Below are 127,304 nucleotides of genomic sequence, written 5' to 3' on the forward strand. Positions count from 1 at the left end.
CAGTATAAAATTTTAAAGTGGAACGGTAACACAGACTGTCAGGAATTAAGGCGAAAAAATGAAAAACACTGACATTTTTTAAATGATAGCATCAAGCTAAGACTAGATATAGAAAAGAAATATTTAAAAAAGCCTTTACAGGACACCTGGATGTCTAGGTGAATTAACTTATGGAATCCACAAGAGGATGATGATAGGACTCTGAAATTTTTAAAAAAGAGATAAGTGAAGAAGTTCTAATGAATGAGTCTTTGTTAACTAGAAAATTCATGGATTGTTTATAAAGTAGAATGGGGATGTTTTCTTTTGAAATAAAAAGTGATATGCCAACCACGTGCCATTGAAGACAATTTCTTATATATGTAATACCTCCTAGTGATTTGTGTGACTGTTTTTTTTGTTTTTGTTTTTGTTTTTTTTTGGTCTTTTTGCCATTTTCTTTGGCCGCTCTCGCGGCATATGGAGGTTCCCAGGCTAGGGGTTGAATCGGAGCTGTAGCCACCAGCCTACGCCAGAGCCACAGCAACACTGGATCCGAGCCGTGCCTGCAACCTACACCACAGCTCATGGCAATGCCGGATCGTTAACCCACTGAGCAAGGCCAGGGACCGAACCCGCAACCTCAAGGTTCTTAGTCGGGTTCGTTAACCACTGCGCCACGACGGGAACTCCTGTGTGACTGTTTTAATTGTGTGTAACGGTTTCCCAAAAAGTTCCCTAAATGGATTCAATCACTCTTCCAGATAAAAGATACCACCTCACCAGGACCACTGCAGTATCTCTGTGCCTCTGACTTGTTCCAGCCCCATGGGAAGAAGCAGCCACTGAATCAGTGGGGCTTTGCCTTGCTGGTTTCCCTGGCAACAGTCATGTCTCAATTCCACTTTCACTTTATAACATTTACAGCCTTAATTTTTACAATTATATTTTTTTCTGAAAACTTCAAGTAATACGGAAGCAGCAACGACTCCTTTTCTGAATTTGCTTCTAGAGATGTATGTGCTCTCATTTTCCTTCTCAAACGGTTGCACATGCCCAACGAATGCTCTGTGGCAAAAAGAATGGATAAATGAGGGAGTTCCCATCGTGGCGCGGTGGTTAACGAATCTGACTAGGAACCATGAGGTTGCGATCCCTGGCCTCACTCAGTGGGTTAAGGATCTGGTGTTGCCGTGAGCTGTGGTGTAGGTCGCAGACGTGGCTCGGATCCTGCATTGCTGTGGCTGTGGCATAGGCTGGCAGCTACAGCTCCAATTAGACCCCTAGCCTGGGAACCTCCATATGTCGCAGGAGCGGCCCAAGAAATGGCAAAAAAAGACTAAAAATAAAAATAAAAATAGAACGGATAAATGAAATGACATTAGGCCTTTGTTTACTTGGCTCTCACCATTAAAAAAAAAAAGGAATGTAAAAGAATACTCTGGAGGTATAATCTCCCTATAAGAAAGTGAGATTTAGCAGCAATTCCATTTCTTAGTAGATGGGTTAAAGAAATAAGCAAGTGAACAGAGAGTGTGCACTCTAGTGTGTTTACATCCTCAAAAAAGAAGCACTTAATGAACTAAATTAGGATATATACAAAGGAATGCTATGTGATCATTAAAAATGATGACATATAGCTAGCTATACCTACTGATATGAAAAAAAAATTTACACTACATAGCCCAGTAAAACAAAAGGGTTCCAGAACATCATTATACCAGCTATATTCCATATGTCCATATAAGTATGTGTGCAGGAAAAATGAGAGGTATCAAAATATAAACAGTGGGTATCGCTACTTGATTTTTTTTTTTTTTTTTTTGGCTTTTTAGTGCTGCACCCTTGGCATATGGAAGTTCCCAGGCTAGGGGTCCAATCAGAGCTGTAGCCGCTGGCCTACACCACAACCACAGCAACTCCAGATCCGAGCTGCCTCTGTGACCTACACCACCTACACCACAGGTGACGGCAAGCCAGATCCTTAACCTACTGAGCAAGGCCGGGGATCAAACCCGCAACCTCAAGGTTCCTTGTCGGATTCGTTTCCACTGAGCCACGACAGGAATGCCTCTGCTTGATTTTTCATTTTCTTCTTCTGCTCTACAGTGTTTGAATTTTTTTTACAATAAGCATGTATTTTACATTAGAAAAAAATAAAATGGTTTTCAAAAATTTTCCTGAACATTTTGCATATTTAAAAACAGAAACTTGATAAGCAAAGAAACACAAACAAAACGCCCCCTGGCAGTTCTCTTGTGGCACAGTGGGTTAAAGGATCCAGCGTTGTCACTTCAGCAGCTCAGGTCACGGCTGTGGTGCGAGTTTGATCCCCGGCTGGGGAACTTCCATACACTGTGGGCATAGCCAAAAAAAACCACCTCCTGGAATTTAAGTTTGTACAGAAGGATAGATTACATTAGGAAGGCTTGAACTCCCTAACTGGAGTTCTGCTTTGGTAATCAGTTGTTTGATCACTGATGGTCCTTCAAGTATGGAAGAGAAAAGTACTCTCAGTTGAGGATGGCATTGAATACAGACACTGCCAACATGTCTAAATATTTCTTCTCTTTAATCCTCTCACAATAATCTAATTCTTTTCAGAAGTGTGTCTACTCACTGTTTTTGTCCTTCAATCCCTACATTCTCCCATTTCCTTTCCATCAATGATCCCTCTTCAGTGGAAAAAGTACAATATCAGTTCAGAGTCCCCTCAAAATGACAGCAGATACAGGCAGAGTGCCGCCAAGTCATCTATTAAAATCTGAGAAACCCTGGGGAAGACCCTACCACCGCTTTTTACTCCTCCAGAAAGATCAGGACTTGAGAAGCCGGGAAAAAAAAAAAAAAAAAAAAAAAAACAAAGCGGAAAAGGGATAAGGGGAAAAGATAGGCTGAGAAGAATTAGACTTCTTCTCTCAGGAATCTTGGAAGCAAAGAGACCATCGGAAGCAAACAGCTGGGACAGGGGGGTAGTGGTGGGGACAGGGTGGGGGAGAAGTTGGGGAGCCAATCTTTCGAAGTTTTAATGAAAGATGAGGGCAAATAAAGGCTCCACTCTCCTTGTCATTTGGTGGAACAGAAGGTCTAATGAAAGTTTTATATGAAAAGAGAGACCCTTTAAGTTGGGATCTTTAAGAATAGTATAACCATTTTAAGATATTTAAGAACAAACATCAAGGAGGCATCTATTACCACCACAGCTAAGGGTGATCTTTTGTAGCTGCCATGCTAATTAATGAAAATAATCTGGCTCTTCCTTACATGTATATAAATGTTTTGAAATAGTGCAGAACTTTAACCTGTGTGCTCCTCTCCAATCCATTTCCTAGGTGCCCCCCACCTAGAGGAAACTTCTGTTCTGAATGTTTTCCCTTAACATTTTTTTGAAATTGTGGTAAAGTACACATGAATTTATTGCTTTAACCTTTTTCACGTATACAGTTCAGTAAAGTACACGCACAGTGCTGTGCAACCAGTCCTCAGAATTCTCTCCATCTTTCCAAACATAAAGTCTGTACCGTTCAACAACCCCTCATTCCTCCTCCAACTCCTGGCAACCACCATTCTGTTGTCTTTATAAATTTGTTTTAAATACCTGGGACACATGGAATCATACAGTATTTGTCTTTTTGTGCCTAGCTCATTTCACTTAGCATAATGTCCCCAAGGTTCATCCATGTTGTTGCATGTGACAGAATTGCTTTCCTTTCTAAGGCTACATAGTATTCTATTGCATGTACATACACATTTTTAGCCATTCATCCACAGATGCACACTTGGAGTTGGTTCCGAGTTTTAGTTATGATGAACAATGTTACGCTATGAACATTGGTGTATGTCTATCTCCGAGACCCTCCTTCCCGTTCTTTTGGATATATACCTAGACCTGCTGGATCATAGGTAATTCTACCCTTATTTTTTTGGGGGGGAAATGCTGTACTGTTTTCCATAGCATCTACACAATTTCACATTCCCATCAACTGTGCACAAAGGTTTCAATTTTTCCATATTCTAACACTTGCTATTTTCTGATTTTTTAATAGTAGCCATCCTACTGGGTGTGAAGTAGCAGCTCGTTGAAGCAGCAGCTTGTTGGTTTGCACTTCTCTTAATGGATTAGTGATGCTGAACATCTTTTCATGTGCTTACTGGTCATTACATATCTTCTTTACAGAAATGTTTCTTCAAATTATTTGCCCCTTTTTAAATTGGGTTGCTTTTCTAATTGCTGAGTTGTAGTTCTTTACATACTCTGGATATTAACCCCTTATCAGATGATTTATATTTTCTCCCATTCTATAGGTTGCCTTTTCACTGTGTCCTTTTTTTTTTTTTTTTTTTTTTTTTTTGTCTTTCTTTTTTTGCTATTTCTTGGGCCGCTTCCACGGCATGTGGAGGTTCCCAGGCTAGGGGTCTAATCGGAGCTGTAGCCACCGGCCTATGCCAGAGCCACAGTAACGCAGGATCCGAGCCGCGTCTGCAGCCTACACCACAGCTCACGGCAACGCCAGATCGTTAACCCGCTGAGCAAGGGCAGGGACATAACCCACAACCTCATGGTTCCTAGTCGGATTCGTTAGCTACTTCGCCACGACGGGAACTCCTCACTGTGTCCTTTAATGCAGTTTTTAATTTTCATGAACCAACATTTTTCTAGGTTTTTTGTTTTTGTTTTTTTTTTTTGGCCATGCCCAAGGCATGTGGAAGTTCCCAGGCCAGGGACTGAACCCATGCCACAGCAGTGACCCAAGCTGCTGCAGTGACAGCACCAGATCCTTAATCTGCTGCACCACAAGAGAGCTCCAACTTTCTTTTCTTTTCTGTGCTTCTGGTGTCCTATCCAAGAAATCACTGCCAAATCCAATATCAGGTAGTTTCTCCCTCTTCTAAGAGTCTTATAATTTAGCTCTTATGTTTAGGTCTTTGATCTGTTTTAACTCTTGTATAAAGTGTAAGGTAGGAGTCCAACTTCACTCTTTTTCATGTGGATATTCAATTTTCTCAATGCCATTTGTTGAAAAGACCGTCCTGATGTTCCCACTGTGGCTCAGTGAGTTATGAACACAACTAGTATCCATGAAGACATGAGTTCAATCCCTGGCCTTGCTCAGTGGGTTAAGGATCTGATGTTGCCGTATGATAGGCTGGCAGCTGCAGCTCCAATTAGACCCCTAGACTGGGACCTTCCATATGCCACAGGTGCGGCCTTAAAAAGCAGAAAGAAAGAAAAGAAGGAAGAAAGGAAGGAGGGAGAGAGGGAGGAAGAAAGACTGTCCTTAACCCATGAGAGTCTTGGCACTCCTGTCAAAAATAATCTCACTATTATTTTTTCCCCCTGCTTTTTAAGGTCACACCCGCGACACATGGAGGTTCCTAGGCTAGGGGTCAAAGTGGAGCTACAGCTGCCTGCCTACATCACAGCCACAGCAACTCAGGACCCGAGCCACCTCTGACCTACACCACAGCTCACGGCAATGCCAGATTCTTAACCCACTGAGCGATGCCAGGGATCGAACCTGCAACTTTATGGTTCCTAGTCAGATTCATTTCTGCTGTGCCACAACAGGAACTCCTAATTTCACTATTATTAAACTCTTTTTAAACTATTAATTGAACTTCAGATTTCACATTTTTTCATTACTATTTTTTGTTTCAGAATCTGACTCAGGATACATTACAGTTAGCTGTCATGTCTCCTTAATCTCCTCTGGTCTGTGACAGTTGCTCAATATTCTCTTAATTTCCATGACCTTGATAGTTTTGAGTACTGGTCAAGGACTTTGTAGAATGTTTCTCAGCTTGGTTTTGTGTGACGCCTTCTCAAGAATCAACTAGGTCATGTGTATTTGGAAAGAATACCACCAAGGAAAAGTGCCCTTTTGATTCCATCATACCAGGCAGTATGTAGTATCCACACAACAGCGCTGATGGTAACCTGGACCACTTAGTTAAGCTAGTGTTTACCAGCTCTCTCCACTGTAAGGCTTGTTTTCATACTCTATTCACCAGAGTTGAGTCACTAAGTCCAGCCCACACCCAAGTGGGGAAGGGTATGCTCCATCTCCTAGAGACTGGAGTCTACATATATTATTTGGAATTCTTCTGTAGGATTTCTTCTTTTCCCGTTTTAGAAAATATTTTTGGGAGTTCCCTTGTGGCTCAGTGGGTTAAGGATCTGGCGTTGTCACTGTTGTGGCTCTGGTTACGGCTGTAGCACCAGTTCCATCCCTGGCCCAGAAGCTTCTTCTACATGCTCCTGCCCCCGCAAAAAAAAAAAAAAAAAAGAAAGAAAGAAAGAAAGAAAACAAAATATTTTCACCTTAAATGTAGGCATCCTAGAAATGTACTGAGTTTTTCTTGATCTTAAAACTTGGCTATGGACGAAGATTCATTATTGACCATATTCTGCTATTAAAGAGCAATGGTGCTATCAACATCCTGGTACACGTCTCCTGGTACTCATGAGCAAGTTTCTTCAGGAAAAATATCTAAGAGTGGAAATGCTGGATAACAGACCATGTCATATTCAAATACACAAGATAATGCCAGACTGTTTTCCAAGTGGTTGTATCAATTTGTATTCTCACCAGCAGTGTATAATAAAGTTCCTACTGCTCCACATGCCTCACCACAGCCTCGGCATACGGAAGTTCCCAGGCTAGGAGTTGAGTCAGAGCTGCAGCTGCCGGCCTACACCACAGCCACAGCAACACCAGATCCCTGACCCACTGAGCGAGGCCAGGGATCGGATGCGCATCCTCATGGACACTAGTTGGATTCGTTTCTGCTGCACAAAGGTGGGAACTCCCCTCATTATAATCTTAATTTGGTTTTTCTTAATTACTAATGGGCATCTTTTCATGTTTATTTTCCATGTGTATATTATTTTTTAAAAATACCTGTTAATATCTTTTCCATTTTTTACTGAGTTATCATTCTTCTTATTCATTTATAGGAATTCTGTATATAACCTGGATCCTTTGTAAAATATATCTATATCATATACATCTTGTAAGATGTATCTCTAACATATACACGACTGATATGATAGATATACCTTTGTAAGATACACACACACACACACACACACACACACATCCTTTGTAAGTTATACCTGTATCTTTGCCCTATTTGTGGCTTGTCTTTCTGTTACATGAAAAACAAATGCTCTTAATTCAACATAGGTCAATTTATAGATCTTTTCTTTTATGGTAACATTTTAAATGTCTTATTTAAGAAATCCTCCCTGCCCCAACCTATGGTCACAGTGGTATTTTTTTTCTAAATTTTAAAAAGATTTTTACCTTTACATTTAACTTATCTAGAGTTGATTTTTGTGATATGTAAATATAATGGCTCACAGTATTAAAAACTCACATGATGGTGAAATTCCCAAAGAAATGATGCTGGAACCCTCAAATAACCTCTTAAGAGGTTAGCACTTGCTCTCTTGCCCACTCTGTCCCTGGACTAGAGCATTCTTTTTTGGGCCATGCCTGCAGCATATAGAGGTTCCCAGTTTGAACCTAGGGTTCAACCCTTTGATTCCTAGGGTTTGAATCAGAGCTGCAGCTGCTGGCCTATATGATAGATATGCAACGCCAGATCCAAGCTGCATCTGCAACCTACACCAAGCCCACAGCAATGCCTGATCCTTTGACCCACTGAGCAGGGCTAAGGATTGAACTCGAGTCCTCATGGATATTAGTTGGGTTTGTTACTGCTGAGCCACAACGGGAACTCCTATAGGATGATTCTGAATGCCAGTAGCTCTCACAGACCTAAACAATATTCACATAAATGGTTGTAACTTGAGACTTTTGCTTCTTTAAAGTACCAGCATACATGCTATTTGATGCAGTCAGGTTGTCAAAAAACTGAGAGGGTTTCTACTGTGTTGATCGAATTTTTAATATTTCTTTACACTTCATTAAACCTGGTAAATAGAAGCATCTCCAGACAGTGAAATAAATGTAGGTCACTTGGACAATGGGTTGGCAGGGACCGGAGGCACAGCGGTATTCTAAAGCAGGAGCTTCTTTATGTTCTTAGCAGCCTCATGGTTGACTCAGACGGTTAGAAGTTACAAATGAGTAATCAAAGGCAAAAGTCCGTTCCTAAGCCCATCTCTTTAGCTTTAACCTCTGAAAAACAACCACCTTTAACCTCTAACAAAACATAAGGCAAACAGTTCTCTAATACTTCTCCACTTTATTAAGGTTAACCAGTATGGTGTGTATATATCTAAACATTTACCGTAAGTTTTCAGTGATGTTTAGATTCTGAATTCTTTCCATAACGAAGTTAATTTAGGCACATTGGTTTGTATTTTATAGAAAACATTTATCTTTAGGTCACAAATAGGAATGAGTTATATCATTTGCAAATGCTACAAAGATGACTCCAAATTTCAGCTCACCTCTTTCCCAGATTCCATCCACCCATTCAGTCTTTAAAGAAAATAGAGACAACTGTTTAAACTTCTCACTGTGAGAGATTCTAGTAACTAAGAAACTCCTGAAAGAGTAGTAAGCCATGATTACTGGAAAGCTCAGAACACCAGCAAGGCATAATTGCAAAGTATTTAACAGAAGGCCACAAATTTTGTTTTCCCAAGAGGAGCTAGAAACTAGACATGTCACTGAATGGTGCATTGAAATGGCATTGCCTGGGTGAGTGTTGCACAGAAACTCCAGGTCACCTCTCCTTGATCTATCACTTTGGATAGGCTTCCACAATCATAGCATGGCCCTGTAAAGGAAAAAAAAGTTCATTAGAGCAATGAAAGGCAATGCATCCTGCCAGTATGGAGGCAGCAGAGGACAATGGGGCAAGCATAGGGTTGGGAATTTAATTCTGGCTGTCATTCATTCCAACACTGTGTGATCTCGGTAAAGTTATTAGCCACACTGAACCTCAACCTGCTCTAGAAAATGGGACTCATGGTGCCACTGCATAGTGTTTTCTGAGCATTAAGTTAGAGAGCACACAATGTGCACATGTATATACATTCACTCATGTATATATGTGTACACGTATGTATCAGAGTCTGTCTAGCAGAGTCTGATTCCTAGTAGATGCTCCTTAAGTGGCTGCTATTAAAATAAGCCACGGGGGCATTTTTAGCTGTATAAAAATATACATGTTACAGTGAATGCCAACATCAGTTTTTTCTCTCTTTTGGATGAGAAAACTGAGGCTTTGAAAGGTTCAGTTATTCATCCAAATCCACAAAGCTCTTAAGCAGCAGGACCAGGATTTGGAACCTGTTCTCCTCTTTACTACTCCGTACAGGTAAAGAAGATGACCTCAAGTCCCAGAAAAGAAAAAGGCAGAAAATCCCTCCCCAGCACTACACACAGTGCCACGTACTAATCATCTCCCTCGTTTAGACCTAGTACAGACATGAACAATTCCACGAGTCTCAATCCCATCCGATAATCATAGTCATTCTAACTTTTGGACTGCTATCAAACTAGTTAATAGCCTAACTAATCTCCCTGCTTCTAGATTCAATTCAACCCCCACAAATATTTACTAAGCAGCTATTATTTACAAGGCACCAAGATGAACATGGTGTGAGCACAAAGATTTGCTACCTGGTCTCCATCCTCAATCTAGTACACACTGTAGTTGAGAACAAACTGTTCAGGATCTTGAAACCGGCACAAGAAAACAAAACGACAGGGATGGGAAGGTTTGCCTGACTTGGGGTTGTCCTAGAAGGACCCCTAAAAAGGTAGAACATTTTTTTCTCCTGTTTTATTTAAACTTGTTGTTTTCATGTTCCAAATCCTTTATACTGCTCGAGATCTGTGGCCCTCTACGGGGGGTGATTTTGCTCCCGACCCTCACCACAGGACGTTTAGCAATTTCTGGGTGTCCCAAATGGGGGTATATGGCAAGAGGGGGTGGGGGGGAGTGGTCTGCTACTTGTATCTAGTGGGTAGAGACCCTGTTAAATATCCTACAACACACGGCACAACCTCTCCCCCACCGAGAAAGAATCATCCGGCCCAAAATGTTACTAGTGCCAAAGCTGAGAAATACTGCTCCAGGTCCACGAAGAGGGATTCCTCCTCTGATCTAATCTTGTTTGTGGCACTCATTTGGCCCTGGATGAGACAATGCCAAGTTTAATCTAGTCTCGAGGATGCATCAGCTCCCTCCTCATGAGACTGTAAACTTCTGGAAGAAAGCAGTGATACTGGGTCTCATTCTTTGTTCATCCACAAAAGCATCTAGTATTATGTTATTTATACTCTCTGTGCTAGATTTAAAAAAAAAATTAGGGAACAAGCAGTCAAAATCCAAGGACAGTAACCTCTGAGGACTATGCACGAGGCCCAGTGCTGCACCCCAGGCATCTCCTTCATTTAAGCTTGTCACAGAAGGGGGAGCAGTGCTCAGGTCTTGATTGACCACAGTCTTCTGTAAACAAAACTACACAGAGTACGAAATGCTTTTCATCGTGCAGTCTAAAATGTTCCAACCTAAAAATAAGTGACCCCTTGCTTCTTCAAAGTCTCTGAGGAAAAGCCTAAATAAAGGCTTTTAAATGGAAGATGTTTATACTTTTACTTATCTTACTTATTCATCTTGATTAGCAACAGAAAAGTCTCTGTAATCTGGAGAAAAATCAAAATCTGTTTCCATTAGGGTTAAAAAAAAAAAAAAAAAAAAGACTACAGCCAGCTTTCCTTTTGGATTTTATTCCCACAATAAACTGTAATGCAAGTAGAGCTGACAGAAGAACAAAATCTGTAGGAAAACAATTTCCCCTAGCTAAATAGCAATAAGTTATCCAGAGGTAAATTAATTCTCTGCTAAGGTACAGTTCATTTCTCAAGAAAGACAGTTTACCTCTTGGAGGGATTTTATAGCTAAGATTTCATGGTGACTAGATAAATGAACGAAATTTTGTTAGTAATGAAGAAAATATATCCAGGTGCAAATCAGGACAGTGTCTGATGAGGGGATTACAGACGATTCTAATTTTTTACTACATATTTTTTGTATTTTTCATAACTTTCATCATAAATATGTATTACTTTTATAAACAAATTATGAACACATTATTTTAGGGGAAAAAATAGCTTGGGTTTAAATAGCACCTTCCTTTCAAAGTACTATCAGAATTAAAGCTGTACTCGCCTCCCAAAAATGGGCTGCTTTTTTTCCGCCTGTCTGCCATCAGAAAGACTGCTCTAAGACTGTTTCAAACTAAGGGAAATCAAACATTCTTGGATAAGTTTGTTTTGTTTCCAAGAAAATGCTTTTCTGGAAGCTCCTGTGCAGTGTCTGTGACATACCTGCCCTCCAGCTGCACAGGCAGCAACTAAACCATACTGGCCTCCTTCTTTCCGTAACCTGTTGGCAGCTGTCATGACCAACCGACAGCCAGTGGCTCCGAACGGGTGTCCCAGGGACAGTGATCCACCCCAGTTGTTAAACTTCTCCAAAGGAGGTGATCCAACCTGGCTCCCACAAAAAAAGACACAAAAATAAAGACCGGTTGACTTAAGATAAGAACCAGGGGTTCCGGGCGTGCCTCAGTGGAAACAAATCTGACTAGCATCCATGAGGACTCAGGTTTGAGCCCCGGCCTCACTCAGTGGGTTAAGCTTCAGACGTTGCCATGAGCTGTGGTGTAGGTCGCAGGTGTGGTTTGTATCTGGTGTTGCCACGGCTGTGGTGTAGGCCGGCGGCTACAGCTCTGATTAGACCCCTAGCATAGGAACCTCCATATACCTCGGGTGCAGCCCTAAAAAGACCCAAAAAAAAAAAAAAAAAAAAAAAAAAAAGAATCAGACCAGGCTCTTAGGAACAGGAATTAACAACAATAGAGGGAAATAACTAAGTTAAGATACATCACAAGTTATTTTACTGCAAAAGAAAGAAATTCTACATCAATTCTAAAGGTAAGAGGTCCATTTACTTTTTACCCACTGTCAGAGTGGATAAACAAAAGACAACTTTATTGAAAATCTTGCTTTTATTTTTTCTAAAGAATTTCCAGGAGCTATTTTTCAACAAAGAAATATATATTTATTTATATGTAATGAAACACAACATTCTTCATAAGAACAAGCTTTCTATTCATATTTTTTATTAGCAGGTGACAAAGCTCCAAATATTAAAGTGCTTTGAAAATTCAAGCAAATTTGTAATCAGAAACTTACCTTGGCCTTTCTACCCATGTAGTTTTGGGCAAACCAGTCAGAATCCATGGCTTTCAAATTAGCCAAAATCTGACCCTAGAAGGGAAAATAACTCAATAAGCATCTTGTGAGGAATGCCCCTTGAGGCTTTCTTTGACACATGAATTTGTCTAATTCTAAAGCTAGGCAAATCTTTAAGTCAGTTTTGAGTGAAAATTTCCTAATGAAACAATCCAGCCAGTACTTTTGAAAGGCCTCTAGGAGACAGCTTCAAAAGATGTTTTTCCACAGAGGCCTTAGAGCCCTGCCATCATGCCCTTCCCGGCTGTGCAAGTCCATACTTCAAAGACAGAGCTCCACACTCAGGTTGCCTTATATGACCACAGTCCTTTGACAGTTGCCCTTTTTTGGCCACACCTGCAGCATATCGGAGTTCCTGGGCCAAGGATTTAACCCATACCACAGCAACGACCAAAGCTGCTGCGGTGAAGATGCTGGGTCCTTGAACCACTGAGCCACAGAGGAACTCTGATATGGGCCTTTAAAGTGACTTACTGAGAAAGCTTCGTGAAATTCAAAAGCATCAATATCATTCATCGTTAATCCTGCCTTTTCTAGAACTTTTGGTGTAGCATATGTCGGTCTGAAAAGAAAACACAAGTGATATAATGTTAAAACTTTAATTTTTAACCTAAGAGCTCCTTCATATTCCCCAAGTTGAATTTTACATAATTATTAGAATGTCCTTCACTCATCCACTGATTCTACTGTGCAAATATTAAATGTTGGTGATAACAACAGTGAATTGAACAGATATGGCCTCTGCCCTTGGCAGTTAATATTCCGGACTCAGAGAAGCAGATAATAAGCAAGTAAACAATAAAAGAAAAGGACAAATTAATAATGTGAAGAGCTAGAAGAACACAGAGGTCAAAGGGCAGAACCTAAGAAGGGGCGTGCCTCGTAATGGGATATAATGGAGGCTAGGGAGGTTAGTCTTATGAGGGAGGGAGAGGAGTCTAAATATAAGGAGGCTTTTACAAAAAGCTATTCTGAAGATTGTGTAGCAGAGTATGCAGCAATATGAAAAAATGCTTATGACATCTAGATGTAAAAAAAATTCAAAGTTGTATATATATTTTAAGTAGGAAAGTATACGGAAAAGTAGAAAATAATCCCAAACTATAAAATGATAAACCAACATAAAGGATTACTATTATTTAAAAAATTCCAACTCACAAACCAGTTATGAACTCAGAGCTTAACATACTTCTTTTTTCTCTGTGGCCACACCTGTAGCATGCATAAGCTCCCAAGCTGGGGATCGAACCTGCGCCACAGCAGTGGTCATGCCAGATCCTTAAGTGCTAGGCCACCAGGGAACTCCTTAACGTACTTTAAAATCCATTTAATAGGAGTTCCGTTGTGGCGCAGAGGAAATGAACCAAACTAATATCCATGAGGATGTGGGTTTGAACCCTGGCCTCGCTCAGTGGGTTGGGGATCCAGTGTTGCTGTGAGCTGTGGTGTAGGTTGCAGACACGGCTCGGATCCTGAGTTGTTGTGGCTCTGGCATAGGCTGGCAGCGTAGCTTTGACTTGACCCCTAGCCTGGAAACTTCCATATGCCATGAGTGAGGCCCTAAAAAGCAAAATAAATAAATAAAATAAAATAAAATTCATTTAATAAATGTGGATATCTGCATTTTAAAATTATAATACACAGATATACATTGCTACCTACCCGAGTAAAAGCTGATCTTTCGGATCCTGAGACACGTATGTGAAATCCCTAGGTAAAAAATAGAGAGGGGTTAGTTCTAGCACTAAAATAAACCAGAAGGTAGGTGAACATTTACCTTACCTCAGATATGCCTTCGGCTTGTAACCCATGGCCAGAGCTTTTTCCTCTGCCATAATTAGCACTGCGGATGCACCATCGGTCTGAAATGTTAACCAGAACAAAAATGTTAAATTCTGCAGCCTATCTAGCAGTCTTTCTATAGCCACCTAAATTTATCAACTAATGATACTTATACAGTGATTCTATATAATAAAACCTTTTCGTTTTGTCCACCAAGTTATAATTTTCTCACACACACACACACACACACACACACACACACTCACCCATTTGGGGGAGGATGAGGATAAAATAGACTATTCAAAAAGTACCAAAATTTTTTAAAAAAGTACCAAAATTATCAAAATAGATGAGAGTAGGTAATTCTAGAAATATGTACTCATAATAAACTAAGTCTTTTGCTTTCAGTACAGAATAGGAGGAATTTTATCTATAAAACAATCTCAAGAAATATCTTATGTACTAATTTAATTTTACATTTTCTGGAGTGTTTCTCAGCTATTTCCTGCCTATGGCTTCTAGGTGATTTTCTTCTATTTATAGACTATAACAAGCAAAACCTTGACAGGAGAAGAAATAATGGACAGCTGAGAACAGAAGCACCATGGTCTTCCTGGGTTCACTATATTACAACCAACCGTTTTTACTTAATTCCAGCGCCAAGCACAGGCAGTTTTTTTAAGGTGAAGAGCCTGAAGAGGACACCTTTTCTATCAGAGTGGTGACTGAATCAGGTGACTTCTAGGACTTTAAAAACTATGATTCTGGAGTTCCCATTGTGGTGCAGTGGTTAACGAATCCGACTAGGAGCCATGAGGTTGCAGGTTCGATCCCTAGCCCTGCTCAGTGGGTTAAGGATCCGGCGTTGTCGTGAGCTGTGGTTGTAGGTTGCGGACGTGGCTCGGATCTGATGTTGCTGTGGCTCTGGCGTAGGCCGGTGGCTACAGCTCTGATTCGACCCGTAGCCTGGGAATCTCCATGTGCAGCAGAAGCAGCCCTAAAAAAGGCAAAAAGACAAAAACAAAAAACAAAAAAAAAACCAAAAACAAAAACCTATGATTCTATTTTAACATTATCTTTGCAATGAGTAACTATACTTTTTTAAGCATCTATTCATAATATACACAAATACCATTTTAAGCTTTTCTACTGGGACTATCCAAATCTTTAAGTCACTAGTAAACACATATAGTATACAATAGTTACCAGGAATGAAGAATTTGCAGCTGTTACTGTGCCATAGGGCTTGATGAATGCAGGTTTTAGTTTGGCCATCTGCTCCAGGGAGGAAGGACGAATGCCATTATCTTGAGTAACTGTATCTTTTCCTATAAGAACATGAACTTTTTAACTCTAAGGAAAAGCAAGCATTATATATCTTCTCTAGAGAAATATGATTTAAAACCTAAAGAACAAGTAAAACGGAAACCATACCTATTCACTAAAAAGAAAGCCTTTTATTAATATCAAGATATTATCAAATTGGAAAGTAAACTCTTAAAACATTTGGGAAATAATCTAAATGACTTAGCATAAAAAGGACACCCTATTTTCTTAAGATATTCACATTCGGCTCTTCTATACAGAAGACATATGAATGAAGAATTTTAAAAATAGGCATGCCGGTCCTCCCACCGCCCCCGCGCGGGTCCCAGCAGTTCCGGCGGCGGGAGGGGCGGCAGCGGCCAGGCAGCCCAGTTCTGAGAAGGCTCTGGGCGCGCCTAGGACCGCAGGCACCCGCCCCGCCACCACGATGCCCAAGAGGAAGGTCAGCTCCGCAGAGGGGCAGCAGCAGAGGAGCCCAAGAGGAGACTGGCGAGGTTGTCAGCTAAACCTGCTCCTGCAAAAGTGGGAACGAAGCCACAAAAGGATAGGATAGGAAAGGATAACGCTTCAGACAAAAAAGTACAAACTAAAGGGAAAAGGGGAGCAAAGAGAAAACAGGCCAAAGTGACCAAGCAAGAGATGAAAGATCTGCCTGCAGAAAACGGAGAAGCTAAAAACGAGGAGAGCCCAGCCTCTGATGAAGCAGGAGAGAAAGAAGCCAAGTCTGATTAACACCTCACGGCCAGTCCTGTCACTGGTTCCTGTGTCCCTTCTTGTACAATCCAGAGGAATAGTTTTATCAACTATTTTGTAAATGCAAGTTTTTTAGTAGCTCCAGAAACATTTTTAAGAAGGAGGGAATCCCACCTCATCCCATTTTTTTAAGTGTAAATGCTTTTTTTTTTAAGAGGTGAAATCATTTGCTGGCTGTTTATTTTTTGGTACAAACAGAAAATAGTGGGATATTGAATGTGGGAGGCTTTGATTGTCTTGGGTGTCAGCTTAACATTCCATAGATGGGGAAGCTTTTATAGCCTATAATACAAAGCGTACCAAATGGCAATTTGGAGTCAGTTGTGCATTTAACGTCTTGAACACTTGAAATTACTTCTCTTCCCATGTTGTCTTTAGTAGAACTGCTTCCTAAAGCAGACCAACCGTGACCTTGGCTCTCCTTGTCAGAATTGTGTGCACTCTGTAACACCTTTGGTCGTGGTAGTCCAGTTTTCCTAGTAATTTTGTTAATGTGCTATGAAAGACTGAACATTTGAGTATGTAGTGTATATATTAAATTGTGAATTAGTCGGACTTATAATAGCATATCAACATTTGAAGATATTGGTACTTGATATCCTGGTAAGGAAAATTTGCCTCCAGATGTTAAGCTGCAAAGTCACTGGAATAACTGTTGAGAAAAGAATCATATGATTTTTTTTAGATTTTTGGTACATATGTTAAGATTGTGTACAAATTGAAATGTCTGTGTACTGACCCTCAAAACAACCAATGAAATCTCAGGTATGAAAGAAAAAAGAGAAAAATAGGCATGCACATAAGAACTAAAATGCATTTGTAAGATCTAAAGGAGGCCTATAAAGATTTCTCTTTTTAAAATGTTTACCTATTGTTACAACATAAATTGAAACTTGAGTCCATGTTTAAGAATAAAGGCTGAGTATTTTGCAACAAGAACTAGCATGTTTACTGAAAAGTCTTGTGAGGTTTCTGGAGTTTTAGGAGAAATTCAGAATTCCCTAACGAACATCATGGAGCATTTCCCTTTACAAAGCTGAGCGAACTGTTTTACCTGGGACTTTGAAAGGCACAACATCAGAAAGAAGTCCTTCATCCTGTGCCTTCTTGGCCAGGCTGTGTGAGCGCAGCGCGTACTCATCCTGCTCCGACCGAGAAACAGCAAAGGCAGCAGCCAGTCGGTCTGCAGAGTGGCCCATGGTCTCACTGGTGGAGAACTCGGCCACTGCAGGGAGCTAGGAAAGGAGACATTCGGGACCAGGGACACTGTTAACAGGTAATATACCACACCTAGGGCTACTATCAATCAAGGCCAAGACAAGGGAAGCTCTTTGTGAATGGGGCATCTCGAAAAAGGGCTTACACATTCAAATCTTCTAACCACTATTCCTGTTTTTCCCCCCATCTTGACCAAATAATTAACCTCTCCCTGGAACTAACCGAATCTGCAACTATTAGAGCATAACAGAACCCAGGCTGTTTTAACCTAATTCTAAGCCTCTGCAGTGAGATGCTTTGGAAACAATGAGTCTTTACGTAATAAGCATTCACAAGTCTTACCTCAGGTGATAGGAAATTCAATCTGAATTTAGAGATTAAAGACAGTCGCTGACCCAGAGTCTTGGCCTTATTGAGATCAAGCATCATTTTCCTCATTTTCCTTGAATGGCGAATAGGGATATCGGACATTAACTCTACACCACCTGCCACAACCACATCAAACTGGCCGGAAGCAATCAGGCTGACACCTAGAGGGCACAGGTCACACGTACATGAGTATCTTCTGGAGAAATTAATAGGCCATTGGTAATTTAAGCGGTTTGGTTTTTTTTTTTAATTGAAGCTTCCTTATTTAAAAACTTACTTGGTTTTGTTTTTGTTTTTTGTTTTTTTGGTCTTTTTAGGGCTGCACCCACAGCATATGGAGGCTAGGGTCAAATCGGAGCTGTAGCCGCCGACACACACCACAGTCACAGCCACACAGGATCCAAGCCACGTCTGTGACCTACACCACAGCTCATGGCAATGCCAGATCCTTAACCCACTGAGTGAGGTCAGGGAAGAACCTGAGTCCTCATGGATCCTAGTCAGGTTCGTTAACCACTGAGCCACAAGGGGAGTGCCTAAAAACTGTATGATTGTTATTAGCACTGTATATCTGTCATTAAAGTTTTTATCTTTTTAGAGGGATTAGGATAATTTTTTTAAAGTATAATTCATTTACAATGTTGTGCCAATTTCTGCTGTATAGCAAACTGACCCAATCACATGTATATATATGTATATATATATATACATTCCTTTTCTTTTCTTTTTTTATCTTTTTGCCATTTCTTGGGCCGCTCCCGCAGCATATGGAGGCTCCCAGGCTAGGGGTCGAATTGGAGCTGCAGCCACCGGCCTACGCCAGAGCCACAGCAACTCGGGATCCCAGCTGTGTCTGCAACCTACACCACAGCTCACGGCAACGCCGGATCGTTAACCCACTGAGCAAAGGCAGGGATCGAACCCGCAACCACGTGGTTCCTAGTCGGATTCGTTAATCACTGCGCCACGACAGGAACTCCAATATATGCCTTTTTTTATATTATCTTCCATCATGGTCTATCCCAAGAGACGGATACAGTCCCCTGTGCTATGCAGTAGGACCTTGCTGCTTAGCCATTCTAAATGTAGTAGTTTGTATCTACTAACCCCGAACTCCTGGTCCACCCCACCCCCTCCCTCTTTCCCCTTGGCAAACACAAATCTAGGATAAATTTTTTTTGGGGGGTCTTTTGAGGGCCGCATCTGCGGCATTTGGAGGTTCCCAGGCTCGGGGTCGAATCAGAGTTGTAGCTGGCAGCCTACACCTCAGCCACAGCAACGCCGGATCCTTAACCCACTGAGCAAGGCCAGGGTTCGAACCTGCATCTTCATGGATACTAGTCAGATTTGTTTCTGCTGAGCCACGACAAGAACTCTGGACAAATTTTTTACATGGCTAAAAATACATTCAATGCATTAGAAAAAATCAAGTTTCTTTCAGGCTATACGGACATCAACTTCTAGAAGTATCCACTGAACCAACTCTCAAATCAGTTTCTAAACTGGAACTTTGGGCATATTTTATAGGCTCCCAGCTTTGGCTTCCATAGTGATTTTTTTCACATAAAAAGAGAATTTCAATTTCTAGCATAAGCTAGAGAAATTCTAGCTTTCAGATGTGAGGCAGCCCCCTTCCCTCTTCCTGGCCACTGGCAGGTATGTGTCACTCTAACTGAAAGTGTTCACAAGCTGCGGGGGGTGGAGGATGCCCCCGTTACTGCCTCTGGCTTCATTCCCTGCCACGTCTGAGGTGGGCTGGCCAACCTGGCCTTGATGTTACGAAGATACCATGTGATTATGATGTATTTCAGGTTTCCTGTCTTTTCACAATAAGAGCTAATACTGCACAATGTCCCACAGATTTGCTAAGTTTGTTAGGAGAATTTGTAACTAACTGGAAGAATGTCAAGATGTAGGGAGAAAGCAGAGGAAAGAGTTGCACCATCTAAAGCAGTGATTCAGGGAATTCCTGTCGTGGCTCAGTGGTTAATGAATCCGACTAGGAACCATGAGGTTGCGGGTTCGATCCCTGGCCTTGCTCAGTGGGTTGAGGATCCAGCATTGCCGTGAGCTGTGGTGTAGGTCACAAAGGCGGCTCAGATCCCGTGTTGCTGTGTCTCTGATTAGACACAGCTGGCGGCTACAGCTCTGATTAGACCCCTAGCCTGGGAACCTCCATATGCCACGGGAGCAGCCCTAGAAAAGGCAAAAAGACAAAACAAACAAAATAAATAAATAAAGCAGTGATTCAACATTGTGGCGATGGCGGAAGGAGGAAGGTCACAACCTCCGCAGGGAGGATCATATCAGAATCACCTAACTTTAAAACCTAGCAAGTTACAAATTTCTTTGTGCCTCAAATCCAGAAGCACCCCTCCAGTTGATAATCCCTGCCACAGCCAGCCACATTACTGCCAGAGAAACTGTAGGAATAGTTGCATTCCTCAAGTAGGGAGAACAAGAAAAAGGTTGAGAACTACTGTCAAAAAAAAAATTTTTTTTTAATGTTACTTTATTTTTTTGAAACACACAAATTCAGAGATCATTTATTTCTGTGAAGAGCTGTCTTTAATGATCACATAAAAGACAAAAGAGAGCCAACATGTATCTTCTGTTTTCAGAAAAACATACCTGTGGTCATGGCTTGGTTGGAAGAGATGCAAGCCATGGTGACAGTGTGGGCAGGAGTCTTGTCAGAGAAGCCAGCTCCAAGGGCAGCCTTCAGGAAACACAGTGAATGAAATGATCACTTATAAAGGAAGGGCTACATGGAGGTCCCGTCGTGGTGCAGTGGTTAACAAATCCGACTAGGAACCATGAGGTTGCAGGTTCGGTCCCTGCCCTTGCTCAGTGGGTTAAGGATCCGGCGTTGCCGTGAGCTGTGGTGTAGGTTGCAGACGCGGCTCGGATCCCAAGTTGCTGCGGCTCTGGCCTAGGCCAGTGGCTACAGCTCCGATTGGACCCCTAGCCTGGGAACCTCCATATGCCACGGGAGCAGCCCAAGAAAAGGCAAAAAGACAAAAAAATAAAAAAATAAAGGAAGGGCTACACGTAAGTGATGCTTTAAGCAGTACTTCACTCTATGATAAAAAAGGAAAGGATTCGAGTTTAACATTCCACAGAATAATATTTAAAATAAAATTAAGCCCATAATAGAAATGGTTTACTAATTTTTCATCTAGCCATTAACTGATAAGCACTCTGCCAAAGTCCTTGCGGCCGTTTTCTTGTTTCTTTTTTTTTTTTTTTTTTTTTTTTTTTTTGTCTTTTTGCCATTTCTTGGGCCGCTCCTGAGGCACATGGAGGTTCCCAGGCTAGGGGTCCAATCGGAGCTGTAGCCACCAGCCTACGCCAGAGCCACAGCAACGCGGGATCCGAGCCGTGTCTGCAACCTACACCACAGCTCACAGCAACGCCAGATCCTTTAACCCACTGAGCAAGGCCAGGGACCGAACCCGCAACCTCATGGTTCTTAGTCAGATTCGTTAACCACTGCGCCACGACGGGAACTCCCTTGCGGCCGTTTTCTATGTGCTATATGCAAGCCTAGGAGACTCTTGTATCCCGCCTCATTTCTTAGCAATGCTTTTCTCAGAGCCTTCAAGGATATAATTTGATATTAACTTGTTTACATTTTCAAATTAACTTAAAGGAGGCCTGTTAAATACAGTTGATGGAAATACATCATGGGGTGGGTTCCTCATACCTATGTTCCTACAGTTAAAAGGCTCAGTAGTAAAGCAAAACTCATCAAACACGAAAATAATTTCTAAAGAATTGCCCACTCACGATGAGATTCCCACACAGGTCCCTGCCTGCTCTACATTTGGCTCTTCATTCATCGCTACCCTGACTGCCTGATACTTTAACGGCACTAAGCAGACTCAGAGCAAATATAAAGTGGAGAACATGCCAAATATGGAGGGGTTCAAGTCAATGAAAGAAAATCTGGAAAACCACCTGGACCACAGGTGAGTGCACCAGTTAACAACAGGAAAAGAGGAAACCGGTCAGGATGAATGACACACCAGGTGCTCAAAAGAGAATAATGTGATGAGTCTTGAGAAAAACTAAGGCCCTTCATTAATCTTGCAAATACGGCCCCTATTACCATGGCACAGCAAAAGTCAAAAATGAAATGAGAGGGAGTTTCCATTGTGGCTCAGCAGTAACAAACCTGACTACTATCCATGAGGATTTGGGTTTGATCCCTGGCCTCGATCAGTGGGTTAAGGACCTGCTATTGCCATGGGCTGTGGTGTAGGTCTCAGACACAGCTCGGATCTGGCATTGCTGTGGCTGTGGTATAGGCCAGCAGCTGTAGCTCCAATTCGACCCCTAGCCCTGGACTTCCATATGCTGGGGGTGGGGCCCTAAAAAGACAAAAAAAGAAAGAAAAATGAAATGAGAACATTATTATACTTTTAATGAGGAAATTATGCTGCCAAAAAAATAAATGCCTGATTCCATTTTTGCATGTGTAAAGAATTCATGCATCGGTTAAAAAAAATACTTTCATTAAAACAAAGTTTCACTTTAAAACAAAGCTCTCCGCACAGCAGGTTAAGGATCCAGGGTTGTCACTGCAGCGGCTCAGGCTGCTGCTGTAGTGTGGATTCGATACCTGGCCCAGGAGCGCTCTGGTGCCACAGGTGCAGCCAAATAAATAAATAAAAACAGAGCTGTCAATACTCCATGACCCCTCTACCACCATTCACTGGGAAATTCTGGTTCTCTTCAGGGGAATTTATTTTCCGTGGCTTTTTTCTGAAACTATTTAACTACCCTCAGAATATAAGATCTACTATAAACGTTTCCAAAGCTGAGATGAAAGGGATTCAATGCTTCTTAATTGATTTTTAGCTTCATACGTACACGACTTGTACTATTTACCACATTTACCACTATGTGCCACAATCTATAAAAACAGAAATGTGTTACAAGTGTTCCTGCAACACGGCCCTACTGGCCTTTCTAGGTAGGCCTGATACAAAATGTTCAACACACTTTGCTGAAAACTGTCCCCCGGCAATTGCACATCAGCCTCTCAGTGTAAACCAACCCAAAAGGAAAATAGAGGCAAGTCTCGGGGGCTGGGGAGAACTTCCCAGTGGGGCAGGTGTAAAGGGCACTCAGGTCATAATAGCCTGATCCTCACGAGGCCCTTGGTAGCGTGTGCCACATCCTTGGCCCCAGCTGACTCTCAGGCCTGAAGGAACTTTAAATAGAAGTGGCTGCTAGTGAACCTTGTCCACATGCTTCTATTTAAAGTCTAAGTGGCTCTCCCGGCAAAGCTTATGCTCCTGGAAGTACAAAGAGGAGAAAGGAGGAAGATGCCTCTTAGTGAAGCTGGAGAGCAGGGAAATATGCTGAGGCCTTTCAGTAAAGTCAGGTTCCTGGGAATTCAGCACCAGAAGCCTTTCAGGATTCCATCATTATGTTATCAACACAGACAACAAATTCTTAAAAAATTCTCTAGCTCCAAGTAATGATAGCTTTTAGGTTACAGACAACTTTAGAGAAACATTCTTATAGCACAGCTCCTCAATTAAAATTTAGTATTAGTATTTGTCTCTGCCCTGATGCCTGGTACTTTAGATGGGACACTGCAGATTCACTGCAAAACTGAGTTGGAAAACATGCCAAATATAAGGAGTGCAAGTCGATGACATTCTGGAAAACTGCCTGAACCACAAGTGAGTCATGTCAATCAAAAACTAAGATTTTTTTCCAAAAAAAAAAGAAAAAAATCAGAAAAAAAAAAAACCCATCATGGCTTTAAGTGTTGGGATAGAATAGAAATGGAAAATTTAAACAGATTTAATATTTATTTTTTAAGTGCTCATCTAAGAGTCACTTTTTTTCAGATAATGAAAGTTAAAAAATGTATTACGAATAACTGATATACTCCTAAAATTGCCGTATTCAATACATTTAGAAGTGTAAAGGCTCAAGATAAAACCAAAAAAACAGGAGGGGTAAAAGCCTTCTTGTTCTTCTTTCCTGCCTAACAACACACAGTGGTTGATTTTTGTGAACTCCTGTAACACCTGTAACACTAGGGCTTCAGCAGTTTTAACGTTTACTGATAAGTGAAAAAACACGGGGCAAAACAAATACTTTCAATCCTGCTCATTTTCCCTTCTCTTAGCTGAAGTTATGGACGTTACTGCTCTTCCAACTATACTGAACACCATAACATGACAAGCACAAACTTGTCTCTGTGCTCTGGAGCTAACTTTATCCAGTCACTTTCAAAATGAAATAAAGCCCAGAAAATGTATTTGGACTATTTATTATGAAATGCCTGGAGGACATGCCACAGAAGTTTCCGAGGCCTGTGATTATCTCGTTTGTCCAATAAACACTACATGGAGCTTTGCCAAGTAGGGTAAAAGTAAACTCCTGTGAAATAGCTTTTAAAAAAAACCCGCCCTATGTGTCATCTAGTCAATGGAAACAAATGAATAAGCACAGCTACCTCTAACAAAAACCATACTATGAAATAAGTTCTTTGCAAAGTGTTGAAATTTTAAGTTAATTAAGAGGCCATGATACCTAACATCACTAAAAGTCACATTAGCCATGCTTTGCCATAATATCTATTTTCCTAAAAGAAAAACAAATGAACATAACCCAAACCAGCTCAAATAATTGATGTGATTTAGTGTATAGTATAAATACAGTATAAATACAGTGTATGTCATTTGATTTACAGTATAATTCTTTTATTTTTAAAATTTATTTGATTTATTTTGGCTGCACCCACAGCATGCAGAAATTCCCAAATCAGGGACCAAACCCACGGCACTGACATAGCCAGACTGCTAACCTGCTGAGCCATTAAGGGACTCCTATAGTTCTTTTAAATACAAAATAATTCAAGTAATAAAATCACATTTTAAGTCAAATGTAACTTCAACAAATTTTAACAGATTTAAAGAACAAATTTTATTAATTAAAATTTAAGTAGATCCTCCTATAAATCTCTTTAAACAATGTACGGTTTCTTTAACTCACCTCTCTAGCCACATTGCTTGTTTTCACTTCCTGTATAACTGTGCCAAAGACAAGATAATCAACAACGTCCTTTGGGACACTGGTCCGATGCAACAAACCCCTGAGAGCGGAAATCCAAAGCAAAGAAACATTTTACACATTCAAAATAATGTCACAGATCATCACATAAAACAATACAGTTCTTTAAAAAGGTTAACCTTGAATTTAAAGGAGTAAAGACTGTATCTTTTCCTTAATTTGATAAACATGCAGCACCATGTCAAAGAAATGACAAATGATTTACAAAGTCAAAAGGTGATGCTCTATTGGCAATGAGAAGTTAAATAGGAATAATTAAAAATAATTAGAATATATTCTATAAAAATTTTGAAACAAACAACAACAACAACAACAAAAAAAAGACAAAAAGACAAAAAAAAAAAAAAAAAAAAGAAAGGAGTTCCAGTCGTGGCGCAGTGGTTAACGAATCCGACTAGGAACCATGAGGTTGCGGGTTCGGTCCCTGCCCTTACTCAGTGGGTTAACGATCCGGCGTTGCCGTGAGCTGTGGTGTAGGTTGCAGACGCGGCTCAGATCCGGCGTTGCTGTGGCTCTGGCGTAGGCTGGTGGCTACAGCTCCAATTAGACCCTTGGCCTGGGAATCTCCATATGCCGCCGGAGTGGCCCAAGAAATAGCAACAAAAAAGACAAAAAAAAAAAAAAAATTTTGAATCACCATGTTGTACACCTGAAACTAATATAATATTGTAACTATATCCCAATAAAAAACAAAAGAAAAAATAATTTGGAATATGATAAAACAGATGCGTAAACCAATGTTTTCAGTAAAAAAAAAAAAAAAAGACAAACAAATAGAAAATTAAAGAGAGGAAATAAAATCCCACTTATGATTAAATCTTAAATATCAATATAAACACATAATTTTTTTTGGTCTTTTTTTTTTTTGCCTTTTCTATGGCCACAACTGTGGCATATGGAGGTTCCAGGCTAGGGGTCTAATCGGAGCTGTGGCTGCTGGCCTACACCAGAGCCACAGCAACGCGGGATCCGAGCCGCGTCTGCAAACTACACCACAGCTCACAGCAATGCCGGATCCTTAATCCACTGAGTGAGACCAGGGATTGAACCCGCAACCTCATGGTTCCTAGTTGAATTCGTTAACCACTGCACCACGACGGGAACTCCTAAACACATAATTGAAATAATATAATTTTTCTAATCCTGCTCACTGATAGAGACTAGCAGTAACACTCCCGTAGAAATGAGCACATCTGGAACTCAGACTTGGGTTTCTAAATGCCATTTACTAGTAAAAGAATTAGCTCTTTTTGTTTCTTTTTCGGACACACCCATAACATATGTAAGATCCCAGGCCAGTGACTGAATCCAAGCTGCAACTCACGCCACAGCTGCAGCAAAGCTGTATCCTTAATCCACTGTGCCCAGCTGGGGATCGACTGGCACCTCCACAGAGACAAGCCAGATCATTAACCCACTGTGCCACAACGGGAACTTCAGGAATTAGCATTTTTAAAAATGGCTGACACCAGGTCAGGCAAAGTAAAAAGTGAACCTCACTGATATTTTTTGTGCCAAAAATAAGAAAGCACTCAAAGCATATCAAAAGTAGGAACAAGGAACACACTTATCAAAAATTCATCAAACTATATACTAAAAATCTGTGCATTTTACTGTACACAAATTACACTCAAAAAACAATATTATGCTAACAAACCAATGCGACATGGGAGCCAACTTGAAGGAGCTCCCACAAATTATATATGGGACAATCTGAACTTCAAAAAGAATCATGACCATACTGGCTAGAACAGAATAAATAACTAAAAATCCGTGTCTACATCATCTTAAAAAGAAAAAAAAAGAGGAGTTCCCGTCGTGGCTCAGTGGAAACAAATCTGACTGACATCCATGAGGACGCAGGTTGCTCAGTGGGTTAGGGATCCGGTGTTGCCGTGAGCTGTGGTGTAGGCTGTGGACGAGGCTTGGATCCCACGTTGCTGTGGCTGTGGTGTAGGCCGGCAGCTACAGCTCCGATTCGACCCCTAGCCTGGGAACCTCCATATGCCATGGGGTGCAGCCCTAAAAAGACAAAAAAAAAAAAAAAGTATGAATAAACATCTGCATACTGAAATATAGAAAAATGCAAAGCTTCTAAGGACAGAAACTTATAAAATACCTTTAAAAAAGAGAAAGAGGAAGAGATTCAGTTTTTAAAAAGAAGAGGATAATCAGTCAGAAGATGGAAGGAAAATTATAAAGGCATAACATTAAGAAGTCAAAGGAAGATAGTTTCAAGTACAGCATCAGTGTCAAGTGCTATAGAAGACAGACCGTGAGGCCTGAGAAAAGATCGGTGCATTTTGTGATGACAAAATCATTATTAAGAGAAGTTTCCAGGAGTTCCCACCCGTGGTGCAGTGGAAAAGAATCTGACTAGGAACCATGAGGTTGCGGGTCCAATCCCTGGCCTCGCTCAGTGGGTCAAGGATATGGCGTTGTCATGAGCTGTGTGGTGTAGGTCGCAGATGCAGCTCGGATCCTGCGTTGCTGTGGCTGTGGTGTAGGCCGGCAGCTGTAACTCTGACTGGACCCTTAGCCTGGGAACCTCCATATGCGGCAGGAGTGGCCCTAAAAAGCAAAATAAATAAATAAATAAATAAATAAATAAATAAATAAATAAATAAAAGGTTTCCAAACTATAGCTACTCTGGAGCAATGGGAATGGAAGCAATCATTTCAGGATTAAGGAGAATACATGAATAGCAGGGAAAGAGAAGCAACTGCTGCTTTCATTCATTAATTTTATTTTTTTCTTTTTACAGTTCCCAGGCTAGGGGTCAAATCAGAGCTGGAGCTTCCGGCCTACACCACTGTCACCGAGGTAGGTGCATCTGTGACCAGATCCTTAGCCCACCGAGCAAGGCCAGGGATCCACCCCGCAACCTCATGTTTAATAGCTGGGTTTTTAACCTGCTGAGCCACAATAGGAAATCCTTTCATTCATTTTTAAAGTCTGGTAGGAAGAGAAACAGAACAAGATGGAAAGAAAGGTCCACTCAAAGTATTTTCAAACTAGGAAAGACCTGTGGCAGGTTGAAGACACAAAGGCAAAGCATCAGTGGAAAATGAATGACCGCACCTTACATGCTGACTCTCAGCACATTATTCTTCCATCTCAAGTGCATGTAACCACATCTAATTTTATATTTTTATTGGTTTGCACATGAATCTTAAGGTCTCATTCTAAGCTTCTTTCTAGATAAACACACGGTGCCCCTACCCCATCAGGAGTACCAAATCCAAGGATACTCATGTCCCTTAAATAAAATGGCATAATACAGCTGATCCTCTGTATACACAGGTTCTGCACCTGTATTTGGATAATTTGTTCAGCTATCCTTGTACAGTAATAAAGTTTCTAAGATAATCATCAAATATATGTATTGTATTTAGCCTGATGGATCTAATCCTACATTGTTTACACCTGCAGCTAGCTACAGTACTCATTAAAGAATACTGTCACACCAAGAGATTGTCAAGACCGCATATATGGCTAAAATGAAGAAAAAATGAATCTTTTAAAATCTAATATGTGCTCTTGATCACCATGTAAAAGTTAACATATCCAAGACACGGAAATTCTATTAAACATGCTATTTCAAGGCTAAAAACGGGAAAAAAGTGCTTTTAATGAAATAAGAACTAAAATAAAATTATATATACTTACAGAAGCGCTGCTCTAGCCAAATCATGTGGCATCAGCTCTTTATATCTGGGGAAAGAAAATAAGTAATTTAAACCAAAGCCTAGAGCTTTAATAAAAAGTGTTTTTCACTCCATTTGAAATACAGAAAGAAATCAACATACGCTGCTGTAAATGCACTTATCATTTCAAACAAAGAAAAAGTATGACTTTGCTATTTGTCATCCTTAAAAATCTGGCAAGGCTTGACTCCTATTGAGCTAGCTAAGAATCTAACAAAAATCTGGCCCATTATCTTACTGTTCAGCATGACATATGTTAAATAAATATTCTTTTTTATCCTTTATTTTTTGGCCATTCCCACAGCATGCAAAAATCCCAGGCCAGGGATCAAACTCACGCCACAGCAGTGACAATGCTGAATCCTTAACAGGGAACGCCAGTTAAATACTCTTTAAACTAAATCCCCAACTTTTCATTTCTCCTTTATTTTTTTTAATTCATTATTTATTTTGTGATGTTTAAAGTGACATGAGGGATATACCAGGACTTTTAAAGAAAATTTTGTTTTGAAGTAATTTGAGGTTTACAAAGACCTGGACGGACAGAACAAAGTTGCCAATATCTTACATAACCATGGTGCACTTGTCAAAAGTAAGAAATACTGGCACAATACCATTCACTAAGCTACTAACTTTACCTGATCTCATCAATTTTTCCACTAATGCCCTTTTACTGGTCTGTCCCAGGATCCAATCCATGCATTTAATAGTCATGCCTCCTTAATCTCCAATCTGTGACAGTTTGTCAGTCTTTCCCTGTCTTCTCGACTTTGATACTTGGGACACTGAGGTTATGAATTTGGGGAAAGAGTATAACAGCGATGAAATGCCCTTCCCATTGTTTCTCATCAGAGTACATGAGAGCAACACAACTTATTACTGGTGATGTCGGTTCAAGTGGTACTTGCCAGTTTTCTCCACTGTTTTACCCTTTCTGAACTCGATTTGTCACAAGTGAGTCACTATTCTGGCCCTTACTCAAGGGAAGATGAATTACGCTCCATATCCTAGCGGAAAAAGTAACAAATAACTTGCGGACACATGTTAAAATCATCACAGTAATTAATAAATATTTGGAGGGAGAGAGTTTGAGGCTATGCAAATATCTTGTTTCTTCTCAACACTTCTCACCATTAACTTCAGCATTCATTCACAGATCCTGGTTGCGGCAATTATTCCTACGGTGTCCTAATGGTGATATATTTATTTTCCTCATTCCTTCTACATTAACTCATGCAAATTCTTCAGTAAGAAAGATCTGTCCTTTCTCATTTCTTTATTCAATCATTTATTTATATTAGATTACACTCAGAGATATCTAATGTATTCTTTTGGTTATGGTATAATACTTTTATAATTTATTTATCAAATTCTTCTAGTGTTGGTCACTGGAAGTTATTTTAGATTTATCCTGAGTCCTACTGATATGCCCCATTATTTTTTTTTCCTTTGGCTTTTTTTTTTAGGGCCACACCCATGGCATACGAAAGTTCCCAGGCTAGGGTCAAATCAGAGCTGTAGCTGCAGGCCTACACCACAACCATAGCAACAAAGGATCTGATCCCCATCTGCGAGCTATACCACAGCTCAGGGCAACGCTGGATCCTTAACCCACTGAGTGAGACCAGTGATCAAACCCACATCCTCATGGATCCTAGTCGGGTTCATTAACTGCTGAGCCATGAAGGGAACTCCTGATGTGCCCCATTTTTAAAAGCACTTCTTTACTTTCTGGTACTACGAAATGCTCCAGGCTCATCTTGTATTTCCTTTGGGCCAGCTCTAGTCATTCTTCTAGGAAGCCTGGTTTCTTCTATTGAAGAATAAATATTTAGGAACCAAGAGCTAGATGTGAACTCTGTTTAAATGTAAAAATTAATAAAATTAATTCTCTTTATTTATTTTTGGCCAGCCATCAGCATATAGAGTTCCAGGCCAGGGATCATATCTGAGCCACAGTTGCGATCAAAGTGCCGCAGCTGTAGCAACACTGTGGCTGGGGATCAAACCTGCATCCCAGGGCTCCCACGATGCACCACAGTAGGAACTCCAAAATTCCCTTTATTTTTGTCAAAGATTTAACCAAGAGGAGTTCCTGCTATGGCACAGTGGGTTAAAAATCCCACTGCAGCAGCTCAGGTCACAGCTGCGGTTTGGATTTAATCCCTAGCCCAAGAAACTTCCATACACTATGTGTGCAGCCATTAAAAAAAACTAACCATTGGCTTAAATAAGAATATTCATTCTTGAAATTCCTGCAAACCAAAACCTAAAAATCAAAAAATGCTTTTATTTTCACTCTGAATCACAGAAGAATCATTAGTAATTTTAAAAATCTGTAATAGGTAAAACCAGTTCCCTCAAATTTAAAGCAGAATAATTTGGGAGAAAGCTGTGTGTCAAGTTTAAAATGTCCAAACCATAAATTCCTTATCATTTTATAATCTTTATTCTCCTGCTCCTACACCCCTCTCTTCCAGGATGACTACCAAATCCCACCGCTGGCGGGTGTTCCTAGGAGTGCTTCCAAAACACTTTTTACCTCTTAAGAAGGGCCTGGTTTTTCAAATATCATAAGTTGAAAGCAAAGCTTCTTCCAATTAAACAGAAAAAGATCTCCTTTTCCACCTAGAAAATGATGATCTTCTATTACAGAAGACTCACTGGTCACCTCAACCATAAGCTTAGTAATATAACTAAACAATTTTTCTTCTTTATAAATTTCTCCCTCTATATTATTTTCAGTCACTTTTTCTTTTTTCTTTTTTTTTTTTTTCCTTTTCAGGATCGCACTCATGGCATAGGGAAGTTCCCAGGCTTAGGGTCAAATCAGAGCTGCAGCTGCCAGCCTACACCACAGCCATAGCAACACCGGATTCTTAACCCGAACCTGCGTTCTCACGGATACTAGTCAGGTTCGTTACCACTAAGCCACAGCAGGAACTCACTAGTCACTTTTTTCTTTACGTGAATATTGCCTTAAAATTTTTGGAGTTCCTGTCGTGGCTCAGTGGATACGACTCTTGACTACTATTCATAAGGATGCAGGTTCAATCCCTGGCCTCGCTCAGTGGGTTAAAGATTCGGTGTTGCCGTGAGCTGTGCTGTAGGTCTCAGATGCAGCTCAGATCTGGCGTTGCTGTGGCTGTGGCGTAGGCCAGAGGCTGTAGCTCCAATTTGACCCCTACCCTGGGACCTCCATGGGTGCCATGGGTGCAGCCCTAAAAAGACAAAAAAATTTATTCTTTCTCCTCTACTAACTATAATTTCTTACATTACTCAACTAAATTACTCATGAGCTCTGTCTTCTTTCTCTATTAGGATCCTAAATTAAACTAAAACATAACAAAAAACAACAAAAGGAATAAACCCTATATCAATGTATTGAATATCTCAAATCAAACTTCATGCAAATACCAATTATCAAAGCAAAGGTTTAAATAATATACGCAAATGATATAGTTGAGCATGTTTATGTTTTTTAACAGCTAGTAAAAAAGCTGGAATCAAACATATACACAATATACAAACAGCCCTTACAAAAAAATAGTTTTCCCAGCCAAGAACTTTCTTCTCTGGATGCAAGTGTCTTTTCCCACCCTGCTATTGCTGAGTATAGGGAGGATCCTCTCGCCTCACTTTCCTGCTGCTAAAGCTTCAGATGCTTACTCTTACTGCTGTTGTGTCAGTATACGAAAAATATTACAGGGAGAAATATGCTACTATATTTAGAAAAAAGGCTGAATAAAGAAACTTCGTGACCATTTACTTACATAAGAAAATACTCCCTAGGTCCTAAATTATTGTTTAAAAATGAACATTTATTGTTTGTGACTGTATGTGCACACACACAAATTTGTATCTTCCACAAACGGTGGAAATATACACACTGCTCTGCACCTTGTGTTTTACACCTAACATATCTTCATGATCTTCCCATAGAATGATAGGTCTCATTATTTTTAGCACAGAAGGCTAGGTCTCATTATTTTTAGCAGATGCCTGACATTCCCTAGCATGTTTTGTTTTATTTAGGCCACGCTCGCAGCATGTGGAAGTTCATAGGCCAGGGATCAAACCCATGTCATAGCAGCAACCTGAGCCACAACTGACAATGCTGGATCCTTAACCTGCTGCACCATAAGAGAACTCTCCTAGCATGCTTTTAAGTAAGTGACTGCTTGTTCAAAATACAAACATCCACGGAGTTTCCACTGTGGCTCAGTGGGTTAAGAACCTGACAAAGTCTCCAGGAGGCTGTGGGTTCAATCCCTGGCCTCAGTCAGTGGGTAAAGGATCCAGCATTGCCCCAGACTGTGGCACAGGTTGCAGATGTGGGCTTGATCTGGGGTTGTAGCTGTGGCTGTGGCGCAGGCCTGCAGCTGGAGCTCTGATTCAGTCCCTAAACTGGGAACTTCCACATGTCATAGGTGCAGCCCTGAAAAGAAAAAATATGAATATCAAAACAATCTAAACTGAATAGAATTAATGTTTCATTTAGTTTGAACCTAGTTACCAAAGTCCATCATCAACTTTTAAGACAGACTGGGCTTCACCTGGGGACAAAAAAGCAGGAGGAAAGTCTAGGAAGAAGAGCAGCTGGGTTCTGGGGAGCTTGGGGACTCATCTAGAACCATTCTCGTTCCATATATTTGGGGCTGTGCTATACCAGGGTTTGGATCAGTACATCAGTTCCAATTCTTATGATTTGCAGGAGGCCAAAGCAGCAGATTAGAGCCCCTTCAGAATGCTCATGGGCCTGCATCCTCAGTTTTCAAACCCCTGAAGAGGCACAGAAACAAGGTACTTATCTTCAGACCAAGAAAGGATACTGCTGTTGGAAGGAAGCTATCTGGTCCCGCACTAGGTTTTCAAAATAGAACTTATTCAATATAACACTACACTAGCTTGCTCATGAGAAAGGATCAAAGACAAATTTTGCAATATTATTTCATCACTGACTTGAATTATTCTGTGTTAAATTTGTGGAAGAGTTATTTATATATTAGTCCCCTGGCAATAGGATTATCTACTGGGTTACATTTACAAAGATCACTTTTGGAAGTGCCTAAAAAAAAGGAATAAATACACTACACGGGGTGATGGATGTGTTAGTTAACTTGATTGTGGCAACCCTTTCACAATGTACATAGACATTAAAACATCACCTTGTATACCTTTAAAGATTCATGTACAACTTAAATGTATACAGTTTTTATTTGTTAGTTATACCTCACTAAAGCTGGGAAGAAAAAAGAGATACAAAGAAAGAAAACGCAAGTAACACACAATCACTTCATACTCACGAAGTGCCTGACTGCAAGAATGGAATGCGAACACCATCCACCACCACAATATTCCTTATATTGGGTTTGGCTAAGGTTTTCTTCGATTTGGTCTGGACGGCTTTAAGATAAGGTTCAGAGAACAATTAATTAAAATATATGAAGTCGGATGATTTTTTATTTTTAAAGACTGACATTCTAAGAATTATATATAATTATATCATTCAATGCCAAATTGCATTTGCCATTTACCAAACTACTTCAACTTAAAAAAAAGGGTTAAGAAATTAACTAGCATTTACATTTGTTTATACCATTAACAAATTGTTTCTTTTATCAAGTGCTTGACAATCTATCCCACTGAAAGCAACCAATTAAACCTGACCTTAATACTAGAAGTTACAATAAGTGATATCATTTACTCTTCACACGGCTTAACATTCTTGCCTTTCTATGAAGAAATAAAGGCCATTTGGTTGGTGACTACCGCTATTCCACAAAAACCCAGAATGTTTCCTGAATCTGACTCAATTTGTCTAGTTATTTTCTAAAAACAAAAGAGCAACCTTTCTGTAATTTTTTAATTAAAAAAGATTAATATATGCTGGTGATTTTTAAAAAAGAAAAATAAACAATACTAAAATACGGAGAGTCGGGGAGTTCCCGTCGTGGCGCAGTGATTAACGAATCCAACTAGGAACCCTGGGGTTGCGGGTTTGATCCCTGGCCTCTCTCAGTGGGTTAAGGATCCGGCGTTGCCGTGAGCTGTAGTATAGGTTGCAGGTGCGGCTAGGATCCCACGTTGCTTTGGCTGTGGTGTAGGCTGGCATCTACAGCTCCAATTCGACCCCTAGCCTGGGAACCTCCATACGCTGAGGGAGCAGCCCTAAAAAGACAAAAAAGTAAAATATAATAAAATATGGAGAGTCGGAGCTCTCTTGTGGTGCAGCAGGTTAAGGATCTGGTGTTGTCACTGCAGTGGCTTGGGTCACTGCTGTGGTGCGGGTTCGATCCTGGCCCAGGAACTTCCATATGCCGCAGGCACTGCCAATAAAATAAAACACAGGGATAAAACCAGAATTCCCTTTTTATGCCCTCTGCTGCCATATAATTTCCCTCCCAGAGGCAGATATTGCTAATTTGGTGTATATTACTTTCACATTTTTTTTTCCTTTAATGCATGTACATGCACATACTTGGGTATTATGTTTACTCATCTGACAATATAGCTTGGTATATTTCTATGTCTAAATGTATTTCATTCTTTTGTTATTGTTGTTAATGTTGAAATTTAACTGCCATCATCACTCTTTTATTAATAGAGACAGAGAAAAATCCTAAAGCATAAAATTTTAACAATCACTTGCCACTTACGTCACAGAGAACTATTCATGACAAATATCTATAACTAACTTCAAGGAAATAGTAGTCAAAGCTGAGAGTCATGATGAAATGGGATACAGATATTCCCTCGGTAGCTCGGTTGGTGAAGGAGATAAAGGCACAAGGAGATTAGCAAGGAGACTGTAGCAAAATCAAGCATGTGATGCTAAAAGCCGATGAAGGCAGCATCACTGTGAACGGAAAGGAAGGGACGGAAAAAGAGATTTTATAAAGGAGGATATGGAAAGAAAAGATTATAAAGGAAGCTTAGAGGCTATGAACATCTAGCTACTCTATATAAACAGTAAGACCTGGTTTGGGAAGAAAAATGACTTAAATTTTAAGTCATAGTAACTTTGAGGTGATGGAAGACACTCAGGTGGATATGTCCATTTAACAGAGAGCTAGAAATGCAAAACTGAAGCTCTGAAGTGAGGTGTTGCTGAGAGAACAATGAGATATACACATTTTAGAAGACAGAAGAAAAGCAGAGACATATATGACAGTGCCTGCTCACCCACAGCCCCCTCTAAACAGAACTGCCCTATTTAGTCTCTGCAAAGAGGCAACCACAGACATCATGTCCCTAAGCCCCCAGGCAAAGCTGATTAGATTCAGACTGGGCACCAAACCATCAAAAGTCAATTCACAGAGAGGCCAACCAGTAACCTATGTCATCTACCTACCAGCGATAAGCTGCACCAGTCAGATTCTCTCTCTTAGGAACCCAAGCAAAGCATGGAGAGAAATACCAATGAGTGGAAGCCAAAAAGATGCAATGACGAAGAACCAGTGTGATAGTAAAGTGAAGTCTTTGTAAGTCAGAGTTATGGAGCAGCAAAAACCCAGAGTGAGCAAAGAAGCCAGCAAGAAGAGTGAAGAAGAATATTAAAAAGAGAAGCAGAAAGGCCAGGAGAGCACTGGAGTGTGGGGCCATGAGCAAAGTAGCTGCTTGGTTCCTAATGCCTCCCCAGCTGCAGTACTCAAAGCCTTCTCATCCTGAACCCGAGTGGGTCCCTTACTCACGATAACAGACACTTGGCTTTGTGATCTCCCCACGTTCAGAGGGCAGGGAGACGATGTGTGACAGAAGGTAAACTTGAGAGGCAGTAGGAGAATCAGGAGAGACTGGTGCATGAGAGCAAAGATAGCAGAGTATTGAGGAGCAGATGATGGTCAAACGCGTCAACACTTGAGAATAGGAATGAAAAAGCCACCATGTTTCAAGATTTGCAGATTACTTGTGACTGACTTTGGAGAGAATAAAGTGATGAGAAGAAAAGTCAGATGACATATCATCATGTCATTCTACTTTTTAAGAACTGGCCACATGTTCCTTTTATACACTTTCAGATAAAATTCAAATTCCTAATGAATTCCTGGCTTTACTTAGTTCCAAATGAATGACTCAAAAGAGTTTCCCACTACTTCTCACCATGCAGTGAGATAAGCAACCCCCCAGTTCCCCGGAGCCGTGCTCATTTCACCTCCCTGGCCTCATTTATGTACCCTCCCATCTGAGTGGCCCCTTTCTGTCCATCTAATTCTTATCCACCCGCAAGGCCTAGTTCACATTCCACCTCCTAGTAAAGCCTTCATTGATAACTACAACTACCTGTAATTCCTGCCTCCAAACTTGCATTGCAACTTCTAGAGCAAAAATTAGCTATTCCAAACAATTTAGCATATTATAAAATAATTAAAGTAATGCTACAAGCCACATTTAAAGATAATATTTACTATATATTGAACTGTCACCCAAAGGACTCTCATTCTATTTCATGTGCACACTGGCTCCTAACCACATCAGAATTTTCTCAGGGTCTCCTTTATCTATTCCACAGTGCTGTGGGCACTCAGGAGCAATGTGTTATAAAAAATTGAATGGAAGGTTAAAATATCTGGGTTCTAGTCCCTACCATGGACAAAAATTTCTTATTTGCAAATATGGGAGCTAGACTAAATGACCTACAAGGCTCCTCCCAACACCAAACTTAGTTTTCTAATGGCTGACTGATAAACATTCTGTATTTCATAAATACGATTAAAATCAAAGCAGGTAAGAGATGTGTACTATACCACTGCTATATACATACATATATGTGTGGATATAGATCTATAAATATAGATATACAGATGGTCCTCAACTTTCCATGGTTCAACTTATTAATTTTTAACTTTAGGAAGATGCAAAAGCAACATGCATTCAGTAGAAACCGTACTTTGAATTCTGAATTTTCATTTTTTTCCCAGGTTAGCAATATGCGATATGATACTCTCCCATGATGCTAGGCAGCAGTGAGCAGCCACTCCCAGTCAGCCACACAATCACAGGGTAAACAACTAATATACTTTTGACCATTCCATTTTTCCCTTTTAATACAATATTCAGTAAATTACATGATATTCAACACTTTATCATAAAATAGGCCTTGTGTTAGAGGATTTTGCCCAATGTGTTCTGAGCATGTTTAAGGTAAGTTAGGCTAAACTACAAATTTTGGTAGATTAGGTGTATTAAATGCATTTTCTTTTTTTTTTTTTTTTTTTTTTTGTCTTTTTTTTGCCATTTCATGGGCCACTTTCGTGGCATATGGAGGTTCCCAGGCTAGGGGTCTAATCGGAGCCATAGCCACCAGCCTACACCAGAGGCACAGCAACGCAGGATCCGAGCCGCGTCTGCGACCTACACCACAGCTCACGGCAACGCCGGATCGTTAACCCACTGAGCAAGGGCAGGGATCGAACCCGCAACCTCATGGTTCCTAGTCGGATTCGTTAACCACTGCGCCACGACGGGAACTCCTTAAATGCATTTTCGACTTACAATATTTTCAACTTAGGATGGGTTTATCAGAATGAAAGTCAAGTAAGATGCAAAGTATATACAGACATAACTACTGAACAAGTCATAATTTCTCTCACTTACATTTCCAATCTGATGACTAAAAACATCAATAAAATTAGTACCACTCTAATTCCTTCATCCTAAGAGTGCCATCAAGTATAGTAGTCACATGAGCTTGAAGAGAAATTAGCTATAAAATTACTGCAACCTAAACCTCTTCAGCATGGGCACATGCCCGCTCCTGCTCCCTCCCCTCAAATCAGCTGGTCACATTCCTCTGTCTTATCACACATCTTCTTGCACCACTATCATCATCAACATGAACACAAATCACTTGAGGGCAGTGTTAGACCCCAGAGCTTGTGTCTTACGAAGGCTTACAATATAGTTGAGGAGACAGAAACACAAAAATAGTTTAAAAGCAATATAAAGAAGAATATTCCAAAAGCCAGCAAAAATGCCTTCCCTCTGTTGCTATTCAATGTGACCATCTCCCAGCTGACAAGAATCAGATCTCTCTGTGTGATCTCAAAGCAAAAGATCTGAATAAACATCAAAATTAGGAAAAAGGTGAAATGAGAAGGGAATAATTGGTTGTAAGGTTAATACTAATCTACGTTCTAGTTAGAATTGAGAGAATTCAGAAAATATATTTGTTATATGACAACATGAAACTTTTCTAGGTGTGATTAGGCAACAGACCCCTGAAAATATACTATATGTAAAACAATATAAAAATACCATCTTTTACTTATATTGGGTTTATAGTTTTCAAACTTCTTTGAAATATATTCATACTTACTTGAGGTTAACAAGGCTAAAATTGTAATTCTCTTTTAGACAAAGAAACTAAAGCACAGGGAAGTATCCCTTGAAGGCCAAACAGCCCCACAAGAAGTAGAACTGGAACAGCGTAGTATCTTCCGAATCCTGGTAAGGCACTTTCTCTATTAAGTTATTATCCAAGTAGAAATACCATAATGACACCAAACTCAAAAATCATAGGTCAATATAGGACCCAGGCAAGGAGAATAATGGTATGAACCTGTCAGGGTGTTTAGCACTGGCCATTGAAGACACATACCCACAACAAGTTCTGCAAAAGTATGTACTCAATAGTGAAGAAGTCTAACTCATTGGGTTTACCAAGGTCTAAAAGACCATACAAAATCAACAAATTTCCATCCTTTTTTCATTTCATATTGACTAAACCTTCTTTCATTAACTAGTTTCAAGGTCACATCTACTTCAGGTACAGGTCCTTCTGCACATGGACCTCATTAACAGAGAAACCTGTCACTGGAAGTTGAGTAAGTTAACTCTGGGCTCCACAATAGTCTCCAGAGGGTTTGTGAGCTAATCATCTCCAGGGCTGACAGCCAGTAGCTGAGAAAACTGACCAGCAAGGTTCATGGAACCTCTGTGACTCCATCAGGTTCCAAGTCCCAGAAAGCAAAGTCCTGCCAACATCCTTGAGCCCAACCCTACACCATAATCTATTATTATTGATTGGTCCTATACTGTTTTAATTTGAAGGCAATAGTGATGTTCAGGTTGCTTATAGAAAGGGGAGAGTTAGCAAATTAGTTTTGGTGTTTATTCAAAATTCACAAATCTAGATTCCAGAATTTAACATTTAAATAGAAAATGTTTCTTTTACAAATTACTATACCTGCGGCAGCTTGCAGCTGGGAGGAAGAGCTCAGAGGTCTTAAAGCTGGAAGACAAAATAAAGTGCTTACAAAAAGCAGTACAATACCATGTCTATGCAAGACGCTTACATATCCAAAGCTAATCTTAAAAAGAAAGAACAAATACAACTTACAAAATCTGAGGGCCCATTTTGATGTACTGGGAAGACTTTTAAAAGTGTAAGTCAAGAGGGACGTCATTGTGAAATCTAAAAAGAGAAGAACAATAAATAAATAAGAGTAAAATACATTCTGGGTTATTTGAACAATCCGTAGTTTATTCTGTAGTCTATGATCGCTGATATCTCGTCCATGGCTACTATAAAATACTCTAAAACTCACTCTACTGCCAGCTACCTTTTCTCTAATATTAATACTATTATAGCTACACTGACATAGCTTTCATGGCATGCAAACCACTAATCTAAGCATCAACCCCTCTAATCCTCACAATGACCTGTGGAGTAGGCAAGGGTGATTCTCATACCCTTTGTAATAGATGAGAAAGAAACTGAGGCATTCAGGGATTGAGTGACAACTAAGACACAGAGCTGAGATCTAAAGCCAGGCAATCTGCTCCAGAGTTTATGCTCTTCTCTAGGGTCAAAGGGGAAGAGAAATTGCTGGACAGGTCCATGAAGCCACCAACATGAACTTCCTGATTCTGATGGTTGTACTGTGACTGTGTAGTATGCCTTGTGGAAAGTTTCTAGGGAACATTTGTAGGGAATACATACTAAGGTATTCAGGGGAGATATCACCTCATACTAGTCAGAATGGCCATCATTAATAAGTCCACAAATAACAAATGCTGGAGAGGGTGTGGAGAAAAGGGAACCCTCCTGCACTAGTGGTGGGAATGTAAGCTGGTACAACCACTATAGAGAACAGTATGGAAGTACCTTAGAAAACTATACATAGAACTACTACATGACCCAGCAATCCCACTCTTGGGCATATATCCGGACAAAATTTTCCTTAAAAAAGACGCATGCACCCACATGTTCACTGCAGCACTATTCACAATAGCCAAGACACAGAATCCATCCAAATGTCCACTGATAGATGACTGGATTAGGAAAATGTGGTATATATACATAGTGGAATACTACTCAGCGGTAAAAAAGAACAAAATAATCCCATTTGCAGCAACATGGATGGAATCAGAGACTCTCATACTGTGAAGTAAGTCAGAAAGAGAAAGAGAAAGACAAATACCATATGATATCACTTTTATCTGGAATCTAATATATGGCACAAATGAACCTTTCCACAGAAAAGAAAATAATGGACTTGGCGAACAGACTTGTGGTTGCCAAGGGGGAAGGGGAGGGAGTGAGAGGGATTGGGAGCTTGGGATTAATGGATGCAGACTATTGCCTTTGGAAGGGACTGGCTATGAGAACCTGCTGTGCAGCACTGGGAACTATATCTAGTCACTTATGATGGAACATGATAACATGAGAAAAAAGAATGTATACATGTATGTGTAACTGGGTCACCATGCTGTATAGTGGCAGGGGGGAAAGGTAAAAAAATAAAAAATAAAAATAAAATTGAGAAGTAGCATTAAAAAAATATTCAGGGGGAGTTCCCGTCGTGGCGCAGTGGTTAACGAATCCGACTAGGAACCACGAGGTTGCGGGTTCGATCCCTGCCCTTGCTCAGTGGGTTAACGATCCGGCGTTGCTGTGAGCTGTGGTGTAGGTTGCAGACGCGGCTCGGATCCCGCGTTGCTGTGGCTCTGGCGTAGGCCGGTGGCTACAGCTCCGATTCAACCCCTAGCCTGGGAACCTCCATATGCCGCGGGAGCGGCCCAAGAAATAGCAACAATAACAACAACAATAACAACAAAAAAGACAAAAGACAAAAAAAAAAAAAAAAAATTCAGGGAAAGTGCAGTATCACGTCGTAACTGCTAAAAGAAAAAAAAAGTTCTATATGATGGAAGATAGTTTAAAAAAAATAATGTATATATATATGTACAACTGGGTCGTTCTGCTGTACAGAAATTGGCACAACACTGTAAATCAACTGTTCTTGAATTTAAAAAAAGAAAAAGAAAAAAGTTATATACTATGCTAGCTACTTTTTTTTTTAGGGCCACACCCACAGCATATTGAAGTTCCCAGAGCTAGGGGTCATATCAGAGCGGCAGCCGACTGTCTACAGCCTAGGACCTGAGCTGCATCTGTGACCTACGCCACAGCTTGCTGCAACACTGTATGAGGCCAGGGATCAAATCCATGGCCTCAAGGATAATAGCTGTGTTCTTTAACCCATTGAGCCACAAGGGGAACTCAACATACTTGCTACTTTTTTATAAACTCGATATTGTTTCAAAATAATAAAACTGTAAAATAAAAACCCTTACATATTAAAAATATTTAAAACATATTATACACCTCCCTAAACTCCCAAAATTGAGTTCATACAAATCAGTAAGAGAAAAATGGGCAAAGGATACGAGAAAACCGTTCACAGAAATGGAAATACAAATGGCTTTAGAGACATGAAAAGATGTCCAATCTCATTCATAAGAGACATACAAATTAAAAGCACACAGAGATATAATATTCGCCTCAAAGGTCCGATAGTCATTGTGTGGTAGAGTCTACACAAACAGGCACTCTCACATATTGCTGTTAGGGGTGCAACCTGAAGCACCTCCACTGCTGTATCCCTCTGGAGGGCAATTTGGCAACTGACTGTCAAAAAAACCACAACTGCATCTAACTTCTGATCAGCGATTCCACTTCCATGAATTTAATTTACACAGTTGGTCTGGGTAAACAAAAGGATACGTCAGAAGTAACAAGATGTTACTTTGAGATTAGGCTATAAAAGAGTGCAGCTTCCGTTGTGGTCTGTCTCTCAGATCACTCGGTCTGAGGGAAGCCAGAGGGCACATCAGGAACTGCCCCATGAAGAGGCTCACGAGGCAAGGAATTGACACCTCTTACCAACAGCCATGTGTGTGAGCTTGGCAGTGGATCCTCTAGCACAGACAAGCTTTCAGATGACTACAGCCCCGGCCAACATTCTGACGTCAACCTCATGAGAAACTCTAAGCCACAACAACCCAGCTAAGTAGCCCCAGATTCCTGACCCTCAGAAACTGTATGAGACAATAAATTTTTATTGTTTTAAGGTGCTACATTTTGGAGTAATTCATTACACAGCAATAACTAATATAAAAGCCTTGTTTAACCTCTCTTAGGTCTTCACAGACTAAAGAGAGATGCCCTGTGGTTTCCAAAAAGAAAAAAAAAACATCGCATTGGCCAAATATGTCCACTGGAAAAAGATGGAGAAGTCCAACCTCCAGGCTCATCAGATTAGAATATTCAAGGGACTCTAGCCAAGGAGTCACAAATTGGCCCATGAGATGGACACCACTTTTCCAGAAGCTACATTTGATGCCACTTGAGTCTGGAACATAAATCCCCATAAGTAAAGTTCACCTTGAAATGAAATTCATGAAAATAGTCAAGAAATCAGGGAAATGGCTAATCACTTGGGGAAAAATTAGATCCATACCTCACACTGTAAGTACAAATTACTGATGAATTAATCTAAATATATATATTTTTTTAACTTACTACAAGAGGAGTTCCCGTCATGGCTCAGTGGTTAATGAACCCAACTATTATCCATGAGGACATGGGTTCGATCTCTGGCCTTCCTCAGTGGGTTAAGGATCCAGCATTGCCGTGAGCTGTGGTGTAGGTCACAGACATGACTCAGATCCTGTGTTGCTGTGGCTGTGGTGTAGGCTGGCAGCTGTAGCTCCAATTCAACCCCTCGCCTAGGAATCTCCATACGCCACAGGTGCGGCCCTAAAAAGACAAAATAAAGGGAAAAAAAAAGATCTGATTAAGTAAACATTTAAAGTATCTTCACAGGAGTTCCAGTCATGGCTCAACAATTTAAGAACCTGAATAGTATTCATGAGGATGTGGGTTTGATCCCTGGCCTCCCTTATTGGGTTAAGGATATGGCATTGCCATGATCCGTGGTGTAGGTTGCAGATGCAGCTCAGATCCCACGTTGCTGTGGCTGTGGCGTAGGCTGGCAGCTGCAACTCTGATTCGACCTCTAGTCTGGGAACCTCCATATACCACACGTGGGGACTTAAAAAGAAAATAAATAAATAAATAATAAATAAATAAAGTATCTTCACAGCAAAACATAATAAAATAAAGTTAAAAGGCAAACAACGGATTCAGAAAAAATACTTAACAACACGAAAAACGAAGGGTTAATACCATAATCCATAAAGATTTTATACAAATTACAGGAAAAAGAGGAACAATCTGTAATGGAATCTGTGGTTTTTCAGCCCCATTATCCATTTCACCCCATTACGTAGCTGCCACATGTGGTCTACACGGGATTGAATCTAGCTCAACTCTGGGGTTTAAATCAATCAGAATAATCTCATTCTCCTTGCTAAGATTATTGGTTCAGGAAACCAAGGCCTCAAATACTCATATATGGTATTGCCTTGCCCACTAGTATCAATTCAGGGATAGTCTAGTCAGTACGACATTCAAGTCTTCTGCCTGGAATTCTGAAACACAAATCTTCTCTCCTTCTGAAACTTGGCATGGCTACAAGTTGCAAACATGATAAAAACTAGTTTTAAGGCAAGAGCTGGTCTCAAAGGAGGACAGAGCTGAGAATTCAGAAAAAGAATCCAGAGCCCTGATTGAATCATATCTGAAACCCACTCTCCCATTATGCATTTCTGTTCCATAAGAAAATAAATCCCCTTTATTAAACCAATTTCAGTTGCAGTTTCTGTTATTTGCGACTGAAAGGCTCCTTCCTGAAACAGGACCAAAAGGAAAAATGAGCAAATGAGCAATTCACAGAAGAAATAAAAATGTCCAATAAACAAAAATTTAAATGTTCAACCTCACTAACAAAAGATTTTTAATTAAAATAAAGCATCAGGAGTTCCCGTCGTAGTGCAGTGGTTAACGAATCCGACTTGGAACCATGAGGTTGCGGGTTCGGTCCCTGCCCTTGCTCAGTGGGTTAATGATCCGACGTTGCCGTGAGCTGTGGTGTAGGTTGCAGACGCGGCTCGGATCCCGCGTTGCTGTAGCTCTGGCATAGGCTGGCAGCTACAGCTCCGATTCGACCCCTAGCCTGGGAAACTCCACATGCCATGGGAGCGGCCCAAGAAATGGCAAAAAGACAAAAAAATAAATAAATAAATAAATAAAGTATCATTTGGGGGTTATCAGATTGGCAAGAATTAAAAATTGGTTAATATATAATTCTAGCAAGAGTAGATCTATTTAGGCCCTTCCACATAGAGGTGTAATTGCTAAGGCCTTTTCAGAAGGCAATTTTTAGTTATCTCTCAGATTTTGATTTGTGAATTTATTTCTTTTTTTATGGCCACACCTACGGCACATGGAAGTTCCTGGGCCAGGGATTGAACCCGAGCCTCTGCAGCAACCCAAGCCACTGCAGTCAGATTCCTAACGTACTGTGCTACAGTGAGAACTCCTGAACTGTAATTTTTGAGCCTAGTAATTCTTCTTATTGGTCTTTAAGCAATAGAAATATTCAAGGTGTATATACAGCAATCATAGATCTCTAGCCAATACAAATATTAAGGATGTAAACACACATAGTAGAAAACAGCAAACATTCCATCCATGTTCAGTAATTTGTAAAGAAAATTGAAACGTAATGATACATGTATATACGGAATGGAAAGATGTCCACAACATATATTAAATGAAAAAGCAAGCTGCAGAACAATACATATAGTAAAACTCCATTTTATGACAGAAAGAGAGATGAAAATCCATGAAGCTGAGATAAAGAGGGGCTTTCACTTTATATTCTTTTGGGGGAGGGTCACACTCCTGGCACATGGAAGTTTCTGGGCCAGGGATTGAACCCATGCTTCAGCAGTGACCCAAGCAGCTGCAGTGACAACACTGGATCCTCAACCCACTGTGCCACAAGAGAACTCTAGTATTTTATATTCTTCTGTCTTCTTAAATTTTTTACAATGAACATTTTCTTTTTAATGTATGGTATAAATCTAGCTTTAGGAAAATTTGCATGTAATATCTTACAGGTAAAAGTATACAAATGCCTAAAAAATGTCCAGAAAAATACACAGCAAATGTTAATAGCAGTTAGCTCTGGGTGGTGGAGTTATTGGTGTATTTATTTTCTTTAGATTTATCTGAAGTTTTTGAAAAAAATTAAATAGAATATATATTCCCTCAATAATTAATAAAAAGTAGAGCGAGGTTTCAAAAGAAAGAACTAAGCAAAATAGCCTGCGGGAGAGTTGACTTAGTTACTGCCATTTGCTTTAAGCTTTAGGAAATATATTTTGACTCAAGTATTTGGAGAGCATGCCAGGCTTGAGTAGGTTGTGAAACTATGGAAAGATCCATGAGGTAAACAAGTAATGAAAGCAAGATGGACTGGCTCTAACAGCTCATTAAGACACAATCTACCATGTCCTTAAGAGCACACACACTAAAGGCAGACCATCTAATCCAAATCCTGGCTCTACCCTAGTTGTTATGACCTTAAACAAGTAACTCAACTTGCAAAAAGGATTCTTGATGACCTCCAAAGGCCATTTTCTTTCTCGGTTTTAAGAGTAAAATGTAGATAATTCATCGGTAAGATACACCTATAAACTGTAGATAATTAAAGTGCCTACAACTCATAGGGTTGTCATGAAGAATAACTAAATCAATAAATACATAAAGCACTCGGTACAGTGCCTGATGCACAGTACGGGTTATACACGCGTTTGCTATTAACATTAGTGGGCGATGGTATAAACACACTGAGTTCCTCTTTCTGTAAACCACAGTGAGAAGGAGCTGTTTCTGCCCTTGATGGAGCTTAGGCTCTTGTTGAGAATACAGGGAACCAAAATTCAAGAGCCAAAAGAGTGATCTAAATCAGGCGCTGGCAAACTACAACCCCAGGGCCTCTAGCTAATAACCGTTTCTACAATTTTAAAGAGTTGGCGAGCAAAACAAATGAAAGAATATATGACAGAGATGGATGTGGATTGTAAAGCCTAAACTATTTACTCTCTGGCCCTTTACAGAAAAAAGTTTGCCACTGCTGATCTAAACAATAAATGCTACACTAAATTAGAGGCCGCAAGAGCATTATGAGGGAGGAGGCAGCTTTGAACTGTAAAAGCCTTATGAGTTGGAGGGCTTTGGGAGGTCATCAAGAATTCCTTTTACTAATTAAGAGATCACTGGTCATCCAGTTTCTGCTTAACATGATCACAGTGATGGAGGACTCACTATATGACTTGAGCTTTAAACAGAAACCTTTTCTTCTTTCTTTCCATACTCCTCATTTCAGTCTCAACTTCCTTGCCATTTCCCCCGGCCTCTTCTCTGCCTCTTGAACAGTCAATCTGGTGAGCGGTGAGACTCAAATTTATGTCTCATTCTTGGCTTTGCCAGCTACCAGAAAGTTGACATAATCTCTGAGCCCCTAAACTCCACTTACAAAATGCAAACTACAATTTTGGGATATGAAGATTCAATGAGATGGCAGCGAAAGGGCCTACGAGGTCCCCTTTTTTGGAATCAATCGCCGGATTCCAGGACTCCAGACTATTTTTCCAGCACAAAAACAGCAATCATGCACTGCAGAGTTCTTGACTAGAAGTTAGTAAATGTAGGCTCTAGTCCTATTTCTACCAACTGTAGCCACTCTGATTCATGGGCTTCACCGATAGAGTGAAGGGGATAAATGACTAGATGATCTTCAGGTCCCTTCTGGATGAGAAAATAATCTTGAGCACTGGATCTCAGAGCAGGGCACGGCAATGTCTCAGCTCCTCCCAACTTGAGTCCCCAAAAGCCATGAGACAGAGTCCCACTCCCAGCAGCATAAAAGAGGTATCCTCTGGCTCCAGCCGAATCTCTGTAGTCGACCTGACTACAGGCAAAGCGCATGAAACAACAGTGGAACACGGGCCAGCGTTTTAAACTAACACGCACACAAATCAACAGTTTGTTAACTTGTGATGACAAATTAAACGAGCCAGGGGACACCGCTGCTCAGAGCTACGACAACGCGAAGCCAAATTACTGACGAAACTGCACCGGTACGGGAGACTCCACTGAGACGCTTCCTTCCGTCCCCTCGAACTCCACTCCCCCATGGAGGAGGCGGCCGCGGGCCCTGGGGTAGAAGGTGGGAAAGGAAGCGCGGACGGAGCCGGGGGGCAAGGCCAGGCGGAGAGCCGAGCGCACGCTCCTTCTCACCTTAGTTCGCGTCGCTCAGGCACCTGCTTCGGGAAAGCTTCGGACTCAAGTGACAGGACCCGTCGGGGACCAAAAGACAGGTCCTGCCTAGGAAGGACCCCTCACCCGGCCCGCTGGCTCCGCGAGCCACGCCGGCCTCCCGGGCTGCCCTCCGGCTGCCTGACTGAAAAAAATGTAACTCTGCCCCCTCCTCCCAGGGTCTTCTTCCTTCCGGCGGAGAAAGTGTCCTTTTCGTCCCGTTAGCCGGAAGCCAAGGGCAAGGTTAAGGGGCCAGCGGCAATTCGTCACCGGGGTTTCAGTCAGGCAGTACGTCGGACGCCTGGCCAGGGGCAGCCGGCGGGAAGAAAAGTCCTCTGGCTGCCACCAGCTCCAGCAACTTTCCAGTTTCGTCCTCTCCTGCTCAAGATGGTCGCCTCCCGGGCAATAGGCAGCCTCCGTCGCTTCACTGCCTCCCAGACGCTCCGCTGCCCAGGTGAGGCCTGCTTGAGGGCAACCTACGGTCCTGGCCAGAGACCTGGACTTTATCGCCGCAGCGCTGCCTGCATCTCCTGGCTCAGGAAGCCAGCGTTGGATGAGGGAGAGGGTTGCTGCTGTGGGACCCAGTGTCTTGTTGTTTACTGGCGCAGGGACTGATATTTTCTCTCAAGTCCTGCGGCGATTTCAGACTCCGTAACCGCTGACGTTTCTGAGTTCCATCCACTGGGTCTGGCATCTTCCGCAGGTCTCCCCGTATTTCCCTTCATGATGGCCTTGAACCTGTCCCTACTAGATGGAGAGGTCCAGGACGACTAGGACAGCCTAGTCTGTCACATCTTTGTGGCTCCACAGCACCTTGCCTGTAAAAGGAGGTATCTTAAAACCTTCTTGTATGAAATTAACCAGCCTTTCAAATTACTGCCACTTCCACACCCTTTCCCTCAAAACCTTTTTTTGTACCTATTACCACACTTTAATAGGAAACTCACCTGTTGCAGTTCCATAATCCCAGTAGGAACCCAGTATAATGCGTTGACTTTCTCAGGGGAGGTCCTGCAACTTGCAAGGAGAAAACTTTTTTTTTTTTTTAAACATGAAGATACTTAAGGAACAAAATGTTAGATAATTTTAACAACTATTTCTACCCTAGTTTCTAACAATACCCAGGTAGCTTTCATTAGCTATATTGTCTTTTTCTCTTCAAACTGGCAAGAGAAAGAATTAAAGTGGATGATTGTGGAAAATCAAGCATTTTCCTTCCACCTCAAATCTTTAAGGTGAAATGTGATTTTTTTTATTGCATGTTGTATTTAACTCTGCTTACTTAACTAGTAATTTCATTTATAATATGCCTTCCTCCTTCTGAACCACTAGGGTAGTACTGTATGCTGTTTTAGTGCCTGGAATCTCCCTTTACTGTAAGGGATTGATTAAATGATTGACTCTTTTCTGCTTTCTTATTTCAACCACTGTTTTTAGGCTCCACAGGACTCTGTGTGTGTGTGTGTGTGTGTGTGTGACTCCCACTCATAATATTACAAGAAGGTGAAATGTTAAGAGTGGGGAAAGGGATTAAGGAAAAAGAATCACCCATTCTCTTACTACTCACATACCTACTGTTAGCATTTGGTCATGTTACCTGACAGTTTGATTTGTCTGTTTTCCACATTTTTGATTTAACATTTTAAAAATATCAAATATATATTTTTGAACTTTCCCATCCATTGCTCTTAAGGTAATTCAGTTAAAAGCATTAAATTTGGAGTTTGACTTGTGGGTTTGAATCTGGCTTTGTCTTTTACCCTCTCTGGTGACCTTACCCCTGATGACCTTGGACAATTAATGTATATTTCTGTTTTCTCCTTTGTGAAATGAGGAATAATACCACCTTTTGAGCTTTAAAAGAATTGTTTTAAGTGTAAAACAGCTTTTCTATGAAGTAAGTGCTATTATTAATGTTAATAAGCATTAGCTATTATTAACACTTTTTTGCCCTGAAGAACTGTGATTTATGTATATCTGATAATTTTTAAAGTAATGTTTGTTTTACATGTGTAGTAAAAAGTTACAAGCTTGGTTCTTCTATATTTTTTTTGTGTAGAAGTATATATACATACACATGTGTATATATTTTGCATTGGTCTTTCCCCAATAAAGAAAATATGGCTTATTATAGTTATTGCCTCTTTTAGTAGCAATTTATAGATTTTTGAAAAAAGTCCAGGGAGTTCCAGTTGTGACTCAGTGGACACTAGTATCCATGAGGATTCGGTTTCAATCCCTGGCCTCGTTCAGTGGGTTAAGGATCCAGAAATTCCCAGGCTAGGGGCTGAATCAGAGCTGTAGCTGCCCGCCTGCACCACAGCCACAGAAATGCCATATCTGAGCCGTGTCTGCAAACTACACCACAGCTCACAGCAACGCTTGATCCGTAACCCACTGAGCGAGGCCAGGGATCAAACCTGTGTCCTCAAGAATGCTACCACTGGGAGTTCCCGTCGTGGCGAAGTGGTTAACGAATCCGACTAGGAAACATGAGGTTGCAGGTTCGGTCCCTGCCCTTGCTCAGTGGGTTAACGATCCGGCGTTGCTGTGAGCTGTGGTGTAGGTTGCAGACGCGGCTCGGATCCTGCGTTGCTGTGGCTCTGGCGTAGGCCGGTGGCTACAGCTCCGATTAGACCCCTAGCCTGGGAACCTCCACATGCCACGGAAGCGGCCCAAAGAAATAGCAAAAAGACCAAAAAAAAAAAAAAAAAAAAAAAAAAAAAAAAAAAAAAAAAAAAAAGAATGGCCTCGATCAGTTAGTGGTGTCGCTGTGAGCTGTGGTGTAGGTTGAAGACTCAGCTTGGATCTGGTCTTGCTCTGGTGTAGGCCAGTAGCTATAGCTCTGATTTGACCCCTGGCCTGGGAACTTCCATATGCCAAGGGGTGGGGCCCTAAAAAAAAGCAAAAATAAATTAATCAACGAGTTAAATAAATTTGACTCTCACTTCCTTAATTCTGTCCCTTCCTCTGGGATTAAATATTGAGAAAAACATGATTGTTACAACCAAGGTAACATTTTCATATTTGACACTTGCGTCAGCAGAATACAGCTCTCTCCACTGCTATAATCTTAGGTCTTGTAGGTATCTTCTTGAGTTAAATTATTTAAACAATCAGAAAGTAGGACAAAGGTTTCCATCTGTTTTGCTGCCTCAGTAAATATAGGCTAAAGTTCACCCAGCCGCTCTAAAGCAAGCTCTCCTAATTAGGTAGTGAGTAAGGCTGAAATCCAAAAGTAAAGCTGTCTTGTACTTCATCTTGATTTGGTTGACTGGTTTGAAATTGTTTTCCAGATATGTTTGTACATTTACTGATTTTCTGTTTGTTTTCTGCCTCTCTTGATGTAGAGGAGGTTTTGCGTATGGATGTGGGCCAAAGGTAGCTTAGTGGGTAAGAGTTTATAAGCTGATGAACACAAACCTGTTGTCTCAAATATTTGGTCTTTAGAATTGTAGCTCCCACCCAAACCCTTTCACCTGCTTTGTTCTCTTTTTGTTAGGCACTTATCTTCTAACATATCTATTTCCGTATTTATGTTTCTTGTTTAATCTGTCTTTCCACTTCCTCCCTCCCACTCTGCATTCCAGATCAGTGCATTCTCACTGATGCAGTTTACACTGTTCTAGCTAGACTTGTCTATTACCTGGCTCCTCTCCCCCTGCAATTTCTACTTTTCAGACAAACTCCTTTTTATGCCAGGCCTGTTTTCACCTCCTCCACAAAGATAGGGATTTTTGTCTTTCTGTTCGCTCCAGGTGCCTGGAACAGCACATAGTAGGACATACTAGATTTTGGTTGTGGAATGAATGACGATGAGATGATGTTGGAGGAGCTTACAGTTTAGTTGGGGGCAACACATGCTGCAAATGCACTAGAGACCAGAACAGTGAATAATAAAGATAAAAATTCAGACAGGGAAGGGAAAGATCATTGTACTCGGATTCTCCAGATAGAGCTTTGTGGAGCAATTATACAGATGTAAAGAGGGAAGAGGAATAAATACAGATGATGCAGATTTCCAGTGGGGGAAAAGCAAAGAAGGAAAGTGTGTCACTAGTGAGGTGGAGGTAGTGGGGTTTGAGGAGATGGCTGGCTTCTATCTTAATTTACTTTGGTGCTTTGACATACAGGTATTTTTATAATCGTTATATCACTTTGACTTCTATCTTTATAAGAACACTGAAATGCTTTAAGATCCTTATACACTGTCATACAGCTAGTAAATGATAAACTTGATGGTTGACCCCGAGTCTTTGGCTCTCAAGGCCTTTGCACTTTGAGAGCTGACTTGGATTGCAGAAAGAAATGCAGACAGAACCAGAGATCACCCCACTTTGGTCCTGGTGCCATCTATATAGTTTTTGTTTGTTTGTCTGTTTTTTGCTTTTTAGGGCCACACCCGTGGCGTATGGAGGTTCCCAGGCTAGGGGTCGAATCAGAGCTGTAGCCGCCAGCCTACACCACAGCCACAGCAACGCCAGATCCCTAATCCACTGAGTGAGGCTAGGGATCGAACCCGCAACCTCATGGCTCCTAGTTGGGTTCGGTGACTGCTGAGCCACGACAGGAACTCCAAGTTTTCTTTTTGTAATACTATGTTGTTTTGCATTTGGAAGCAATATTAAGCTGCTCTTTTCTGTGCTTTCCTCTCCCTCTTCCTTTGAGAACTGCAGGATAGAGAGAAACATGGAGCCTCTAGTGCCCTTTGATTTTACTTTTTGTGATACTGGAAGGTTTATCTCTCCATAAAAAATGCAAGAGGACCTGCCTGGAGAACATGGTTGAAATATATTTGGAGCTAACAGTACGGATTGCTTTGTAGATTCCTTGTTTTTTAATGTATTTGTTTCCTATTGCTGCCCTAAATTTCCACAAACTTGTTGTCTGAAACAGTACGAATTTATTATCTTGCACTTCCAGATGTCAGAAATGAGTCTCACTGGGCTAAAATGAAAAGTGTTGGCAGGGCTGTGTTCATTTTGGATCCTCTAAAGAAGAATCCATTTCCTTGCTTTTTCTGGCTTCCAGAGGCTGCGTGCATTCCTTGACTTCTCCAAAGCCATGGGTTCTCATGCTGCATTGCTGGTTCTCTTTGCCTTTTTCCTCCCCGTGTAATTACATTGGGCAGACCTCAGTAACCCAGCCTGATCTCCCTGTGGTAAGGTCAGCCAGTGAGCCACCCTAATTCCATTTGCCCCCTTTATTTCCCTTTGCCATATAACCTAACATACTCAGTTTCTGGGGACACATGGACATCCTTGAGAGGCCATTTGTCTACCTGCCACATTTAGTATCCAAATAGTCACATGACCTGATAATTAAAATAAAAAAGATAGGGTAGTAGTCACAATAATGGTCTAGAACACATTGTTTTAACATTTTTTTATAGTTTTTGTTATAGTTCTTTGTTTTGTTATAAACTCCAGCTTTGTTATAAAAAGCAAGTACTGTAGAAATTCTGTTTTGTGTAATAATTAGTTTTGAAATACCTTTTTCTTACAGGGTACATTTGCCGCAACTTTACAAGGTCTTCTGCTTTGCTGAGTAAGTTTAATTTCTCATTGACATGCTTACATTGCTTTTTATACTTATTTAGCAATAAATGTATTTACAAGTAAATTTTCCTTCTCTTTTTAGCCAGAACCCATATTAACTATGGAGTCAAAGGGGATGTGGCAGTTATCCGAATTAACTCACCCAATTCAAAGGTACCTAATTTAACTTGCTGCAGTTTCTTTCTGCTCACTACATTCATTAATCCAGTCTCAAATGGCAAAGAAATGAATCCACTGATTTGGCAGTAATTCTATCTTACGAACTTAGAGTTTTTCATAGAGTTGGAGCATTTTGCTCAAGCAGAGGTCCTTGGTTAAGAATTGCTTCTACTTGACCTGAGGTGTCAGATTAACGTCAAGGATTGATAAAACTAGCCTTCTGCTACGCTGTAGAATGACATGGCGGTTTATTAGATAAGAACTAAAGCGCAAGCTTTATTTATAAAAACTAAAGCTGACCTACCCATCTTAGCTATGCGATTATTAAGTCAGTTTTCTTTAGTACTTGCCTGTCATGAGTCACTATTGATAATAAGTTGGCTGGATTATGCATCATTGTCCTTATGTGTCCTAAGGAACTCGAATGACTCAGTGAAGCTCACATATTGGAAATCAGTTTCTGTTAAAAGTGGAGCTTCATTTGTTTTTGGCACCTTCAACAAAGCATGCAGCATTAATCCAGTCTTTTGCCAAAAAGAGCTTTATTGCAGGAGCTCATCCTTTCGTCCCACCTAAAGTTGGTGGAAAGATTTCATATTTCCGAAATTTTGTTACCAGCAGCCTAATTGAAGTAGGAAGACCTACCTAGAAGCAGTTAACAACTGTCACAAATTAAGGAAACTAAGAGCCAGTTCCCCTCACTAAAGTGAATCTTGGCATTTACTGAGCAATGATTCAAACTTAAGGTATTTTATTAGAATTTTCTAAGTTGAACATCATTCATACTCTAAACCTAAAGATAAGTGCTTTTAATATACAATCCAGTTTCAACAAATATTTTAAAAATTAAGATTCCTATGTCTAATTTCATTACTTTTTTTCCTTAACATTATACAAATTTTTTCCAAGCTGATAAATGTTTGTAGACTTATGTGTAGCCTGCATATGATTCAAACTCTTAGGAATATGACCTTCCTTAGGAATATGAGGTCCTCCTTGGAGTAGAACTATATTTAAAGGGAGAGGTGCTTAATCTTGGCCCAAGCACCTAATAAGACAGCTACTGTTTCTTCCCCGTCTCTCTTTCTTTTAGCAATATATTTCTCCTGAGTAAGCATATTTGCTTAAATCAAAATAGCATTTGATGGTGATTTGCACATCTGTTACTTTAAATTTAAATTCTTAGTTTATATGTATGTCCCTTTGGCAGGTAAATACTCTGGGTCAGGAACTGCATTCAGAGTTCATAGAAGTGATGAATGAAGTCTGGTCTAGCAGTCAGATCAGAAGCGCTGTCCTTATCTCATCAAAGCCAGGCTGCTTCATTGCAGGTGCTGATATCAAGTAAGTTTTGGGAAAGTTGAAGTCACCTTTTATCTTGGCTAATAGTATGATTTTTAGGCCTAATCACTTCTCATTTTAAAATAAGGTAGAAGTAAATTTTCTCTAAAAGTTTTTTTTTATTTTCATGAGTATAATAAAAAGTTGATAAAAATGAAGGGCTTGTTGCTTAAAACTTATAAGACCAAATATACCCTTTCTTTAAAGAGGTTGAAAGCAGTTCAAGGAGCAATATTTGAATATAATTTAAAACACTATAAAACTGGAGTTGCCATTGTGGCTCAGCAGTAACGAATCCAACTAGTATCCAGAAGGACTCGAGTTTGATCCCTGGCCTTGCTCAGTGGTCTAAGGCTCTGGTGTTGCCATGAACTGTGGTGTAGGTCACAGACATGGCTCAGATCCCACATTGCTATAGCTATGGCATTGGCTGGCAGCTGCAGCTCCAATTCAACCCCTCACCTGGGAATTTCCATATGCCATGGGTGCAGCCCTAAAAAGACAAAAAAAAAAAATACCGTAAAACTAACAATGAGAAGCCCCTTTTTTTTTAATCCATCAGCCCAGCAAACATTTAAAAAGTTTGAAAATATCATGTTAGCAAGGACTTGGGAAATGAGAAAGTTAAATATTAGTAGGAATGCAAATTGCTATAGCTACTTTGGAGAGAAATCTGTTAACATTTAGGAAAACTGAAAATACATGTATCATATAATGAAGTGATACCTCTTCTAGGTATATATGCTAGAGAAATCCCACCCTCTGTTTTTAAGGACCCATCCATGAAGATGTTCAGTCCTATGTAATTTAAAAATAATGAAGAATTCGAATCAAGCTGAATGTTATTCATTAGGAAAATAGATAAGTATACATGGAATACTCACAAGATAAAATACTTAAAGCTGTTTAGAGGACCCAAGTAGATCTACAGCATAATGTCAGAACTCAAAAACATAATGTTAAGGAGTTCCCTGGTGGCTCAGTAGGTTGAGGATCCAGCATTGTCACTGCTGTGGCAGAGGTTTTGATCCGTGGCCCATGAATTTCTGTATGCTGCAGTTGCAGCCAAAAACAAACAAGCAAACAAACATAATGTTAAGTTTAAAAAAAAGCAAGTTGCAGAATTTTGATATAGTATAGAGTTTATGTAAGCTTTTTTTTTTAAGGGCTGCACCTGTAGCATATGGATGTTCTCAGGTTAGGGGTCCAGTTGGAGCTGCACCTGCTGGCCAGCGCCACAACCACAACACCAGATCTAAGCTTCGTCTGTGACCTATGCTGCAGCTCACAGCAATACCAGATCCTTAACCCATTGAGCCAGGCCAGGGATGGAACCCACATCCTCATGGATACTGGTCGGGTTCATTACCATTGAGCCACAATTCGAACCCTATAAACATTTTTAAACCGTGCATGAGTACTTCTCTGTGTTATTTATGGATACAAATAAAATGTAGTTGATCTGAAGAATACAGTACAAACATGAAAAGGTTGTTTCAGGGTAAATGAAGTGGCTGGTAGAACTTGAGGAGGTCAAAGGGAACTTTACCAATACAACTAATATTTTCTTTTTTTCTTCAATGATGTATATATGTGTATATAACTTGTTTACAATTTGTTACAAAAATGAGAAATGATGTCTTAGGGTTTAGTTTAATGGGTTAAAAGGTTAATAGTTGTTAATTCTGTCAAAGTATGGGTATTTGTTATATTATTCTTTGCATTTTAGGCATTGATAGCCAGCATTATCAGTTTAGTAATTTGTACTTAAGGTGTGTGTATATTTTTAAGCTTTGTTCACTATTGTGTTTCCTTCTTTGTTTATGTATAGTAATTAGAAATTTATGTTCTGTTTGTTTAATGTTTATTTTTTAGAAAAAGCAGAATTGTCTCTATCAAGTGCTTTTTCCTCTAGTTCTGGTATTTAAGCCTAGCCAGACACTAGTGTACCTGGCAATAGCTAGCTAAATCCCCAGGTGAATACTTGCAGCTTCTGTGAGGCTAGCTGAGCAACTCCAAGCATATAAAATGCTTGGTGAAAAGTACAAAATCCGCAGCTTAAATGTGTTCAGAAACAAAATAAGTAGCAAGTAAAACAAAATGAAATTAAAGGTATTGAGGACAACAATATTGTAATAGATCTTTTTTAATCATTAGGAGATCTGTTCAAAGGTTTTAGATCCGTCTAAATAATGTGAAGCTTTTCCATTCTGTCACTTCGATTGATATTTAATCTGAAAGCTACCTGATAGTGAAAATGTTTGATCATGAAAATATTTACCAGAAGATGATTTTCTCATGCACAGAGCTTTGTAATCTAGTGATTTGTTGACAAAACAAAAATATGCAGCCTATTTTGCTCCATGTTCTCTGAATCCAGAAATTTAACACTCTTTATAGAGAGAGGATGTCATTGATATTAGTGCTATCTGAGGCAAAGTCATTCTTAAACATCTGAATATTAGAAGATTCACTACCAAATATTGATATATGATAGGATAAGGATATGGTGGATGAAGTATTACACAAAGTAGGTTGTAGTTTCATTTTTTTTTTTTTTTCTGTTCTCTACAGCATGTTATCAGCTTGCACGACCTCTCAAGAGGTAACGCAAATATCACAGGAAGCACAGAGAACATTTGAGAAACTTGAGAAGTCCACAAAGCCTATTGTGGCTGCCATCAATGGAACCTGCTTAGGAGGAGGACTTGAGGTACACGTTTATTCTAAAGCCATTGTGATACAGTCCAGACTACTGTTGGATTCACCAGCTGCAAACCTTTAGGCTACTATTTTGCCTTAGAGAAGTTGTTGAGGAAGAATCAGCTTTTTTTTAATTATCAAACTTCTAGATAGGTTTTAATCCTTACTCTCATGACACCGAGCACGTGAATCAAAGTGTCATGTTTTCATTTATAAATTGAGAAGGTTTGAACTAGATCTCTAAGGTCTCTTTCAGTTCTAGAAAAGCTTCTTCAAGTTTGCAGGGCAAAGATTCAGAAGTGTGATTCATGCTCTTGAGCTGCTCAAGTCTAGTTGAGACACATGATGCATGATATACGTCGAGCGTTTTGTGAGTAGTAAAGATGGAAAGACAAGGTTTGAGAGAAGAGAGGCCTACCAGATTGGAGCATGTAGGAAAGAAGGGGAAAAGAAAATAACTTTTAGGAGTTCCCGTCATGGCGTAGTGGTTAACAAATCCGACTAGGAACCATGAGGTTGCAGGTTCGGTCCCTGCCCTTGCTCGGTGGGTTAACGATCCGGCGTTGCCATGAGCTGTGGTGTAGGTCGCAGACATGGCTCGGATCCTGCGTTGCTGTGGCTCTGGCGTAGGCTGGTGGCTACAGCTCCGATTCGACCCCTAGCCTGGGAACCTCCATATGCTGCGGGAGCAGCCCAAGAAAAGGCAAAAAAAAAAAAGAAAAAGAAAATAACTTTTATTGAACATTTGTCACACACTGCATTCTATACCAGACACATTCGTGTGTATTAATTAAGGAAACCAGTGTTTGGTCCTAAAAGAGAGCAGAATTTGATTAACCAGAGAGTAGTGGAAAGGCATTCCACATGTGCCCTGGTGCGAGCAAAGACAAGGATAAACAGAGCCTAATTAGGACACCATAAATAGGCCTGCTAAATTGAAGAGTCTCTATAGGGTACAGGGCTTCTTAACCTGGAGTGCATATATAATTATGTATACATTTTTCTATTGAGCATATTCCATAGCTTTCTGCAGATTTTCAAGGGAATCTGCAACCTAAAAAGAGGTCAGTAAATTAGGGGGAAAGTATGAAGTAAGGCCAGAAAAGTAAATCGTAGAATGCATCAAATACCAGCCTAAGGAATTTCAGTTTATTCTGTGAGCACATTCCACTTTGTAATCTTTAGACCCTCACATATCCTAAGATACTATAAAGTTACATTTTCTAACATTCTAATTTTCTTTCATTTGTTTGAAGCTTGCCATTTCGTGCCAGTACAGAATAGCAACAAAAGATAAGAAAACAGTGTTAGGGGCCCCTGAAGTCTTGCTGGGAATCTTACCAGGAGCAGGAGGCACACAAAGGCTACCCAAAATGGTGAGTTTATGAACCCCATGTGACCTCGAGAACCTTGGTACTGTATGCCCCTTCAGATCTGCTTCCTCCTGTACAAAAGGCGTCATGTGGGTATTTACTGTAAAATTTAGAAACCAAGTAACATATGAATATATAGGATCAATAACATTTTACTCCTGTTAATTTTTTATTTTTTTCAATTGTACTTTTTATTTATTTTTTTCAACTCCTTGATCAAAATTATTGATCAAAGTCCTTTGTTAAGTCCCTAAAGAAGGAAGGAGATAAATAAAATACATCTTGCTTTTTGGGACCTATATTTAAATTTGTTCTTCTCTGCACAGTGTGATCTTTTCAGTTTTTCAAATTCCTGGATCTTATTTCCTGATAACTGTTAAGAGGCAAACTGTTGCCCTGATTTGGATGACCTCGCTGTATTCTGTACAACCAAAAGAGACTGACTCATCAGGCCTTTGCTTTTTTTTTTTTGGCCTCCCCTTGGCAGCATATGGAGTTCCCAGGCTAGAGATCAGATCCAAGCAGCAGCTGTGACCTAAGCTGTAGCTGCAGCAACACCAAATTCTTAACCCACTGTGCCAGACCAGGCCGGGGATTGAACTTGTGTCCCAGCGCTCTCAAGTCACCGCCGATCCCATTGTGTCCAGGCTTTTAAAAAAAATTTTTTTTTTTTTTTTTGTCTTTTTGCCCTTTCTAGAGCCACTCCTGCGGCATATGGAGGTTCCCAGGCTAGGGGTCTAATTGGAACTGAAGCTGCCAATCTACACCACAGCCACAGCAGTGCCAGATCTGAGCCGCATCTGCAGCCTTCACCACAGCTCATGGTAATGCCAGATCCTTAACCCACTGAGTGAGGCCAGGGATTGAACCCGCAACCTCAGGGTTCCTAGCAGATTTGTTAACCACTGAGCCACAATGGGAACCCCTGAATTCTTAAAGAGAATGGAAGGACAGTGGGACCTGGAGGCTGCAGAGCAATCTTAATATCAAACTTGAGGGTCCACTGAACCTCATGGCCTTTGGCACAATAGATTCTTCAGTGAAAACAACACTCAGCAGAAATACCCTTTGGAGAGAAGTTGATATGAGCTGGACACAGAAATGGGGAAGTTTATGTTATTTGTTTTCTGATAATAGTGTCCATTTCTTCATAGGAATGGTCAAGGGGATTTATCAAAAGTATGAATAAGCCTATACATGTGTAGAAAATATTGCTGAGTTTCTTTTGTTTTGTTATATTTGGTTCTTAAGTGGTGCTAGAAGCCATTCTTACAAAGCCCTAGCTGAGTTTTCTTTTTGTTTTTTGTTTTTTTTGCCTTTTGTCTTTTCTAGGGCCACACCCACAGCATATGGAGGTTCCCAGGCTAGGGGTCGAATCGGAGCTGTAGCCGCCTGGCCTATACTACAGCCACATCAGTGCAGGATCCGATCTGAGTCTGCAACCTATACCACAGCTCATGGCAATGCCGGATCCTTAACCCACTAAGCAAGGCCAGGGATCGAATCCCCAACCTCATGGTTCCTACTTAGATTCGTTAACCACTGAGCCACAATGGGATGAGTTCTCTTTTTGTCAAGTTTAAAATCCTCTCTAAAGACATTGTCAGGGAGCTCCCTGGTAGCTCAGTGGGTTAAAGATCAAGCATTGTCACTGCTGTGGCTAGGGTACTACTGTGGCGCAGGTTCGATCCCTCGCCCAAGAACTTTGACATGCCATGGGCAAGGCCAAAAAAAAAAAAAAAAAAAAGATGCATTGTTAAGAATATCAGGTTTCTGGAGTTCCCATTATGGCACAGTGGTTAACGAATCCGACTAGGAACCATGAGGTTGCGAGTTCGGTCCCTGCCCTTGCTCAGTGGGTTAACGATCCGGCGTTGCCGTGAGCTGTGATGTAGGTCGCAGACGCGGCTCGGATCCCGAGTTGCTGTGGCTCTGGCGTAGGCCGGTGGCTACAGCTCCTATTCGACCCCTAGCCTGGGAACCTCCATGTGCCACGAGAGCGGCCCAAGAAATACCAAAAAAAAGACAAAAAAAAAAAAAGAATATCAGGTTTCTCAGAGTCTTTACTAATTCCAGTATAGGAATTTTAAATATTTTACAAATGATAGAGAAGAAACTTGGAATGACATAAATGTGCAACTTTAAGAAACGTGAATTTTTTTCTGACTTATCAATCTATGTACAGAAATCCTATATATTGAATTAGAAGAGATATAAAGATATTTTTACTTCAGCAGGAGGTTTCTAATCTAAAATTTACCTAAATGTCAGAGTTCCCATCGTGGCTCAGTGGGAAAAAACCTGACCAGAGTCCATGAGGTTGCAGGTTCGACCCCTGGCCTCACTCAGTGGGTTAAGGATCTGATCTGGGCATTGCTGTGAGCTGTGGTGTAGGTCGCAAATGTGGCTTGGATCTGGTGGTGTTGTGGCTCTGGTGTAGGCTGGCGGCTACAGCTCCAGTTAGACCCCTAGCATGGGAATCTCTAAATGCTGCAAAAAATAACATAAAATAAAATGAAATGTGTGTTAGTGTGTAAAATTTCACAGATTTGAAGTTCCCATCATGGCTCAGTGGTTAACAAATCTAACTAGTATCCATGAGGACCGCAGGTTCAATCCCTGGCCTTGCCCAGTGGGCTAAGGATCTGGCATTGCCGTGAGCTGTGGTGTAGGTTGCAGACACAGCTCAGATCCTGCATTGCTGTGGCTGTGGCACAGGCCAGCGGCTACAGCTCTGATTTGACCCCTAGCCTGGAAACCTCCATATGCTGTAGGTGCGGCCCTAAAAAAAAGCAAAAAACAAACAAAAATTTCACTGATTGATATATAGTATAAAAATCTGGTTTGACTTATCTCATTTTAACATTTATTTTGCTCAGTTGGATGATTTGTAAATATTTTTGGCCACACCCATGGCATGTTCCCAGGCCAGGGGTTAAACCCATGCCACAGTAGCGACTCAAGCCACTACAGTGACAATGCTGGATCCTTAACCCAGTGCACCACAAGGGAACACCCGGATGATTTGTAAACTTTAATTGTCACTCTGATATTTTTCTCCCTCTGCTCTAATCCTTGCCTGCCTGTTAGGTGGGTGTGCCTGCTGCTTTTGACATGATGCTGACTGGTAGAGGCATTCGGGCAGACAAAGCAAAGAAAATGGGGCTGGTTGACCAACTGGTGGAACCGCTGGGTAAGTGTTTATAGACCTCAGAGTTGAGCCTTATGAAGTTACTTATTTTCTTAAAGAATTAATAATATCTTGAATATTGGTTAGAGTGAAACTCAAACACTTAAGAAATGAGTCATTATTCTGAAGAGTGAAGTTTTCTAAAAATAGCTAATACTAAATCATTTTCAACATCACCCCAATTTCCATTTTATGTTATTTATAATTAGTTGTTTCCAATTTGGGGCTATTGTGAATAAAGCTGGTCTGAGCATTCATCCACAAGTCTTTATGTGGACAAATATTTATGTGGGCAAATATTTAATTTCTATTGAGCAAATACTGAAGAATAGATTGGCTGGACCATGTAATAGATATTTAGCTTTTAAGAACCTATCAAACTGTTTTTCCAAAGTGGTTATACCACATTGTGGTTTTTGTGGGTTTTTTGGTCTTTTTGTCTTTTTAGGGCCACATCCACGGCATGTGGAGGTTCCCAGCCTAGGGGTCTAATTGGAGTTGTAGCTGCCGGCCTATACCATAGCCACAGCCAAGCGGGATCCAAGCCATGTCTGCGACCTACACCACAGCTCACAGCAACACTAGATCCTCAACCCACTGAGCAAGGCCAGAGATCGAACCCGCAACCTTATGGTTCCTAGTTGGATTCGTTTCCGCTTCGACATGACGGGAAGTCTGCCACTTTGTGTTTTTACCAGCAGTTTATGAGAGTTCTAGTTAAAAACCACTTTGGAGTTCTCCTGTGGCACCGCAGGCTAAGGATCCAGCACTGTTGCTGCAGTGGCTCGGGTTGTTGGTGTGGCACAGATTCAGTCCCTGGCCCAGGAATTTCCACATGCCACAGATGCAGCCAAAAAATAATAAATAAATAAAACCACTTCGCACATTCAGTCTTTTTTTTTTTTTTTTCATTTTTTCAAGTTTTATTGAAGCATAGTTGATTTATAATTTGTGATAATTTCTAATCTACAGTCTTTTTAATTTTAAATATCCCAATGGGAGTGTAGTAATATCTTATTGGAGTTTAATTTGTATCTCACTAAAGACCGAAAATATTGAACTTATTTCATGTGTTTCTTTGCCTTCTATATATCTTCTGATGAAGTGTCTGTTCAAACGTTTTGCCAACTTTGTTTGAGTTGTTTTTCTTACTATTGAGGTTTCAGAGTTTATATATCAGGAGATATATGAGATTTGTGATTTGCAAGTATTTTCTCTCTCTCTCTCTGTGGATTGTCTTCTCATCATCTAAGGGTAGAAACTCTTAATTTTGATGAAGTGCAGTGTACCAAAGCCCTCTTCTATGGATCATGCTATTGGTGTTTTAGAAATTTTTTCCTGACAAGATCACAAAGATTTTCTCCTGTTTTCTTCCAAAAGTTTTGCAGGTTAGCTCCTACATTTTGATCTGTCTACTTCAGGTTAATGTTTATATATGGAGTGCTGTAAAGACTGATTCATTGTTGTTGTTTTTGTGTATGTGCTTATGAGTATCCAAATATCCTGGCACTATTTCCTGAGAAGACTCTTCTGTCTCCATTGAACTACCTTGATACCTTGGCAGGAACTCAGTCGACTTTCTATGTTTGGGTCTATATCTAGATTTTCTATTTCCAGTTGTTTATGTGTATTTACTTAAGATGGTATCACACTGTCCTGATTATTATGTTTTGTAGTAAACCTTGATATCAGATAGTGTAACCCTCCCCACCTTGCTTCTCTTTTTTCAGTGTTATCTTGCCTTATCCTAGTTTCTTTGCACTAACATAAATTTTAAATCATCTCATCCATATCTACAAAAACATCTGCTAGGATCTTGATTGGAATTGCATTAAATCAGGGAATCAATTTGGGGAGAATTGATATTTTAAAAATACTGAATCTTTTCATCGTGCACGTATTATAACTTTCTATTTACTAGGTCATCTTTAACTTCTCTCAGCAGTTTTAAACTGTTCATTGAACATATCTTACACACATTTTGTTAAATTTATACCTAAGTATTTTGTGTGAGGCAAGGGATCAAACCTACATCCTCATGGATGCTAACTGGGTTCATTATCACTGAGCCACAATAGGAATTCCCTCCTTTTTCTAATTTCTTAAGGCAGAGGCTTAGATCATTGATTTTAGGCCTTCTTTTCGAACATTAACGTTTAAAGCTGTACATTTCCTTCTTGGCATTGCTTTATCTGCAGTTTTAATTTTGTTTTCAATTCCATGAAGGTCAAAATATTTTTCAGATTTCTCTTGCGATTTCTTCTTTGACCCATGTATAATTTAGAAGCATGCTATTAAATTTCCAAATACCTGAGGATGTTTCAGATATCTTTCTGTCTTTGAGTTCTAGACTAATTCTGTTGTGATCAGAGTACAGTTGATCCTTATTATTCGTTGTTGCAAATTTGTTGATTCACTACAATTTGTCATAACTCCCAAAATAACACTGATTCTTTTGCAGTCATTCTTAGACATGCACAGAGTGGCAAAAGATTCATATCTCCTAGAGTTCCTGCATTGGTGCAGTGGTTTAGGAGTCCAACTACAGTGGCTCAGGTTGCTGCAGAGGCCCAGAGACAGTGTGTTAAAGGATCTGGCATTGCCCATGGCGTAGGTTGCAGCTGCAGCTCAGATTTCATCCCTGGCCTGGGAATTTCCATATGCTGCAGGTGCAGCCATAAAATGAAAAAAAAAAAAAAAGATTCAAGTCTCCCAATGTACATGTTCCCAGCTGAAGTCAAGGCAGCATCTGCCTTCTTATTTCAGCTTTTATAAAGCCAGTAAGGACACTGTGTTCTTTTTACAGTCTACTTACTGCCATGTTTTTCTCATTTTTGTTTGTGACTTTGCTGTTTAAAATAGTAAAAGCTAAGAATGGAAAGGAATTGAGTCAGTAAGGGAAAATGTCTTTAGGGTTTCTCTTTTCTCTCCCAGTAAGGAGGCATTAGCAGAGGCACCTGAAGAAGACCTCGGTTTAAGGTCACATATAAAGAGACTTAGGAATGAAGGCATTTGGGCTCGGAATGAAAATGTGTTTAGGAGGATAGCCAGTCAGGGAGACCTGAGTCACTGACTGCAGTTCCTATTAAAGACTGCAGTGTGTTGGCTGTGCACCAAGTCTCGTGTGGAAGGACAGCTTTCTCCACGAGGCCTGAGAGGTAAAAGCCCTTATAATTGCCTCTGCTTGGGCGGAAATTCCCCAGCTGGCTGTGGTTCTTGGCCTAGTGAGTGACCTTCATTCTGAAAAGGCCTGGTCCACTAGGAGTCCTGCATGAATGGGTTGTTGTAATTTTCCATTAACTAATTAGGTCCCAGTAGCGCCGAGAGACACCCAAAGAGATCCCCTATTGGAGACACACTCTCCCTTGCCTCCATTGTAGTACTAACCCAACTTCCTCTGGTAATCGGGATTAACCACCCTAGCCAGAATGGTAATCCCTTCTCTGCCTGTATCGTCAGAGGCATGAGGAGCCCAGAGTGGCCAGATGGCAGTCTCATCTTCCAATTCAGTAGAATCCTTGTTATGTCACCTAGTGGAAGCATTACCTCCTTTGAAACTAAATCCTCTAGACCAGCAGAGCCTAAGGTTATAGGGACAGAAGCATGGTTTTTTGCTGATAGATCACTAGGGGTAGTAGCAGAGCCATTTCTATTTGTACTCGATTCTCAGCCCCTTGAATTCTTTCTATGGAAGAAACAGCACATATTGGAGGTTAATTGAGGGCATTTACAGGGTCCTGGATGACATTGCCCCAACCTCACGGAGTACTACCACCTCCCTAGCACTGTAACTGAGTCTTGAAAAATCTATCCCACATTCTGTTCCACCGTGTGCTTCACAGTGATGGGGCACCGGGGGAGATCAGTGCATTTCTTGAGCATGGCCTGTTGCCACTCTTCATTTACCATGAAGTGAGTTCCTTGATCAGAAGCAGGGTGGTATGGGATACAACGATGGTGGGTAAGGCATTCCGTAAGTCCACGAATGGTAGTTTGGGCAGATGCATTGCCTGCCAGGCAGGCAAATTAATGCCCACAATAACTTTCTATTCTAGTAAGAAAAAGCTGCCACCCTTTCCATGATGAAAGCCATGCAGTGTAATCAGCCTTCCAGGAGGTAGTGCCTGATCACCTTGGGAGAGTGCTGGTAAGAGGCAGCCAGCGTTGGTCTCCTCTGCTGTTGGACACTGAGCAGTGACTGTAGCCAAGTTGGCCTTGCTGAGTAGGTGTTGCTAAGCCCATGCTCAACCTCTGTCTCCACCATCATGGCCACTTTGTTCATGAGCCCACTGGGCAGTGACAGGAGTGACTGGGGAAAGAGGCTGGCTGGTGTCCACAGCATGGGCTTCTGCACTCAAACATTAAAGTCTCCTAGGAGATCACCCTTTGCTGACCGTTCGCATGAATCACAATATGTTCACATTCTTCGCCTACTCATACAGGTCTACCCACATACACATTCCCCAGATGTCCTTGTGTGTTAGTCAGTTAGGGCTGCCATAACGAAATTCCACACAGTGGGTGGCTTAAACAATAGAATTGGATTTTCTCAGAGTGCCCTGGTGACCAAGCGGTTAAGGATCCAGCATCGTCAATGCTCGGGCGTGGGTTTAATCCCTGGCCCAGGAACTTTTGCGTGCCGTGAGCATGGTGAAAGAAAGGAAGGAAAAGAAAAGAAAGAAATTAATTTTCTGATACTTGTGGAGGCTAAAAGTCGAAGATCAAGGTGTTCTCAGATTTGGCGTCTTCTGAGGCCTTTCTTCTTTGTGTTCAGATGGCTGCTTTCTCTCTGTGTCCTCACTTGCTCTCTCCTCCACATGCGTCCCTCATGTCTCTTCTGTGTGTCCCAATTTCCTCTTCTGAGGCCACCTGTCAGATTGGATAGAGTCCACCCTGACAGCGCCATTTTAACTTAATCACCTCTCTAAATAATCACCTCCAAATACAGTCACATTCTGACGTACTGGGGCTTTGAGCTTTAACATAAGAATTTTGAGGGGATACAATCCAGCCCTTAATACCTTGTCGCCAGTTTTCCTTTCATGTTCTTGCTAAGTTTTTGACCATCTAACTAAACTGTGGATCAGTATACACTCTTATCTCTGGCCTGTGGATCAATATGCACTCATCTCTGGCCAATTTTCCTTCCAAGTAAAACGAACAATCAAGTACACTGCCCAAAGTTCTGCCCACTGGGAGGAAACCCCTTTACCACTGTCCCTCAGGGCTGTCCAAGGAGGAAACTGTCGGGCCTCAGTAGTCCACTTTCAGGTGGTGCCTAGGTAGCCCACAAAGCATCTCGAAACCAGAGCTGGGTTTTCTCTTTTGCAGTCAGCTGGCCATAGGGAAACCCTGCGGCCCTAGTGCAGGCTAAGAGAGAGGAAGGGTACTTTGGCTGCTTCCTCATGCAGCTTGTTCCTTTAGGGTCTGCTTGAGGCCAGTCTCAGGTATACCACTTCCATCTGATAACGGAGTGCTATTGTGCACACCCAATTTTATGGCTTAGTGGGTCGGACAACATCCATGTCATGATGGGCAGCTCAGGTCACCTGGTAACTTGGTGGCCCTTGGTTAAGCTTTGAGTCTCTACTAAGGCCCACTAAGAAGCCAAATGCTGTTTCTCAGTAGGAGAGTAATTATTCACAGGGGATGGTAGGGCTTTGCTCCAGATTCCTAAGAATATGTACTGCGATTTGCCTATTAGAGAGGCCTGCCAAAGACTCCAGACAGCATCTCTATCATCACTGGTGCTTCAGGCACCTTCAGGCAGGTCTGAATCGTATGGCCTAAAGAGCAGAACAGCTATTTCTTGTCCTGAGCCCAACTCAAAACTAGCAGCCTTTAAGTTTCTCAGTAAAAGGGCTAGAGTAGCACATCTAGATAAGATGTCACCTCCAAAATCCAAAGAGGCCCACTAGGTGCTGTAGTAGGAAGGGCCAGATGCAGCAACTTATCCTTCACCTTAGAAGGAATGCCCCATACCACTGGACCCCTAGAAATTTCACTAAGATGGATATGTCTAAAGTGGTTGGCCCTTCCAGCTCACTGGGTCCATTCAGTGCAGCATCAGCAGTGTCATGAACCAGCATGGTGGCTTGTGGAGGAAAAGGCATCAAGGTCCCTGTGGACTAAAGTATGATTTATGGCTGCAGAGTTGATCACCCCTGAAATAAGGTATGTTACAGGCCTTTCCAGCGGACAGCAAACTGCTTCTGGCAGTCTTTTCTACCCGCTCTCAAGGAAAAAAGCGCCTTCCAGATCATTCAGTGCACAGCGAGCAAAATGAGATGTGTTGATAACTTGCTGGAGCAGTGAAACCACATCTGGGTCACCAGCTGCAGTTGCAGTTACCGCTGGATTAAGTTTGCCGTAGTCCTCTGTCATTCTGTAGGAACCATCTGTTTTCTGCACAGGCCAAAACACGCAAGGTGAGTGAGGATGCAGTGGGACTCACCACCTCTGCATCTTTTCAAGTCCTTAAAGGTGGCACCAGGCTCTGCAGCCCCTCCAGGAGTGCAGTATTACTTTCCATTTACTCTTTTTCTGGGTAGAGGCGGTTTTAGTGGCTTTCACTTGGCCTTTCCCATTGTAATAGTCCTTATTCCGCATGTCAAGAAGCTAATAAGGGGATACTGCTAGTTGCTGAGGGTGTCTGTTCCAATTATGCATTCTGGAAATAACAGAACAAGTTCAGGGACCCACTAGGCCCACTGTGAGATAGAACTAAGCTAACAATCCTTTGATCACATGACCTTATAAATCCCCACTCTGACTGGTGGACCACAGTGCTGTTTGGGGTCTTTTGAAATTAGTGTCAGTTCAGAGCCAGTGTCCATTAATCTCCCAAAAGTCTGATTATTTTCCTTTCCTCAAAGGAAATGACTGTAGAGTCCCTTTGAGGAAGATTAACGGTATAATCCCTTCAAGGAGGTACGCCTCCCCTTTATTCAGGAGGTTCTGGCTCTTTAAACAGGCTCATTTCTGGGAATTGACAAGGGTGATGACTCTCTTTGGTAATTCAAGTTATGTTTACTAGACCTAGAATTTTTTTGAATTCAGTGGGCTACTCATCTGATTCTTTTCTAGAAATGATCAACTAGCCAACGCCATAGGTCTCCTCAAATCAAAGTATTCTGATTACTGCTTTAGTTCCGCTGTCCATTTTGGTAACCATGCCCAGCTTGCTTTGGGCTGTAAAGTGTTGCTCTTTGGCCCCTGCTACCCCAGAATCCCATTATCCCCACCGCATTTAGGGGTCCTAGTTGATGGTAGCAGTTCCCACTGTGGGTTCTGACCTAGAGAGAAGAGCAGCCACAGAGCTCTTCAAGGATGCTCCCTCCTAAATGGATTCTCACAGTCATGGTGCAAAGTGTGTCCTCTAACCCTCCTGGGGTAGCTGAGCAGGTCCAGCATGATCAATCCACGCTTGCATTCCAGTTTCTTACGCCTTTCATACTCTGTCCCCTATACTATACCAACACAGTGCTGGCATTTCAGTTTCATTTAATGCTGTTTGTTTTCTATATGTTCCATCTGTTCTTTTTTCCTTTTTTCTTCTTTCTGCTTCCCTTTGGATTAATCATTTCTTATCTTCACTTTTGGACTTTGACTTTGTTTTACCCTTTTAATGGTTGCTGTAGGATTTACAGTATGCATCTTTAACATACAATCTGTCTTGAAATCATACATGATTTCACAATATGGGGTAAGAACCTTAAAGCGTATACTTTCATTTTCTCCGTCCTTTTACTGTTGTTATACTTCTGCATGTATTGTACATTCCTTAGCATATTGCTATTTTTGTTTCAAACAATTATTTTTTAAAGAGTTTTTTGTTTTTTGTTTTTGTCTTTTTAGGGCCGCACTCAGAGCATATGGAGGTTCCCAGGCTAGGGGTCGAATCGGAGCTGTAGCCACCGGCCTACGCCAGAGCCACAGCAACTCGGGATTCAACCATGTCTGCAACCTACACAACAGTTCACGGCAATTCACGGCAATGCTGGATCCTCGACCCACTGAGCAAGGCCAAGGATCGAACCTGCAACCTCATGGTTCCTAGTCAGATTTGTTAACCACTGAGCCATGACGGGACCTCCTAAAGAGATTTTTGAAATGAGAGAAGATTCTTTTCTGTTTGCCCACATTTTAATATCACTTTGGTGCTCTTTATCCTTTGTGTAGATTCAAGTTCCTATCTGGTTTAACTTTCCTCCAACCTGAAGAACTTTCTTTAACATGCCCTATAGTGTATGTCTGCTGGTAGTTAATTCCCTCACTTTTTGCTTTGTTTTAAAAAGTATGTCTTTGCTTGTTTGTTTGTTTATTTTTGGCCACATTTGCAGCATGCAGAAGTTCCCCAGCCAGGGGTCAAACCCACCCCACAGCAGTGACAACACCAGCAACTCTAAAAAGTCTTTATTTTTTGCTTCATTTTTCCAAGGTAATTTTGATGGGTATGGAATTCCAGATTTCCACTGTTTCCCTTTTGGTACTTTATGGATGTCTGCTTTGTGTTATCACTTGCATAATTTCTGATAAAAAGTCCATTGTCATTTTTATCTTTGTTCTCTTCTCCACCCCTACTCCAGCCATCCCCAAACTGCTCTCAGGTTTTCCCTCTGTCACTGATATTAGGAATTTTTTTATGATGTGCCTTGGTTTTAGGTGTGTGTGTGTTTAGTATTTGTTTTGCATGGGATTCATCAAGTTTCTTAGATAGTGGGTTTGGAGTTTTCCTCAAAATTAGAAGCTTTTTGACTATTTTTTCAAATATTTTTCCACCTTCCCTACCCCTTTTCTGAGATTTTAGTCTTACGTATGTTAGATCACTTAGTATTGTCCCAAAATCAAGCTGTTTTTCAGCCTGTATAGTTTCTATTGCCATGTATTCAAGTTTCTTGATCTTTTCTTCTTCACTGTATAATTTACTATTGAATTAAAAGATCCCCTGTATCTTTTGTTTTAGGTATTTTTTTCTACTGTATTAGAAGTAACATCTGGTTCACTGTTATGTCTTCAATTTCTCCTGATTATGTTTCTGCTTTCTCCTACCTTCTTGAACATTTGGCATGAATTTAAAATAGCTTTCTAACATTGTGTCTCCTTGTTCTGTCTTCTTATTTCTGCACCTGTTTCTATCAGTCAGTTGGTCTCCTAGCTATAGGCCATTTTTTTTTTTGCTTCTTTTTATGCCTTTATGATGGTTCTTGCCCTGGCCTCAGGTCGTTTTCTGTCATGCGTGTGTAGAATGATACTTGGCCAGAGTTTCAAGAGGCCCCTCTATAGATCTCTGGAGCTCTCTTTTGTGTAGCAACTGTTACCCAGTATTCTTCACAAATTCCAGGTGCCTTAGCCTCCCTACAGGCCACACCATGACTTTCATGGACCCTGTGCACTTTTGTCATTCAGAAGTTTGGGGCTTAGTTCTTTTTCTTCCTCCCAGACCACAGGGGCTGAAAATAGGTCACATGTCCGAAGGAAAAGATTGCCTGCATGTTTGCTGTAGGCCTCTCCCTCTACTGGGATTTCATTTCCTATATGCCATAAATTGCACAGGATTGTCTTTTCAACCCCAGCCACCTCTTTCTCCAGTGCGGCTCTTACAAGCTTTTAATTGAGAGCCTGGTTGGTATCAGTTTTCATAGCCCTGTAAGAACAGCTTTTGGGTTTTTCGAGTCTTGCTCTTTACCCTCCCGTAAGTTTAACATCAGGCAAACGCCTCCAGTGAAAAACCAGTTTTTGGCATGTCCCTCTCTCCATAGATGTACTGCATGTGCTCAACATTATGACACTGTGAGAGATTCATTCCAGCTTCCAGCCTCTTGTACCACTTTAGAGCTTCACAGACGTTCCATGGGGAGAACGAGCGTGGTGTTTGGTTTCCTCTAGCCCTGACCTCTTACATGTGATCACCAAAAACTCTGATCATTTCACTTTCCCTCAGTAGCATCCTCTGCTTGAGCCAAGTCCAGTGTTCAGCCCAGGCCCAAAAGCATCATGTACTCCCAGAAAAGAGAATGTCCAGCAAGCATCAGCTCACCTCCGATAGGCTCTTCCCACTCTGCAATTCTGTTCATGTAATCCTTGTTGCTTCCAAGCTCCTCAGTGTCTTTACAAATATGTTTTTGCAGTTGATTCATTTTTTTTTTTTCCAGTTTTGCAGCAAGGATATAGGCCTTATGAGACGTCCTACATCCAACTCAGAAGTGGAAGCCAGACGGATAGGGCTTAAGACTTGTTTTCTACCTGGAGTAGGTTGTTGTACCTTCACTCAACGTGCCTTTTCTTTGAGTCCCTAGTTCTTGACTCTGCTGCCTACCAGCTCTGGTCTGACTTAGAAAGCTGCGCTGAAAGTGTGTGCCAGAGCCTATGGCTTTGGCCTGCCTGGGTTTTTGCCCACCTGGGACTGATCCAAGCCTGACTTAATTCCTGTCTGTTGTGCTCATTTTTGCAGGACCAGGATTAAAACCTCCAGAGGAACGGACAATTGAATACCTAGAAGAAGTTGCAGTTACTTTTGCCAAAGGACTAGCTGATAAAAAGATCTCTCCAAAGAGAGACAAGGGACTGGTGGAAAGTAAGTGTCATTATTAAAGAAAAAAAGCGAAGCTTCTTTCCACGGAGTTTAATTTTAGTTGCTGTAAATTGGAAATGAGGAAGAGATCAGTGCATTATTTACTCTTAAGTGTAGAATCAGCCTTAAAGGGTGCTGGAACTCTGCCCTAGGCACGGGTCCTGGACCTTACACTGGGTAAAGACACTGGCCGCCCCTCAGCATGTGGAGTCCTCGGGCCAGGGATCAGATCCAAGCCACAGCTGTGACATAAGCCACAGCTTCGGCAACAGAGGAGCCTTAACCCACCGTGCCGGGCCAGGGATGGAACCTGTGTCCCAGCACTCTCAAGATACCACTGATCCAATTGCACCACAGTGGTGGCTCCAAAGACATCTTTTTAAAACTTTATTTTGGAAATGTTAAAGCAATACCCAGATAGTATAATATGATAGTGTAATAAGTGCCCATGTACCCAACACCCAGCTTTAACATCTATTGAGTAATGCTTAAAGAGGTGCTGAGGTTGGAGTTCCCGTCGTGGCGCAGCGGAAAACGAATCCAACTAGGAACCATGAGGTTGCGGGTTTGATCCCTGGCCTCCCTCAGTGGGTTAAGGATCCGGTGTTGCCGTGAGCTGTGGTGTAGGTCACAGACGCAGCTCGGATCTGGTGTTGCTGTGGCTGCGGTGTAGGCCTGCAGCTGTAGCTCTGATTAGACCCCTAGTCTGGGAACCTCCACATGCTGTGAGTGGGGCCCCAAAAAGCAAAAGAAAAAAAGAAGTGCTGATGTTGAAATTTAGATTGGGTGTATCAGAGTAAAGAGCACTTCGTTCAGGTCACTAGGTTCCCTCCATTTTTATGGAGTTTACAGACCAAACTAACCAGGAAGGCCGGGCTCTCTCTAAATCATTTTACTTTACAGAACTGACATCGTACGCCATGAGTATTCCATTTGTCAGACAACAGATTTACAAAAAGGTGGAAGAAAAAGTACGAAAGCAGACCAAAGGCCTTTATCCTGCGCCTCTGAAAATTATCGATGTGAGTCTTGCCCCCGTACTCGCACATTTCTCAGCTTTCTTCCTTCTGTCCAAGCAGTGTTCTGTTGCCATGGTGAACCAGGTATCCCGTAGGAAGGTTCTTCATGTTGCTGTCAACCAAAAATAACAGGAGAGCAGAGCAAGCTGTGGGGATTTCTGTAAATGAGTATTTGGGGAAATCAGTGCCAGGCATGCTTCTTAGTTGACGAGCTTGAAACTTAGCGAGGTTGTGAGATAAGTTTTAGAAGTGTTGAGATTAGATACAGCAGAAAATTCAAGCAACGGTAATTTAGACAAAGAAGTCAATAGGAATATAGATTTATGTATTTGTTTTTAATGTCATTCCCAGCAAATGCTGGTGATTGAATACAGGGTTATTTCTTTTTTTTTCTTTTTCTTTTTTTTTTTTTTTTTTTTTGTCTTTTTGCCATTTCTGGGCCGCTCCCGCGGCATATGGAGGTTCCCAGGCTAGGGGTCGAATCGGAGCTGTAGCCGCCGGCCTACACCAGAGCCACAGCAACACTGGATCCGAGCCATGTCTGCGACCTACACCACAGCTCACGGCAACGCCGGATCATTAACCCACTGAGCAAGGGCAGGGACCGAACCCGCAACCTCATGGTTCCTAGTCGGACTCGTTAACCACTGCGCCACAACGGGAACTCCGGGTTATTTCTTTTATACTTGCCACTGTACTTAGGATAGTACTTACCCCAAATGTTAAATTGAATTTCACAGAGTTCATGGTTAATGTGATCAACTAAATTATGTTCCTGAGGAAGAGTGAATGGGGGAAAAGGTGCTGAAAGTAGAACTTTGGGAATTTGCCCACATTTGAAGAACAGGAGAGGAGCTGGATGAGTAGTTTAAGCAGGTGGAACAGGAGTTAAGGGGAAAAGGTAAACCTATTACTGGACTTGGAAAGGGAGGATGACAGCCTTTCTCCAACAAAATGACAGGATTCAGAGGTAGATAAGGAGGTGGAGTTTGAGCTGTGGAACCTCTGTGGTCTTTTCCTAGTCCGACTTTTTTTTTTTTTTTGTCTTCTTAGGGCCGCACCCATGGTATGTGGAGGTTCCCAGGCTAGTGGTGAAATCGGAGCTGTTGCTGCCAGCCTACACCACAGCCACAGCAACGCGGGATCCCTCATGGATACTAGTCCGGTTCGTTAACCACTGAGCCATGACCCCTATTCTGACTTTTTAATTCTCTTTGCCTTCTATTTTATTTCCTTCCATTTTAATGCTAGGTTTAGCAATAGCCTCAGAGATAGAGAATTAAGTCAGTCTTAAGCAACCAGGCCTTGCTCTTTTTCTTTTTTTCTTTCTATTTTTTTTTTTGTTTGTTTGTTTTAATGGCCACTCCCAGCATATGGAAGTTCCTGGGCCAGGAATTGAATCCCAGCCGCAGCTGCAACAGTGCCAGATCCTTAACTCACTGTGCTGAGCCAGGAATTGAACCTGCACCTCCATAGTGACCTGAGCCACTTCAGTCAGATTTTTAACCCACTGCACCACAGCAGGAACTCTTTTTTGGGGGGGGGGGGAAAGCTCAGCCTGTAGCAGCAAAAACGCCCAGTCCTAACCAGGAGACTACCAGAGAACTCCCCCCTTGATTTACTCTTTGAAGACTGACGGCACTGGCAGTTTTTTTCAGCATTGTTGTGCATCTCACCAATCCAGTCCGACAAAGAACAAGCAAGCGCTCTCTCTGTTTTTCAGGTAGTAAAGACTGGGATCGAGCAAGGGAGTGACGCCGGCTATCTCTCTGAATCTCAGGTAGAGTTATCTCCTTTCCGTGTTTTATTAGACGCGGGAAAAACAAGATCCAAAACACCGTGTATAAGTGAAAAAAAAAATATTCAAAGCCTAGTGAAAAATGTTTTCTTCCAGTGGTTTTCATTCTTATGATTAATCTCAGTGATTAAGTAGATGTTAAGAAAACCCTGTCGGTCCCCAGCTATTTGAACTTGACCTCAGTAATGAGGATATGACCAGAAAGAGCAGGGGCAGACTTAGAATCCTTTCAGAAGGAACCATTTGGAAGTTTTTTGTTCTGTGCTTCGGCTGGTTTTGTTGTGAAAAAATGAATACACTGATAGAAAATATGGTTCTTACTTGCTGGGGCCTAGAAGAAAACTGTGAAGCCCAGCCTCCCTTTGGCGAATTAGGAAATGAAGGGAAATGGTTTGCAGCCACTAAAACTAGAAGACAGAGCCACACACGAACCAGCCTCAGCCCTTCCACTTTCCTAACAAGTTGGTGGTAAGGTAGATTTTAGTGGTTTACATGGCTTTGAAGTTTTAAGCAATCATTGAAGGATGATTGCTCTTCAATAATAGGACGAAAGATATCTGAAGAGCTCAGGACAAGTTCCAGAGAGAACATTTCTAGTCCTGGGTTGCTTACTGCAGTGCACCCTGATTTATTCTTTTTTATTATAACTAGGTACACATATACATATGTACAGAAAGAGTGAAGCACATTGGACAAATTAATAATTAGCCCGTACATACAGTATTTTCGATCCTACTTATCACATCCTGCTAAATTCATGACCACTGATGAATATCTACCCATGGTTTGAAAATCACTGGTTTATTGAATAGAACCTATTAAATAATAGAACCTACTCTTTAATGTTCTTTTCGGACATGAAGGCAACACTATTAGAGGGATTCCTTCCTTGAAATGCCATTTGTAACCATGTAATCATAGCAGTAAATTCTAATAATATTGATGATGGTAATAGCTAACCTGGAGACCCAAGTCATTTTACTGGTATTCTTATTTACTTCCCACAACAATATTGCAAAATACATATTATTGTCCCCATTTTGAGGATGAAGTAAGCTCCACAACTGGGAAATGGCAGAGCCAGGATTCAAACCCAGTTCAGTCAAATCCAGGCTCAAAAGCCCATGCTTTTAAGCACTCAGTTGAGACTCACTCTCTGTAAGTGTTAAGGTACTTTTCAAGTGGTGGGTAGCATGTGGGGCAGCCTGCTACCCTGGCAAGAGACCTGGAGTTGGGAGCCATACTACCTGGGTTCAGGTTCTGTTTCTGCCCCTTTGAGACAGTGTGGTGTTGAGCAAAGTCGCTTAATCTCTCTCGACCTCCTCTGCCCAATCTTTAAGTGGGAGAGGTGGTTGAGATGATTGGTCATTTTGGCTCTGACGCTCTGATTCCATGGAAGGGTTGTCACAACCTCTGGTGTAGGGAATCTGAGAGCTCACTTAGATCCAAAACCTTTTCAAAGCAGTAGTTGGAAGTGGTACCGATGAGAGTGAAAGAAGGACCATCAGCAGGAGACAGATGTCTCCAGCTTAGGCCCCACTAAGACCCCAGGGGAACTGAGGCTTTGCGTGTGTTACCTCTGCTCTGCAGAGAGACCAACCCAAAGGAATTCACGTCCCCAAGACTGGGAAGCTCTACCTTTTCTTGTTCCCCTTTACTTTCTAGAAATTTGGAGAGCTTGCAATGACCAAAGAATCAAAAGCCTTGATGGGACTTTACCGTGGTCAGACCCTATGCAAGAAGAATAAATTTGGAGCTCCGCAGAAGGAGGTTAAGTAAGTTCAACTCTACCTAGGAAGCCCTTGTGGATCTCAGTACATGCTAAGCTTGTAGACGTCTTGGAGATCTACAGAGCTGCATTTACACCTTCCGTCTTGCCCTAAATCTCTTCTGCCCTGAGCACTCTAGATCCTACTCCTGCCAAGGACTTTTTGGCTTTCAGAGTTCTGTCTGCTGAGTTTCTCCAGAGTCCTGTGGTTCCTGTAGAGGTGTTGTTGTCTCACTGTTGCTGTCCCCCCGAAGTCTGGTTTAGGTTCCCCCTTCCTAAACCAGATCCGCACACTGTGTCCTCCTTAATACCTTATCTCTCCCTGTGACTTGACATAACCATCTCCAGGAACTCTGGCTTCTCCCTCATTAAAAAAACATAAAGCCTGATTCTAGGCCTTAAAGGCCTGTCCTTTTTAGCCTAAGCATTTGAGAGTCTCCTTGCCTGTTTCATATCTCTTCTCTTCAGCGAGCTTGTCAATGTTATGCTGCCTAAGCAGCTCTTCAGCATCTTATATTTAGTATCAACCCTCAACTCACCTTGCTCAGTGGTTCTCAGCCTGGGCAGTGTTGCCACCAGGGGACATTCAACAATGTCTGGAAACCTTTTTGGTTGTCATGACTGGGGACAGAGGGATGCTACTGGTGGCTGGAGGCCAGGAATGCTGCTGCACATCCTGCAGTGCACAGGATGGCTCCACCACAACGAAGTATCCAGTCCAAAATGCCCGTGATGCCAAGGCTGAGAAACATTGTTCTGGCTGAGTTTGGGGAGTGGGATTTATGAAAGCAGCTGGAGATTACAGTCCATACCAGAAGAGGAGATGGATAAGAAGTCCAGGTGAGGAGTTCCCGTCATGACTCAGTGGTTAACGAATCCGACTAGGAACCACGAGGTTGCGGGTTCGATCCCTGGCCTTGCTCAGTGGGTTAAGGATCCGGCATTGCCATGAGCTGTGGTGTAGGTTGCGGACTCGGCTCGGATCCCGAGTTGCTGTGGCTCTGGCGTAGGCCGGTGGCTACCACTCCCATTAGACCCCTAGCCTGGGAATCTCCATATGCCACCAGAGTGGCTCTAGAAAAAGCAAAAAGACAAAAAAAAAAAGGGGGGGGGAGTTCCTGTTGTGGCGCAGTGGTTAACGAATCCGACTAGGAACCATGAGGTTGCAGGTTCGGTCCCTGCCCTTGCTCAGTGGGTTAACGATCCGGCGTTGCCATGAGCTGTGGTGTAGGTTGCAGACGCGGCTCAGATCGTGCCTTGCTGTGGCTCTGGCGTAGGCCAGCGGCTACAGCTCCGATTCGACCTCTAGCCTGGGAACCTCCATATGCCGCAGAAGCGGCCCAAATAAATAAATAAATAAATAAATAAAGAAGTCCAGGTGAGAGAGAGAAGATTCTAGCCAAGAGGGCTGATTTCCAAATAGAATATGAAGTACAACCCGTAACTGCTGCTTCAGCTCAGGGGTGATCTCTGTCAGTCAGTTGCCTGTTTTCCACCCAGTATTGACAGTCTCGCATTCAGTAGGTGATATAAAGTACTTCCATGTTGCAGTGGAATGATGGTGGCCACTTAAATCTGCCTCTCTTCATCTATCCTACAAAAATTACTCTTAAATTTAAAATTTTAAATTGTAAGATGCTTACTCTTAAGAAACCTGATTAGCCACTCCAGATTCTTACTCCTACCTGCATGTAACTCTTATTGTTATATGCAGATAGTATATGATATCACCTGGAAAAGCTGTTTTGTGTACCAGATACAAAAAAGGCAACATGCATATGAAACTCATGTAAGATAAAATAAGAAAATGAGAATCAAGATACTTAAGCTTATGAAAATTTTGCCCCCAAAATGACCACAATGCAGAAGAAAACCATAGAATGCCTCCAACTTGAATTATATATCCTTAAACTAAATAAGTGGTTACAGATAAGAAGAAATCACTTTGAATCAAAAATTCGAAAACTCTGGAGTTCCTCCTGTGGCACAGTGGGTTAAGAGTCCAACTGCAGCTGCTCCAGTTGTTGTGGAAGTGCAGGTTCTATCCCCAGCCTGGCACAATGGGGTAAAGAAGCCAGTGTTGCTGCAGCTGTGGCATAGGTCGCAGCTGCAACTCAGATTCAATCCCTGGCCCGGGGACTTCCATATGCCTCAGGAGCAGCCATAAAATGGGGGGCGGGGGGGGGGGAGTTCAAAAACTCAGAACTAAATGGACAGAAAAACATGAGATGTTGACCTAATTTTTTTATTTCTTTGTTTTGGTTTGGTTTTTGGTTTTGGTTTTTTTTTGGGGGGGGTTGTTTTTGCTTTTTAGGGCCACAACCATGGCATATGGAAATTCCTAGGCTAGGGGTTGAATCTGAGCTGCAGCTGCTGGCCTGCGCCACAGCAATGCTGGATCCGAGCTGAGTCTTCGACCTACATGGACGCTTATAGCAACGCCAGATCCTTAACCCACCGAACAGGGCCAGGGATCAAACCCACATCCACATGGATACTAGACAGGTTCTTAACTCACTGAGCCAAAGCAGGAACTCCAAAGTTGACCTAATTTGGAAAATAAATTGAAGAAATATGTAACATTTTAGAAATGAAGAATAGGAGTTCCCGTCATGGCACAGTGGAAATGAATCCAACTAGGAACCATGAGGTTGCAGGTTTGATCCCTGGCCTCGTTCAGTGGGTTAAGGATCTGGTGTTGCCATGAGCTGTGGTGTAGGTTGCAGACGCGGCTGGGATCCGGCGTTGCTGTGGCTCTGGTGTAGGCCGGCAGCTGTATCTCTGATTGGACCCCTAGGCTGGGAAGCTCCATATGCCATGGGTATGGCCCTAAAAAGCACAAAGAAAAAAAAGAAAAGAAAAAAGAATAAATTATTATAAAGTGTGTGCAAGTCAGGACAGATTGAAAATTTAATAAAGAGTGTTTATGAAAGGGCATTCCCCTTCCTGCTTTCCCAGTTGTCAGTAATATTTCCACTTTTGTCTCATTAGGCCTTTTCCCCCTTACCTTGGGTAATAATTTAAATTCTTTATCTGTTTTCTCTATTTATAAATTAATTTTTTGTACAAAAAATGCATTATTATTTTCCTTTTTATTTATTTATTTGCTTTTTAGGGCCTCACCTGTGGCATATGGAGGTTCCCAGGCTAGGGGTTGAATCAGATTATGGCTACCAGCCAACCCCACAGCCACAGCAACGTGGGATCTGAGCCAAGTCTGCGACCTACACCACAGCTTGGAGCAGTAGTGGATCCTTAACCCACTGAGCGAGGCCAGGGATCAAACCTGGAACCTCATGGTTCCTAGTCAGATTCATTAACCACTAAGCCATGACAGGAACTCCTAAAAATTACCTTAAATGCTTTATTGTTGTCCCTGCTTTTGTTGGTCTATTGGATGATAACCCAGGCAACCTCCCACTTTTACTGAATGAAGGGTTTTTACCAAAAGTTACTTCATCCTCTCCTTCCAGGCACCTTGCCATTCTTGGCGCAGGGCTGATGGGAGCCGGCATTGCCCAGGTCTCCGTGGATAAGCACCTAAAGACTATACTTAAGGATGCTTCACTGCCGGCGCTGGGCCGAGGACAGCAACAAGTGTTCAAAGGGTAAGCCTGCTCTCTGCCTTTGCCAGGAGAGAACACGCTCCGTTTTTGGCCTTCGTCATTTCCTTTTTCCTACTGCATCCTCTCATTTCCTTTGATTTTTAGAAACGGTAATTCCTTCTTTCACTTTTTTTGTCGTTGTTGTTACAGATACTATAAATCATTGGCATCATTAGTCTACAGTCTTTGAGAACAGAACATCTGTTAGACCTCTTTAAATGCCAAATAGTTTATATTTGGCTAGACCAGAAATTCTCATGTTTGTGAATTTTAACTACTACTTGGTTATGGAACACTGAAACAGCATGACTCTGTGTCCGCGTCTGCGATTGGGATGGGAGGAATTGTGTGTGATTGCACGTTGAAGGCAGGGCTGCGATCAGAACTCCTGAACCTCGTATTTCCTGACTGGCGTTACCTTAGAGAAGCAGTTAACTGATTTGGCTCCACAGGTCTAGATCTTCATGGAACACACACACACAGAGACACACCCACACACATGGTCACACACCACCCATACCCACACATACACAGACACACACCCATTTTTCAGAGGAGAAAAATAGAGCAGCAACTTGACCAAGCTGGGGATTGGTTTCAGTTCATTTCTCTGGTCCTGCACTTTGACTGTCTTACATGTAACTTTTAGCCAAGTGAGCTTTTTTTGTTTCTGAAATGGACTTATGTAGCTTAAGCATGTCTTTATGGCTTTTCTGCAGAGAAGCTCATATGCTGCGATTGTGGTGGTAGTGCTACCGTAATGCTATGCAGGACCTGGCAGGCAGATGGCAACTGACTTCCTGTAAGATAGCCAGGCGGAGTAGTCAAAGATTCTGACCCCCAGAATGGCACGTGCTCACCAACAGCACTGCCCTGAGACTAGCAGGCAGGCGTTCCCAAACAGCATCTCACACAGTCCCCAAAGTGACACATTGCTGCTCTAGAACAGCTTCCCCCTCTGCGTCGCTTTTGGACCCAGTCCTGGGTTTCCTTTTTTGCCTTAGAAACATTGGGCTCCGTCCAGTGAGTGCCGCTCAACGTACTGCTGACTCAGGACACGTATTTCTTGTCCTCTCTTGGGAATAGTTTCATTAGGCATCAGAATTAGGGCAGCTAGTAATGTTTTGGACTCTCAAGTGTGTTGTTGGCGGACTGCTGACATGGTTGTCAGAAACCAGGTTATTTGGATCCACTCTTTTAGGACTTTAACTGACTACTCCTTTGAACTTACGCTGTGGCTTTAATTTTTCTTTTGGTTAAGGAAACTAGTGAATGGGGTGTAGCTTCATTCTGCATTCATAGGAAAACCCCAGGTCATTTATTCTCAAAGTGCGGTTAGATTAAAACCTAAGAGGGTCTGTTTCCCTTGGCAGTAACAACTAATCAGTTAAGTGACTGAGAAGCAGGAACCCTTTTTAGCTCTCTCTTAGAAAGAAGAAACCTTGCGTTAACAGTTTCTGTGATCAGTGTGATGTGCGACTAGAAGCTGCCTGGGAGGTGGATTCAGAGTATAAGCAACACCGCGCGGTCTCCGTCCTCCAGTAGATCACAATTGAAGGATAACAGAACGAGATGTAAGCAAGTGGAAACTCACGCAGGCTAGGACCTGAGTTGACCATTTCCCATGTTGTAGGTGGAGAGTTACTAGAGCTGCTCTTCTGTTTGGCCATTCTGGGTTCATGGTTACTCCCCTTGACCAGTTTAACTGTTTTATTAATGATAACATCATTTTTGCAGATGAGGCGTTTGGAGGCATCTCGTAGTAGAAAGAATGTGATGTGGGTTCAAGTTGTCTGGAATCCTAGTCCCCTCCCTTCACTAGCTCTTGGACCATGAGTCCGTCTGAGCCCTTTGAGCAGCTCAGCCCCCTCAAAATGGGAGGAACACGACGACCCCACTGAGTGCGTGAAAGGCACGTAACACACTCTGACCCACAGACACTCAATGAATGTTAGTTTCCTTTTCGCCCCCCCTGACTAGAAATGTCTTTTTTCCAGACTGAATGATAAAGTGAGGAAGAAAGCACTAACATCATTTGAAAGGGACTCCCTTTTCAGCAACTTGACCGGGCAGCTCGATTACCAGGGTTTTGAAAAGGCCGACATGGTGATTGAAGCTGTTTTCGAAGAGCTGAGTCTTAAGCACAAAGTGCTCAAAGAGGTAGAGGCGGTAAGTGAGGGGCCTGCCGCACTGAGTCCTGGTGCAGCGGGTGGAGAACACAGACGGGGGTTGCTTAAGGAGGTGGAGGGAACTCGTTGTTCTGGGGCCATTCATTCCCAAACATAAGTTTTTATGTGAACCCGTGCACACTGTATGTTACAAAGGTCAAGTCAAAGTCCTCAGAGAAGACAAGTAGGAGTTCCCATGCGGCTCAGCTGGTTAAGGTGCCAGCGTTGTCACTGCAGCAGCTTGGGTTCAATTCCTGGCCAGGGAACTTCCATATTCTACGAGTGTGGCCAAAAGCAAACAAACCTAAAAGAGAAGGAAGAGGATTCCGGTCAAGTGATATGCGGACTATGAACAAATGAACACAGTAGTTCCGTTGAAACATAAGTGTTGAGAAGCAATGGGACAGAACCTGTTAGGGAAAGAGAATGAAAAGCGGAGGCGTTTGATGTGCTGGCGTTGTCACTGCTTAGAGGCAGGCACCGGGGAGAGGGAGCAGACGGAGATGGGAAGGGGAGGTATTCAGCAGATAAGTGAGAAAAGAGCAGGCAGGTTATTGCTGAAGGCAAAACCCAGAATGTCGCATTTGGGAGTTCCCGTCTTGGCTCAGTGGTCAGCAAACCCGACTAGCATCCATGAAGACGATCCTTGGCCTTGCTCAGTGGCTTAAGGATCTGGCGTTGCTGTGGCTGCGGTGTAGGCCGGCAGCTGCAGCTCTGAATCGACCCCTAGCCTGGGAACCTCCATATGCCGCGGGCACCACCCTAAAATGACAAAAGCCAAAACAAAGGCACATTTGTTGTGGTCATCTGTGTAACATGTCAGGGGGCCTTTACCTCTTTAGTGAAGCGAGTGAAATCATCTAAGGTGGGAGATACTCCAAGTTACTCAGAGAAGAGTGAGGTCCAGAGCAGACCCCTCTTTAGAAAACCAAAGAATGTCAGGCGAAACACCCTTAGGAGGGCATCGAGTCCACCCCCCCCCCCCCCGCCCCCGGCCCCGCTTTCCTTAGAGGAAAACGTTAAAGCGGAGTCCGCACTGCGCTCCTCACGGATTTACAGCTTCTCCTCCTCGTCACAGAACTGAAGAGACCCACGGCTTCGAGACCTTCCCAGGCCTCGTCTCCAGCCCCCTCTGCCTTGGTGTCTCCTTTGCTGTCTGCACTGTGTCTCAGTGTTCTCTGGGCATGTGACGGGCCCCCGCAGAGACAGCTACCTTTCCGCAGTTGTGCAGGTCGGGCAGGGCGCTGCCCAGGTGGCTGGCCCTTAGCTCCGTGCGCCCTCCCAGCAGGGGCACTCCTGGGACCGCCCTGGGCGGAAAGATTGCTGAGGCGCCTGCCCTCCATCAGGGTTCCAGCCAGAACTCCCCTGCAGCAGAGCCGCCGGCTTCCAGGAGGGCCAAAGCAGAAGCCAGCGGGCTTCACAAGGCTGGGGCCGAACTGGCAGAGTCACTTCGGCTGCTTTCTGTTGGCAAAAGCAAGTCACAGGGCAGCCTGGATCTAAGGGGAGGGGAGAGACTCTGCCTCTGGATGGGAGGAGAGAGACACCTGGGTGAGGAGGGGGCATCGCTGCCAGCCATCTTTGGGGACATTGGTCCGCTCTTCACAGAGAGCTCTGCCAACGCCACTGGACCCCACACCGCTAATGATGCAGCCTGAGACTGTGGTAGCTTTCTGACTGTCAGGCCCCCCTTTGGACTCGCATTATACTTTTGATGAAATAAGGTCATGGGCTCTTTAACACAAGGCTACTGCCAAGCCAGGTCTTGTGCCTTAGGTGCCTCTCCAGGTCTTTTTTCTCTTCTTTTTTACAAAATCTTAATGTAGTGCTTTACCTTCACCCTCCCTATAATTGATCTGATCTTATACTCACCTTTTCAGGGTGTCGAATATTTCTGGACCCTTGATTCTCATGTCTGGTGTCAGGCTTCTGCCTGTCACAGATTTGCACACATTTGACAGGTGTGCCTTGCATGTTTTTCACTCAAGCATCTGAATAAAAACATGAATATGTTTGGGCAGTGGGCAGAAGGCTGAGACAGTCTACACTAGAGACTTCTCGGGGTTGATAAAGCTAACAGTTAATGGCGTTCATGCACTGTGGGTATAATCAGAGTGGTGTACCAGTTCTTGGTAACACATGGTAAAGTATCAACTAGGCGGGCACATCGTGGCTTGTTCTTAGAAAAGTGAAGGACGGGGTGTCTTCCGTCTGATCAGTTCTGGGTGAGCGGGTGGGCAGCGGCCGGGTGTCACTCATTGGCTTTCCTTTGGACGCTCGTCGTCTCCCAGGCCCTCATGACACGTTCCTAAATGCTTTCCTCCTGCAGGTGATTCCAGATCACTGTGTCTTTGCCAGCAACACGTCTGCTCTCCCGATCAGTGAAATTGCTGCTGTCAGTAAAAGACCTGAGAAGGTAAATTCTGAACAGAGGAAAACCCTGAAATGTTTTACTGCACCAGCCTCATTGATGAAGGCTTAGAACATGAGAAGGGACTGGTATGGACTCTGAAGTGGACGAGGGTGCTGATGTAGTCCCCAAAACTGGGCACAGAAAAGACCAGTGTGAGATGCAGGAACAAGTGAAGTCCCACTCAGGTAGATCTTTGTGGTGATCTGCGCCCCTAATAGGGGTTATTATTCAGCTTCAGGCTATAAACCCTTCCTTTATTCCAGGTGGCCCTGGTGATAGGCCCTAAAATAAGACGAGATGCTCCAAACGGGCACCTTCCTGTGGAGCAGACTCTGGTGACTGCCTGGGTTGGGTTTGGTTCCAACTCCAGAGCCAGGTGTGGAAGATCAGGGGGTGTGGTGGGATGGGCCCACCCACGGCTTTGCTGAGACCTCCTTCCCCGGGACCGAGGGGCAGCTGTCGAAGCACCTTCAGCGAGTATTTGGAATGATGCTTCGACACTTAGCTTTGGGCTTCTGCGCTCTACCAGGAAATCAGGTGAAATCATTCAGGTCGAAATAAAGCAGTTCACCTCTACGGAGGACACCAGTTAGCTGCAGCGAACCAGAACCAGGCAAAAGCAGACAGGAAATATAAAAGGCCTCTAAGCAGCTGAAACTGTTAATGCAAAGTCCATGTACTAAAAGTCTGGGGTTCCCATTGTGGCTCAGTGGTAACGAACTGGACTGGTATCCATGAGGACACCGGTTCGATCCCTGGCCCCACCCGGTAGGTTAAGGATCCGGCATTGCCGTGAGCTGTGGTGTAGGTCGAAGACATGGCTCAGTTCCCACGTTCGCTATGGCTGTGGTGTAGGCCGGCAGCTACAGCTCTGATTCAGCCCCTAGCCTGGGAACTTCCATATGCTACGGTTGCAGCCCTAAAAAGACATAAATAAATACCAGAGTCTGTTTATACCTATTCCAATAGCTTGCTATTGCAGGGTAATCTCGTTTCCTGGTTTCCTGGCTCACGGTAGATTAGAAGTGATGTGGGCCTGATAGAGGAAGGCTCAGTGATGGCAGGAATAGGTCCGGGGAGAAGGGGCAGCAGATGGTGTGGCACACGGGGAGGACTCAAACACGGTGTAAAGGCAGGTGGACAGTCTGGCCCTGTTACATCACTCAGAGCACCTCCTCAGCATTAAGGTCAGCAAGGAAGGCTTGTTGGGCCTTTGATGCTAGCCTCTCATTCTCCCCAGTGGAGAGGAACAGGCATCACTTTGCAGTCCTCGCCCTCAGGGAGCTTGAACAGCTTTTATCACCTGCTTGCCTATGTCGTTCCTATAAGAGTAAGGGGTGGGGGGCTCCCCATCAGCTGGGTTTGCCCGGCACTGACAGCTTTTTCAGGACACAGGCCCTTCAGTACTGCAACTGGGAAAGTTCTAGTAATCCAGGACAACGTTGGTCACCTTTTGGCACACTTTTTTGGGGGATGTAAATAGATTTTGCATGGGGTACTGATTACGTGGGTATTTATACAGTTGTCAGGACTCATCAAACTGAATACTCTTAAGATCTGAGCATTTTATTGTACATAAATTATATATGGTAAAGACGAATTCCTTTTGCTCAGGAGTGCAGTCAGGATCAGGTCCTGTCTTTTAAGTATTTTAGACATAAGTAGAAGAATAATTTAAATGTTAGAAGCAACTTTTGGATTGCTAAGTTGGTATAACATGTAAGCGACTGTGCGTTACACAGTAGCAATAGCAAGTGGGCGGGCTATAGAGACTGGCCGACCTTGACGGAATCCCACTCTGCCATTTACGAACTGACCCTGAGCTGCTAATTTTATCTTATTTTTATTTATTTATTTTTGTCTTTTTAGGGCCACACTCATGGCATATGAAGGTTCCTAGGCTAGGGGTCGAGTCAGGGAGCTGTAGCCACCGGCCTACACCACAGCCACAGCAATGTCAGATACGAGCCGCGTCTTCCACCTACACCACAGCTCACAGCAACGCCGGATCCTTAAGCCACCAAGCGAGGCCAGGGACCAAACCCGTGTCCTCGTGGATACTAGTCAGATTTGTTTCTGCTGAGCCATGAGGGGAACTCCAGAGCTACTAATTTTAACATCCTGATAGCTCTCTTCCTCAAATAGGTAATTAGACTGACTAGTTCACAGAGTTGTATTGGATTAAATGATAAATATATTAATGAATAATGGATAGGAGGCAGGCAGTAAATGGTAGATATTAGTTTTACCTTACAGCTAAAGTGGGGGCAGGGAGGAAGCAAAACTATAAAGTGGTGGTAGACTTCTTTCACAATTCAGTTGTGAAAACTATCTAATTGTTAGCATCATGAGGCTGTTCTCAAGTTTACTATGTATCAGAACCACCTGGAAGGCTTCTTAAACACAGATCTGGGGAGTTCCCGCTCTGATGCAGTGGGTTAAGAATCCGACTGCATAAAGATCCAGCATTGCTAAAAGCTGTGGCATAGGTCACACATGTGGCTTGGATCCAGTGTTGCTGTGGCAGTGGTGGAGGCCCCAGGCTATTATGTGGCCATTAAAAAAAAAAAAGGATCTGACTGCAGTGACGACTTGGGTCGCTGCAGAGGCGTGGGTTCAGTCCCTGGCCCAGGAACTTCCATATGCCGAGGGTGCAGCCAAAAAAAAAACCAACACTGATCTGGGCCTTTCCCCTGGAGTTCCTTATTCAGTGGGTCTGGGGAGGACATAAGAATTTGCAGCTCTGTCATTCCCAGGTGATGCTAACGCTGCTGGTCAGGGTACTTGAGTTTGAGAATCACTGGTTTTATGAGCCTTAAGGGAATTTGAGTGTAAAGAAATGTTATTTAAACCCAGCATGGTCATCCCTCAGTATCCGTGGGGGATTAGTTCCAGGAACCCCAGCAGATACCAAAATCCACAGAAGCTCAACATGCTGAATAGTACAGTGAATACAGCTGACCCTCTTTATCCTCAGATTCAACCAAATGGATCTGTGGTTGGTTGAACCTGTGTATGCAAAATCCGTGGATACGAAGAGCTCATTGTATCCTGATGGTGAGACCCATCTCTGTAAAACCCAAGTACATCTCTGAGAGTCCAGCCTATTAACTGATTCTTCTGCCCGTCTTTCCCCCCATAAAAAATCGACCTCTCACTCAAACCATCAGCAGTGATTAGTATGAATGGAACCCTCCTTTGTTCTTCCCCAGTAAATCTAATTTGGCCTTTAGCGGAGATTTTGGCATTAATTGTTGGTAGGACCCATTGCCCTTAATGAAAAGCCCTAGAAGCAGGTGGAAGAGAATTCCAGTCAACTGTCCCTTGAACTTACGGACTTTTCATCAGAGAACCATGGATCCAAACCCCTTGACTGTATCAAGCCGTGTTTCTGTATTGCAACCACCTTTCTCTGCAGTGCTTTCCCAGCAGGAAAGAGGGCTGTCCGTTTCCCCTCCGAGGCCTTGAACCTGTCTTTGGTCTCCTTTGTCCCCTTGCCAGGTGATTGGCATGCACTACTTCTCTCCTGTGGACAAGATGCAGCTGCTGGAGATTATCACCACTGAAAAAACCTCTAAGGACTCAACTGCTTCGGCCGTAGAAGTTGGTCTCAAACAGGGGAAGGTCATCATTGTGGTTAAGGTAAGGAGCTGAGTTTCAGAAAAGTTCTGTGAAGCCTCCTTCTATTTCCAGGCTTATCTGTAACTCTTCAGGTCACGTATGCCAGCTTTTGATGTGATTTCCCCTTGTTTGTCTGCAGGGTGGGCAGGGGTGTGATTGTACCTGTGAGTCAAGCTCTGGGATGTGGCGAGTTCTCCCCGCCATTCCAGACCTTTCAGGGGGCCCTGAGATGATCTCCTGTGCTCTTGGATTCAAGCCCGGCTGCCCCTGGCTATGGCTCCCCCTGCAGTTTAATTTTTAAAGTGTATAATTGAGATTATACACCACCTTGAATTTTGCAATGACTTCTGGGCGAGAGAGACTGCTTTCAGACTCGGGCAGTGCCCGCAGCTGAGGGGCCCGGGAGCTCATGTTCTCTCCCTTGGCAGGATGGACCCGGCTTCTACACCACCAGGTGCCTTGCACCCATGATGTCTGAAGTCCTCAGAATTCTCCAGGTCAGTATGGGTCTCAGGATGGTCGCAGCGTCTTCCACTCCTTAAACTAGTTTTCCAAACTGGCAACGCCAAGATGAGGAGCAGGCTTCCTCCTTCTAATACACCAACTCCTGGCTCTTCTCCAAGAAGGCCCTTTGGGGCCCTCCCTTTGCACACAGTGCTGGCGAGTCACGGGCTGATGCTGCACTCAGCGGGCAGAGCAAGCTCTGCTCCCTGAGCGTCCTCCCTGCTCCGGTCAGCCGCAGGCCTCCCGCCGTGCTCTCGGTGCTGTTTCCACAACCCCATCCAGAGCGGGCTCCATTTGGTCTGATTGAGGCTGCATCTGCATCTGCCGCCCTCGGACCCCCTGGTGGCCTTTAAGGTGGCTCACCACAGGGCAGGGCCTGGCCGGGCTCTTGCAGACCAGGGGCCCCGGCTCTGCAGCCCTGCTCCTTGGTGACGCCTCTCCCCTCGGCACCGGGAAACAGCCCTGTCTGGCCTGGAATCTGTTATTCTTGAGATTCAGGATTGCAAACAAGAAGGGAATGAATGCTTTGTTCATCTCGAGACTTCCTTCAAACGCTGTAGGTTAGGGAAGGCTCAGACTTCCCCCTGCGGCTCCTCAACTGTGCTTCCCTGAGCCAAACAGTCCCGGCACCTGGGAGTAAGTGGGTGCTGCACATGGCCACCTCCGAGGGGCGCACAGGGAGCCCTTAGGGGAATCTGGGCCAGCCTTCCCTGAGGCCCCAGCCTTACTTCCCATCCAGGAAGGAGTTGGCCCTAAGAAGCTGGACTCCCTGACCACGAGCTTTGGCTTTCCTGTGGGCGCTGCGACGCTGATGGATGAAGTTGGCATGGATGTAGCGAAACACGTAGCGGAAAATCTAGGCAAAATCTTTGGGGAGCGGTTTGCAGGTGGAAACCTGGACGTGCTGAAGCAGATGATATCCAAGGGCTTCCTGGGTGAGTCGCCTCAAAGAAGCATAACGAGCGCCAGTAGTGACAGAGCTCCTGAGCCCAGCAGTCACCCAAGGCCCGTGTGAAGAGTGTGTTTCCTATGGAGCCCCCTGTCACAGGGAGTTTTCGAATGATTTCCTGACCCTCTTCTCAGGCTGGGCCTGTAGCAAAAGGTAGAACCCTGACCACCTGAGGCTCTGCCATTGCCCGAGCGGTGTGCCATCAGCTGAGATGCTGCAGGAGCATCGCACCCAGGTCTCCGGGCTGTCTGGCCACCCGTGTGGAGGTAGTCAACCTCTAGGTGCGGGAGCGTGTAGCTGAGGCTCACCAGAGAGGGGCTTTCGCTCTCGGCAGAGTCGCAGCAAAATCAGCACGAGGCCTGATGAGGCACAGCTGGACATTCCACCTCACCCACATGGCCTTTCCCGCTGAGTCACACAGATTTCCAAGCTACAGGAAATGCAGGCTCTTTTTCCTTCTCCACCAGCTCTTCTGACAAATGCTAATTTCTCGGGTAGGCCAGATACACAGGTTCCGGGCCCGGGATCTGAGAGCTGGTAACGCTCCCTTTCCCTGCGTCTTTCAGGTCGCAAGTCTGGGAAGGGCTTTTACGTCTACCAGGAGGGAGTGAAGAATCGGAATGTGAATTCTGACACGGAGAGCATTTTGGCAAGTCTGAAGATACCCTCTCGGCCTGACATGTAAGTTCATTGGAGGGACTCTTGCTACGGAAGCTTATTTCCCATCAGCCGGAAGCTTCTCCAACCCCCTGTGGTCGGTTTTGTTACGATGATACCTGACCAGAGAGAACATTCTGAGGCTTGGCACTCTTTGCCCTTCCATACTCCACCTCGTTCTCTTCCAGGCACCAGGGTAAGGACTGCACCCGAGCCTTGGGAAGCCCCCTTGGGAAGCCTTCCCTCGGAGGGTCCCGGAAAGCACCTAGAAAGATGGTTTTCCTAGGCCCCTTGCAGTCAACAGCTGCTTGGTGCCGGTTTCAGGCTAATTAGGGCAAGTTAACTGGGTTTCAGGTTAATTGCTTGGAGTTTGACCAGGGCCAGCCCTCACTCCCAGTGTGCACCGGGGCTCCCACCTCCTCCCCCCCTTTGCCCCCTCTTCTACCTGAGTGTCTCTCCCTGTCGGCAGCTCTTCAGACGAAGACATCCAGTACCGCCTGGTGACCAGATTCGTGAACGAGGCTGTCCTGTGCCTGCAGGAAGGGATCTTGGCCACGCCTGCCGAGGGCGACATCGGGGCCGTCTTTGGGCTCGGCTTCCCCCCCTGTCTTGGAGGTCAGTCGGTTGGTCTTGCCCGTTGGGGAGGTGGCTCGCTTTATCCTAGGGCTTGGTTCGCTTCTCCTTCAACTGAGCCCCCTTCCTCCACTTAGGGCCCTTCCGGTTTGTGGATCTGTACGGGGCTCAGAAGGTCGTGGACCGGCTCCGGAAGTACGAGGCCATCTATGGGAAACAGTTCACGCCATGCCAGCTGCTGATTGACCATGCCAGCAGCCCAAATAAGAAGTTCTTCCAGTGAGCGAGCCTTCTCTCTGCTCACTCGCCCCCTGACACCGACAGCGGCAGCACTGGTTCTGCCCAGAGCAGCATCTGGACTCATCACAGGAACCGGGAGGAAGACAAACTCGGGCATTGGGCGTGTGCGATTAAAGTGCCTTCGGCCATGACCAGCTCTCCCTGCGGGGAAGTCTGGCTGTAAAGTAGTTTCTGCTTCATGTTGGCAGGTGGAACCCCTGTGCTCAGGAATTTACAGGCCCGATGCCCAGAGAGGCAGTGACTCTGGGCCATCCTTGCTGCCTCTTCCTCCTGGGAGCCCAGTGCTGGTGAGGGCCCTTCTGCACCCGGCCATACACTTAACAACAAAGACCCAGCTCTTTAGCAGCCTCTCTGCCTGCCTTTGTCTTGCTTTGTCTTCTGTCTTTGTCCTTCTGGTTTAACCCCCTTTCCTTCAAGGAGTGAACTGGAATAAAGCCCTGTGCTTTGGAGGTGGGAATGTATTGGAAGAGTTTGGGGTGGCACCTTAAGAAAGAAACTGTGAGGATGGAAATGGGATTTTTTTTTTTTTTTTTTTTCTTTTTAGGGCTGCGCTTGTGGCACATGCAAGTTTCCGGGCTAGGAGTTGAATCAGAGCGCAGCGGCTGCCGGCCACAGCCACAGCCGATCTGAGCCACATCTGCAACCTCTGCCACAGCTCACAGCAACGCTGGATCCTTAGCCCATTGAGTGAGGCCAGGGATTGAGCCCACATCCTCATGGATACCAGTCAGGTTCTTAACCCACTGAGCCACTATGGGAACTCTGGAAAGTGGGATTTGAGGAGACTAAAGCCTTTTAAACTGACTGTACATAAACGCCCATGGGGGAAGAGGCTCTTGCTAACCTGAGCAGACTAAGAGGTCCAGAGGACCAGCACCTAAAGGAGACTCCTCTCCCAAACTGCATGTCCTCCTTGCAGTTTTACCTTTTTTTTTTTTTTTTTTTTTTTTTTTGTCTTTTTGCTATTTCTTGGGCCGTTCCCATGGCATATGGAGGTTCCCAGGCTAGGGGTCAAATCGGAGCTGTAGCTGCCAGCCTACACCACAGCCACAGCAATGCTGGATCCTTAACCCACTGAGCAAGGCCAGGGATTGAACCCGCAACCTCACGTTTCCTAGTCGGATTCGTTAACCACTGCGCCACGACGGAACTCCAGTTTTACTGTTTTCTTGGTGTGACTTGTTCACGTGTGTATCTCAGGATGTCAGGTGAGCGGTAAGCAGTAGCGGTGACATTTTCCTGGTCAGTGTGTCCTGCCCCGAAGCAATGGAAAGTGGACGGTGCCCACATGGTGATCACGGGCAGCCCGTGGGAGCCACTGCCACCCCCACCCTGCTAGAGCCTCCACTGCTCCCCTGCCCTGCCCTCTGGTGTGGAAAGCTCCTGCCCCTGTGTTCTGGCAGCGGCAGTAGCCAATCTGAGCAAAGAGCTTCGGGGCTCCTCACTGGGTCTGGCAGGAGGATCCACACTTGAGTGTGCACAGAATCCTAACTCCGGTCCCATCACACTGTGCAATCTCAACTTTGAGATGCCACCCAGTCCCCCTGCCTCTCCTCCAGTTGCGAGTACTTCAAATAGCTCCCTGGTGCCAGCTCTGCTGTGGGGACTGGCAGGCAGGGAGCTTACCCCAGCTCAACACTCAGAGTCTGGTTGCTAGGAAGCCAGACCAAAACCAAGGCGTCTCTGAGTCAGGGCTTTCGGTGACTCAGAAGGTAGGGAATTGATCCTCTACACCAAGGCCATGAACAGGCTTCTGGGGGTGAGGGGTCTGGGCAGCCTCAAGGCAGGCGTTTAGACAGACAGGAAGTTAAACCTGGGTGGTGACTTGAACTTTGACGTGTGACCTTTCCAGCAGCAGCAGCACTAGGCAGGTGTGAAAGGTTAGTGAGAACTGAAGGTTCTTAGTAGTTTAGGGGCCCATGGGGGGGGGGGTTCAGAAGGGAACGAGGGCAGCTCTACCAGCTGTCTCTGAGGAACGAGTGGGCCCAAGCACACACCATGTCCTCGCCTGCCCTCGGGCACGGCACCACTCGGGCCCGGTGGCCTGAAAGCACGCAATTGACACCAGGATTCCACCTGCGCTGCTCTTCAGTGGTCTAGCATTTATTTCACTTGAGGATTCATTCGGTGATTGGCAAGGAAACCAAATGTCACAGCATCCCAGTTTCTGTGCTCTCCCTCCTGACTCCCCTGCCCTCGGCGCCGAGGCAGCCCACTTGGGCGTGAGCACTGGCACAGCTTTGTTACTCTTTAGGCAGAAATAGGAAATAAATATCTTGTAAGGCAGACGAGAAGGCGGGTACCCTGGCCCAGACACTAGGGATTAGAGTGGTTCTGGTAGGTGAGGACAGCCCTGAGTGCTGCCAGGTCGCTGTGCTTGAGATCCAGGCCACCAAGACCTGCTCTTGGTGAAGCAGGTGCACAAGTGCAGAAGGATGACCTCCAGGAGGGAAAAAGCAGGTTTTCCCGAAGCTACTATGCTTTTTCCTTCCTCCCCATCCCACTTGTGCCAGGGACAGAAAACCAGGGCAGGACACTGTGTGTTCACCAGAGTTAAGTGATGGGACAGAAGATGGGTGGGAATGACCGAAGGCCACCTGCCTCGAGAACCAGGGAGCAGTCGCCCTCAATCCACCTGCTCTTCCACGGAGTCTTCCTGGACTGGACCCAACAGGCAGGATGCGGGCCAGCTGCAGTGAGCTCAGGGCAGAAGCCAGGGGGCGGGAGACGTGGGGGCGCATCTGGCTCCCTAAGTAGGTCCAGAGCAGAGCTGTGCTCTTCCAAAGCCGTCGCCCACCAACCGGAACCCAGAGGTGGAGCCCCAGGTGCGGCGGCACAGGCTGGTACTCCGTGCACCTGTGTGCAGGGCCAGGGCCGCAGCACACGGTGGCGCGGAGGGAAAAGGAGGGCATCTCAGAGATAGAGGAATCGGCATCCTGATGCCGGGGCAGCTTAGGCCAAGAGCCCACAGAGCACAGAGGAGAGAGGGCACTTGAGGAATCTGTGCTTAAACAATGGCCCGAGCCTTCCCTTGTCTCCAGCCCGCACCTACGTACAAGTCGTGAAGTGCACAGTGTCAGCGCAGCACTGCGGCAGGACAGAGGGAGCTGTGAGGTCACCACGAAGGCCAGCTTTTGCCCTCCCCTGGGAACCGCAGCAGGGTGTCACCAGGCCCACATGTGCACTGGTGCCTCCAGCCCCTTCCCCACGTGCTCTGCCAAGGCAGGACGCAGGCAGGGGTCTGGCCCAGAGCACCCTGTTTCCGGGCGTGTCTCCCCTGGATGCACTCCGCGCGGCTGCTGAGCAGCCTCAGTCTTGGCCCAGGTTCTCCCTGCAGGCAGGCCCCGCCTCTGGGCGCGCTGGCCCCCTGCGGACCCAGGGCTGGCCCCCGGGGCCTCCGTGCTGAAATCCAGCTGAGCAGCTCCGAGCTGGGACGTCAGATCTTGGGCCGCCAGCCTTTGATGAACTGCATGATCTTCTTGACCTGCAGCTTGGTGAGGTGGAAGTCGTCGGCCAGGATGTCCTCGCTGAGCTGCACGAAGATGCTGCCGTCAATACGCTCTCGGGCAAAGCAGCTCACCACGTCCTCTGAGAGCCCGATGAAACGCAGGCTTCGGGAGACCTCCTCCAGGGACAGTGCAGACAGGTCCGCGGGGGGCTGCCAGGAGGAGGCATCCCGGCCTCCCCAGCCTGGGGTCCCATCCCGGGGACTGGCGGGAGGCCCTTCGAGGCGCCCCTGGGTCAGGAGGAGTCGTGCTCCACCGGCCTCAGGTCCCTGCAAGGCCGCTGGGGACAGCGGGGCAGGGACCTGCCGCAGCCCCAAACCTTCGGGCTCAAAGGTCTTGGAGGGTCCAAGGGGTGGAAGGCCAGGCCCAGGCCCAGGTGCCCCCACAGCTCTGGGCTCCTGACAGCGCAGCAGCTCTGGTTCTGGAGAACTGCCCCGGCCCAGCTCAAAGGGATCGAAGGGCTCCGGGGCCGGGTCCTGCCACTCGGAGGACGAGGAGGAGGAGGTGGGACAGGAGGAAGTGGGAGCAGCTGAATAGGCCTGGCCTGGCGAGCCTGGGCCTGGGGAATAAGCGGGGCTGGAGGTAGCCAGGGGGCCCGAGGTGGCCGGGGGCCCCGAAGAGGAGGCCGCTGAAGGGCCTGTGGGGTAAGCAGGCCCGGAAAAGGGGTTGAGAGCTCCGAACGGAGCAAAGCGTTTTTGGGGGTGGGAGGGCTTGAACAGAGCAGGCGGGCAGCTGTGATAGGTCTTGACGGGTGTGTCGCTCCCCAAGAGGGAGGCAGCTCGACTGCTCAGGGGCTCTCCGAGGGCTCGGGAGGCCTGGCTGGGCTGTGTGGTCGAGGCCAGGGGTCCTGGAGCTGGGCGGCTGGAGGACTCGCCCACCTTGCAGTCCCCCCAGGTGCAGGGGTAGCAGTAGAGGGAGTAGGCATCCGGTGATGGGGAGCCACTGCCACTGCGGGAGCCCGCCCTGTGGGCAGAGAGACAGACACGGACAGGAGGGTGAGCAGAGCAAGAGGGAAACTGGACAGGGTCTCGCACACCACACAGCATGCCACTGCTCGGCCAGGTCCCAGAGGCCGCCGCTCTGATCCCAGCAACCCTGGCCCGGCCCCCAGTGGCCATCTGGGATGGCCCTAGTCTTCCTTCCACACCCCCCCCCCCAGCCAAGCAAAGTTAAACTAAACCGAACTGCGGAGAAAATGTGAAATAGCAAGGAGCACTCCATCCTCTGGCGGATCCCAGTCCGGAGGCAACCAGAGCCCTGCTCCCAGCCCATCGGCATCAGCAAGGAAAGGAGCGAACTGAAGCAGGGAGTCCCAGCCCTCAGCACCCGCTCCCTAGGTACCGCTCAGCAGCCCGCGCCCTCGGAAACGCCCCACCCTTCCTGCCTCCATCCAGCAGAGGAGGACCAGGACCAAGAGAAGGAAGGGGCTCACCCATCCTGGAGGCCAGAGGAGTAGTAGGAGAGGCTGGAGCTGGGGGAGTGGACAGGCTGCAGCTTGGGGAAGCGAGGGGGCACCGGGGGGCTGCCCGAGAGCCGGCCGCTGCCGCTGCCACCCCGGGGAGGCACAGGTGGGGCGTTGAGCAGGCGGCACTCCTCCTTCACCTGCAAGCACAGGGTCCTGAGTCTACCCTCTGTCCCCAAGCAGCTGAGGGGGGAGGTGTCTGGGACTGACACTGGCCCACTTTGCCAAGAGGCTGCCTTGCCTTACGCCCCAGCTGCTCACCCACCCACCCGGCCCCTCCTAGTCTCTCCAGCCCATTTCATTCATCGAGAGCCCACAACATATACACTGTCTCCCTTGGCCTTGAAAATCCACCACGAATGTATAAAAAAAAAGAAAAAAAATAGATGTAGATCAAAACCAATCAGTTAAACAGACATATTCCCTCCTCAAGGAAAGGGAGAGAAAAAAGAAATGAGGAGCAGAAAGAGAAGCACAAGTATCTGCCACCTAGATCCCTTCCTTATAGGTCAACAGTCAAAGTGGACCCCACGCCACGTTCAGTCCGTAGTCTGTGGACGAGCTTGGGTGGAAAATTCTGTCTTAAACAGATAACTGGGTTTTCTTAGTGCAGGACTTCTCAGAGCCTTTATTACATAAACAGTCTGTGGCACCAAAGTGAGGAGGGGGAGGGCTGGGAATCCCAGACTACATTTGCTAAACTTATTTCACTATAGAACCTTCTTTTCACTGTACGATGTGAGGGTCTTCTGTTCTGTGGAACCTTCTGGGTAATGCTGTTGTGGGCTCATCCGACATTCGCTAAGGCTGGGGACCTGCTGGCATCCTTGTCCCCACAACTCCCAAAGCCACCCGTCCCCGGTATCCTTTCCTGCAAATGCTCCTGCATCTCTTTCCTTCTTTGCTTCTCCCCTTTCCCCACCTCGGCCTCCCTCGGTCACACCCTCCAGGGGCTGGAGGCTGAGATGCCCAGGCTGGGGACCAGGAGAACTAGCTTTTCCAGCCCAATCCCCGCCTCCTGGATAGGCAGTCACCTTCCCGGAGGATGGTGCCCACAGAGCTCAGCGTCCCGCCTCCCACCCTCCTGGCCTCCACCGCGTCCACTCACCGCCTCGGATTTGGGAGGCACGGGAGGCGGCGCCGACTCGGGCTCCAAGCGGGGCGGCCCGGTGCCCCCGAAGGAGATGAGGTCGGGCCCGGGCAGCGGCCGGGCCCTGCCCTCGGAGAGGCCCTCGGCCGCCTGGTGCGTCCACAGCTCCTCGTAGGGGATCTCGACTGGCGGCGCGGCGGGCTCGGGCGCGCCGGCCCAGTCGGGGCTCACGTACTCCTGGTCGCCGTCGCCGGTGGGGCCGGGCGCGGGGGCGCGGGCGGGCGCGGGGGCGCGCGGGGGCGCGGGCAGGCAGAGGCGCGCGCGGCGCGGGCTGGCGCAGTCGTCCGCCAGCTCGGCGGGAGCCTCGCGCACGGCGGTCGAATACTCGTCGGGGTCGAAGCGCTCGCGGCAGTAGGAGGCGCTGTCGCGCACCAGGCGCTCCACGCGCGGGTCCCCGGCCAGCAGGCCCTGCGGCAGCGCGAAGCGCGGCGTGTCGGTGAGCAGCAGGAAGTGCAGCGGCGCCGGGCCCTCGCGGCGCAGCGCCAGCCCCAGCACCACGGTCTTGGAGATGATGCTGACCAGCTTGTAGCAGTGGCCCTCCCGCACCGGGTGCAGGTCGTAGGGGTTGCGCGGCGGCCGGCTGGGCACCAGTACGTTCACCGGGAGCCGCACGCGCTCGATGATGGCGCGCACCGTGTGCTCGCCCTCCTGCATCTGCAGCTCCAGCGGGCTGCGCGTGCTGAAGCGGCCCTGGCACTGGAAGGGCAGGCTCAGGCTCTCGTTGGTGCGGTGGTTCATACAGATGAGGCAGGGCATCTTGCCTTTGATGGGCCTGGCGCCGCCGCCGCCGCCCGCGGCCCCCGCGCCCCCTGGGCCCCCGCCGCCGCTGCCGCCGCCCACCCCGGCCAGCGCCCCAGCCCGGCCCAGCTTGCGCAGCAGGGTGGTGAAGCGCGAGCGCTCCTTGGTGGTCTTGGCGCACAGGATCTCCGCCTGGCCCATGAGAGTGAGCTCGTCGCCCGCGTGCAGCGTGAAGTTGTACACCTCGCTGTCCTCACTGAACTCCCCCGAGACCACCTGGGGATCCCAGAAACGGGACAAGGCCTTAGCCAGCGCCCCGGTTAGGCCAGTCCCAAGAAACCCTTCGCAAACCAGGAGGACTGCCCTCCTCTTGGGTCCTTCCCAGGTCTGAGACCAGATCAAGAGCGCTGGACTGGGGACCGTCCATCCTGGAGAGGCCACGTGGTGGCTGTGCCGCCTTCAATGAGTTACCTCCTGGGACCTTAGTTACTCTTACTTGGAAGAATTGCTGTAAGAATTAAATAGACTATATGTACAGTGAAATACTTAGAAAATATTCACTATATGGCAACTTTTGTTAGCGATTTCTCACAATTAGGGCAGTAATAATCCTCCACCTAGTCAACAAGACAACTCTGAAGAAAAATGAACTGAGGGATAAGGAAAGAGTCTGTAAGCAATAAAGAACTAGCTGCACATGAGTAGGGCACCGCGCCACGTGTCCGCCACAACCACCAGCCCTACCAGCGGATGCTAGGCCGGCTGCCCTGAAAGGTGCCCAAGGCAGGGCGTGACCCTCCACACACTGCTGCTTCCCCGCCTTTTGCAGGAAGTTCCTGGGCCCAGTTCCAGGAAGTTCATACGCCCACCCAAAGGCTTTCGAGGGGCCGCCACAAGCCACACGGTGACACTTCTACCTCCCAGAACCCTCCAACCAGGGTCAGGCTTGCCTCCCAGGATAGCGGAAACCCAGAGGCACCGTGCCTGTGCGGGAAGGACTGACCTTGACACTGAAGGTGATGGCTTCCATCACAAAGATACGGTCGGGGAAGACGCTGGCCACCTCCTCCACGCTGCTAAAGTACCTCACCGGCTCCCGCACATCCCGGGCCTGCTCCAGCAGCTTGAACTTGCCTGCACGGGCGGGAAAGCCGGCTGTTAAGGTGGGCCTGCTTGCATCCCAAGAGGCCTCACGGTCCGCACTTCTTGCCCAGCCAGCCCCTCTGGAACTCAGGTGGGCAGAAGGGCAGGTTTGCACTAGTGGAAGGAGCTGGGCAGCTGGTTCAAGCCTCAGCAGGGTGGTGAGCACAGATCCCCGGCAACTCAAGCCCAGCACTCACCCAGGGGAGAGCTTATGCGTGTGTGATAGGCCCACTCAGAGAAACCCAAGTGCAAACTGGCACCCACACACTTGGATGCAGAGCTGTCCTCCGGCCAAGCGTGAGTGTGGCACTGCGGATGCTGAGTTCCTAGCTTGGTCTCAGCCCCACTCTGCTTTGCTGTGACCTTAGACAAATCCCTTCCCCTCTCTGGGGCTCTAAGTCCTCAACTGAGGAGGCTGGAGCAGATGATCGTGGGCCTGCCCGGATCTGTCATCCTGCGCCTCGCCCTTGCGTGGCTAACCTACACTGACGCAAGGCTCTGGAGGCCCCTGAGAGCCACTCTGATCTCTGCCCTGTTCCCAAGCCCTTCCCTGGTCCAACGGCCAGCCCCACTGTCCCTGAGGCCTCTGATCTGAGCCGAGCAAAGCCTCCCTCACACGAGGCCCTCCGAAACCTGAAGTCCAGGGCTGTTGCGGCTGGCTCAGCAGCTGCCCTTCACACACGCAGACTTTAAAGAACGATGAGAATCCACAAAGCTGACACCACTCTGGGTAACTGTCTGACCTCGCTGGCTGCACACCTTTTATGTGCCCGCCTACCTGAGCACAAAGAGGCTGTGAACCACCCCGGCATCTGGACAGATGGCCTCTTCCCGGGCCTCACAAAAGGCAGAGAGTCTTGTATAGGCCAAGAGAAGACAAGGTGACTCCTTCGCTTCTGCTGTCATCCTGGTGGTTGCCGCCGTCAGAGTCCCATTGATTCATCATCCCACAAGCATTTCTGGAGCACCCACTACAAGCCAGACACTGGTCCAGGCCCAACTGGGCATGCCAATCTGGGTAAGTTACAGTCTGCCCTCGAGAAAATTCAGATAGAGTGTGTGATGGCAGGATGTGACAGATGCTACAACAGAGCCATGACAAAAGAACCAGAGGACCACTGCGAGGGGGGAGACCTGCCTGAGGGTCTGAGGGGGTCTGAAGAGTGAAGAGTTTTACACAACGGACATTCCACGTGGAAGACACAGCACATGCAAGACTCGCGGAAACAGACTGCCTGCCCCAGATGGCGAGGGCTGATGCGGACAACGACTGAGTCATGAGAGGCTCTGGGTGCCAAAGGGTAGGACTTTGCTCCCTAAGAAGGAAGCCCACGGGAGTGTTATGTGCAAGGAGAGACCAATATCCAAGCTGAACGCCATCAAGACAACAGGGACAAGGAATTCCTGCTGTGGCGCAGCAGGCGGATGATTCAGCTTGTCTCTGGCATTGCCGGTTTGATTCCCAGCCCCTGGAGTTGTGGCAGCTGTGGCACAGACTGCAGATGCAGCTTGGGTTCAATCCCTGGTCTGGGAACCTTCACAGCTGCAGGTACAACCATAAAATGAGAAAAAAGAAAAAAAAAAAAAACTTTATTTTGGAGTTCCTGCTGTGGCTCAGTGGGTTAAGAACCCAGCATAGTCTGTGTAAAGATGCGGGTTCAATCCCTGGCCTCACTCAGTGGATTAAAGATCCATAAAGTATACCATAAATAATATGGAAGAGGAAGAGGAAATGAACAAACATCCAAAGACAAATCACGAGAGGGGAAGGAGAGGAAATTTCGGGAAGGGGAGCAGGGGGAGGGGGTTTTGGGGGAGCTGATGGGGAGGGTACTTGCAAGGGCGGAGGCGACCTTGGGGAAGGTGGTTCTGGAAAGTGGCCTGGGGCTCTTGCAAGAGCCAGCGCAGGACCTAGTGTGGGGGGCTGGAGCAGTCAGTGAAGGCTGTCCCTGCGGGGCTGCTGAATTCTCCCCCCGGCCCTCAGTCTCCTGCAGGAGCCGGTGCGACGTTTCCCTCCAGCGGAGGGAGACACACATCAGTGTCTGGGGCTGCTGCCAGAGCAGCTGCAGCTTCTCCCTGCAGGCCTGGTGAGTCCCCATGTGGACCTGGGCCTGCTGCAAGAGCAGCTGCAAGTTCTCCCTGCCCGGGTTGTGTCTTGGCCTCTGGCTCCATGTCTCCTGTTGGAGCTTCAGGCTGGGCCTCGGGGCGGGGGGGGGGGGCGGGGGGGGCAGGCAGGCCATCCCATAGACTCAGGCATAGGTGGACTCTGTCCTCTGTGCCAGAGCCAGATGTGCTGAGCTCCCCATGAGCTCAGCAGAGGACCCCGGGGAGCAGCCTGTGTGGAGTTTCATCTGGAGGCCTTCTGCCTTCCTCGCCCAGCTCCTGGCGGGTCTCGGGCAGGGGCTCTGCAATGACAGCGAGCGGCAGAGGGCCTGGCCCCGAGGCGTCAGAGCTCTTCAGGGCCATTATCTTCTCGCAGCTTCTTCTGCTCCCTTGACCTTCTGCTCCCAGATCAGATGAGGCCTTGTCTGCTCAGACACTCCCTCCCTGGGAGGAATGAGACTGGAGGGCTGGGGGTACAGCTCGTGCCCAGGGCTCATCCCTGACTCTCAACACCCACCTTCTCCCCAGCCAGCTTTGTCCTGGGGTGTGGACGGGACCCGCCCAGCAGGCATCCAACCCCTCGTCAGCCTGCTCTTGCTTGAGGCAGACCCACTCACCCCTCCCAAACCCCTCTACACACAATCATCCAGGGAGGGGACACAGGGCTATGGTGTGGGATCAGAGAAGTCCCTGCGCTGGGCTGGAGCGCCCCCTCCCTGTGCGACCTCTGGGTCCCTGCGGGCAAAGGCCCAGAGGCATCTGCCCTGAGTTCTGATCCATTTTCTGCTGGTTTCGCAGATGTTGTCTCTGCTGCGCCATCGGCCTCAGGAGAGTGGGACACAGCAGAGCAACTCCACCCCTCCTCTGTCCTCTCTGAGAGAAGTGGGTGCCTGGCTCCCCAGGTTCCAAGTCCTGTTGGACTCTATTGCCAGGGGAGTGAGGTCGCTTCCTGGGGTCCGCTTAGCTGGTCTTCCTCCTTCCACAAAACTCCCCAAGGGTACCTCTGGGCTGCTACAGCTCACCCCCCGAACCCCACGTTCTAGTTCTGTGAAAAATGTCCTTGGTATTTGGATAGGGATTGCACCGAATCTGTAGATTGCCTTGGGTAGTACAGTCACTTTGATAATATTGACTCTTCCAGTCCAAGAGCATGGTGTATCTTTCCATCTGTTTGTGTCCTCTTTGATTTCTTTCATCTGCATCTTATAGTTCTCAGAGTACAAGTCTTTTGTCTCTTTGGGTAGGTTTATTCCCAGGTTTTTTGTTTTGTTTTGTTTTGTTTTTGGATGCGATGGTAAACAGGATTGCTTCCCTAATTTCTCTTTCTGCTCTTTCATTGTTAGTGTATAGAAATGCCATTGATTTCTGTGTATTAATTTTGTGTCCTGCGACTTTGCCAAATTCATGGATGAGCTCTAACAGTTTTCTGGGAGCGTCTTTAGGATTCTCTAGGTATAGTATCATGTCATCTGCAGATAGTGATAGTTTTACTTCTTCCTTTCCAATTTGGATTCCTTTTGTCTCTTTTGCTTCTCTGATTGCTGTGCTAGGACTTCCAAAACTATGTTGCAGAGTAGTGGCGAGAGCGGACATCCTTGTCTTGTTCCTGATCTCAGCGGGAATTCTTTCGGCTTTTCACCCTTGAGAATGATGTTGGCTGTGGGTTTGTCATATCTGGCCTTTGTTATGTTGAGGTAGGTTCCCTCTCTGCCCACTTTCTGAAGGGTTTTTATCAGAAACGGGTGTTGGATTTTGTCGAAGGCTTTTTCCGCGTCTACTGAGAGGACCATATGGTTTTTATTCTTCAGTTTGTTAATGTGGTGTATCGCACTGATGGATTTGTGGATATTGAAGAATCCTTGCATCCCTGGGATAAATCCCACTTGATTATGATGCGCAATCCTTTTAATGTATTGTTGGATGCAGTTTGCTAGTATTTTGTTGAGGATTTTTGCATCGATGTTCATCAGTGAAATTGGCTGTAATTTTCTCTTTTTGTGGTATCTTTGTCTGGATTTGGTATCAGGGTGATGGTGGCCTCATAGAATGAGTTTGGAAGTATCCCTTCCTCTGCAATTTTTTGGACTAGTTTCAGAAGGATAGGTGTTAGCTCTTCCCTGGATGTTTGATAGAATTCTCCTATGAAGCCATCTGGTCCTGTTTGTTGGAAGTCTGGGGTGGTTTTTTTTTGGGGGGGGGGTTGTTTTTTTTGATCTTTTTGTCTTTTCTAAGGCCGCCCCTGTGGCATATGGAGGTTCCCAGGCTAGGGGTCTAATTGGAGCTATAGCCACCAGCCTATGCCAAAGCCACTGCAACGTGGGATCTGAGCCACGTCTGCAACCTACACCACAGCTCACAGCAACACTGGATCCTTAACCCACTGAGCAAGGCCAGGAATAGAACCTGAAACCTCAGGATTCCTAGTCGGATTCGCTAACCACTGAGCCACAATGGAAAGTTTTTTAATCACAGTTTCAATTTCAGTACTTGTGATTGGTCCATTCAACTTTTCTATTTCATCTTGGTTTAGTTGTGGAAGATTGTACTTTTCTAAGAATTTGTCCATTCTTCTAGGTTTTCCATATTATTGGCATATAGTTGCATGTAGTAGTATCTTATGATCCTTTGTATTTCTGTGATGTCTGTCTCACTTTTAATTTTTTTTTAATTTTTTTCTCCTTTTCATTTCTAATTTTATTGATTTGAGTTCTCTTTTTTTCTTGATGAGTCTGGCTAAGGGTTTGTCAATTTTGTTGATCTTTTCAAAGAACCAGCTTTTCGTTTCATTGATCTTTTCTATGGTTTTCTTCGCTTCTATTTTCGTTGATTTCTGCTCTGATCTTTATGATTTCTTTCCTTCTGTTAACTTTAGGTCTTATCCATTCTACTCTCTCTAGCTGCTTTAGATGTAAAGTTAGGCTGTTTATTTGAGCTTTTTCTTGTCTCCTAAGGTAGGCTTGTATTGCTATAAACTTCCCTCTTAGAACCGCTTTTGCTGCATCTCACAGGTTTTGGAGTGTCTTATCTTTGTTGTCATTTGCTTCTAGGTATTTTTTTATTTCCTCTTTGATTTCTTCAGTAATCCACTGGTTGTTTAGTAGCATGTTGTTTAATCTCCATGTGTTTGTGGTTTTTGTAGTTTTTTTCTTGTCATTGAGTAATGAGTTCTTGAAAAGAACTGAGTGAAGAATAAAAATGAGCAGACCAAGAGGTATGCTGAAGAGAGCCTCGCAGACTGTGCTGCCTGATGATGAGTGGGGTGGGGAGGAAGGGACTCAGACCATCAGCCTGGTCAGAAGTGGAGACAGCAGAACTGTTAACGAGAACTCAGACCCTGAGAGCTCCCGCTGTGGCACAGTGGAAACGAATCTGACTAGTATCCAGGAAGATGCAGGTTCAATCCCTGGCCTCACTTAGTGGGTTAAGGATCCGGTGTTGCTGTGAGCTGCTGCTCCCTAGCCTGAGAACTTGCATATCCATAGGTGCAGCCCTAAAAAGCAAAAAAAAAACAACAACAAAAAAACCCAAAAAACAGAAAAACAAAAAAAACCTGGGACCCTGGAAAGAAGGGAGTTGTGCGGCATGGGCCAAGCCGAGGGAGCCAAGTGAAGTCCTTCAGGAGGTGCTCCCAGCGCAGCTGAGCGAGTGAGTGCCGAGCTTGAGGGCCCCCAGTCAGAAGGTCACCAGCCCACAGGAGGCAGCGGCGGCTGTGGGGCAGGCAGGATAGCTCAGGGAAGAGGACGAACAGAAGATCTCGACCCTTTGGAGCCCCTCTTTCCAGAATATTCTCACAGTATACTCCTAGCTGGCACACACACACCATTTTGTATACAGTATGGGAGTTCTTGGAGCCCCAAAACCCAGCCAGGAACCCAGATGGAGACATACACACACCCCCACCCCATGCAGAGTATGAAGAGCAAAGGGCTGGGGCAGAGCCTGCAGCATCATCTAGGAGCTGGAAGAGTGAGAATAAAGAAAAAGAGGGGGAAATGCCCAGGAGAAAGCTGGAGGGAACATATCCCACCCCCACCCCATGCCGTCCACCCCACCCACTCTGAGATCCTGGTGGGAAGAGGCCTCAGATGTGTCAGGGCCCCAGAGGGCAGCAGGGAGACACTTGAGAGGGAACCTGGCACAGAACAGGGGTCTGCGGGGGCGGGGGGGGGGGGGGGACCCTGAGTCACAGGTCAGCGACCATCCAGCAAGAATAGCCCCCTTCTCTTACCCGCAGCCTCCCCCATATCCACACACAACCCCCCAGACCCAAGCAGCCAGTCAGGGAGAAATGCCCCCTGCCCCCTGTGGGGAGAGCTGGAGCCAAGTCAGGGCCGGAGCCGGGAGGATGTGGCCGCGAAGAAGATCGATGTAACCATGGTAGCCAGCACCACCCCCTCCGCCACCGCCTGAGCCCAGCCCCGTCCTCACTGCCCGGAGGAAGGAAGGGAGTCCTCCCGGGAGCCATGTTCTGGCCTCTGGAAGCCTTTTCCTCCTTCTGCAGCCCCACTGGGGGCAGCTTCCTCTCCTGCCTCCCCCATGAGAGACCCTGAGGTCCCCGGCGGCTCTCGGGACCTGCCCTATTCTGGCCTGCCCCCTCCTCTCTGCCCTTGACTCCCAGAGCACGCTGGTGCGGCCCTAACCACCCTGCCAGCCTGAAACGGGGTCTTGTTTGTCACCCCTCCCGGCCAGCACCTGACCCAGGGCAGAGGCTCTGTAAAAAAAAAATGGTAGGTAAATACACAGACTACGGAGTCGGACGGACCTGGCTGAATCCCGGCTCTGCCACCTGCCACCTGGGTGGCCTTGAGCAAACGGTTTCACCTCTATGGGCTTGGGTTTTCCCGTCTGTAAAAGAGAAGCACACTGCTTGGCTCACGGGGGCTGCCCAGTGCTCCGCAGGGCGGGCGGGGGCTGAGAGCAGCGCCGCGCGGAGGACAGGACTGGACGGGGCGGGGCGGGGGCGGGTTGTCCCCGAGGAGCCAGGGGTCCCCGCCTCCTCGCGCAGGGTGCCTTGGTCTCGAGGCCCAGGCGGCGGGCGTTGGCTCAGCCCTACTCGGTGCAGGGGCGCCGGCCTGCGTCCCCCTCCACGGTCCGCAGCCGCCGCCGCCCGCGCTATTATTAATTCATTAGGAGGAGCCGGCGGCCAGGAGCTCTGCGCTCACAGCTACCTCGTTACCCGCCGCCTCCGAGGGGGCCTCGGCCCCCCGCCCCCACCCAGGAAGCTGGGGCTGGGGATGAGAACCCCCGTAGGCCAGCTGTCACCCCAGGAGCACCGTCCTACCCAGGCATTCAGGAGGCACCAAAAGAGATGAGGGACCCGGGGGGGGGGGGGGGGGCAGGAGTCCCATGGACAACTTCAGAGTCCCCTGGGAGGCTTTGCGCCTTGGCTTCCCGGATTTTAAAGACACATCCGAAATGGCACTGTTCCTGAAGTCACATTACTGTCAGCGAGGGCTTTGTCCACTCTTTGCTTTTTTTTTTTTAATCCTAAGAGAAAGACCTGGGACCTCTCCCTGGACCAATGCCAGATAGTGAGGCTGGGCGGTTTCTAGCTTGGGTAGGCCTCTCCAAGGGCTCCAGGCCCAGAACAGAAGCCTGGCTGGGAAAGATACTGGAAAGAGTTTCCACATCTTTTAAATGGGCTGTGGGGGCTACAGGAATAGCAAGTTCACAGGGTACTGTCAAGAGCAGAAGCCCTGTAAAATGCTTGGTCCTGTCCCACCGGCTCAGGAGAAACCCAGGCCGGGCCAGAGGGCAAATGACCTACCAGTGAGAAAGGGACTGAGAGCAAAGGAGTCCAGCCTTTGCTGAGGGTGAACAGCAGGTGCACACAGAACTGGGCTAACTAACCCCAGGAGCTTGGTGAGACTTTCTCACAGCATTGCTGTGAGGATGCAACGATGCAAACGCTCAGCCCAGCCACTGGAGCGCAGCTCGTGCTCAGTGTACAGGACCGGCTCACATGGAGGCATTTCCGGGATGTGGCCACCAGACTTGGCATCCCTCCCCCATAGTGGACAACAACCCTGCATCCCTCATGCAGGGAAGCACCAGTCTAGGAGTCAAGATACCTGCCTTCCAGCCCTGGCTCTGCTGCTCACTAGCTGTGTGACCCTGGGCACGTCACTTCCCTGCTCAGGCCCCTTTTTTTAGCAGCAGAATCCTTTCCCTTCAAACAAAACCTTAGGACATCAGCAGCATATATAAAACAGATAAAAGTCAAAAGTCATTAGCATCATCTTAAAAGTCTAAAAACTCAACATTTGGGAGTTCCCGTCGTGGCTCAGTGGTTAACAAATCCGACTAGGAACCATGAGGTGGCGGGTTTGATTCCTGGCCTTGCTCAGTGGGTTAAGGATCCGGCGTTGCTGTGAGATGTGGTGTAGGTCGCAGACACAGCTCGGATCCTGTGTTGCTGTGGCTCTGGTGTAGGCTGGCAGCTACAGCTCAGACTGGACCCCTAGCCTGGGAATTTCCATATGCTGCAGGTGCGGCCCTAAAAAGCAAAATATAAAATAAAATGAAATGATTCAAACCAGAAACCCAGGGCTCTAGAAAGCAGTGTGAAAACCACTGAGCCCTAACTCTAACCTTAATCCTAATTACCTCTCTGCCAGCCAGGACCTCGCTCGTCCCTTCTGCTCCAAGGAAAGGCAACAGCTTCTGCCAAGACTCCCTCTGACTCCCATGCCCAGCCCCCACCCCCCACCCCGCCCACCAGCTCTAGGACATCTGTCCCTGGCTGGGCACACCTGGGTACTGCAGGGGGATGTCAATCTTGGGCCCGATGACGTAGTGGCCCTCCTCCAGGGTGTGGGCTGTCACTGTTGTCCACTGGCGGCAGGAGTGAATGAGCAGGATGTCTCGCTCGCTGACGCCCTCGGCATACTCCCCTGGGAGGGGAACGGAGGCGAGAGGAGGAAGGACAGACAGAAAGAGACAACATTAGGAGGGGCAGAAAGAATAGGCGGGGCGACCTCCTCGCCTCCTCACCCAGACCCTGCCCGGGGACAGCTCCCCATGATCCCTGTCCAGGCCAGCAATGCTCATGGGACAGGCGGGCTGCCAGCTGTGACCTTGGAGCTGAATCAAGCTCCATCTCCCAGGCCTCAGGCTCCCAAAGGGGCCCCAGCAACCAGCCCAGCCGCCGTCCCGCATTCATCATCCGCCTGCACTGCGCTGCCTGCTGTCCCGGCCCCTGCCCTCCAGGAGCCCTGAAGGGGAGGTGGGAATGGATGTGAACAGAGAAGACAGGCCAAGTTGGAGGCGCTGAGTGGAGGCTGTCTGAGCGCTCAGGTGGGGGCAGCAAACTAGCAGGGGTGGGGCCTCAGAATCACCTGAGCTCACACCAGCAGCATTCCCGGCCCCTAAATCAACGCCGAGGGCAGGGAAAGATGGCCTTGCTGGGGGCAAAGAGAGGACCAAGAAGGCCCCGTGCCTTGTGGGTCCCAGCTGGGAGGGGCCCCCCAGAGCCATGGGGGTCAGGAGAATGGCAGGGCTTAGAGGAGCTGATCCCGAGCTCTCTGGGCAGCCCCTTCCTTCTCAGTCACTCTCCAGGCAGCCTCCGGCATCCCGGAGACCTCAAAGGAGAAGGGAGAGAATCTGATAGCCCCCGCCCCATCTCAGAGAAGCTGCTTCTCGGCGCTCCCTCCTTCAGCCCTGCATCCTCCCAGTCTTTGGAAGACAGTGACGATGGTGGGGGGGGGGTGGCTTTTAAAGCGGAGGGGAAGCTGCACTGGGGCAAAGGTGTTAGGAGGGGCCTGGGCCCCAGAGGCTCCAACCCCAGCAACGGTTTCCAGGAGAGCAGGCTGGCCTAGCTTCCAGGAGGCCTGCGAGCCGTCTCCTGGATGCAGCTGGTGGGGAGGGTGGGGGTGGGGCACGCCTCCTTCCCAGCCCCCGTCGACCAAACTTACTCAATTTTTGCCACCCAACCAAATGGGAAATGGTTTACTCGAATGGCTGGGGGCTCCCTGAAGTGTGTTCATTTGGTGGCAGAGAGCAGGGTGGGGGTGTTTGGGACCTTGGAGGAGGGCCTGGCTCCCACTCTGTGTAGTATATGGATGTGGGGGGAGGGGGTCTGAATCTTCCCCCTAAATTCCTCACCTCCCACTCTGCAACCGCTTTCAGAGCTCTCGTAAGCCCCTTCCGCAGGGATGCAGGCCACAGCCACACAGGACACATACCAACAGCCACGGCTCATGGTCACCAGGGTTGAGCCAGCAGAGCACAGCCACATGGCCCACAGTGAAAGGGGCTTGGCACCCCAATGACCCAATTCGGTCCCATGGTCCCACCAAGGGGCGGCTCGCAAATGCACAGGCACGTAGGGAACTTCACGACTTCAAGACATGCTTTTCTTTCCTTTTTTTGCCACACTCTCAGCATATGGAAGCTTCAAGGCCAGGGGCTGTATCCGAGCCACAGCTGAGACCAACGCTGCAGCTGCAGCCACAGATCCTTTTAACCCACTTCGAAGGGTGGGGATCAAACCCATGCTTCCACAGAGACTCAAGCCACTGCAGTCGGATTCTTAACCCACCGCACCACAGCAGGAACTCCTCCAAAACGCACTTTTGATCACATATTCACACCCGCAATTTTGATCACAGAAGCTGACCACAGCCATAGCCACCAGGGTCACAGACAGACCGCTGGGCCATCACACCCCAGCCCTCCTTCAAGAAGCCTGCAGCCCAGCAGCAAGACAATAAACTGACCATTATAACAGATGCACAAGAGCAGACAAGACAAGAGTGCCAGAGGTGTCAGGGGAGACCAAAGGAGGCGTGCCAGACGGGGGAACTCAAAAAGGACGCCCTAGGCGGGGGAGATGCCAAAGAGGATGTGTGGGAAGTGGCGGGGCAGAATCTAGGGCCAGCCTATTCCATTCACACGAAGACACACACAGCCTGGCTGTTGACATGGGCAGTCTCAGCATCACACGCTGACCATCCGGACAGCAAGACACTGCAGGGCCGGGCACCCCTGCCCGACGGCCCAGGCCTGGACGCTCTCACGGAGCCCTCGCCTGGGACCCGCTGACGCTCACTGTGCCGGCTCCTCGCCGCCGCAGGTCGGCGGAAGGGCTGCCCGGCTTCACTCGCGGTGAGGCGAGGAGCCTGTGGCCGCGCGCCCCATTAGCATTCAGGGAAGCGAGTGTGCCAGCGCGGGCCAAACCCCTATTCTTCTCACACACAAAACCCCCGGCCTGGCTGCCAGCCCCGACTCCTTCCCCTCCCCCAGCCAAGCAGCCCCCCTTCCCTCCAACAGTCCCCTCGCTCCGCACTGCCTCTCGGGGGCCCACAAGCATCAGCAGAGCCGCCCTGGCCCCCGGGCCCCAAAGAGAAGTGGGGCGAGATGTGGGGAGAGCCGGGGGCTTGGGGGGCACGCCCGGCGGGAAGCCTTGCTCAGTCTAGCCCAGAGGTGGCTTGCCGTCCCCGAGGACCGGAGGCTGCTCCTCCGGCCGCGAAAGGAGGGTGCGAGAAGCGCCTCAAGAGGGACCCAGCGGGGCTGGGGGGCGGTAGCGGTGGGAAGACGGAGTTCGGGACCCAAGGGATGCGGGAGGATCGAGGTGAGAGGCCGGAGACAAAGGCCTGCAGGGGGGCGCCGCCCGGGCGGGGGTCTGAGGCTAGCGGGGGGGAAGAGGGTGCACCGACGGGGCGGGCTCGGTGGCTCCGCCGCGCTCCGGGCGCCAGCTGGGCCGGAGAACTCTGTCCCGGGCCCAGCCCCAGTCCCTGTCTCAGGTTTCTGTCCCTGTGCCTCTCCGCGGGACCGGGGAGGAGGCGGCCCCTGGCTGGTGAGCCCCGGGTCTCCGGGGAGGGGCGCCAGGAGCGGCACTGGGCCCGCGTCGGGGAGCAGGAGGGCAGGGGCCGCATCCCCTCGGCGCCGCTAGCACCTGCCGGGAGGGTCCCCGATGGCCCCGCGGTCGCCCAGTCGCCCTTCCCCTCACCCTCGGTACCTGGCCCGAGGCAGGCGAGCGTGGGCAGGCGGCAGCGGCTGACGATGAGGTCGAGCGGGAAGGCGCCCATGCTCCAGCGCAGGCCGGCCAGCCCAGCCGCCAGCTTCTCCATGGCATGGGCGCCTCCGGGGCCGCCGTCCTGGGGCCCCGACGGCCAGTCCCTCGCGGCCCGGGCTTCCGCGCCCGCCGCCACCTCCTGGGGACGCCGCGGCGCTCGCTGCCTGGCTGCCGGGCAGGGGCTGCGGGCGTCACGTGGCCGGCCTCCCGGCCCGGCGCCGGCCCCGCGCCGGCCCCCGCCTCCCGCCTCCCGCCCCCCGCCTCCCGCCCCCCGCCCCCTGCCCCACCCCCAGCCCCCGCCGCCGCCGCCAAGGCCCGCCTCCCGCCCGCCCCGCTCGCCCGCCCCCTCCTCGAAAGTCCAGGTGACAGCCGGGGACCACGCACCCCAGGCCGGCGCCTGGAGGGAAAAGGAAGGCTCGAAGCGGCATCCGAGGGGTCGGGGGTGGGCGTCGGCCTCCTCTTCCCGGTGGAGTGTGTTCGGATCCGCTTCCCGGCTAAGAGGTGCGCCTCTCCGGGCCTCCGTCCCACGCCAGGTCCTGCTTGGCTTCCTAAAGCTTCTGCCTGGCATTCAGCCGCTGCGATCCTAGCAGCCGTTGCTGCCTCTAGGACATCTTTCACCTCCAGCCTCAGCCGGCGTGGAGAGGCTGTCTCATTAACCCCATTTTACTGAGGAGCAAACTGAGGCTCAGAGAGGTCAGGGGCAGCTCGACTTGAAGCTACGTTTCACTACAAATCCCACTGCCTTGCTGGGTTGTGGGAAGACTAATAGCGCCCCCTCCACCCCCGCTGTATAGTGCACCTCCCAGGTTACCAGCGACTTCTTACTGACCGTCACCAATAGCTCCAGCATAGACACAGGCTGGTGTTTCTGGAGGCTCCATGGACTCTAGTCCTCAGCCTTGGTACCCCAGGTAGGCCCCCATCCACACATACACACAAACCTTCTCTTCCGAGGTGACTGACATCCCACATCCCATTACCTGAACCCCAAGAGAAGATGAACACAACTTCTCAGCAGGAAGAGACAATTCAGATCGCTTGATCGAGCTCCACCTTGTGCAGAGGAAAGAGAGACTCCAAGAGCAGAAATGCTTTGCTCCAAGGTCACACCGCAGGAAGGAAGCAGAGCTGTGGCTGGAAGGCAGGCCTCCCACCTCCCAGCCAATGCTAACTCCATGACCTGGCCTAGCCAGCACCCAAGAAGGCTGAGCAGCTGGCCCTCAGCTTTTTCTTCCTTCAGCCACCACAAGGCTGTGACTTGGGGTAACCTGATTGAAAGAACTTACTTGAGTCTATGCAGCTGGGGTGGGCTCTTCTCTAAGGAGGTGGGAAAGGGAAACGAGCCAGAGGGAAGAAGAAAATAGAGAAAGGTGAAAATACCGGGAGTTCCTGTTGTGGCTCAGTGGCTAACAAATCCAGCTAGGAACCATGAGGTTGCGGGTTTGATCCCTGGCCTTGCTCAGTGGGTTAAGGATCCGGCGTTGCTGTGAGCTGTGGTGTAGGTCACAGATGCGGCTCCGGATCCGGTGTTGCTGTGGCTCTGGCATAGGCCAGCATCTACAACTCCAATTAGACCCCTATAGCCTGGGACCCTCCATATGCCACCAGAGCAGCCCCAGGAAAGCCAAAAAAAAAAAAAAAAAAAAAAAAAAAAGAAAAAGAAAAAGAAAATACTGGAATCCAGGAAGGGAAAGGAGGTCCAGGGAGAATAGTCACGGGAGTAAAAAGGGGCCTGACTTCGAGTCACTTGCCTTTCCCTCCCCTGCAGTCTCTCAAGTTTCGATACAATTTGTCATCTAAGCTAGGACAGTTTGAGAGTGAAGGAGGTGCTAACAGAGACAATAGGCACAAACCAGGACAGTGGATGTAAACCAGGACCAAGCCATATGGTCACTGTATGTCTGAAAGAGGCCTCTGAGGCCCGATTGGTTTTTTTGTTTTTGGGGGGGTTGGATTTTAAGGCCACACCCACAGCATAGGAAGGTTCCCAGGCTAGGTGTCGAATCGGAGCTGTAGCTGCCAGCCTATACTACAGCCACAGCAACTCGGGATCCAAGCCTCATCTGTGACCTTCACCCACAGCTCATGGCAACGCCAGATCCTTAACTCCCTGAGCCAGGCCAGGGATCGAACCTGCGTCCTCATGGATGCTAGTCAGATTCCTTTCCACTGAGCCACAACAGGAACTCCCTGAAGCCTGATTTAGAGGCTACATCTGCAGTGGCTTCTCGTGCTCAGCGTCACTGATTCACCTCTGCTCTTGATTTCAGTTTCCAGCTAAGCCCTTCCACCCCCGCAGAGGCATTCACGGGCATTCTATTTGAACAATCACACTTGAACTCTGTATTTCTGTCCCAGCTGAGGACATCACCTTTCACCTGGTTCCTCTACCTGGAACTCTCCTTAATCCTTCGATTCCACTGTCCACCAAGTCCTGGCGAGGTTACTTCTGTCACGTGTTGTGTGGCCCTTCCTTCTCCAACACTGCTGTCCTAGCCTGACTGCAGCTCCCCCTCTGATCTTTCCTCCAGGCTGTCCTTCAGATTTCATACCCAAACCCCTGTAATTCTGGATTTGGGCTGAGTCAGGGACCACAGAGGTGTGAGACATCCATCAGAGCTACCTAACGGGTTGGCCCCACCTCCTAAGTGTTGTAGAATGTTCCAGAGCCTTTCCAGGGCTTTTTAACTATTGGCAAATCTCCAGGGACCTCTTCAAGCCCAGACACATATATCCCTTGATTTGTTTAGGGCTTAGTGGTCATGTAGGAAGGAACTCAGCTTCACTTAGAGTCAGAACCATTTAGATCTTTCCTTGGGCTGAGACTGCTGGGAGACAGCTGGCAGGACTAAGAGCCAGAAAGCACCCTGAGGGATGAACACAGTGGCCAGGCCTCAACAGAGAGGCCAGACGGAGTGGCTGGGGCTGGACATAAGAGAGCGGGGGGCTGAGGTGAGGTGTGAGGCAGATCCTGAGGTTTTGGCCTCTGGGGGGGTCTGTGTGGGGGACAGAGAGGGCTGAGGGGCAGACGCAGGCCTGGGTCGCTGGGATCCCAGCTGCTCTCCCATGTGGTCCACCTCTGACAGGGTTGGTGGTGACAAATAGAAGGTGACGACAAGCAGAAGGGAGGACAGACAAGAGGTCAGTGGTCTGGAAGAGGAGGCAGGGAGGGAGTCATGGCCCTGGCAGACCCTCGTTGTTGGCCTAGATGCCAGGCTGTGGTGGAGGCTGACCAAGCTGCCTATGCGTGGCCAGAGTGGTCAGTGGAAGAGAAAGATGATGAAAGCAGCTGGCAGTGGCTTGGGTTCTGGGTAAAACAACCCCATCCACTCCAGCTAGAGATCTGGAGGACCGATGATGGCCTCTGAGCCCACGAACTAGGGGAGGCCAGAGAACATTTGGGTAGCAACTCTGAGAGTTCTAGGAAAGACGGTATCCAATTTTACTTTCAGAAAATTCTAAATGCAGGGGGTTCCCGTTGTGGCTCAGAGGGTTAAGAACCTGGCTGATATCCATGAGGACACGGGTTCGATCCCTGACCTCGCTCAGTGGGTTAAGGATCTGGCATTGCTGTGGCTGTGGTGTAGGCTGGCAACTGCAGCTCCAATTCAACCCCTAGCCTGGGGACTTCACATATGCTGCAGGTGCAGCCCTAAAAAGAAAAAAAAGAAATAGAATTCTAAATGTGGAGATAATAGCATTATGAATCCCCCTGTACTCACCTCCCACCTTCAGCACGTATCAGCCCACAGCTGATCTTATTTCTGTTTGTTTTCTTTTCTCATAGAAATTTTTTTAGAAAAAGCTTTATTGAGATATAATTCACAGACTATACAATTCATCCATTTAAGGTGTACAATTCAGTTTGTTTTTTGTGGTTTTTTTCTTTTTTGGCCACCCACCCCAAGACATAATGGCGCTCCCGGTCCTGGGACAGGCAATGCTGCATCTTTTAACCCACTGCACGGGGCCAGGAATGGGTCAGGGATCAGACCTGCATCTTAGTGCTACAGAGACGCCGCTGATCCTGTTATATCACAGTGGGAACTCCTAAGAGTCATTGTTTCTAGTATATTCACCATGTTTTTGTTTGTTTGTTTTGTTGTCTTTTTAGGGCCAAACCCTCGGCATATGGAGGTTCCCAGGCTAGGGGTCGAATCAGAGCTGTAGTCGCTGGCCTACGCCAGAGCCACAGCAACGCAAGATCCGAGCCAAGTCTGTGACCTACACCACAGCTCACGGCAACACCGGATCCTCAACCAACTGAGCAAGGCCAGGGATTGAACCCACAACCTCATGGGTCCTGGTCGGATTCGTTAACCACTGCGCCACGGGGGGAAATCTGATTCCTACATTTTCATACAAATAGACTAATAAAATACACGGTCTTCTGTGACTGGCTTCTTCCACTTAGCATAAGTCTTGAGATTCACCTATGTTGTCACATATCAGTACTTCATTACTTTTATGGCTGAATAATATTCCAGTCTATGGATATATTACATTTTATCTATTCATTAATGAGTTGATGGACATTTGGGTTGTTTCCACTATTTTGACATCATGAATAATGCCGCTGTGTCACGCTGTGTCATGCTGTGACATGTTTCCACTCCTACCTTGGGGTGGAATTGCTGAGTCATATGGTAACTCTATGTTTGACTTTTTTTTTTTTTTTTTTTGTCTTTTTGCCTTTTCTAGGGCCACTTCCCACAGCATATGGAGGTTCCCAGGCTAGGGGTCCAGTCGCAGCTATAGCCACTGGCCTACACCACAGCCACAGCAATTTGGGATCCAAGCCACATCTGCGACCTATACCACAGCTCACGGCAACACCGGATCCTCAACCCACTGAGCAAGGCCAGGGATCAAACCGGCAACCTCATGGTTCCTAGTGAGACTCGTTAACCACTGCGCTATGACGGGAACTCCTATGTTTGACATTTTGAGGAACTGCCAAACTGTTTTCCAAAGTGACAAAACCATTTAACATATTCCCATCAACAATACACAATGGTTCCAAACGCTCTGCATCCTTCCCAACATGTATTGTGTTTTTAGTTATATCTGTCCTAGTGGATATAAAGTGGTATCTCACTGTGGTTTTGATTTATATTCTTCTTAATTAATGAATAATGATGCTGGGTATCTTTTCATGTGATTGGTGGGCATTTTGTATATTTATTTATTTATTTTGCTTTTTAGGGCCACACCTGTGGCATATAGAAGTTCCCAGGCCAGGAGTTGAATCAGAGCTACAGTTGCCGGCCTACGCCACAGCCACAGCAATGCAGGATCTGAGTTACGTCTGTGACCTACAGCACAGCTCACAGCAAGGCCGATTCTTAATCCACTGAGCAGTGACAGGTGTGGAACCCGCATCCTCATGGACTTGTCGGGTTCATTACCACTGAGCCACAATGGGAACTCCTTATATATTTTCTTTGGAGAAATTACTATTCAAATCCTCAGCCTATATTCAATTCGGTTATTCGTCTTTTTTATTGGCTGCACCCACAGCATGTAGAAGTTCTTGGGGCAGGGATTGAAACTGTGCCATAGCAGGGACCCAAGCCACTGCAGTGACAACACTGGATCCTTAACTCCCCACATCACAGAAAACTCCAATTATTTGCCTGTTGTTGTTGAGTTGCAAACTTTCTATATTCTGAATACAATCCTTTATCAGAGATATGATTGGCAAATATTTTCTCCCTTTTGGTGGGCTGTCTTTTCACTTTATGGTATTGTGTGCAGCACAAAAGTTTTTTATTGTGATGAAGTCCAGTTTATCCATTTTTATTTCCTTTGGTTGCTTGTGCTTTTGCCATCATATGTAAGAGAACATTGTCTAACTCGAGGCTACAGAGATTTACTTCTATGTTTTCTTCTAAGAATTTTATAGGAGTTCCCGTTGTGGCGCAGTGGTTAAACGAATCCGACTAGGAACCATGAGATTGCGGGTTCAGTCCCTGCCCTTGCTCAGTGGGTTACCGATCCAGCGTTGCCGTGAGCTGTGGTGTAGGTTGCAGAAGCAGCTCGGATCCCATGTTGCCGTGGTTCTGGTGTAGGCCGGCAGCTACAGCTCCGATTCGACCCCTAGCCTGGGAACCTCCATATGCCGTGGGGAGCGGCCCAAAGAAATAGCAAAAAAAAGACAAAAAAAAAAGAATTTTACAGTTTTAGCTCTTACATTTAGGTCTGTGATCTACTTGGACTTAATTCTTGTGTATGGTGTGAAGTAGGGGGCCCAACCTCATTTTTTGCATGTGGATATCCAGTTGTCTCAACACCATTTGTTGAAAAGCTATTATGTTCTCTCCCATTTAGTTGTCTTTGCACCTTTGTCAACAATCGATTTTTTTAATTACTCAATGAATTTATTACATTTATACTTGTACAATGATCATCACAATCCAATTTTATAGGATTTCCACCCCACAACCGCAGCATATCTCCCCACCCCCAAAACTGCCTCCTTTGGAAATCCTAAGTTTTTCAAAGTCTGTGAGTCAGTATCTGTTCTGCAAAGAAGTTCAGTCTGTCCTTTTTTCAGATTCCACATGTCCATGAAAGCATTTGATGTTGGTGTCTCATGGTATGGCTGACTTCACTCAGCATGATAATTTCAAGGTCCATCCATGTTGCTAAAAATGCCCAGTATTCCATTCATTTTAATGGCTGAGTGATATTCCATTGTGTATATGTACCATATCTTCTTGATCCACTCCTCTATGGATGGACATTTAGGTTGTTTGCATGTCTTGGCTATTGAAAATAGTGCTGCAATGAACATCGGCGTACATGTGTCTTTTCCAGTCATGGTTTTCTCTGGGTAGATGCCCAAGAATGGGATTGCTGGATCAAATGGTAATTCTATTTTTAGTTTTCTGGGGAATCTCCATACTGTTTTCCACAGTGGTTGCACCAATTTACAATCCCACCAACAGTGTACCAGGGTTCCTTTTTTTCCACACCCTTTCCAGCACTTACTGTTTGTAGACTTTTGGATGATGGCCATTCTGGCTGGTGTAAGGTGGTACCTCAGAGTGGTTTTGATTTGCATTTCTCTAATGATGAGTGATGTTGAACATCTTCTCTTGTGTTTTTTGGGCATCTGTGTGTCTTCTTTGGAGAACTGTCTGTTTAGATCTTCTGCCCATTTTTTGATGGGTTCGTTTGGGTTTTTTTGGTATGGAGCTGCAGAAGGTGTTTATAAATTTTGGAGATGAATCCCTTGTCAGTCACTTCATTTGCAAGTATTTTCTCCCGTTCTGTGGGTTGTCTTTTTGTGTTGTTTAGGGTTTCCTTTGCTGTGCAGAAACTTTGAAGTTTGCTTAAGTCCCATTTGTTTATTTTTGTTTTTATTGTCATTACTCTAAGAGGTGGATCTGGGAAGATGTTGCTGTGGTTTATGTCAGAGAGTGTTTGGCCTGTGTTTTCCTCTAAGAGTTTGATAGTGTCTGGTCTTATATCTAGGTCTTGAGTCCATTTGGAGTTTATTTTTGTGTATGGTGTTAGGGAGTGTTCTAATTGCATTCTTTTGCATGTGGCTGTCCAGTTTTCCCAGCACCGCTTATTGAAGAGGCTGTCTTTTCTCCATTGTATATTCTTGCCTTCTTTGTCATAGATTAGTTGTCTGTAGGTGTGTGGGTTTAATTCTGGGCTTTCTGTCCTGTTCCACTGGTCTCTATTTCTGTCTTTGTGCCAGTACCGTACGGTTTTGATTGTCAACAATCAATCGAACATAAAGATCCTCAAAGAACTTTGTAAATTTCTTACGTTATCTTATCATTTCATCTATAAATATTTCAATACGTATCTGTAAAGACAGGAACTTTTTTATGAAATTTAACTGCAAAGCAATTATTACAACTAACAAACTAACAATATTTTCGTAGTATCATAAAGTTTTAGTCGATGTTCATATTTTCCCAAAGGTCTTATTGGAAAATTTATTTACAGTCTGTTGGAATCAAGTTCCCAATAAGATCCATAAATTCGGTGCAAATTTATTTGTAGAAGAAATTGTAGTCTTTGTCCTGTGGTGTTTCTCACAATTTAGATTTTGTTGATTCAGTCCCATAGGGTAGTTTCGCACATTGCTTTGTCTTCTGATTTTCTCTAAATTGGTAGTAGAATGTACAAAAGAAATCAAATTCCAGTTGTTGGAATTCCCATCGTGGCACAGCGGAAACAAATCCGACTAGGAACCATGAGGTTGTGGGTTCGATCCCTGGCCTCACTCAGTGGGTTAAGGATTCGGCGTTACTGTGAGCTGTGGTGTAGGTCCAAGACATGGCTTGGATCCTGTGTTGCTGTGGCTGTGGTGTAGGCTGGCAGCTACAGCTCCAATTCAACCTCTAGTCTGGGAACCTCCATATGCCATGAGTGTGGCCATAAAAAGAAAAAAAAGAAATTCTGATCGTTTGGGTTTTGCTTTTTTGGCATAACTATGTTATAGAAGGTGGGGGTCCCTCCAGCAAGTCACATAATGTCAGATTGTGTCCATTTCATAATGTCAGCAGCCACTGTTGATTGTTACCTAAGTGTCATCTTCCCTTTAAAACATGTAATTTCCCAAGATAGGACTGACTCATCTTTTCTCAGTGTGCACACGACACCACGGAATTGATTGTGTTGCATTATTATCCACACCTCCCCCATTGTCTCTATTCACGTGGGATTCTCCACCGGAACTCACATGTACTTGGCTTAAGGCAGACATCAGCAGATAAGGCACAGTGGCGTGGTGCTGAGAGGATGACATCTGAAGTTCCTTGGCTATGCAAAGTGACCATCTCTTTCTCGTGGTGGCAAGAGCCAGGTGTCAACATTTCAGGAATTTCACAAGTAGGGTATTAAACACAGCTATTATAAAAAATTAAAGTATAAAAAGTTACAAATAGGAGTTCCTGTTGTGGCTCAGCAGGTTAAGAACTTGACATAGTCAACTGTGAGGATGAGGGTTCAATCCCTGCCCTCACTACGTGGGTTAGGAATCTTGAGTTGCCACGAGCTACAGTGTAGGTTGACAATGTGGCTCAGATGTGGTGTTGCTGTGGCTGTGGTGTAGGTCAGCAGCTGCAGCTCCAATTCAACCCCTAGCCTGGGAACTTCCATATCTGCAGGTGCGGCCCTAAAAAGGAAAAAAAAATCATAAATAAGCAGATTATATTAAACAACCATAATAAATACTTAAAACATTACTTTCTCATTATTTTATCACATTTACATTTTTAATGCGGTTTTTTTTTTTTTTTTTTTTTTTTTTTTTGTCTTTTTCTCCTTTTAGGGCCGCACTGACGGCACGTGGAGGTTCCCAGGCTAGGGGTCGAATTGGAGCTACAGCTGCCAGCTTACACCACAGCCACAGCAACGTCAGATCCGAGCTGCATCAGTGACCTACACCACAGCTCACGGCAACGCCGGATCCTTAACCCACTGAGCAAGGCCAGAGATCAAACCCACAACCTCATGGTTCCTCATGTTTCCGCTGCGCCACGATGGGAACTCCTTAATGCTCTTTGTCTATTGTTTCTACTGCTCATTGCTTCCCAACTTTGTTCAGTGATGCCATGTTGATGGCTTGAAACAGGCCATAGTAGGAATATTTATACCATGGAAATTGGCAAACACTATGAATTAGGATTTTTTTTCTAGAGAGTGGTTATAAAACATTAACTAGTATACCATTGTCTCTCGTTAAATGGGGATAAAAATAGTACCCACTTCGTGTAGGATGTACATAAAGCACTGGGCACGGTTTCAGATACACATTTTAATAAATGCTTGTCATAAATTTTATTACTTATATCTCATCTCATCTGTGGGCTGGGGAGCTGAAGGCAGCTGTTATTAGACATTACTAAGGCAAATGTACCATGGAGGGCTACACATGCATTAGAAATTGTGCTGGGAAAGTTAATAAATAGAAACCTCATTTAAAATGGAGTCAGGGAGTTCCTGCTGTGGCTCAGTGGTAACGAACCCAACAAGTATCCATGAGGACATGGGTTCCATCCCTGGCCTCGTTCAGTGGGTTAAGGAACTGGCGTTGCCATGAGCTGCAGCGTAGGTTGCAGTTGCGGCTCATATCCTGTGTTGCTGTGGCTGTGGTGTAGACCAGCAGCTGTAGCTCTGATTTGACCCCTAGCCTGGGAACTTCGCATATGCTGCAGGTGTGGTGGTAAAAAGAAAAAAAAAAAAAAGAAAAAAGAAGAAAAAAGGATTTAAAAAAAAGAAAGTCAAAATAGAAATACCACATGATCCAATAATTCTGAGTGTATAGCTAAAGGCAGGGGCAGTGGGGGGTGGGGGAGATGGAGTCAGGAGGCCGGAAGGGGAAGCTCTCCCACCCTACTGTCAATTACAGACCCAACAGGAAGAGACTGTACCTTTGCATTGCTAACTGGGAGAAGGTTACTACTCTACTAGGCATCGGAAAAGAAAAGAAGCATTTCTCCCTGCCCGTTAACAGCCTAGCGAATAAGAAACTGTCACAATTCAGCCAATGAAAAGGCACTATACTTTGAATTCCCACCTTCGTCCAATGGAGGCTTTGTTTATAACAGCCCTTCCCCATTATCCCTTCCCCGCTATAAAAGTTTGCTCTCCTTTGCTCTCCAGACTTGCATGTGGTTCCCTGTAGATTGCATGTCCCAAATTGCAGTTCTTTCGCAGTTCCTGAACAAACCCATTTTGCGGATAAAAACAGCTAGCTGTTTTATTATTTTAGGTCAACAATGCTTACAAAAGAATTTAATTATTGGGGAAATTTTCACAGGATAGTGTTATGTGGAAAAGTCACAATATAACCTTTCATGAATGAATGAAAGAACTACAAGAAAAGGAAAATTAAAGGAAACATGCTGTAATTTTCAAAGTGTTTGGGTCATGAATGAATGATGTTGTCTCTCTGCTTTCTAAATATTTTCTAAAGTTTGACATGGCAAGGAGGCACTTGTTTGATAATTAGAAGCCAGTGTCAAACTTATAAACGAGGGAATGGGATTGGTGGCATTTGGGTCCCTGCCTACCTTCAACGTTCTGATAGTTGAATATTCATCAAGCAGGCATTTCACTACTCAGCAAAGCTTGTCCCCTCTGGGGTGAAGGCCTGCTGGGCTCTGGGAGAAAGGAGGTCCAGATAAGTGTCCATGGGAGAGCAGGTCCCCCACGGTGGGGCAAAGCCACATCACCGCCTCATAGGCACCCAGGGAGAGGACCACTCTGTGCCCTCATTCCATCTGTTTCTTTGATAAAAGAAATTCTCTTACTCCCTCTTTAGTTCAATGTTAGGCACTTATTACTTGCACAAAATATCCAAGGCCCTTTGATTTATGTCATTTCAACATTTTGTTCAAAGTGTTTTCAATTCTCCTTCAGATTGTCTTCTGCAATATTAAAGACTGTATGGTTTTTTTTTGTTTTTTTGTTTTTTTGTTTTTTTGGTCTTTTCTAGGGCCTCAACCGAGGCATATGGAAGTTCTCAGGCCGGGGGTCTAATCAGAGCTGTAGCCGCTGGCCTTCACCAGAGCCACAGCAACGTCAGTTCCAAGCCAAGTCTGCGACCTACACCACAGCTTATGGCAACGCCGGATCCCTAACCCACTGAGCGAGGCCAGGGATCGAACCCGAAACCTCATGATTCCTAATCGGATTCATTAACCACTAAGCCATGACGGAAACTCCAAGACTACATGATTTTTTTTTTTTTTAATTTTATGGCCACACTGGTGGCATATAGAAGCTCCCAGGTCAGGGATCAGGCCCATGTCACGGCAGTGACCTGAGCCACAGCAGTGACAATGCCAGATCCTTAACTACTAGGCCACCAGGGAACTCCTGGAGTATACAATTTAAATAGTATTAAAGCTGACCCAATGAGTGACTCCAGCTATGTATTACACAGACTTGGGATTGTGACTTGTCCTCAGGTATCTGTCAGCTGAATGCTCACATGGTTGGCGGCAGGGCTGTGGTCACATCATTCTTAGAGCAGTTGCCTGCAATGTGCAACAGAAATAGGAAGCTAGAATTTTAAGTTTTGGTCAATAGTGCTGAACACAGTAAATCAAACTCTGCCTCTAATAAATTGGATATTTTTTTAGTGGATATGCTTTGTTTTTGAGTAAACAGTGCATGTTTATCCAAAACAAAACATTTTGACTCTAAATACTACTTTAAGCTTAAGAGAAATCACAAGTGATCATTTCATTATTTTCATTATTCCATATTTTTTATTTGTAAAATTTCTTCTACTTAAGCTTCATAGTCACTAAGTTTGTTTTGTTTTGGTTTTGGTTTTTTGTCTTTTTAGGTCACCCAAGACATATGGAGGTTCCCAGGCTAGAGGTCAAATTGGAACTGTAGCTGCTGGCCTACGCTACAGCCACAGCAAGGCCAGATCCGAGACACATCTGTGACCTACACCACAGCTCATGGCAATGCCGGATCCTTAACCCACTGAGCAAAGTCAGGGATTAAAACTGCGTCCTCATGGATACTAGTCAGTTTCATTTCTGCCAAGCAGCAACGGGAACTCCTAAGATTTTTTTAAAAGATGTTTTTAAACTGAAGCTTCACTATCCTTTTCATATTTTGCTTTTAAATGGTGGGGTTTATCTTCATGATATAAATTTCAGAACCCTTTAAAAATGCATTTATTCGTAAACTTCCTTTGTGGCACAAAGGAAGGATCCAGCACTGCTGCAGCTATGGCACAGGTTTGATCCCTTGCCCAGAAACTTCCACAGGCTGTGGGTGTGGCCAAAAAAACAAGCAAATAAACAAACCAATCAAAAATGACTTTATCCAGGAGTTCCTGTTGTGGCACATCAGAAACGAATCCGACTGGGAACCATGAGGTTACGGCTTCAATCCCTGGCTTTGCTCAGTGGGTTGAGGATCCGGTGTTGCCGTGAGCTGTGGTGTAGGTTGAAGATGCGGCTCAGATCTGGTGTTGCTGTGGCTGAGGCGTGGGCTAGCAACTACAGCTCCTATTAGACCCCCTAGCCTGGGAATCTCCATATGCCATGGGTGCGGCCTACCAAAGACAAAAAAAAAAAAAAAGGACTTTATTTAAATAATTTTTCACAAGTGAGATTTTTGTGCTACTTGTCTTTCATACCATTCAGAAGCACACTTGTCTGAATAAACATTTCAAATGGCCTTGGTATCATCTGGGTCCAAATGACAGCAAATACTGAGCCAGAACTGTAGAAATTGTCCAGCCTCTTCTGGGTAAATCAAGTCAACGAACTAGCTCAGGCTCTGACAGCTTCGCCTTTGTCTGCTGAGACAGATTGTCCGAAAATTCCACTGAAATTCCAATCCAAGCAATAAGACAAATAGATCAATGGAAGAGAATACAGAGCCCAGAAATAGACACAGGCAAATACAGTCAGCTGATCTTTGACAAATGAGCAAGGTAATCAAATGGTGAAAGAAATAATAGTTTCTTCAACAAATGGGACTGGAACAAGAGGACATCCACGGGCAGAGAGAGGGAATAGCTAGACCCACAGCTTACACCCTTCCCCAAACTTAATTCAAAATGGCCCATCGACCTAAATGTAAAATACAAGACAACGGAACTTGCAGAAGATAACATAGGAGAAAAATCTAAGTAAGCATGAATCATGAAAGAAAAAAACTGCTAAGTTGGACTTTGCTAAAATTAAACATTCTTCTCTGCTCGTCTGGGCAATAGATAGAGCCTGGACAATTTTCATGTTCCATTGGTCTCTATGTCTAACTTTACCCCACGACCATATTGCCTGGGTTTTGTTCTTGTTTTTTTATTGAGATGTAATTGACACATAACATTATTAGTTTCAGGTGTACAACACAATGATTTAATATTTGTATACACTGAGGCATGATCAGCCCAATAATTCTAGTCACCATTCATCACCATACGGAGTTACTGATGTTTTCTTTGTGACGAAGATGTTTAAAGTCTATTCTTGTAGCAACTTCAAATATACCATAGGATATGCACTATATTCTCTATGCTGTACATTGTATCTTCATGTCTTATTTTACAACTGAAAGTTTGTGGGAGGGGAGGGAATGGGAGGGATCGGGAGCTTGGGGTCAACGGATGCAAACTCTTGCTCATGGAGTGGATTTACCATGAGATCCTGCTGTGTAGCACTGAGAACTGTGTCTAGATACTTACAACGCAGCATGACAATGCAAGAAAAAATTATGTATACATGTAAGTGTAACTGGATCCCCAAGCTGTACAGTGGGAGGAAAAAAAGTGTGTTGGGGAAATAACAATAAAAAATAAATTAAAAAAAGGAAGAAAGAAAGTGTGTATCTTTTGACCACTTTTACCCATTTCACCCATGCTCCACCCTCTGCCTCTGGCAAACACTGCTGTGTTCTCTGTATCTATGAGCCTGGCTTTTTGGAGTTTTTCATTTTGTTTTGCCTTGCTTTGTTTTTAGATTCTACATGTAAATGAGAATATCACTTTTTTTTTTCTTTTTTCTTGGAGAAGGAAAAAAACAGCTTCATTGTTTTGCCAGGCAAAGGGGGCCACAGCAGGCTAATGCCTTAAAGACTGCCCCAATATCACACTTTTGATTCCTGTAGCTTTGTAATATGTTTGAAATCAAGGAGTGTGAGGCGTCCAGCTTTGTTCTTGCTCAAGATTTTTTTGGCTATTCAGAATCCTTTGATTCCATATGAGTTTTAGGATTTTTTTTTCCTTCTCTATGAAAAAATGTCATTGAAATGCTGATAGGGATTGCATCTTACCTGTCGACTGCTTTGGATACTACTGCTGTTTTAACAGTATTTGGTCTTTCAATCCATGATTGCAGGATGTCTTTCCATTTATTTGTATCTCCTGTAATTTCTTTCAGCAATATTTTGTAGTTGTCATTGTACAAGTCTTTTCACCATCCTGG

At 45.3% G+C, this 127,304-nt stretch overlaps 3 protein-coding genes and 1 pseudogene across 4 annotated transcripts; 2 read left to right on the top strand and 2 right to left on the bottom strand.

Annotated features, from left to right (window-relative positions):
• Window positions 7,878–48,105, bottom strand: HADHB (hydroxyacyl-CoA dehydrogenase/3-ketoacyl-CoA thiolase/enoyl-CoA hydratase (trifunctional protein), beta subunit). Its single transcript, NM_001348972.1, has 16 exons — window positions 47,977–48,105; window positions 39,820–39,894; window positions 39,667–39,711; window positions 33,785–33,884; window positions 28,441–28,485; window positions 24,693–24,792; window positions 20,304–20,391; window positions 17,646–17,833; window positions 17,140–17,320; window positions 15,213–15,334; window positions 14,007–14,086; window positions 13,887–13,934; window positions 12,699–12,786; window positions 12,165–12,239; window positions 11,295–11,459; window positions 7,878–8,733 (listed from the first exon to the last, which is right to left on the bottom strand). Exons 2-16 carry the CDS (start codon window positions 39,884–39,886, stop codon window positions 8,698–8,700), a joined length of 1,428 nt encoding a protein of 475 aa, NP_001335901.1. The 5' UTR covers window positions 39,887–39,894; window positions 47,977–48,105; the 3' UTR covers window positions 7,878–8,697.
• Window positions 15,341–16,320, top strand: LOC106509870 (annotated as a pseudogene).
• Window positions 48,327–92,611, top strand: HADHA (hydroxyacyl-CoA dehydrogenase/3-ketoacyl-CoA thiolase/enoyl-CoA hydratase (trifunctional protein), alpha subunit). The gene is given in 20 exon segments (NM_213962.2): window positions 48,327–48,448; window positions 53,500–53,541; window positions 53,635–53,705; window positions 54,922–55,055; window positions 57,627–57,765; window positions 59,012–59,131; window positions 62,219–62,321; window positions 72,772–72,894; window positions 73,795–73,913; window positions 75,634–75,690; window positions 77,374–77,483; window positions 80,950–81,084; window positions 83,079–83,250; window positions 85,576–85,662; window positions 89,161–89,301; window positions 89,709–89,777; window positions 90,524–90,719; window positions 91,300–91,414; window positions 91,860–92,005; window positions 92,101–92,611. Coding segments are annotated over 20 exon segments (2,292 nt in total). The 5' UTR covers window positions 48,327–48,381; the 3' UTR covers window positions 92,247–92,611.
• GAREM2 (GRB2 associated regulator of MAPK1 subtype 2) lies at window positions 94,334–112,567 on the bottom strand. 2 transcript variants are annotated; one of them, XM_003125325.5, is made up of 6 exons: window positions 112,324–112,567; window positions 109,118–109,258; window positions 100,123–100,253; window positions 98,340–99,395; window positions 97,202–97,371; window positions 94,334–96,732 (listed from the first exon to the last, which is right to left on the bottom strand). In XM_003125325.5, the coding sequence occupies exons 1-6, from the start codon at window positions 112,433–112,435 to the stop codon at window positions 95,700–95,702; spliced, it is 2,643 nt and encodes an 880-aa protein (XP_003125373.2). In that variant the 5' UTR covers window positions 112,436–112,567; the 3' UTR covers window positions 94,334–95,699. The 2 variants fall into 2 exon arrangements, with proteins under 2 accessions (XP_003125373.2, XP_020943393.1); XM_021087734.1 differs by lacking the exons at window positions 109,118–109,258; window positions 112,324–112,567 and adding an exon at window positions 101,041–101,829.

This window comes from Sus scrofa, chromosome 3 (genome assembly GCF_000003025.6).
Source record: "Sus scrofa isolate TJ Tabasco breed Duroc chromosome 3, Sscrofa11.1, whole genome shotgun sequence".
NCBI classification, from domain to species: Eukaryota; Metazoa; Chordata; class Mammalia; order Artiodactyla; family Suidae; genus Sus; species Sus scrofa.

Bases quoted from the DNA above. Each gene is read 5' to 3' on its own strand.
- HADHB (NM_001348972.1), bottom strand. From the start codon at position 39,886: ATGACGTCCCTCTTGACTTACACTTTTAAAAGTCTTCCCAGTACATCA. The intron at 33,885-39,666 runs GTATAGTAATTT...CTTATCTTAAAG, and splicing joins CCAGCTGCAAGCTGCCGCAG to CCGTCCAGACCAAATCGAAG. The intron at 24,793-28,440 runs GTAAGTATATAT...TTCCGCTCTCAG, and splicing joins TTGGCTAGAGCAGCGCTTCT to GGGTTTGTTGCATCGGACCA.
- GAREM2 (XM_003125325.5), bottom strand. From the start codon at position 112,435: ATGGAGAAGCTGGCGGCTGGGCTGGCCGGCCTGCGCTGGAGCATGGGC. The intron at 97,372-98,339 runs GTGAGTGGACGC...CTGTGCTTGCAG, and splicing joins TGCCTCCCAAATCCGAGGCG to GTGAAGGAGGAGTGCCGCCT. The intron at 96,733-97,201 runs GTGAGCCCCTTC...CTCTGCCCACAG, and splicing joins TCCTCTGGCCTCCAGGATGG to GGCGGGCTCCCGCAGTGGCA.